At 47.8% G+C, this 143,453-nt stretch overlaps 2 protein-coding genes and 2 pseudogenes across 2 annotated transcripts; 3 read left to right on the top strand and 1 right to left on the bottom strand.

Annotated features, from left to right (window-relative positions):
* Nucleotides 1-29,179: 29,179 nt before the first annotated feature.
* LOC120764565 (class II histocompatibility antigen, B-L beta chain-like) lies at nt 29,180-32,228 on the bottom strand. Its single transcript, XM_058423826.1, has 5 exons — nt 32,169-32,228; nt 31,594-31,843; nt 30,982-31,251; nt 30,147-30,428; nt 29,180-29,566 (listed from the first exon to the last, which is right to left on the bottom strand). Exons 1-5 carry the CDS (start codon nt 32,226-32,228, stop codon nt 29,193-29,195), a joined length of 1,236 nt encoding a protein of 411 aa, XP_058279809.1. The 3' UTR covers nt 29,180-29,192.
* Nucleotides 32,229-52,824: 20,596 nt separating this feature from the next.
* Nucleotides 52,825-109,637, top strand: LOC120764542 (serine/threonine-protein kinase PAK 3-like). Its single transcript, XM_040088525.1, is given in 13 exon segments — nt 52,825-52,857; nt 53,094-53,222; nt 80,779-80,914; nt 80,969-81,502; nt 81,676-81,739; nt 82,560-82,608; nt 83,614-83,723; nt 84,488-84,605; nt 85,766-85,865; nt 86,298-86,494; nt 87,391-87,528; nt 108,357-108,500; nt 109,542-109,637. Coding segments are annotated over 13 exon segments (1,848 nt in total).
* An 8,529-nt stretch (nt 109,638-118,166) lies between these two features.
* On the top strand, nt 118,167-135,824 carry LOC120764583 (zinc finger protein 420-like; annotated as a pseudogene).
* A 7,622-nt stretch (nt 135,825-143,446) lies between these two features.
* LOC120764541 (class II histocompatibility antigen, B-L beta chain-like) overlaps nt 143,447-143,453 on the top strand; it is a 3,228-nt pseudogene continuing 3,221 nt past the window's right edge.

The following is a 143,453-nucleotide window of genomic DNA, read 5'->3' as shown; positions in this document are numbered from 1 at the left end:
ACAGGATCCTTTGCCTCTGAGGGCAAAGCTGAGGAGTCAAGTGATGCTTGGAGCCGATCTACAAATTGTGTAAAACTCTCACTCTCACTTTGCTTTATTGTGGACCATGGTGATGATTTAGCAATGACCATGGAAGCAGAGCGGATGGCTTCTCTGGCAGCACGGGTAGTTGTCATGACCTCATGGGCCCGCAGGCCCTCAGCTTGTGCCTGGGGTGTGATCATGGTTGGGTCTGTGCCCATGAGCCGCTGCAGGCTGGAGCCGTGTGGAGGATGATCTGCACCAGTGACCAGAGCTAGTTGCTTTGCACAATTGTCCTCCCACTTTTGTTTAAAAACTATCATCCCTGCCCCATCAAAAATCAATCTACAGGTTTGCTTTATGTCAAATGGGAGCATGTCATCCCCTCCAAAAACACTATCAATGAGAGTAGAAACCATTGCTGAATTGATCCCCCTGACAGTGATTGCTTTAACAATTGCTTGTACATCCTTAGGATTTACCGGTGAGTACGTTCTCCGGTTTCCACCTGCCCCCCCCACTCGGACTGGAAAAGCCAGTGTGGCTGATGGACCCCAATCAGCGCATGCAATTTTTATTTTCCTTCAGTCTGTGAGAGGAGTTAGTTCTTTTTCTGACTTCCCCTCAACCCAAGTAGAAACATTGTTGTTACTGATTTTATATACTGTTACTTCTTCTTTGTCGGAGCCGGAGCCAGAGCCTGCAGCAGAGGACTGGCTGACCCACTCCTCTGAGCTAGCATTTGATTCAGACCCGGAAGTCGACTGACTGGCTGCTTCCGGGCTCCGGAGCCTTTTGGTCGGGCTCCGACCCCGCCCCTTTCCCTCAGGGCTGGGCTGTCCCTTCCCTCTTGGCCCCTGCCCCTTTCCCTGAGGGCAGGGCTGGGCCGTCCCTTCCCTCTTGGCCTCCGCCCCTTTCCCTCAGGGCTGGGCCACTCCTTCCCCCTGGGCCCCCGCCCCTTTCTCTCAGGGCCGAGCCGCCCCTTTCTTCGCCCTTTTAAACTGTGTTCCTTAAAAGAATGTGCTTTTTGGCAAGCGTTCTGACTAGCTTTAATTCCCTCTTTGTTCTGTTCGCGTGTGCCCGCACTATCTTTGTTTCTGTTAACAACAAGCACACTATGTAAAAGACCTCCTTTGTTTGCTGCTTCGTGGCTATCTGCCAAACATTTCAATCTGGCTACATTCTTGTTCTCTCCCAGCGATTCACTGCAATCCCTTGCCGTATAGGCTGGAGGTCCCCTCTCAGCCCCTTCTACCAGCGACCCCCTGGCAGAAATTTTGGCAATATTCCTGGCTTCCTCAGTTAATCGATCATAAAACAATTTTGCCTGATTTTTTTCTTCAGCAGCTAACTCTGGACTTGAAGCCTTTGGAGGGAGATTTTGCTCCTTCAAGTTTCTGCAGTCGGCAGAACCAACTTTATCAGCAGTCTGAACACAGTCACTGACCGTTAGATCGCATTTTTCTACGCTCTGATAATCCCCTTTAAAAGTTTCCTCTGAAAAAGTTTCTTCTAAAACAGTTTGCGTCGCAGCTCCTACACCGAGCTGCAGCGTAAATTTTAGACAATTTTGTGCGGCTTTTCAGGTCTCTTGCTCCTGCAAAGCCCTTTGTAAAGCTTGCACAACCCTCCCCCATGACTTAAGATACTTTCCCGACACAGAAGACATAGTTTCCTCGGCAAGAACTTTTGTACATTGATCCCAAATATCTGGGTGGAGAATTTCCACCGGATGATCAATGATACTAAGTTGCAAAAGCCTCATCACTGCGAGGGTAAAATCTTTTGCTTTACAATCAATTCCCCACTGTTTAGGAATCTGAGATACGACCTTCACGAGGGCTTCCATCCTCCTCGCGGGTCCTGGGAGCGTCCTCCCTCGCCGAGCTGGACCCACCGCTCGGCCGTCGTTCACCCGTCCAGGCGACTCCCGATCTCCTGGGTGACTCCTGGGGCTTCGGCACCACTCCCCTGCGCCAGTGAAGAAGTGAGAAGGTATCTCTGTACCTTGAGGTGAAGAATCCTTTGCTTTGGAGTTATTCATCTTTAAAAAGTGACACCCCAGTATGCAAAAGTCTAAGACCCATGACCCCTAAGCAGCTTGGGAAACTGCTCCTGGAAGGGTCACAAAAGCAGGTTTCTCCAGGCAGTTGTTTTTGTGACAGTTTAAAACCCACAAGAGAACTGTTCTAAGTTGTCAGTGGGATCCATGACTCTAAAAGATACTCTTCCCCTAATGAATTGATGAAAGACTATTATCAGATAGTGAAACTGACTGAAAATTACAAGTTTTGTCTCTTTATGTTGTTTTGTAAAGAAGTGAACTGTTTGTAAAGAGAGGGAAGAGTGTTTTTGAAGTTTCATTCCAATTTAGTTTTTTCCCAACTTTCTTTTTTTTCTATTCTTTTAGTGTATGTTAATAAAACTATTTGTTAATTTTAAGGTTGAGCCTGCTTTGTTTTTCTCCTAGTCTCTCTCCCACAGAAAGAGTAAGTACCAAGACCAAAATTTAGTGAATGTGAAACCACTACAGGAGTAAAACATGGCACGACACCCAGGATGAGCAACAAAGGAAAGTCAAAAAAGGGGATGATTGTAGAACATGTGTCAACGAAGGATGTTGGGACAACAGGAGGCTCTTCAAAATGCTGTTTATTGCATAGATGATGTTACAGCAGTCCTGGGTCGTGGGTGACAAAGCCAAGCCTAAAGCTACCAGCTATGACTGAAGCCACCTTAGTTCTGGTTACAAACACCTTACATAGTTTTCTTTGCCAAGCATCTTAAATACACAATAACCAATCAGCATCATACACAATACCTTTACATTCACCTATAGCCTTTCACAACTACTATCATTACCATATTATGGTTAGTACTATCCAATCGCATAAATTAGTATGTTACATTTTAAGCTTAAAGTTGTTTTTCTGTTTTCTTGTAGTGGAAATTCATATACCGTTTTTCTACTTTGGTAAAAACGTCTTTTTTGCCTATGGTTCTTCTCTTTACTTGGTAAAAACATGTTTTGTGTTTGTAGATGACTTATCCTTTGTTCTTAGCCATAAAAGTTTCCTTCCAACTCAGCTTTTGTCTAGTAACAAGTAACTCAGCAATCCCTAACTTAAACATTTTTTATTCTTCTATACCAAACTTGCTTTCATTTTTAGTGAACCTTCTGCTAAGCATTCATATCTGTAAGACTTTGCTGTCAAATTTTCATTGTCCCCAACAGATGATGATCCCAAAATACCTCCAAAAGAGTCATTTAGGAGAATGCTGAGATTGTTTGCACATTCTCCCAGAGGTAGTTACAAGGACATGGGTGCCCAGACTGGGCAATATGGTGTATGCTCAGAGAAGGCAATACGGGGAACATGGACGGCCAGAGGGGGCAATAAGAGGCACCGAGAAAGGGTCTCGCAATTCACACCCAGAGGGGTCAATATGATGTTGGTTTGGGAAAGGATTGGTTGAAGAGGAGTGTAGAGAAATATGGTTAAGGTAAATAACAATGGGAGGAGTGAGAGGGAATGGGATGAGGTTAATGCAGTATGTGAAAGGCTGGCTCCTATCAAGAGAATGGGAGGAGGTGGTAAGGGAAGCCACTGTGAAATTGTTCCATTTTTTGGATGGAGGGGAGGCTCAGAGTGTCTGACGGGAAAGCTCAGATGTTATAGAGAAAGAATGAATGTTTCAGGTGCATTTTGACTTAAAGCTTGGGGTGTGTTGGCCCAGAGGGAATCCAGCAAATCTTGGACATGCCATTTCCCAGGACTGGAGGGGAGCTCTAAGAGTTTTTAGGATTAACAGAGTATTACAAGACCTGGATTAAGGACTTTTTGTCCTGTGGCTTTTTAACGCAGGATAGTCCCAATGTTGTTGTACAGACCCCAGTAGGAAAGCAGAACTTAAGAAAATTAGGGGAAAGGCTGATCGATGCACCAACTTTAGCTCTCCTAGGCCCAGAAAAGGAATTGGAATTGTATGTGGGCTGGTTGTCAAGACTGATTTCTCCTGTGTGAATCGTTCATTAATATGGAAATACTCTTTGGAAATACTGTTTGGGTGAGCCCATGCCCAAATTTAGGAATGGTGAAATAATTTGCTGGACAGAGGAAATGCATAGGCTATTTCAACTAACTTTAGGTTATGCTGAAGGAATCCAGAAAGTGTAATAATCAGTATATGTCACAAGAAAGGAGCCGAGTATCAAATGGACACAGATGTGATTAGGTTTGATCTCCCTTTATTGTTCTAAAAAGCCAATATTTAGGTGATTAGAGGCTAAAGTAGGCACTGCTAAACAGTAGCTGATTGGTTAAAAACTTATGTTCTGACACTCTAAATGACTGTCCATTGGTCCACGTCTCTTGGCTGCATGGTCAGTTTTTGTTCTGTCTTGTGATCAGCATTTCTCTTTAGCATCCATGAGAAAGGAGAAGTTGTAACATGACTTCCAGTATCTGTGAGAAAGCATCCCTGAGAAAGACCTATAAGTTGTTATATTTGCTACTTTCTTAATAATTCACACAGCGCAAAAGCAGCATAAGAACAATACAAGACCTTATACTATACCCTGATAGCAAGGATTGTTCAAACCTCCTATCTCAAGACTGTGGCCTCGCTCTTCTAAAAATTCCTCTACAAGTGTAGTCCTCTGGTACAGGGCTGTGCCAAAGGAATACTAGTGCTAAAATGTTTGTGAAGCGAGGGGATGGCCACATTGTTTGCGATAAGAGTAACTGAGGCTCTGTTGTCTGCACAGCCACTGCTTTGATGATAACTGATCACAGGATTGCTAAAGTCTAGAACCAGGTTCTAAGTCGATGACCAGCGCTAGGCTGTTGCAGTGTGAAATTATCTTAGGTTGCAATGCAAGACGGGGCAGTGTTTCTTTATCTCTTCCATTACTCTTTCCTCATAATTCCATGGTGGCCGGGACGGGGGGGGGGGGGCGGGGAGGGGGCGGCGGGAAGATATCTTCTGTAAATGGGCCAGCATTTAAAACCAGGTGGGGTAGTTTTCTTTATCTCTTCCAGGATCCATCCTTCCTCCAGGAGGATATCTTCTGGTAATGGGCCATTGGGGCTCACTGCATGACTGATAAAATCACATCATCCCATTGTGACATGCTCCACCCAAGTGGAGCAGCCAAGTATCCATACCTGGATAAAAATATCAGATTCAGAACACCAGGGCAGCCTGTTTCCACTGGATTGCCAGAGGAAGACTGGACCCATCTCACCACCACTGGACCTTCAGAGGAAAATTACACCCTTCTACAGAATCAGTGCCTCAACCAAACCACATCTGTCATTCCAGGAGGACTGCAGCCATGATTTAATTGGGCTGCTACCAACACCCTGACCAACAAGGTGTCAGGTTGTATTCTCTGTCAGTGGTTTTTTGGATTTTGTTGTATTACAGCATTTATTATTTTAATTTTCCTAGTAAAGAACTGTTATTCCTATTCCCATATCTTTGCCTGAGAGCTCCTTAATTTCAAAATTATAATAATTCGGTGGGAAGGGGTTTACATTTTCCATTTCATTGGAGGCTCCTTAGCAGACCTGTCTTTCTAAACCAAGATAGAAATGGAACAGGAGGATTTAGAACTGTTGTGGAAAATGAGGTTCACTTTCTTGGTAAAATTTTAAAAGTTTAATAGAACCAACAATTAAGAGGCAGAATAAAGCAAATAGTTAATGGCTGCGTGCTTGGCATTCAGCCAAAAGCACAGTTTACCATCTCAGAAACACTTCTTTAAATGCACCAGCATGTTGCATATTCATAGACCTTCATGTGTTTTTCAAACATTCTTTTGCTTTATTTCAACTTGAAACCTGTCCACATTCTATCTTGCAGATAAATCTTCTTGTGGCTCCATCCCACTCCCTGATAACAGAGGATCAATAAATTCTTCCTTTGGAGTTCTGGAGTCTATCACCATTATCTTCATCCAGACAGGATAATCCAGGAATACGGGAGAATTTCCCAGTTATCTTTACCATCCTTCTGAATTAGCTACCAGAACAAAAAAGCATTCTACATACCATGCTATAGTCCAAGAAGTATATCTATATATATCACACTACTATTTCTAAGTCTTGTTAATAGCAGAAATAAAAAGAAACTATATTAATACAGAAAATTTTTCCAACATTATACATATAGCATTCATTTTAATATTTGTGAAAAAACAGCTTTATAATATGTATTTAAAACAATTGAGAACCCAGCCTCCTGTTTAACCAGTGCCGTGAAAGGAGCCTTAAAAGAGGCTCATGACTGCATCCAGGTAACAAATCTCCAGACGTGTGCTAGGGAAGATTTACAGGACCCCACTGCCAAATGGGGAGAAGGTGTTTATTAATGGATCTACAAGGGTAGTAGCAGGAAAACGAGTTGGGATATACTATACTAAGAGGAAAGGAGTTGGAAGAAAGGGGGAAGTTACCATTCACATGGTCACAGAATCACAAGATTGGAAGAGACTTTAAGATCATCTGAAGCTTAGAATAAGGGCTTTACAATTAGAAATTGTAAAGCAGGTATGTTTTATTTCCAGCTGGGATACGTGGGGGGATATCTCCTCCAAACGGTGCATACCTGGTCAAGACGAGGTCCAGGTTTAAATACACATCAATCTCACAAACCCACACCTACCCACCTACCCATTCCATGCCTTCTCTCGCTTATTATTCTAATGAGCTGTCATGCCTCCTGGTGGTCCTGAGTTGGGGTCTTGGGAGGAAGGCCAACTTCTTCCTCAGGTTGATTTTCACTTCTGGGCAGGCACAGTGGAGGTTTGGCTATTTTTCAAGTCACTTTGCTCTTGCCAAAGATGAGGAGCTTGATTTTAAAAGACTCAAGACACAAAGTTCTGCTTTATCGATTTTTGACAAATACCTAGATCCTGCTTTGCTAAGTTTCAACATTATACATCTTACCTGTATGACTTTTACTTAGTAACCACTTAACAACATTAGAAAATAACCTTCTGTGTTCTCAGTACAAGCTGTTTCTTTACTTATACAAAACCACCAAAAGCTGCTTCTAAAATGCTATATTTTTATATTTATAAACATCCTTCATATCACATCAAATCCAACCCATGCCCCAACATCTCAACTAAGCCATGGCACCGACTGTCACATCCAGTCTTTTTTTAAGCACATCCAAGGATGGTGACTCCACCACCTCCCAGGGCATTATCATTCCAGTACTTTATCACTCTTTCCATGACTTATTAAAGAAAAAGGGTATTGATCCAGTATTGATATTCAACTGTGACAGACAAAAACTCTCTAACAGTTTAAAGTTAGAAAGTGTATGTTTATTACAGCCAGGCAGCATATGGGATAGCTCCCTTAGACGAGCTGCAAATTTCACAGGTAAATACAAAGCCTTTTATTTACAAAAGTGTTAAATACCTAAAATACAAATGCATATTTGTATCCCTGTCACCTCCCATTCTTTGCTCTGTATGCTAATTGGCAAAAAGGCTATTAATAGCATGCGTAGTTTGCTTCCTAAAATGAGTCAGGGGTCTGTTCTAGGGAGGGGTCACCAAAAATGAGGAAGCAAGATGAGTCTTCCTCATCCTGACCTTTCTACCTTTTCAATGCATTTGTGATAAATGAATCCTTGGTAGAACTTATAGTTTCCTGTGTAGAATGGGTTCTGAGAGGAATGACAAGATTTGTCTTTACAAACAAGTTCTGGGTCTGCTGGTAGACAAAACTCGCACTGAGAGATAAGAGAAACAATGGGAAGGATTCTACTGATTGATGAATGGAAAAGAAGAAATTTGCCTTTACAAACAAATTGTAGGTTTGTTTGTAAATGAAATTGGATATTGAAAGATGAAAGCAACAATGGGGAAGACCCATAAATCCCATAAGAATTAAAAATTAATGGGGTTATACATTAAAAGGGGAATCTTAAGTCTTAGGCATTTGGGGAAGCCTTTGCCTCTCAAGTACCTCACCCAATGGGGAAAGAGAGAGGGAAATGCGGCTGGGAAATTAGGATAAAAAGGAGGCTACGTCCTCTGAAAATGTGAGAGACCCCAGGGAAAATGCCCCATGGCCTCTCCCTTTATTTGAATAAAGTAACAGGACTCCTCTGTTTCCTTTTTGGACATAAACCTCTGGTGTTTGTGGATTAATTTTCCTAACAGTTCTTTAAGCAGGAAGTCTGCAGTTATCCTATATCTTATTTACCGCATTTTGGTTTTTTTGTTACAAGCACAGCTACATAAACATAAAGCTGACAAGAAATGAGTTACTAAATCCCAGACAGTTTATCTAAGATTCGGCTTCTGTTAACTGCAAGCAAAGCTTATCTACCTACTTCAGCTAATTCAGCAACTATTATCTTAATTTTCCTAAAATCCCTAATTTTTCAAATTTAATGTCTCATCTGTAAAAAAACTTTTTCCTAATATCTAATATGTATTTCCCTAGGCGCAGCTTAAGGCTGTCCTCTCGTTCTGTCACTCACTGTCTGGAGAAAGAAACTGTTAAGAAAATTAATCCATGAACACCAGAGGTTTATGTCCAAAAAGGAGACAGAGGAGACCTTTTACTTTATTCGAATAAAGGGAGAGGCCATGGGGCATTTCCCCTGGGGTCTCTCAGTTTTTCGGAGGACGCAGCCTCCTTTTTATCCTAATTGCCCGGCCGCATTTCCCTCTCTCTTTCCCCTTTGGCTGAGGTACTTGAGAGGTACAGGCTTCCCGAAATGCCTAAGACCTAACATTCCCCTTTTAATGTATAACCCCCCGCTAATTTTTAATTTTTATAGGATTTATGCGTTTTCCCCATTGTTGCTTTCATCTTTCAATATTCAATTTAATTTACAAACAAACTTATGGTTTGTTTGTAAAGGCAAGTATCTTCTTTTCCATTCATCATTCAGTAGAATCCTTCCCATTGATTCACTTATCTCTCAGTGCTACTTTTATCTACTAGCAGACTCAGGGCTTGTTTGTAAAGACAAATCTCATTCCTCTCAAAACCAACCCCCACCTGACTACAACCACATTTCAGAAAGTTGTAGGGAGTGATAAGGAATTGTATGCCCTTAATAAAAGCTCCCAAAGTGTATCAAGGAGAGGTAGTGAATATTTACAGATTCAAAGTATGCAAGTGTCGTGGTACATGCGTTTGGAAAGCTAGGAGGAGAGAGGTTTGTTTAGTTGCAGGGGAAAATGTTTGCTCAATTACTCACTTGTTGGAGGTGATGAATTTACCAAAAGAAATAGAAATAATAGCTGTTAACATCAGGCAGAGTGCTCAGGAAAGACAATAGGTAATCAACTGGTCAATGGAGATGTTCAAAAAGCAGCCCTTTTGTCAGAGGTCTCTGGAATCCTCCCTTTGCTCCCTGTGGCTCAGCTGTTGCCAGGAGGAGGGAGGGGGAGGGTGGTGGTAGTGCTGTCTTTTCCACCAGAGGAGTTGGAGATCATTAAACGTGGTAGGGCAGAGGAAAGAGGGGAGAGTCGATTTTCAAAAGGCATTGAACACTGAATGCCAGGAGTTTTGACCCAGCAAATATTGGGACGGCTCCATGGGGGGAGTCATTGGGACTTTTGAGGATTGACTGAGAAGTTCTTCAAGATATACTGCCTTGGGTCTTTTTGTTTCAGCAAAACAAGCTATTGGGGTTGTTGCCCAACGAAGAGAAACACAAACCACAAAGTAGTTTATGCGGTGCTTTATTCGGGCCCGGGGACCCGGGGACTAGCGTCCCAAATCAGAATCCCCCCGACCCTCATTTTCTTACAGGTTTTATACTATTTCTTACAGATTACATCATCAACGTACGTGCTATACATGACATTTCAGTTTAACATTAATCTTCTAATTTCTATAGACTATATCCCGTTCCCACAACACCTGCTTCCCTATCTCTATTTACACAAAAGGCTCCCACCATAAATTCTATTCTTCTTTGACCACCGTGATCACCTAACCGCGACGTCTTGGTCCGTTCCTCATGCTTCGTTTGTCAGCACATTCTTTCCTTGTACTTCTCCTAGCAACATGGTTAATTTCCAACAGGGTTGCCTGGCTAAAGTTAATAGCCAGACTACAGAGAAGATTGCAAGGCAGGGGTTTGACCTTGGGCTATATATGTCAGGTGTATTTTGCTGAGATGCCCTGGGCAAGAGGGCTCACATATCCTCTGGTAGTGGTATGCCAGCTGGTAGGGTGGCCAGAAGAGTTTCTAGTCACTTCAGCAACTATTCGATCAGTTAACAAATTATTTCTGAATATTGGATTGTGAAAGCAGACTTGGACGAGGGAATTAATTTTACAGGGGGATCTTTCAAGGGATTATGACTGTTTTGAGAAATTCAGTGGGACCAGCATACTCCGAGGCACCCTGAGAATTCAGGTCAAGTAGAAAGGATGAATCAAGTATGATAAACACATATTATAATTTTGGCTTTTGCAAATATTAAAGTGGATGCTATGTGTTGTGTAATATAATATAATATAATATAATATAATATAATATAATATAATATAACAGATATAATATTATATATCATAATGTGAAAAACAAGGTTCACTTTCTTAGAAAATTTTAAAAGTTTAATAAAAAGACAATGAGGAGACAGAAATAAAGCAAAAGTTCTCTGCCCAGGGTGCCTGGCATGCAGCCAAAGAGCATACCTTACCCTTTTAGGACACTTGTTTAAAAGGATCAGTATGTTACATATTCAATAGTCCCTAATGCATTATTCAAGCAGTCCTCTGAGTTCAGATGTTCTCTTGGTTTGTGCCCCTGCCCCCCCTTCCCCCCCCCCAACCTGTCCTATTTCACCAAATTAACATTTTATTACTCCTTGTAGATAAAGTGGCACCTCTGGATTCTCTTGTGTCCCATTCTTCTGATACCAGCAGATCAAGAAATTCTTCCTGGAGTTTTGGTTCACTGTTATCTTCATCTACATAATTCAGGAATGCAGGAGGACCCCCTCTATCCTCTGGTTTGACTGGTTTTAGATGTTACAAAAACAGTCTTTTACTTTACTTTTAACACTATGTTACAAATACTGCCTCCCCCCCCAATATACATATTCATCACATCACCATTTTTAAACCCTAAAGAAACGGGGTGGGGGGGAGAGAATTCCCATATTATACATATAGCATTCATTTCAAAATTTGTGAAAAGCCAACTTTATAAAATTTATTTATAACAATAATATATGATATGATTGATATGATATGATATGATACGATACAATACGATATGATATGATTGATATATATGATATATATTGCAGAATTAGCTATAGTTATAATAACTAATGTTTTTATTTTTGTGGGTAACTGGCAATAATTAAAATAACTCAGACATATTTCTGTAATAACTGATATTGTTTTAGAGTACTTGTGGTTAACTTGCAATAACTGAAATAACAAAACTGTCTGCTTGGTTGGATAACATTTGAGGAATGCGTGTAACAGAGACCCCTGCTACTGACACTATTAACAACTGTCTGAAACCATGGAACAGAGGGCCATTGTGGGGGATGACACATGACCCTCAAAACCACAACCAAGATTAATGCTTATGCTCTAAAAAGGCAGATCAGAGCAGGGGCCGTACTAAAAAGTTCCTGGAACATGCAAAGTAGTTTGGGGAAATGTTTGATTATGTATAATTGTTTATGAATATGTATTTGACCAATATGATTAGAAAGAGTATATAAGAAGGGTTGCTATTAGCAACTGCTTAATAGCAGGTGTGCCAGTGTGCCTCTGGCTACTGCTATGCATCCAGTGCTGTTACTTTTGCTTTACTGATTTTGTCTCCTATTGTTCTTTATTAAATTTTTAGAAATTCAACTGGGGAGTGGGCTTAATTTCTCACAGGAGGAATAAAGAAGCACCCTTTGAAGCTGGTGACAGAAACTTAAGATGCCATGGCTTTTGCCATTAGCTTTGTTAAGAATAAGAACCAAACACCAGGGAATATTCAATTATTCCCCTTCCAATTCTTTGGGATTCTTACCCTGCTAATTTTAATTTTCATCAGGGGGGTGAATATGTGACTTATTAAAGAAATATGGGTATTGATCTAGTATCGATACCCAACTGTGATGGAGAAAAACTCTCTTAACAGTTTAAAGTTAGAAGGTGTATGTTTATTATGGCCGGACAGCACGCAGGATAGTTCCCTAATATGCACTGTGGAATTCACAGGTAATTACAAAGCCTTTTATTTACAAAAGTGTTGAATACCCAAATACAAATACGTATTCATACTCCTGTCAGTTCCCATTCCTCGCTTCATATGCTAATTAGCAAAAAAGGTTATTAAGCATGCATACTTTGTTTTCTAAAATGAGTCGGGGGTCTCTTCTGTGGAGGGGTCACCCAAAATGAGGAAGTAAGATGAGTCTTCCTCGTCCTGACCTTTCTACCTTTTCAATGCATTCGTGACAAATGAATCCTTGGTAGAACTTATGGTTGCCTGTGTTCAATGAGTCCTTTAAGCAGGAAATCTGCAGCTATCTTATGTCCTATTTACCACATTTTGTTTTTCGTTACAAGCACAGCTACATAAACATAAAGCTGACAAGCAATGGGTTACTAAATCCAGGATAGCTTATCTAAGATCCGGCTTCTGTTAACTGCAAACAAAGCTTACCTATCTACTTCAGCTAATTCAGCAACTTATTATCTTAACTTTCCTAAAATCCCTAATTCTTCAAATTTAATGTCTCAGATGTATATTTAAACCAGTATGTGGCCAGGATACTGTGTCTTGTGAAATCTCTTTGACAGGACGTCCAGTTAGCACAGATACTGCTTTTGGACTTTGCTGTTCAGAACATCCACCCAGGAGTGCAGAGATAGCAGCTGGGACAGCTGAACACAGGTGGACAGGAGCGGGGCGGGGCAGGGGGGAGGGGGGAGGGAGGCACGATACAAGAGCTGGGGGATGCCTGGCAGCCTGGGGATGGGGGGCAGCACCAGAGAGGGGGCACCTCGGCGACCCCTAAGCAGAGAGTCCAGGGAGAAGGAGCCTTTGGGAGCCTCAAAACCCCTGGCATCTCTAAGCAGGAGCCCAGAGTGCAGGGATCCCTTGGGCTCCAAAAAGCCTTCAACAGCCTGGAGAGGTAGAAACAGCAGAACCCCAAAGTGGAGAGACCTCAGAGGAGGAACTTGAAGAGAGGATTTTCTTTCTCTGAATCTTATTCTTTTGGAGCTTCCTGGGGGTGAATCTTGGTTTTCTGGGGTTTTTTGGGGGGCTTTTTTTGGCTCAATCTTCATATTTTGAAGAGTTTCTTGAGTGAATCTTGTTTTTTAGGTGGTATCTGGGTGTTTGGGGGGGTTTCTTTTGGACTGAATCTCTGGCCCAGAGGCAAATCTGCTTCCTCTCCTTCCTTCTTCTGTTTCCTTCCTTTCAACCCCAGGCAACATGCTGCACATGGAGTTCACAGAAGACAAATCCCCCCCCTGGCAGAGCCTCGTGGAAAAGGAGCAGCTCCACAGCACAGAGACAAGGGGAAGGAAAACCCACAGAGGAGAAACCACCGAGGAGGGGGTTCCAAACCCACTCCATGGTGCTCCGAGGAGTGTTGCTGTGTGTTATTTGTTTTCATATTGCATTTAATTTTTATATTTGGTTTTATAATGGTTTGTTCTGTACTCCCCTGTTCTGGAAAATGTTATATCCCAAGGATTGTCCCTGCCCTTTTTCCTGTCCATCCTCCCACACTCCTCCCAGTCCCCTCTTACAGGCTTTGTCTGTCATTCAGCTGTTCCTCCCAGCTTCTGGAGAGTTTAGGTAAGGACATGGAATGATAGGGCAAGAGCCAAGAGGTTCCTCCCTTTATGTTCCCATTGGTTTCTTTAAATGTTCCTCCAACCCTGTTCCACTCCCACCTTATCCCTCACTGGGTGTTGGTTTGGCCCCTCCTTTAGCCCCTCCCCTGAATATAAGCCCAGAGCACAAGGTCAGCCAGGTGACTTAATTCGGGCCACAGTCTGGGGCCGAAGCCCAATCTGGATGGGACAAAGACTGAAATAAAGCCTTGGATTCACCCCTGGATCAGTCTGACTCCTTTCCTCTGCTGCCAATGGGTTCTCTTTCTCGTGATAAGGGGGAAAGCCCTCCGCCACCTCCCGGGTTTTTAGGACCCAGGGGAGTTTTTCTGTCTTGTCACTGTCTCAAGCTAGCCTGGGCAGAACAGAACTTGTAGCTCTGATAGAGACGAGTGACAGAGGAGGAAAGACCCACCCTATGCAAGGTGGCTGGATCTTCATTCAGAGCTATGACCTGGTGGTCCTTGAGTGACTTCATTCAGGGAAGAAGTCCTGCAAGTACTTGGAATGTGGGAAGAGCTTCAGTCAGATCTACCACCTGATCCACCACCAGAACACTGACACCAAGGAGATGTCCCACAAGTGGCCTGAGTGTGGGAAGCGCTTCTACAGTTTTGCCTTGACCAAAACACAATGGACCCTCTGGTAAGGAAAGAACCACGAATGCGGAAGATCTTCATACACTGCTCAGCTTCATGACCCATCAGAAGACCCATGTTGGATTATCTACTGTGATACGTTTTGTAGAAATCTGGTGACCGGTATTCTAGGTGATACATGCTGGGTGGAGACCTTGTGATTCATGTTGACTAAAGACCTTTTGAGGAGCATTTTTAATTATCGAAGTTGTGAAGACCCCTGGCTGGTGGTCTCCATATCCTCCATTCCCTACAGGCAACTGGATAAATGCAAGAGGAAGAACATCCATCAGGACACAGACTAACACCATAAATTCATTGGGAAGAGCAGATTTGTTGATTTTAGACCCCAAAATTCTTAGGTGCTCCATCCAGTCTTTCCCTCTGGTGGCATCAAGTAACACCGGATGGTCTTCGAGGTCTTTTCCAACCAAAATAATTCCATGATTTTAATTCTCCATGGCCCACAGGTGCCTTGCGCAGCCAAATGATGATGGACTGGGGCAAAGACATACATTTTCAAGACTATGGGTTGAAAACCTCTCCAAGAAAGGCTCTTCCACACACCATGTCAACCCAATGGATACTCACATGATGTCAACATGTAAATCCTTTTATTTTTATGTTGATTTTCTTTTGATTCCTGTTCATCCCTTAAAAACACCTGGGGTTGGGGTAAAAATACAGACATTGAACAAAGATATTTAGAATTACTAAGATTTGGGAGGAAATATGGAGTTCAGGAGAATATTCAGGAGGATTTAGAGGTTCTGGGGAAAACTGAGGGAGTTTTCTCCATTCCTTTGCAAACCAAAAGCCAAGAGGGGCAATTTCTTGCCTCATAATTACTCAATCTCCCTGAAAATGGCACAATTCTGCCTCAAAATGGCTCAGTCCCATTCTGATCTGATTGAGAGATACCTCTGTTCAAATTAAGGTGCAAACACCACCACGTGGTGAAATCAATAATGCAGATTATATTTAACAATAAAATGTGTAGTAGAGAGAAAGAAAGGAGAAGAGAGAAGAGAGAAGAGAGAAGAGAGAAGGAGAAGGAGAAGGAGAAGGAGAAGGAGAAGGAGAAGGAGAAGGAGAAGGAGAAGGAGAAGGAGAAGGAGAAGGAGGGAAGATCATCACCACCTGTGGATCCAGCGGTGTCCTGTTGGCACTTCTTCAGGCTGGCCTTCTCAGTGGGTGGGTGTTCCAAGCTCACTGAAGACTTTTCACTTTTTTTTTTTTTTTTTTTAAATCCCTAGCAAACATCAGGATTACTGTTCAGTGCCTACACAAATCGCTAATGCTAATTAGTTCCAGCTCAGAGTTTCTTTTCTTTGGAGTGGGTGGTTTCTGGGGTTAGTGGCCATGAGTCAGTGATCACTGTCTGCCCCTGCAAGAATTCCCTTTGACTCACTCAGGGCTGCTTTCACACTATTGCTGGATTGCCTTTCTTTTTGGCCTGTAAATTCTACATTCTTTGTGTCCTTTCTCAGCAACCCATTCTCCTCCCCCAGCTTTGTTAACCTCCCCCAGGCCTGAGATAACAGCTGGACAATTGTCCCACATTGATCTTATGTACAGTCCAAGTGCCAGGTATCCACTGAGGAATATCAGGGGAGGGTGAGGACAGGAAGGGAGAGGGGAAGGAGGATTCAGTGGTCATCGGTGGTGGCAGCTGCCAGTGTATCCACAACTTGGGGTGAGCTTCGTTTGACCAGTGATGTGCATATGAGCAGTTGCTTCTTTACACACTTTGCCACAGTGGGAAGTTTTGTGGGCATGCATTTCCCAGCATGTGCCACCCAGATCTTCCCTCTGCCAGGCCTGGAGTCAGCACCTTTGTGTTACTCCCTTCTGTGCTTATCTCATGGCAAAGTCCTTTGGTGGCCTTGACAGTGTTTGAGATGGGCAACTCTGCTCCTCAAGTTCTTACACAGCCTGATTCATCACCCACCCAAAAGTGACCTCACACCTGCCCTGAGTTTTGAAGGAGCTTCAGTGATAGCTCCAGCCTCAGCTCCCACCTGTGGATTCATCATGGCAAGGGACTGATCTGTGGGAAGAGCTTTGGCCAGAGCATGGACTTGATCTCCCACTGTAGGATCCACATGGGGGAGAAACCCTGTGTCTGCCCAAGCTTTGCCCAGAGGCCTCATTCAAAACAAGACATTTTGAAAGTGGAATAAAGTAATTTGGGTTTTGTATCAAGATATTATGGGGTGGGATTGAACCGTTTTCACTGTGACTATGTTGTTTTAAGATAATTGGTCAGTATCTCTTGACTTTTGCTGTGTACACTGATGGAGAAGACGTCCCCGCATCCCCACAGAATCCCAAAATACTCCAGAATATCCCCCCAAACTCCAAATTCTCCCCCAAATAGCAGAAAAATGGGAGGGTTTTACATGTCTTTTTTCAACTTCTTTATTTTTACCTCACTTTCAGTTGTTTTAAAGGGATCAAGATGAATCAAAAGAAAATTAGGGCAAAACAAAAGGATTTACATGTTGGTGTTGTGTGACTATTCATGGAGTTGGGTTGGGTGGGTGGAAGAGACTTCTTTTAGGAGTTTCCACCCGATTGTCTCTGAAATCTTGGTTTTCACTCCAATCCATCACTGTGAAAGACACTCATGGGCCATGGAGAAGTAGGATTTTATTACTGAGTTGTAATTGTACTAACTGAAATAGGTGGAAAAGGAGATGGGATTAGGCAGGAGGAGGAAGGGGAGGAGGAATAGCCAGAATCTCACAGATCCACCACTCCGTGAGGGCTGCAGCCTCCCTAGCCTGGGAGCATTATCATTACCATTCAGGATGGCTCAAATAACGATATGTAGAACTCCGGTTTCTTCAGAGGGCATTATAGCAAAAGTTTATTGAAAGACAAGCTCTTTTATCCAGTGTTCCGGTACAAGGAATATTATTGGTTGTTTCAGACCAACACCCCTCAGTAAACATCTTTACCAGTAAACAATGTGGAAAACCACCATGTGTCAGGGAGAAGATATGTACAAAGATTGTTTTGGGTTCTTCCTTATGATTTCCCAGGCCCAAGTGAGAGAGCTATGTACTTGGCTTTTCCCACAGGCTTCAAGCTACTGCCTGGAGCCTAGAAATCTATTTTCTGACCACTGTCAGTTCCCGCAATTCACCCTTTTTATTTTTAAGGTGGAAGGCAGTGTAATTTTCTGCAGGGCCCTTGCAGGGAGAAGAACAAACACGGCACAAGAGGTCCCTTTCGTAATTGATGGTTACTAGACAGAACTTTAATTGGACACTGACTTAGAATGGTCAGGGAGATTCTTTGGCACATGCTATGGAATTCTTCACAATCACATCCATGCACCAACACCAAGTCTTATTGTTCATCCTTGCAAGGAGTGAGTTACTAATTCTAATACAGTAAACAAAACAGCATCATTCTGCTCAAAAAATGTCAGTCTAACTTGTCAACACTCACTACTCTAGAAATAAAAATGATAGAATGCTCATTCTCTACTTGTAGAAAAATCGTCTGAGTGACGATCGGCATCCTGATCATCATTCGAATGTTGCCTGACGGCCCCATTCTGCTTTTGGTGTCGCAGATCAGGCCAAACACACCTTGCGGGTATCCACCATGCACCAGTATCTGTGGAAGTGGAGGCTACGCCAAGCGATAAGCTCACATGGGCCTTTCCACTTATAATGGTTAGATCCCTGTCACAGTTTGAAAGACAGGTATCTGCTAGGGAGAGGAGGGGCCTCTCTAGGAATGGGGAATTCCAATCCCTTCCCTCCAAGTTATTATAATTTAGAAGATTAAAGAGGCTTTTCAATCGGACCTATGGGGAAAGGAATAACAGTTCTTTACTAGTAAATATAACAGGACAAACAAACAACAACAACTACAGCAATAACAATAATAATAAACAGAACCAAGAACCCCAAGGGGCTTTGTCTCACAAGCCCCGGGCAGTCTGATCTCTTGGGACCCCGAGAGCACCAAGCCGAAGCAGTGGAAACTCTGGGGCTGATGACTGGAAATGGTGGGTTGTCCCCAGCAGACACGGCAGTGTCCCAGCAGGTGAAGTGAGCAGTGCTGAAGAAGCCGTGATGGCTGGACAGGGGCTGACCCAAAATCCAGCAGGGCAGGCGAGGAGCTCCAAATTCCTGGGCGCTCCAGCAGATGATAGAATTCCCAGGACTAGACCCTCTGTTAACAGTGGACTCCACGCAGCTAGGAGTTGCCTGACTATCCTCTCCAATGCCGAGAGCAGGAGGAGGGCACCCTCAGCTCCCGGAGCCCCTGAGCCTTTCCCTCCCCCAAACTTAAGTGATCCTCCCCCACCCTCTACATTTCTTTTGTGTGGGTCAAGTACCCTTTAAGCATCAGTATTTAGTCTCTTAGCAATTTATGGGGGGAAAAATTCTATAGGGAGAGAAAAAAAACACCAAAACTAAACCTAACCCCCAACAATCCCATCTCGTTTGATGACTGCAAGAAAAAGGAAGTAATTTAGAATGACAAATTTGCATTTCTGTGGCACTGCAAGGTGATCAGTTGCATATAAAACCTTTTCCAACTGACTATGCTGGGTTTCTCCAGGCATTCCCCCTTTTTTAGTTTAAACAGAACACACTTTAGGATGCCATGAGCGTGTTCAACAATGGCTTAACCAGTTGGAGAATGCAGAATGACAAATTCATGTGACATTCCCCAAACATATGGAAACTGCCACGTCTTATACGAGACATAGGTGAGACCATTATCAGTTTCACAGAAGAAGGTATACCTAAGATTGCAAAAACCATCTCCCAACGGGCAATAACGTTACAACCCCTTTTCTCCAATATGATCAGATGCCCATGTGGCAGAGGAGAAAATTTCAATAAAACACATGCACAGACTTAAGTCAGCCAAATTCAGCAATATGAGTGCTGCAGGGCTTTCAGGCCCCCGGGGTTTACCCCCGCTGGTAAAGGTGCAGGAAGGCTGTGACAGTCAGCGCAAGAACTGACAATGTCACGAGCCTCAGCTGGCGTTAACTGAAACTGTTTCTGCAGAGTATGTGCACTTAGATGGGAAATCATGCAACGTTTTGACTTGCACAATTTTGTCAGGCTGAGGTGCTACCCATGTAGGATTAGCTAACTTGTCAGCCCTGGGATTACATTCTATTATGAAACCTGGTAAATTGGAGTGACTTCGAATGTGCAGGATGTAATATAGATAAATTTAGACTTGAATTGCAAACCACAAAATTTTCAGTAATTGAAACAAATTTGCATTATTGACCTCTTTCAGAAGTGAACAATCCCAGCATTTGGTTATGTCTGCTACATAAGTAGATTCAATGACAAAATTCAGGGGTACTTGAAGAAATTGTTGGAATGCCATGGCAACAGCCCTCAATTCAGGCAATTGGGCTGAGCCTGATTTGTGACCCTCTAGCATTTGCTTCATCCTTCTAAGTAACAATGCTTTTTCCTGTTTTTCTGAATTATCAGTAAAAGACAGTGGTTCTTGCAACCGCACCTGCAATGACAAATCGGTTGATTTTATCAATTTCAATAATTTGTGACTGGGTAGGTGATAAGCAATCTGCCCTGAAAATTTGTAGCACATTTTATAAAGGAGCACTGTTCACAGTTTACAAGGCTCCATTAAAGGTTTTCCTGCTATACTGGAACAATTATTGCAGGATCAGGTGCCATTAATAGCAAACACTGTTAATGACATTTAATTATCAAATGAACCAATTATTCAGTCAACATGTTTGCTGGGGTGGGTTTTGTTTGTTTGTTTGTTTTAAAGCAAAAGCATGTGAAAATGTGTGTCAGGACCGAAATGACAGCCCGTGGCCATGCTATGGATGAGAAGACTGTTTAGGCATCAGCCTGCGGAGATGACCTACTTCCCCAAGGAGCAGAAGGTCTACTCTGATAAAGGCTGCAAGATTATACAGGCCAAGTCTTGTATTTCTTCTTCAACTCTCCAAACTTCAACTCTCCAAAGCACTCCAAAGCACTTTTGGAAATCTGTGTATTTGCAGTTATACTTTTTTACTGTTGCAGGAAGTCCTAAAAATACCAGAGTGACCTGTATGGACTTTGTAGCTTATATATATATATATATATATATATAAAAATAGGGCCATTGCAGCATGTGCAGGATTGGGCCATTGTTCATCCAATTGGCCAATGACACCTGTAGGATGCAAATCTGAATTAATTATGAAAACAGTAATATCAATAGAGGGATTTGCTTGATGGACCTGGTTCCCAAAGATCTGCATAATCCCAATCACCACAAAGTAAAACCACAGTATTTGGTAACTGCAAGGCACACCAGAGGCATGTGAGATATTACATGAGGTACAATTACATCCTTTTAGGAAAATTAAGATTTAAAAATTTTGCTTTAGATTCCAAATAATTGAAACTCGGGGAAAAGTCCATCAATGCCAGGGTGTTGATCTTTGGCATTGCTGGATGTCTTCTTGAATCCCAGAACAGGGAATAACTGGGGAAAGTCAGTGGAAACACAGTACCATGATGATGACACAGGGCTTTTGTTGTCAAATTGTCTGTATAATTTTCGGACACATGATTTTTTCTCTTGCAGTCACTCTTCCGTTGTTGTTCTAGCCACAAAAGCTATGCAATGTGTCCCCTTTCACTCCTCAAAGGTGATGGGTGTCTGATGTGAGTGCTTGAACCTACTGATGATAAAACACAGGTATCCCTTCTCCTTAAATTAATAAATTAATTAGACTTTACTGTTGATACTCAATTGGAATTCTGATTTAATAAGTCCTTTTTCAAATTTCCAATACAAATGCTGCTTTGTTCAAATTCATCTGTTGTCTAAAAAGCTTTTAGTAAACAGAAATTATTTAGATGATAAACACAAACAGTAGCAAACATAAAATTAAATAATTATCAAGTACTAAAACTGCACCATCAGCCCAGAAACTGCAAACAGCAGATAAATCTGTTTCCAGTGAAGGCCTGGACACCTTTCCCAGGCAAGAGTGTGAGGTTCATTCCAAAATTCAGTTCAGCTGTTTTATTTATAGGTCAAATTGCCAAGTCAAATAACTTGTATGTAGTTTTTGCTGCAGAAACATCTGGGCCTATTGGCAAATTTTCTCATCCAGGAAGAGCTAAGGCCTGACCACTGCCTGAGCTTTAACTGGAAGGGAATACCCTAAACATGGTATAAAACAGGGTTGTTAAGAATCTCAGGATGAAGACTAAATGAACCCCTACTAACTGGTCTCCTCTGAAATTCTGTCAGGATAAGGATGCCTTGAGCTCAGCAAACTCTTGGAGTAGTCTGTGACCAGAACTGGAACTGTGTCTTAATCCCAGAGTGTAGAGGAGACTTCTTACAAAGCTCAGATAACATTTCTTGGAAATCTGAAAAATACTTAAAAATCATGAGACAGCACTGGGCAAATCACTGTGCCAGTGCAGAACCCAGCATAAACAACTAGAAAACAAGGAAAAAATCCTGGAACAACATGTGTCTTATAGATAACTACACACAAAGAGATGGCAAAGTATATGAGAAGAAGATGGATATAAGTACATTAATAATATAAATAACACTTATTATAAAAGCAATGAAGTCACATCATGCCATCAATATATCAGTAATAACTATCTTAGAGAGCTAACAATATATAGAATTATTACTATTTTTTCAGTGTTATCTGCAAAAGGTGCAAGACTCACATCCTTGCATTTGCCAGCAGGTAGTTGAACTTAGAATAATTTCAAATGAAACAGCACTTAATATAGATAAAACTTAAAACCAGCACCTTTTTACGAAACGTAAACAAAGGCGTCCTGAGAAGGGCGGAGATGAGGCGGTGGGGCCGCAGGTGCAGGGGAAGAGCCGAGATAGCTGCTGACCCCTCGCTCCTCCCACTGACACCCCCTCCGCCTCTCTCAAGCGGCATCATGATGTCCTAAGAAGAAAAGGCGGGGGGTTGTGTGGAGGCTGTGTGTGGGTGTGGAAATCGGGAGAAAGTCGAGCTGTTCCCTCGGCCCCCTCGCATCTTCCCTACCGCAGCCTCTCTCTGAAGCGGAGCCGGCCGGCACCGCCGCCTCTCTCAAGCGGAGAGCTGGGGGCCCCCCTTTGCCGCTCCCGCGGGGGGACCGTGCCGAGCCGAAGCCGCCCTCGGCCCGCCTACAGGTGATACAGAGAGCCAGGAGCGGCTTTGGTCCCTGCTCTCCTTCCCGGCTTGGCCGCCCCGCCCCTCTCCGAACACCGAAGTGGGGGGGACCACCGGCTCGGGCCCGGACATGGGGAAAAGAAATTGCGGCCACTGCCGGAGCCGCCGCGGAGAGCATGGAGGGGGCTGGGCATGGAGAAAGAGTGAGAGAGAAAGAGAGCCTGGCTGCCTCCGTTGCAGCCCCTGCGGCACCGCGGGAGCCGAACACCGAGAGAGACCCCGGCCGCTGCCGCCGCGGAGAAGGCTCGGCACAGCCCTCTTTGGGCTGCATCTCCGTCTTCCCCCGCCCCCAAACACCCGCGGAGGGAACAAAGAAAGAGAAAACAGTAAAACGAGTCCTAAAATCACACAACTAACAGAAGCTGAAACCCCGGTCTCCTCGCGGTCTGCAGCCTGTCTGTGTGCCAGGCTGTCACCAAATCCTCCCCACAAAGGCTGAATGGAATTGCTACCACCCAGGGCCGCACCGCTGCTGTCTGTCGTTCTGTGTTTATGACCAGGACAGACTGTGGGCGTACAAAGCATACGGTATTCTGCCTCCCGATCCTGTGATACCCAGTCCCACAGCCAAAGGCCAGGTGGTGGGCCACGCAGAAAAGGGTATGACTGTGATGTCAGCGCTCAGCTCAAGAAGACCTTCAGACTGGATATGAGACGGGCTGGCTGGAAAGGCAAAGGCAGGGGAGGACAGGAATGGCGAGAATGACGAGCCTGACCGGCTGTACCATGAGCACCGTCCTCGCTGACAGGGAGGGCAGTGTGCAGACGCTTGCTCTTATGCCACAGATGGAAGCAGAGAGAGCCAGGGGAGGAAAAAGGAGCTGTCTGCAGCAGAGAATCTTTTGCAGCCACTCAGTGCAGAGAAATCCCAGTTGCCGGTCAGTTGGTGAGGCAAGACCTTCACAGAAGGCACAATCTGTCCTCTCTAGAGGGCCAGTGCCTCAGTGGAACTTTGGGTTCTCCTTTTAGAAAAAACCTGTGCCCCAACGGCCCACATATGCAGAGTTGCAGTTACGCAGTGGTTCGTCCCAGGATCTGAACTCTAGCTATATCAGGGTGCCATCCCAGACCTGGTCTACTTGGCTGGGTCCTTTACCCCATGGTTGAAGGGACTAGCCTCCTCCAGGAAGCCATGGGCATGTGGAGGGCAACTTCTGTTCTTCAGCTCTTGGCTGGAACAAACATTGGGGTCACCATGTATCGTTACCATTCAGGATGGCTCAAATAATGATATATAGAACTCCGGTTTCTTCAGAGGGCATTATAGCAAAAGTTTATTGAAAGACAAGCTCTTTTATCCAGTGTTCCGGTACAAGGAATATTATTGGTTGTTTCAGACCAACACCCCTCAGTAAACATCTTTACCAGTAAACAATGTGGAAAACCACCATGTGTCAGGGAGAAGATATGTACAAAGATTGTTTTGGGTTCTTCCTTATGATTTCCCAGGCCCAAGTGAGAGAGCTATGTGCTTGGCTTTTCCCACAGGCTTCAAGCTACTGCCTGGAGCCTAGAAATCTATTTTCTGACCACTGTCAGTTCCCACAGGAGCATCATTCCCCCTCACATCCGTCCGGTGACTGGGGAGGGGGACCTTGCCTCAGATATCTGGGGGGAGGGGGTCTCAGTGTCTGTTCTTTATGAGGTGATAGCTGAATTTTGCAGGACTCCAAAGCTGATCTGCAAATGCCCCGTGGAAGATATTGAGGGCATTCCAGAGGTGATATTTCTCTGGGGACTCCTGGTGGCTGCTGCCATCCTAGCCCTGGTGGTTGGCAGGGTATGTGGAATCCCTGGAGCCACCTGTTGATCAGCCAGTACCAGGGTGGGCAGGCCAGGAACACCATTTCTGGGGACCCCTCAGGAAAGCCAGTGTTGGGGGAAGACCAGGACCCCTGGAGAGGGGAAAAACAGAAAGAGGCAATACTGGAACTGAGGGACCCCTGACAGCCCAGAGAGGGGCAAAGCTCAGTGAAGGGTTATCTGGGAGAAGGAGAGACCCTGGAGAGGGTTGAACCCAGGGATTCCTAGGACCCCTAGCAGCCTTGAAAGTGGGGAATCCCCAGTATACCTGAGACCCCTAGAAGGCCAGAGAGGGGGAAACCAAAGTGGAGACACCAGATAGGGGTACCCAGGCAGGTGAGGAGGAAGTCACTGCCCCTTTCCTGCTCTCCTCTGCTCCATCTCCCAGCCCACCATCACCCCTGGCTGCAGGACAACCCTGCTGCCAACACTGTCCTGCTGGGGATGGATTTGGGGGATGTCCTTCCCCTTCTCTCTGGCATGGAGGCAAATCTCATCCTTCCTCTTCCCCCCTCCCCTTCTCTCTTGCCCCATGTTCCTCCCTTCCTATCCTTCCTTCCCCAGGCACTGACAGAGACTAGGGAGGTTCTTCTGCATCAGAACCTCATGAAAGGGGCTATTTTGAGTGACTCCATGGCAGAGGAATCCAATGGGGAGGAAAAGCCTCAGAGATACCCACAAGGAAGGGCTCCAAATGCAGCCCAGGGAGCTCCAAGGAGGAAAAACCAACCCTTTGTCAGGATGGTGGCCAAAGCTTCATCCGGAGCTCTGACCTGGTGGTCTTTGAGTGGTCTCACACTGGGGAGGTGTGCTACAGGTGCCTGGAATGTGGCAAGAGCTTCAGATGGAGCTGCCTGCTTTACATGGCAAATGAATGGTTCTAAAATAAACCCTACAGAGATATATTTATAAATACAGATCAATCACTGTTGCTGCACTATAATCGGTCCCAGGGGATCCATAAACCAGAACCTGAGTTACTCTCACCTTCAGAGGCAGATCAGAACAGGAGCTGGAACATGAAGGAAGCTTCTGGAAGCTGCCCACAGAAGCCACCCCTGGAGCACCCCCATTTCCAAAACCTGACCACACAAACCCAATACACTGCCCCACATGGATCACAGGTCACCAGGTCTCTGCCCTACAGGGCTCACTGTGAATGATCCAATGCTGCTCCTCCAGTGGTTAATGGAGTTGGAGCAGTGGATGAAGCTCTTCCCACTCAGGGCACTCACAGAGGTTCCCTTCCTGTTGAATCTCTTGGTGTAAGGTCAAGGCAGAGCTCTGGGTGAAGCTTTTCCTACAGTCAGGATACTTCCAGGGCCATTTCCCAGTGTGAATATTCTGGTGGTGAATCAGGTGGGAGATCTGGCTGAAGTTTTCATGGCACTCCCAAAACTGGTAGGGCCACTTCCAGGAGTGAAGGAGCTGGTTGCTGAGGAGGTTAGAGTGGTCACTGAAGCTCTTCACACATTCCCTGCACCTGTAGGGCTATTTTTCCATGTGAATTATCTGATGGCAGATCAGACAGGAGATCTGGCTGAAGCTTTTCCCACATTCCAAGCACTTCTAGGGCTGTTTCCCTGTGTGAAGCTTCTGGTGCTGGATCAGGGAGCAGCTCCATCTGAAGCTCTTCCCACATTCCAAGCACCTGTAGCACATCTCCCCAGTGTGAAACCACTCAAGGACCACCACATCAGAGCTCCGGATGAAGCTTTTGGAACTTTTGGAACCCTTTTGGTTACCATCTCTAGCAATATAGCAGCATTAAAATAACACTTATGAAAACTTATAAAGGAAAAGAAAGAAAGTATAAGAGTAGAAAAATTCACAGTCACCAGCCCTGGATCCAGCAGCAAAACTTTTGGGTTTGATTGTTACAATGTCCTTCCCTTCAGACTAAGTGATGGTCCCAGGCTACATCACTTGAGGTTTGGGGAAGCCTCATGTCTTTGTTTTGAAAGACAGCTGTCTGCCAAGGAAAGCTAGAGCCGCACTTGGAATGGAGAATGTAAACCCCCTTCCTTACAAATTACTATAATTTTGCAGTTAGGGGCTTTCAGGCAAAGATATGGGAATAGGAGTAATAGTTCTTTACTAGGACTATTAAAAAAAAAAAAAAGTTACAAATACAGTAGTACAAAAAAACAAAACAACAATAAAAAAGGAAATTACAAATAGAGTAGTACAAAAGACAAACAAACCAAAAAACCAACAAAAACAACAACAAACCAACCAAACAAAAACCACAAAACAAACAAACAAACAAACAAACCTAACAACAACAGAAAAACAAGCAAGGAAGCAAACCAAAATCCTGGAAAAAACCCTGACAGAGTCAGGGATATGACCTTGCACCCTGTTGGTCAGGGTGTTGGAAGCAGTCCAGGTAAGTCCTCCTGGACTAATAGATGTGGTTTTGTGGAGTAGAGATGGTCCTGTAGAAAGTCCAGCAGTAATGAGATGGGTCTGGTCTTCCTCTGGGAATCCAGTGGAAACAAACCAGATACCTTTGTCTTTCAGTCTCAATTTTGATCTTGCTAGGAACAGTTGGCTCCTCCCCTACTGGGTGGAGCATCTCACAATGGGATGATGAAATGTGTCATGTCATTGGTGGGCCCTGATGGCCCCTTATCAGAAGATGTCCCCCTGGAGGATGAAGGAGTGGTGAAAGAGATAAGAAACACTGCCCCAGCTGGTTTTAGTGGCTGGGCCATTATCAGAAGGCATCCATCCTCCTCCCCCCTGGAGTTAAAAGAGGAGGATATAACATCTCCCCAAAAAACAGCTTTCAACAGATGAAATAGAGTACATGTTTTTAGGTTACATAATCCAATACACCCCAGAAACACCAAGTTCCAATGGTTAAAGCAGGTTTAGGTTTGGGTGAACGCCCAGGTACCTCCCCTGGGGGGAGTTTTACAGCTTCTGATGTCACACTGTGGGTCCCGGGGCACTTTGAGGGACTCTGATGGTTTATGGCCTCTTTTAAGAGATGTCCCTGCCTCTCCCAGCAGTGCAGTTGAACCAGGTATGGCCCATGCAAAGAGATGAAAACCCCAGCCCTCTGTGTGAGTGTCCTGGGCCTTCCCCAGGAGAGTTTCCAGAGCTGAGCCAGTTGTGTAAGGGAGGGCATTGCCCTGGCCCAAAGCCCTTTCCCACCTGGTAGCATCTGCTTCTGGATCAGCCTCTTCCCTTCCCTGGCTCCTAGCAGAGCTTATCCCCTCTGGGGCTCTGTGTTCACCTCCTCTGCCCCTGGGCACTTCCTGTGCTCATGGCCAGTAAAGGCCCCACTCATTTTGCCAATGGCCAATGGTTTGAGCCATTTCAGTCCCTCACAGCTCTGGACCCCAAAAGCCAAGAGGGATTGATGGTGCCTCAAAACTACTCCATCCCACTGAACATGGCTCAATTTGACCTCAAAACAACTCAATCCCTCCTCAAAATTTTGGGGTATCCCCTGTGCCCAAATTGCTCCTAGCTGCTAATGTTCTTGTCTATGAACTTCACACAGTTGTTGCCACCTAGGAAGTGACAGTAGGCTTTTCCCCAAAAATGGAACACACCTGTGTGGGAAAGGAAACAGGTGAGAGGGTGCCCCCCCTCACCCCCTAAGAGCCCCCAGCACCCCACAACAGGTTGGGGCGCTCAAGGGACCACCTCAGATGCCCCGTTCCCAGTCCCCTCTGCCCCATGGCCACGACAGCAGTGGCTGTTGGTGGGGAGGCATCCCCAGTGTGAAGCCCCCAAGGAGGGACAGCGGGGGTTGGGGACCCCCCAGCAAGGTTTTGCCTAACCCCCAGGCCCCAGGGAACAGCTCAAGAGATCGACTGATGGGGACACAAAGGGACTCCCAGGGGAACCCCTTCCCCTCTCTCAAACACCTTTCCCATCTTCCCTGCATTGCTCCTGTTCTCACCCAAAAGCTCCTCACCCGTGGCCAAGGGGGCTCCCAGCACCCAGAGCAGGGTGATACGGTGTCAGGATACACTAATACAAGCGGGGGATGTGATGGTTCATTTAGTGATCTCAGAGCAAAAAAAACACAGCAGGGGACAACAACAGTTTACTCAACAACAGCGCACTTTTATGAGTGCAATCACAGTATGTGATAGAGGGAGAGGAAAAAGGAGAGGGGGTGGGGGGTTTATAGCAATGCCAATAGACACATCTTCCCGTGGGGTGATCACACGTTGGTTAACTTAGGGAGTCTTCTTTATAGCCTTTTCCAAAGTGACAGGCTGTTGGCCAAAGGGTGGGGAAATCCTTTGAGAGAACAGGTACAGGACAGACCAGTTCTTCTGCAGCAAGCACAGCCAGTCCACCGTGACCTGCCCGTTGTTCCTGATCAGTTTTTTGGTCCAGCGAACACTCCTGCAGGCAACACTTGGCAGACATCCCACCTCAGCAAGGCCAGAACCCCTGTGCTAGGGTTTCAGGGTTTCAATCTCTGTCCTTGGCAATGGTTGTGAGGCAGATGAAGGATCTTTGGACTGTCTTTTACACACGGGCAGGACGCACGGGAATCCCCATTCCCAATCCACACCAGGGCCGGTTCTGCCCCCTCCCATCACAGTATCCCTGCAGGATCCCCCCAGATCTCTCCCCACTGCCCCCCAATAAACAGGACCGGGGCGAAACTGGGAAGTTTTATTGGGACACTGGGAGCAGCTGAGCAGGGGCAGAGTGACAGCAGGGCTGGGGGGGACACACGAACCCCGCCCAAAACAGTGCAGGGATAGACTGGGGGTCCCAGCTGGACCTGAGGCCATGGGGAGGGGCTGCGGCCGCCAGCGGCTCAGGACCTCTGTAGGCAGAGAAAAAGGGGTGACACCGGGCTGGGGTGTCCCGAAGGAGCATGCATGCTCCAGGGGAGGGGGAACACGACCCCCTAGACCCCACCCTCACCTTCTTGCACAGGTAGAAGCCAAACCCCAGCGCCAGGAAGACAAAGCCCAACAGGAAGCCCCCAATCCCTGTCAGCATCTTGCTGCGGGTGGCATCCAGCAGTATGTCTGGGGGGTCTGCAGGGGTCAGGACCCCCAAAAACTTCTCACAGACACCCCAAACCCCTCCAAGCACCCTTGCACCCCTCCAGCCCACCCAAGACCCCATGAGACCTCTTTCCTACCCCTATCCAACCTCCCTAGTACCATGCAAGTTCCCTCTCCCTCCTTCCAATACACTAAACCCCCTCCCAGTTGACACCCATCTCCCAATGATCCTCCAAGCCTTTTCCCCATCCCTTCCCAGTCTCACCAGGTCTCACCAACAACACTGCCAGTAGATCGAAGCATACTTGCCTTCTCACCCATCCCCGCTTTTACATCCCCAACTTGCTTCCAGCCCCTCCGGCTCCATCAGACTTCCTTCCAGTTACACTCTGCACCCTCAGTTCCCTCCCAGTAACCACCAGGAAATCCGTAACTGCATCCCAGTCTTCCCATCATCCTCCAAACTTTTTCTCTGCCCTCCCAGTCCAACCAAACTTCTCACAGTTACCCCCTGTCTCCCTCAGACTCTCTCCCAATCAATCCTAGCTATTACCAACTCCTCTCCCAGTCCCACCCCCTCCTCCCCCAGCGCTGTGGGGCTGGGCCATACCCCAGTGCCGGCTCAGGCGCTGCTCCAGGCTGATGTGCTCCACCTGGCAGGTGTAGCTGACTCCGTGGTGCAGGGGCGTGTCCAGCAGCACCAGGAGCTGGTAGGTCCAGTCCCCATTGGGAACCACGTCAGTGGCCACCACGTGCTCCGAGAGCTCCTGCTGGCCCTGGAACCACTTCACCTGGATCTCAGCAGGGTAGAAATCCATCACGGAGCAGAGCAGGAGGCCGGGGCTGGGCTGGGAGCTCGAGGGCACCAGTGAGATGGACACACTGGGGGGCACTGGGAGAGAGCAGGGAGACTCTGGGATGAGATGCGGGTAAAATGGGAGACACGGGGGAGAGCTCCAGTAACAATGAAAAGGATTGGGGAGGGACTGGGAGGGCACTGAAAGAGATGGGACTGGACTGGGGACCACTAGAACACTGCGAGAGAGAATGGAGGTCTGGGAGTGGACTGAGAAGGACTGGGAATGGAAAGGGAATGAACGGAGAGGGCCTGGGAATGAAGCGCGCGGCACTGGGAGGCTGCGTCCAGCGCAGGGCACTCGGCGCTGTGGGTCTACCTGGCAACTGATGAGTCATCAGACTGACGCGCTCTGATTGGCTGAGGGGCGTCAGCTCCACGCGCGGCCGAGAGGGGCACACCCGGGGGCACTGGGAGAGAATGGGATGGACTAGGAGAGCCCCGGGAGTCACTGGGAGGCGGAAAAAGGCCACGGGCATGGGCACAGGGAGAGCTGAGAGGTCTGCGGTGATTCCTAGCGAAGTTTTATGGGGCTCCAGAGTCATACCCAGGGCAAGGCCCGAGGGGACACACTCTGCCCCACGCTCACCTCTGCGCTCCACGAGGAACGGGGTGGACAACTCGTAGTTGTGCCGGCAGTGCCTGTCCACCGCATCCCGTCTATACGCCATCCATTCTGGGTCGCTGTTCCAGTACCTGGCAACCTTCTCCCCATATGGGGTGTCCCCCATGTACAGCCCCACATCGCTGTCGAAGTGCACGTACTGCTCCCGGTTGTAGATGAACCTCTTCACGAACTTCACCCGGTCTGTGCCGTTAATAAAGTGACACTCGGACTTAACCATCTCCTGGAACACAGCTGTGTGCGCATAAGACAGGTCAGGGAGTGCCCCACCACCAGCCCACAGCACCCCACAGCAAGCCAAGTGCTCAGCGGGCTACCGCAGATCCCCACTCTGCACCCCTTGTGCCCTACATGCCAACTCTTGTAGGACCCTTCTTCCCGTGGTCCCACTTCCTCTTTTCCACCCTTATCCATACTTTCCTCCCTCTTTCCCACAACTCTTCAGTTGCCAGCACCACCACCCCCCCCACACACACACACACATCAATATGAGGGTCCCACTTCCCCCTTTTCCCTCCACGCTCCACCATTCCCTTTCTCCCACCACTTCCCTTCCCCCCCTCCCCCCCCCCTCACCCGAGAGCTCCGCGCCCGCAGCCGGGGGCGCCCCCAGCGCCACCAGTGCCACCAGTACGGCCCCAGCTGCCGCCACTCGCCCCATGGCCAGCGCCGGCAGGTTCTGACACCTCCCCAAATTCCCCTGGCAGGGGGCGCTGGGAACGAGGGAGGGCTCAGTTGGAATCCAGGTGGGGAGCGTGGGGCGCTGGGGGTCTGCCTGGCAAATGGGTTCTGATTGGCTCAATATTGTTTGTACCTCTCTGATTGGCTGAGAAGAGGCCCAGGGGTTGAAGGAAGGATCGGGAGAGATCCCGCCCCGAGCACCCGCACGGGAAAAGCAGACCCAGCCTGGGCACAGGGAGGGAATTTATTACCAACCGAATCACAGCAGCACAGGGAGAAGGGAAATAATTCTCTCCAACACCTTCCCCACACCCAACACGGATCACCAGGAGCACGGATCAGCAGGGCTCTGCCCAACGGGGCTCACTGGGGATCATCCAAGGCCGATCCTCCCACGGGGGATGGAGCTGGAGCTGGAGCAGCGCACGAAGCTCTTCCCGCTCTCGGGGCACTTGCTGGGCTTCCCTTACCGGTTGCTCTGTTAGGTCAAGTGAGAGATCTGGGTGAATCTCTTCCCACACTTGGGACATTCATAGGGCCTCTCCCCGGTGTGGATCTTGTGGTCCTTGATGCGGTGGAAGTTCTTTCTGAAGCTCTTCCCACATTCCAAGCAGCAGCAGGGATGTTCCTTAGTTTGGATCTGGTGCAGGATCAGGTGGCAGCTCTAACAGGTGTCAGCTGGAGTTCATTCCGTATTCCAAACTCTCAGTTTGAAAGACGATTTTAAAAGTACACTCTGGAGTGAGTGTCATATCCTCTACAGCGTTCCAACAGTCCCTTTCCACCAATAGGAAATAATGTTGATAGACGAAAGTGCAAAAAACTCCAACAGTTTATGAACAAACAGTACGCTAACAAGGCAAAAAAAAAAAATAGTCAAGAAGTGGTAGATATTAAATTGCCAGAGCTTAACCCCCACACAAACCCTGGGACAAAATACCCAAAATGCTAAAGAAATCCCCGCTCACGACACGCGGCACAGGCGGCTCCAGCTTCTCTCCCAGGGGAAAAACCAGTCAGGGGCTATCCCGAAGGAGATAAAAGCCCGGGGCTCTCCTGGCGTTTAACTCCTCCTCACTTGTGCTCCGCGGGCACGGTCCCAGCAGGCGAAGCAGCGGGGCTGAAGCCTCGGGGTGTTTTCTCTCCCGGCTCAGCCCGGCTCGCAGCGGCTTTGGGCTGCAGCGACTCCGCTCCGCTCCTGCTGGCGCGGAGTCCTCGAGCTCCGACAAAGCAGCTGCTCAGCTCGCCTCCAGGCACGCCAAGGCTCGCCACTGCAGCCTCTCAGAACCAAGGAAAGGGAAAAAATACTTTGCTTCCCTGGGCCAAAAAAGCTTTTCAGCCAAACAGAAAACCGCGGTGCATAGAGAGAGCCGCGGAAAATCCGAGCAGCGAGGCTTCAAAACGCCCGCGCAGCGTACAAGGTGCCTCTGCCCGCCCCGGCTCCACACACGTCCAGTCCCGGGCTCCCGGGGTTTAAAGACACAATAACTATTATTTGGGTATAAAGCAAAGGATCATGGAATGTACCATCACAATAACTCAGTCTTGTATATCACATGTAGCTCTCTATCTATAAAAGCACGTACTGAACTCTGGATACAGCAATGTGCACGTAGGACAGCAATGGAGAGGCTGAACGGACCCCAGGGGAGATGTGGAATGTACGGACAGAGCAAACCCTCCAAGGGCTTTAACCTGATTCCCAGCTTTTCCATGTTCCAAGGGCTTTGACTGCTGGATTTGAAAGAACTGAGATCTCACCATGAAAAGCAGAGCAGTCTGGAACCAGGCACTGGTATTGGAGTCAAATTCTGGTCTTGTGACATCTCAGATTTAAAAATATATTGAATAGAAAATGCCCACAATGTTTCTCAGCCATTCCTCCTCCCACATAACAAAAAGCGATTTACCTTTTAAAGGGGGGAATGTTGGGGAGGAAGAAGCCAAAAAACCCTATAAATATGATTGCCTCTATTCTGAGAATGAGAAACCTGTAAGTGAGATAGAATTGAAAGTAAGTATTGATGTTTGAGATGTCCTAGCTGCTGGATGCCTAGGAAAACAACCCCCAATGTCAAGAAAAGACTGGAGTTTTATTGTTTGCATGTTACTTTTGTTCTTTTGTTTTAGTTTTTGTAGTGAAGCTTTACCTAAGTCAACCAAAGATGAATGTCTGAGTTGTTTTAGCTAAGTCTGCAGGCTCTGATACCATCTGTCTATCCGACAGAAGCCCTGAAAAACCTGTTTAGTTAGAGTACCTTTTCCAAAAGATTTTGAAGGTTTGTGCTGCATGAATTTATCCGATCACTCTGTTTCCATTCATAAACAATTGCAAGAATTGAGAGATTTAGCTAGCCAAATTACAATAGATGACCCATCCTGGTTAGACAATTTGTTTGATAGTTTGAGCTTTGCACCTTGGCTAAAGGAACTTTGTAAGATAGGTTTGATCATTCTAATAGTAGTAGTTGTAGTTTTAGTAGCAGTTCCCTGCATACTTCAGTGTGTGAAAAAAGTAATGAGTAAGACAGTGTCTAGTGTTTTAGTTGTTAATAAGAACGGGGGAGATGTTGGGGAGGAAGAAGCCAAAAAACCCTATAAATATGATTGCCCCTATTCTGAGAATGAGAAACCTGTAAGTGAGATAGAATTGAAAGTAAGTATTGATGTTTGAGATGTCCTAGCTGCTGGATGCCTAGGAAAACAACCCCCAATGTATGGTTCATCCCACACCTGTACCCCTCCCCTGAAGTATCAGGTATCTGTAACCCCATTGGCCCTAGTCTGTTCCAGCCCACCTTGACACCCCTTATCAGGGGGCTGCGAAGGTGGCTCGGCCTCTTTGCTCTTTGCTCTCTTTGCTTGCACCCTTCCCTGAGGACTTTCCTCTCTTGGAATTTCCTCTCCCTTCCCCCACCTTCCTAGGCCTTGCCATGAGCTGCAGCCTGGCAGCTCAGAGCAAGGCCCCCACATCCCTTACAATAAACCTCATCTTCTAAAACCTAACTTCAGAGATCTCTCGTCTACATTTATCTACACCGTCCTGGAGTCCTCAGCAGCAGGAGGAAGCTATTTCTACAGGGGAAGAAAAAACAGGTTGAGAAACTCCAGAATAATGGCGTGTGTCTAGAAAAACGTGCTGTCATTTCTCAGGTGTTTGGCTCGGTGTCAGCTCAGAGCCGGGCTCTGTCTGGCAGGTGCCCAAGTGCCCGGGCCAGCTCTGAGCAGCCTCTGGCGGCTTTCCAGCGCGGCTTTCCCCCGGCTGTGCCCCGGGCAGGCCCTCGGTGTTTCCGTGGTGCCCCTGCCCCGCTCAGCTCCCCGTGCCCTGCAAAGGCGCCCAGGCTGCGCTGGGTGCCCCTGGGTGTCACTGAGGCAGGCAGTGCCCAGCCCCGGGGCCCAGGCAGAGCCCTGAGGGACACCCCTCGTCCCCGGCCTCCCGCGGGACACGGAGCCGCTGCCCACAAGGCCCTGGCACGGCCGGCCGGCCAATTCCCCGTGCCCCGAACAGCCCGGGCTGCAGCCCCAGGGCTCTGCAGGCCGGGGCTGGGGCTGTCGGCTGGCACCGTGGCCAAAGGCTCCCAGGGCTCTGGGCACGGCAGGGGCTACAAGGCCACAAGTGCGGGGCTGCTCCGTGCCGCTTCCAGCCTGTCCCTCTCTTGTTGGGTGCCGGCCGTGGCCCTTGGTGACACGGGCGGTGTCAGGGCCCTCGGTGATGCAGGACATGGTGCTGCTGTCATGAGTGACAGTCTTTGAGATTGCTTCAAAATCAGTGGCAGGGGCATGAGCAAAAGTCAGGTTTAATATGAAGTGACAAATCACAGCTTGGTTGGTGGGATTCACTCTACTGCCTACAGGACAGCTAAGGCACAAAAAGAGAAAACAAGCAACAACAAAACCAAACAAAATCCCGGCAACCAAAACAGAAATGAACTAAGAACTCTCTAGGGGGGTGTGGGTGGGTGGGTGTTGTGTTTGGGTGCATGGGATAAAAGACAGTGTGGGCAAGGATTAAAAGAAACATGGCCCAAAAGCTTAACAATGAGCAGCACTTCAACTTCGACCTTAATTTATAACTTAACTTAAAGCTCTGGCCTAGCAAGTCAACAGAGAAACAACACTGAACTTATACCTAACTTCTTGTAACTTAATCTTAACAATTCAGCAGAAGAATAACACTTAACAGCATTTAACCTAACTTATAGCTATAACTTCCAAGTTCTACTTAGCAACTTAACAGAAAAACAACATTTAGCAACACTTAACTCAGCTTATAACTTCTGTTTAACAACTTAGCAAAAGAACAACACTTGGCTGCATTTCAGTACATTCATAACTATAACTGAACCTTACTTACAGGCCTAACTTAGATATCCAAGGTACTTCCACATCTAAGAAAGCAGTCTTTCTCCCAGATTTGCTATAGCATATGCACAGGGGCACACACACAGTCAGAAACAGTCAGTGCAAGCAAGGTACCTGTGAAAAATTTCCCTCAGAGGTCAGTGAAATCCTCACTTCAGATATTTTTGCATCTCCTGCTGGGTGAAGGATCAGACCTTGAGGAGTGAGGGTATCGGCCCAGGACATGTCGTGTTTCGGCAATCCTCCAGGCCTCTGAGAGGCCCCCTCAGAGGGTGATTGCTGGTCACAGCCCACAGTGGCCCAGGAGAGCTCAAAGGGTTTCCTTTTGGACTGCTATTGATAGGGTCACAAGAGAGTCTGCTTCAGTCATAACAATGTTTCATCCTGGCCACAGTTTGGGTCAGCCCTTTCTCTAGAAGTGTGAGAACAGAACTGTTGTGCCATTCAGGCAAGAGGAATATTTTCCAAGGCTGGTCATAAGGAAAACAGGAGCATTTTAGCAATTCCTGGCAGCAGACATTATTTCTGATAAGCTTGGAAGAAACTGAGCCCAGGTGCTGTTTCCAAGGACAAGACCTAACAAGTATTTCTCAGATCACACTGTGGCCTGGAAAGGAGGAGAGGGGAATGCAGCATCACACTGGGATCTCAGGGGTGCCTATGGCATGGGGTTGGTGTCTAGGGGTGATTTTATGATGATACTCTATTCCCTAATTTTCTGCTTAATGCCCAGAAAGGCTGTTGTAGCTTGAAGATGTACTGGTGGGGTGGTGTCAGAGCCTTCACTTATAGCAAACAAATGCACTTATTTTGCTAAGTTTATTCATTTAAAATTTATTCATTCTTCTATAAATACTTTTTCAAGCACTTTATTTGCATCTTATCACACCAAAGAAACAACAGAAGATGTCTGTCATTTTACCAGTGCTTTCACTGTCTTAAGTGTTTCCTTAAAAATTAAAACACACTATAAACATATACTTCCCAAACAGTTGCAAAAGTTTTTTGCCCTCTGGGAGGTAACACATTGTCTTGGTTTGAAAGACAGGTATCTGCTAGGGAGGGGTAGGGCCTCTCTATGAATGGGGAATTCCAATCCCCTCCCTCTAAGTTATTATAATTTAGAAGATTAAAGAGGCTTTTTTCAGGCAGAGTTATGAGGAAAGGAATAACAGTTCTTTACTAGTAAGTATAATAAGGCAAACACACAACAACAACTACAGTATTAATAATAAACAGAACCAGGAACCTCGAGGGGCTTTGTTTCACAAAGCCCGGGGCAGTCTGATCTCTTGGGACCCTGAGAGCACCAAGCTGGAGTGGTGGAAACTCCGGGGCTGGTGGCTGGGACAGCAGGATGTTCCCGGCAGGCCAGGGGGAATGTCCCAGCAGGCAGGGGGTGTCCCGGCAAAGTGAGCAGTGCTGAAGAAGCCGTGACAGCTGGATGGGGCTGGCCCAGCTCCAGCAGGACAGGTGAAGTGGGCTCCGAATTCCTGGGTACGCGAGCAGATGATGGATGATGGTAGAATTCCCAGGAACAGATTTTCGGCTGACAGTGGACTCCTCTTGCAGCAAGCAGCAGCCTGACTGTCCTCTCCAATGCCGAGAGCAGGAAGAGAACCCTCATCTCCCCCAACCCTGTCCTCTTCCCTGCCCCAAAACTTATGTCATCTTCCCCCTCCCTCGGCCATTTCTTTTGTGTGGGTCAAGCACCCTCTAAGCATCAGTACTTAGTCTCTTAGCAACTTATGGGGGAAAAATTCTATGGGAAAAAAACCCAACCAACCAAACAAAAAAAAACCACAAAAAACAAACAAACAAACAAACAAACAAACCCCAAACCCTACCAAACCTAACTCCCAACACACATAAAACTAACTCCTCATTCCTCCATGGGTCAATCCATAATTAAATGAGCTCATAGCTCACTCAAGGGTCTTTTGTTGCAACAAACAAACAAATGAACAAGCAGAAGAATAAAGGATGCCCTACCTGCCAAACGCTTACAGAAAACATTGTGTTTTCTAAAACTGCTCCTTAATAAATTCTAATCCTCCAATTATCAAGCATTACAATAGTGGTCTACAATTACAACCCAAACAAAACCCCCAGGGTTAGTAAAAATCCAAAACCAAGTAAAATTGGTAAACCTTATCCTCTTATTACATAAAGTCAAAATTATGCTTGTGTTTCCACAAAAGCTAGAACAAAGCAGATTCAAGTGAGAAATATTAAAAGTTACCTAAAAATGTTTGTCACCACAATTAAGTCATCCACTTAAAAAAAACCCTGTGAACCACACACCTAAAAGCAGTCAATACAGTACTCAATTTCCTTTTAAAAGCTCTACCCTTACTTTAAATTAAGAACATATTAATCCTAACCAAATAGTCACTACTTTTAAGCTAGAACTTTGTGCAAAACTGCTATTTTCTTTTCCCTGCTTAGTTTATTATACTAGACATCACCAAGCTTAAGTTAAATGTGAACATAAAGTATTATAGTATTGTACAACCCATAAAAAACAAACTGCCTATTATCAGTGTAATCCCCTAAAAAATAACCAAAGTAAAGCACAAATTATAAAGTTACTGTGTAAGTATAAATTTAGTTTTTCTGAACAACAAAAGTTATTTCATGAGCAGTGGCTTGCTGCTACTAAATAGTTTAAAAAACCCCACAAAGTTAAACCAAATGTTATGCTTATTAACATTTCTTATTTTTACTAGTACAACATAGCCTATTAAACAACCCAAAATAAAGGTTTAAGTAACCCTAGCAAATCTAACAAAACAAAATACTACTTAGCTACTACTATCTCCTAAAAATCCATTTTCAACCTGTCTAATCAAATTGCCAATAGATGTTTAGCCAATACCAAAAACTACTGCTTATACTATAAAGTGTGTAAAAAATCCACTAAAGTGTAAGATCATTAAACCTCTTACCTTCCTAAAACACCCTTCGAGCCCCCAAAATTAGAACTTCTTACTTCTATAAAAATAATTTTTTGTGTTAAGTTCAACTGTATGAGAAAAGAATCAATCAAAAGTGTAAGCTGTTTCTCCCTATCCTCCTGTGCATAAAAATCAAAGTTTTTAGAGCAATCGTACTGTGTTCAGTATTTCCAAGTCCAGTAATTCTCTCTTAAGATTGCCACCAAAAGTGTTTTTAATTTAAAAAGGTCAAGCCTAGGCAGCTATCCCCTCATACATCAAAAGAAACCCCTGTAGTTTAAGTAAATTGTGCCATAATTTTTCAACACAAGTATCCCCATAGAGCAAAGCACAGTTTGCATGCATTCAACAAAAACTACGACTAGCTTAATTTTTACTCTAAAAAGCAGCGCTAGACAGTATCAGTTTTTGCCTGCAAAATAGCTATAGAGATAGCTTGTCCTAGGTTACAATGTGTTGTAGTGCACTAAATAGTTCATTTTCGTTATTATATTGCACTGGGTGTTTTGTCATATTTGCACACAAAAATAGTTATATTGTATTTTGCACATGGTATGTTCTGTACCCCCTCTGGGTTCTGATGTTGGTATCCTCTAGTCGATCCCTCCCTACACCCCACCCCCTAGGTTGTTTCTCACCGGTTGTGAGATTCCTCTCCCCGCCCTTTCCCCCAGGTTTAAAAATCCCCACCGTGTGGGTTTTTCCTTCTTTCTGTTCCTCCTGGAGTTTGGGTTCTACAATAAAGCTGTGAGACCGTGGTCCTCAGGAAGAAAAGAGCACCTCTGTCTTTTACCTTCTGTCCTTTATCAGGGTAACGCACCAGGGTGTGGAGTTAGCCAAGATTTGACCCCGGGAGTGGGGTACCCTGATAAGTTGTTATCCAACGTGGTGGCCTGCTGCTTTGGTTTGAGACCCCATGCTATAGCTGGACTTCCACTCGTGGATTTAACTTGTGGATTTTGTAAGCTTTTGGAAAGTTGACTACTCTGGTCGTGACTGTTGATTTTTGCATGGCACAGCAGCGAGGGACAGGACTGGCAACTCATCTGAGACCTAAACAAATCAGTTCCAGGATGAAGGACTCCTTTTACAAGACTGTTCCCAGCGGCCTCTGCCCTGGCACTTTGGAGCCCAGACACACTGAGCAGTTCCACTGAAGGATTTTCTTCCTGTTTTGGAAAGAATCTCAAAGGAGTTCAGGGGGACCTGACACATGGCAGGTGTTGATGTGTAAGAGTTGGTTTGTGACACTGGAGAGGGACTTTTCACAATAGCAGGTGTCTTGGTTTGAAAGACAAATTGTCTGCCAAGAAAGGCGGTGTTTGGGGTTAAGTTTTCCTGTGGAATTTCATTTGATCACTTAGTTTTGGGGGAGGGAAAAGGCTCCCAGGAGCTGAGGGTGGTGGGCTCGCTGCTCTCGGTTTTTCCGGGGAGGACAGTTGGGTTACTGGCAGCTGCGTGGAGTCCACGGTTAACGGAGGAGTCTGGTCCTGGGAATTCTATCATCTGTTGGAGCGCCCAGGAATTCGGAGTTTCTTCACTGCCCTGCTGGATTTTAGGGTCAGCCCAGGTCCAGCTGCTGCGGGTTCTCCGGCACTGCTCGCTTCACCTGCCAGGACACACCCCTGCCTGCCAAGGACAATCCTCCGCTTCCAGCCATCAGCGCCGGAGTTTCCACCGTTTGCCCGTCGGGGTTCTTGGTTCTGTTTTACTATTATTATAATTGCTGTTGTTGTTTGTCTGTCCTGTTATATTTACTAGTAAAGGACTGTTATTCCTTTCCCCATAGCTCTGACTGAAAAGTTTTTTTTTTAATCTTCCAAATTATATTAACACGGAGGGAAGGATTTGAATTCCCCATTCCTAGAAAGGCCTGCCTCTCCCTAGCAGACACCTGTCTTTTCAAACCAGGACAGGCAGGAACCTTTCTGGAATGAAAGAAAACGCCTCCCTCTAAATTATTATAGCTTTGATATTACGGAGCTTTCAGGCAAAAACATAGGAAAAAGAGCAACAGTTCTTTACTACAAAACATATGTATAACTGAACAGTACAAACAATAATACAATAACCAGAGTTTCCCATCTGCTGAGTGTGTTTCCTCTTTGGTGTAGTTACGTGCTGCATGACTGACAGATGGGACTTCAAAAGAGTGGGTGCGAAAGTAAACTAAGTGGGGAGCTTTAAGTCAAAGCTTGAGCAAACATAGATCGGAGTTTGAATTGAAGTTAAAGTGCTGATTCTCCTCCCTGGGCTGACCCTGTTCTGCAGTGGCCTGGCCCTGTGCCAGCACATCCCAGTGTTGGCCGCTGCCTGTCACAACAGGGAACTCGTCTGCAGCACTGTCGGGAGTTCAGGCTTTGTCTCGACTGAGGGGTGTGAGGGGGCAAGGTGGCATCAGGTGAGAGGGGAAAACAGTAAATGAAAGGACTGCTGTGGATCTGTTCCAACCTGCTGAGCACTGCTGTGTCCCTGCCTGGCTGCATCCCGGCTGCCCGGCACTGGGAGTGGCTGTGCTGGGGCCTTTGAACCCCCCGGCCCCGCGGTCAGGACGTTCTCAGCCCCTCGCTGGCTCCCCAAGCTCAAGGTCAGCCCTGCCTCAGCCCGGGACGCCGGGGTCGTGTTGGAGGAGCAGGGACAGGGCAGGGCTGGGCCGGCATCGCCTCCTGAGCCCGAGTGTCCCACAGGGCCGGGCCCAGCTCTGTGTGCTCTCCTCCTGTGCTCTGAGGTCTGCCCTGACTGGGGAGAAACTGCACCCGAGGCAGAACTGAAAGAGGCTTCAGCGGGAGGACTTAATGCCTCAGATGCCAGACACAGCTTAGCACGGGCAAGGACGTGCTCTGTATTTGTGTGTCTTTTTAGATCCATCTGGCATTTTATGGATTGAATCACAACACTCTCTGGACACTTCATTGATTCTCATCTTTTAAAACCGGGATCACTATCTTGATCTTTTATTTTCACTCTTTTTGTGGAGTGAAGAGGTTTTGTCCTAGCTCTTGCTGCAGCACCTTGCCCTTTCCCCCATGGGGAGGAGCTGCCATATCCTGTTTTTCCTTCCTCTGGAGACAAAGCCCCCACCCCTGTGGCCCTTCAGTGCCATTCCCTAGGGCATCAGAGCGAGTCCCCCCAGGGCTGTGGGGCCCTGCTGCTAGCGCACTCCATGCCAGCCTAGCTCCAGCTTGTGTTGCTGCTTCCCCCTCAGGGAGAGAGAGGAGTCCTTCCCCTGCTCCATCCAGCAAATCTGCTTCACCATGGGCTCCTCTCTCCATGGCTCTGCAGAGGTTTCCCACTGTTATAAGTGTATATTATAAAGATGGCTTCTCGCAAGATGTGTGCTATGTGATTAATAACTTTGTTGTAGGGATATAAGTTTTTATTTCTGTTATTAGTAAAAAATCAGGTATAGTGGTAGTAGGTGATATAGTATGATTAAACTGTCTGTTTGGTTGGGATAACATCCAGTGAACATGTAAAGAAGACCCTGCTATTGATATACCAACTGTCAGCATCTACTGTCCGAAGAAAGTATTGACCAAGGACCCAGCTGGAGGTGATAATGAAGACACAGCCAAGAAATACGCGTGCTCTAAAAAGGTGGACCCAAGGGGGGACCATGCAAAACAGTTCCAGGAATATGGAAACTACTTTATGAAAAAATATAATATGCAACAGACTGATGCAATAGAAAGTGTATTTAAAGTATATCTCTGAAACAGCGAGTTGTGAACTTGGCTAAATGCCAAGTCACCCAGCTGGCCGTAATTTTGCTTCGTCTGTCTCCCAATTGTCTTATTTTTATTTTATTAAGCCTATTTATTAAAATTTACCAGGAAAGTGAACCTTGCTTTTCACATCACAGGGTCACGGCCTCCTTTGGACATCCTCTGCTCCACCATGGGCTCCTCCCTGGGCCCCAGGTGGGTCTCTGCTCCATCCCGGACTCATCCACAGGTCATGGTTTCTTCTCCTGGGCAGGAGTTCCAGCTTGCCCAGTGCAGCAGCAATTCCCTGGCCTCCTGTGAGCCCAGGCACACCACCAGGGCTGTTATCCAACATTCCCAGGCATGCAGGGAGGTGATAAGAGATGAGAGGCTCAGCAGCAGGGAAGGGAACCAGCCGCCACTAAGGATCACCAGCGTCTGATACATGGCCAAGAGCCTCAGCCAGCACCAGCAGTTGCACATTCCATCCACACACCCAACCCCATCTCTCAGGATCTCAAACGCACTCCCCCACCAGTGCAATTGAGGGGAGAATGGAAATGGTGGAAGCTTGAAAAGGCATGGGTCAATGAAGACCGTTTAAGAGGAAGAGTAAAAGCCACACAGACAGGCAAAATAAAACCAGGAATTCATTCCCTACTTCCACTGGCCAGTTGGGTGCTCAGCACCTCCAGGAGACCAGGGCCCCATCCTGCACAATGGTGACCTGGGAAGACAAATGGCATCACTGCAAACATCCCCCCTTTCCTCCCTCTTTTTCCCACTTTCTACCTTGAGCATGTTGCCATAAGGTCTGGAATATCCCTGGAGTCAGTCAGGGTCACCTGTCTCAGCTGTGTCCCCTCCCAGCCTCCTCGGCAACCCCAGCCCGTCCCTAGCGTGGCAGCACAGGGGTAGGAAAGGCCTCAGCTGTGGCCGAGCTCAGCAAGAACAAACCCAAGTCTGTGTTCTCAGCCCCGTGTTCAGCACAGCCCCAAACACGGCCACAAACCCGCCCCTGCGCAGACAATGAACTTCAACCCTGCCAGAACCGGAACATCACCACACCAAGATATTGTCACACTGCAATTAAACAGCACCAGCAATTGGGGTTCTTGGCTTCAAACACGGGTAAATGGGAAGAGCCGTGGTGGGGCTGAGGTGGGTGGGAGCAGCAGGATGAGCTCTGCTGGCAGTTCTCACCTTTCCCCAGGAAGAGGAAAGCTGCTGGATCCAGCTCTATGGATCGCCCAGGCAGTGATTCCTGCTGGGATGAGAGTGGGTCACAGTGTTACTCTGTCTCTGTCCCTATCCAGGTTGAACCTGGCTATGGAGCCCATGGAGAGGGGGGAGCTGCTCTGGAATCCCACCTGATTTCACTCCATCCATCTAATTTGACCTTGCTATGGAATCCAGTCACAAATCCACTCCACAATTAGTTCTGACAGCACTCTGGAATACTGCCATGATCTTCAATCCTTCCCTGATCCCAACCAATCCACCCTGCATCAATCCTCCACTAGAATTCCAACCTGATCCTGCTCCATGCCTGCATTCCGGCTCTAGGATAGTGAATCTGTTCCTGTGGAAAGAAGGGATCCATGAGATTCCAACATGGATCACACACTGGTATTAACCCCAGGATCCATTCTGGGATCTGCACAGAGGGGATCCAGAGCCAGATCCACCACTGGTACTCACAGGCTGCTGTGTTGTATCTATTCTTCTCCCTCTTACCTATGAAGAAACAGTGGAATCAGCACCTGTGGCACAGGATTCCCAGAATGCTGCCAGGTGGATCCATGCCCCTTCCTGATCCCCATCCAGTGTGTTACCAGATTGGAGCTTCCAGACACCAAATCCAAATTCAATGAGGATGACAATGGCAGTGAAGACAGACACAGTGACCACCATGGTGAGATTCCTGCCAAATACCTGCCAAATTCCGGCTCTGGGAGGTGCAGGATAGTGAGGTGGGAGGGGGGAATCACCATCCCGCTGCTCCATGTTCCCATATTCCCAATTTCCACATTCTCAGCCTCATCCCAGGAGAGGATCCTGGGTTCCAGGATTCCGGGATTCTCCACCCAGCTCTGGTACTGCTCCCGCACCTCCGGCAGCGCCTTGATCCTAGCCTAGGTGTGGAAGGTGCCGTCACTGTTGGGAACAATCCCACCCCACTGCATCTCAGATTTCATCCCGTTCGTCCAGCTGATCCTGCTGGCCCTGGGGTAAAACCTGTATGTGTGGCAGGACAAGATCAGTGTCCCATGTTCCTCTTTTCTGGACACATGGACACCAGGGAGCTCTAGAATGGGATAGTGCTGAGAGGCATCCATGGAATTCCATGGGAATGGGATGGGGATGAGATCTGTGCATGGATGGCAGTGACATCCATCCACAGGTGTTGCACTGGAATAGGACTACAGTGAGATCCATCCATGGAACTCCCATTGGAATGTGATAACTGAGATCCACAAGCAGAATTCCTGTGAGAATTCCCATACTCCCAAATTTTACCTTCCCAATTCCCACATTCTCAAATCCCATATTCCCATGGGAATTCTGCTGTCCCCATCTTTGTACCCCAGTACCTCCTGACCGTATCTGGCATATTTCCCAAGCCATTCCATGCAAGTGTGTCCCAGGCAATTAATCATTTACTCAGTGTTGATCTCATGGGTTTTCCAGTGAATCTTGGTGATCTGGCCTGAGCCATCAGCCACCACAAACCTCCTGGATCCCAGCTTGAGGGAGAGGAATTCCCACCCATCATAGCTGAGCCAATCGGATCTGTGCACACTCCTGTGGGACAGCTGGTCACAGCCAGAAACCTGCATTGTGTGGAGACCTGGGAGCCCCATTCCAGTAATATGGAGCCGCAGAGACTGATGGAGATAAACAGAGCCTCATCCCAGCCCCCTGGAGCTGCATGGATCACCATTCCAGTCCCACAGGTCCTGTTCCAGCCCCACAGATCCCATCCCAAACCCAGAGATCCAATTCCAGCCTGTTCCCAGTCCTGGCTCTCCCCACTCACCCCCGCTCTGGCTGTGCCGCTCCTGCAGCATCTGCAGCTCCCTGGTGGCCCCGTACTGGTGCCTCTCATTGTGCTGGCTCTGGCTATCCCAATATCCCAGCTCAACTCCGGCTGCCATTGCCAGTGTCTGCAGCTCTGCCCGGCCCTGCTGGCTGTGGTGGCACTGGAAGGGGATCCCATCCAGGGATCCCATGGACATGAACTGGGGGAACCCCAGGCTGGGGTCCAACGCTGCCATGTGCCGGTAACGCAGGGAGAGGGAACTGGGGGACACGGAGATTTGGAGAGCCTGGGGAGATCATGGATTAGTGAAAGAGAAAATAGGGAAAGTTGAGAGAGACGGGTAGAGAGTTTGGGGATCACAGAGCCAAGGAAAGGAGGGTGCAGGGGCTGGAAGAGATAGGGTGGGGAGTCCAGCGGTCCCTGTGCCCAGGAAAGGGGGATCTAAGGGTGCTCAGTGTCTCCAGTCCCAGCACAGGATGGTGCGCCAGAGGTCCCTGGCATTGAGGAGTTAGGAGGGAGTTGGGTGCTGGGAAAAGCAGAAAGGGAAGTCCAAGTGGTCTCTGGGACAAGGGAGGCTTGGGAGAGGCAGGATGGCCAGGAAAGGGGATGCAGGGGCATCCCAATGTACAGCAATGAACTCCCTGGGATCACCCTGTAGAATGCACAGGGAGTGGAGAACTGGGAGGACACAGAGATTGCAGCAACTGGTAGTGTCCAAGGGTCAAAGAAGTGGAACTAGGAGAGTTGGGAAGGGTCTAAGGTTTCCAGAAAAAGGGGTTGCCAAGATTGAGAAAGGAAAGGTGGGGGCTTTGGGAGGTTCCTGTGCCAGGAAAGGGGGGACCTTTGGTGTTGAAGAAAGTGGGGTCTGGGTGCTGGGTAAGAGCAGGAATGGTGGTCCAGGGGTTCCCTGGGTCAAGGAAAAGGGGTTTGTAAGCTGGGAGTAGATGGCCAGAGAAAGGGGTGCAGGGTAAGGGGGTGCAGGGTGGTCCTGAAGCTGGGGATGGATGTGCACGGTGGTCCCTGTTCCATGGGAATAGGGGCTTTAGACCTGGATATGGTATGCAAGGGCATCCCAGAGCTGGAAATGGGGAGTCAGGTGGTTGCATTTGCAGGGAATGGGGCAGAACAGGAAAGTCTCTGGCTCAGATATAGAATTTCAAGGGAATGGTGGATCAAGGTACTTCCAGTGCTGGGGAATGGGTGTTCAGGGGAGTTCCCTTCCCAGAAATAGGGGTTCAAAGGGGTCTTGTTGACAAAAATTAGAGGTCCAGGAGGATCCTGATGCCCAGGAATGGGTATCCTGGTGCCAGATAGAGGGGTGCAGGGGGGTCCCATTCCTGAGGAAGGGGATGCAGAATGGTCCCAGTACCAAGGAATGGGAGTTCTAGGGGATTCCCATGCCCAGGAATGGGCGTGCAGGAAATGGAAGTTCAGGAGGGTCCCAATGCCTAGGAATTGTAGTTCAGAAAGGTCCCGGTGCCGGGGGTCCCACTCATCTCTACTTGCCCTTTCCCCCCAGGGCCCACAAGAACCCCAAGAGTAACCCCAGACCCAGTGCTGGAGCCACCATGCTGCTCCACTGCAGCCCCACACACAGCCCCAGCCCCAGTGCAAATGGCATCCTAGAGGGAGTGACTGGGATCATACTGGAAGTGACTGGTGCCATACCGAGATCCTACTGGGAGTGACTGAGGTTGAAAGGAACCATACTGGGAGTGACTGGGAGCAACTGAGACTATGTTGGCGCACCTGGGATCCTATTGGGAGTAATTCGGACCATACTAGGAGTAACCGGAATCATACATGAGGTGATTGGGAGTTATAGGGACCATGTTGGGAGCCAACTGGGGACACATTGGGAGCATCTGGAAGATGCCATGCTGTGTGGAGTGGGAGCACAACTGGGGCCACTGGAATTATACTTATCATAATTATATTATCATAATTATAATTATATTCTCTTTTAACCAGGGGTCTCAAACGAGGGCAGCAGTTTTCCCCACAATTTTTTACTAATTCCAATTCCTTCTGGGCATATATTTGATTAATGTGGGAAGTTTCTTTTTCCTCTGCCTCCTTTGGGGAGTTAGCATTCTTTGAATTCTTAGAATATTTCTCTCTCAAGGAAGCCTGTAGCAAATGATTTTCATTTCTTTATTTGTTTCTGCAAAATTCCCACTAACTTTTGAAGAGACTCTATAATTGTTTTTTCTTCATTACACCACTTAGAGCAGTTTTCTATACCAGCCGTAAGGCATGCTCCTAAAACAGAACACATTATGGTTTTATCTTGGCCAAATCTCAATTCTGTTTCATGTTGTAAAAAACATACTCTATCAATCACACTCTCCAAATTAAACCAATTATTCTGAGCCCATTCTTCTCCTCCAGGAGAGGGCTTGGCATTATGTTTTGCTAGCAGAGCATAAAATGCAGCTTTGTCTTTTGCACTAGGGTTTACAGTAATTTTGTGAAGGGATCAAAACCACAACAGGGAGGTAAGACTTAGTTACACACACAGCTCTTGCTGTGTCTCCCTTCGCTTCCCTGGGTGGGTGAAGAGACCAAATCTGCTTGAGAGGTATTCTTTCAGTTACTTATGGTTGTCTCTTCACTATACCAAGCAGTCAGATTCACACACAAAACTGTTTAAAATGCAGCTTTGTCTTTTTCACTAAGGTTTTCAGTCATTTTGTGAAGGGATCAAAAACCATGACAGGGAGGTAAAACTTAAGTACACACACACAGCTCTTACTGTGTCTCCCTTCCCTTCCCTAAGTGGGTGAAGAGACCAGATCTGCCTGGGAGGTACTCCTTAAGTTATTTACAATTGTCTCTTCGCTATAACAAGCAGTTCAGATTCACACACACAAAAAACGGTTTCCTCTTTTGCACTATGAGATCTTATGTGAAATTCTGAAGACAGAGCCCTCAATAGAGTATGGGGGTGCTTTTCACCTAGGCATGTATAGTTTGTGGGAAATTCAAGCCACCCCCCCTTGCTTTCTAGACACCACTCACCCTTTTCAAGGTGTCAGGGAAGGTGCAGCTGGAGTGAATCACTTTCCCGTTACAGACTATACACAACCTGCAAACTCCTCTGTCTATCAGATGCCAGTCCGTGATGCCAATAAAATGTCACAATCCGCTAATACAAGTGGGGGTCGTGATGGTTCATTTAGTAATCTCAGAATGCAAGACACAAGGGAATTACAGTTTTAAATCAAAAACAATGCAGCTTTATTGAGTGCCCACAACACGGTAATGTGATAGAGGAAAGAGAGAGAGAGAGAGAAAGGAATAGCTACCAACAGAAGAGACAAAGTCCTCGTGGCCGTCTGCCAATAGATCTGTCCTCATCTGTGGGAAGATCTCCAGTTTTGGTTAACTTAGGGAGTCTTCTTTATAGTCTTTTCCAAAGTGACAGGCAGTTGGCCAAAGGGTGGAGAAATCCTTTGAGAGAACAGGTACAGGACAGACCAGTTCTTGTGCAGCAAGCACAGCCAGTCCACCGTGACCTGCCCATTGTTCCTGATCAGTTTTTTGGTCCAGTGAACACTCCTGCAGGCAACATTTGGCAGACATCCCACCTCAGCCAGGCCAGAACTCCTGTGCTGGGGTTTCAATCTCTGTCCTTGGCGACAGTCATGAGGCAGATGAGGGATTTTTGGACCGTCCCTTATATGTGTCTCAAGTGCCATCACGAGAGCCTTGGAGCCTCTGCCCCCCTCTCCTCGGAGCCTCTTCCCCTCAAGCTGTACCCCTCCAGCTGTGCAGCCCAGAGGGGTACTACCCCAGGGCTGCTCATCACCCCCTACCCACCAAGGGGACAGTCGCAGCTGTTTATTTGGGGAAACTTCCCCCAGCCTTGCCACCCCAGGGAATCTCCCCAAGATCCAGCAGACACTGGAGTTTCCTCCTGCCTGCCTGGGGTGGTTTTGAGGTGCTTGGGGTGCCAGCACTGGGCACAGGGCTCATTTTATCTGGGCTCTTTGTGACCCAGAACTCCACCCTGGGCTCTCAAACTCTGTCCGTGCCACAGCTGAGAGTCTTTCCCCCCTGCACGAGCCTCCTAGGACCCCATCCCACTGACGGGGCTGTCCCTGTGTCCCCATGGCTGCACTCACACAGCGTGCACCACAGCGCCACCACAGTCAGTCAGTGCCACCAGGGTCGCTTTGAACAGGAGGTTGCCAATCCAGCTGGCCCGCAGTGCCACGTGGTGCCACTGAAGATAGCCTGGAACTGTAGGGGTCAGAGGTGACAGGAGATCACCTGGCCCAGCACCCGGCAGATTTGGGCTGTTTTGTCCCCAAAAGCAACTCAGAGCCCAGCATCCCTCCCAGTTCAGATGTTGGTGGATTTTTCCCAACGGAATTACTCCATAGCAGGAATTAAACCTTTTAATTAGCGGCTGGACTTTGTGATCTTTGAAGTCTTTTCCAACCTAAGCAGTTCTGATTCTTCTGCTGGTTTGTTTTTGTTTTTTTGTTTTTTGTTGTTTTTTTTTTTTTTTTTTTTTCCATAAGGACACCAAAACTGGAGTCAGAAGGAAAAAAAGCACGAGGCTCAAGGAGCAGTGGAAAGCAACCAAGCAGGAGTCCCCACAAAGTGCAGGGAAGATGGACCAGGAACAGCAAAGCTTGGATCAGGATATCTAAAGGCAACAGCAGCCCTTCAACATCCCAGGTCTCCTTCAAGCAGTGCAACGGGGCTGATTTGGAGTTTTCACTCCAAGCACAGGCCCATTGGAAGAACCAGCTCCTGGATATCATGTTTGATGTGGAGTTCAGTTTCCCAGTTCAGCACCTGCACACAGGGATGAGGCTCAAACGGCCAGGCTGGGGCATGTCAGGGCTTAAAAGTCATCCTGCAAAGCCAAGGTTGATCCTGGTAGGGCTGAGCCGAAACGGCCGCATGGGAAGGGGGAGGAGGAAGGTGGAAGAGCAGCCAGTGCTTAACTCCATGGCAGTGAGCATGAAGGATCCCAGGGGGAGGAATCCCAGGGAGGCATCCCTGTGGCAGGAATCCCAGGGTATCAATTAACTGAGTAATTAATCCCATTTAATTGAGCGGTGGAACAAAGTAGTGCCCGGTGCATCCAAGAAATTCAAACCCAAATCCTCCACCAGGATCCCAAACCACAGCAGAGATCTTCTCCCACCCCACAGTCACTTCCCCTCCCTGCACCACCCAGAGCTTTGCACCACCACAGCCCCTCCAAGGGCCCCCAAAACCCACCCCAAACTCACAGCCCGGCCCAGAGTGCGACAGCTGCTGCCCACAGCGCTCCCTGGGACCAAGATCCATGTCAGCATAAATGATCTCTGTGGCCATGGTGGGATCACGGGAGGTCCATCTGGCTACAACCCCGCAGGCCAGACCCTCAGACCCTAGGTGGGGGTCGCTATTCCATCCCAGCCCAGCCCCAGGCCAGGAGTTGTGCAGAGCCTCCACCAGTGTCCCATGGGTCCAGACGGGCAAAACCGAAACCTTCCACAGCCTCTGCTGAAGGAAGCCAGGGAAAACTTGTTCCTCTCGAGGAACCCCGTCGAGGAGCCTGTAGTTATGCAAAAAGATGGCCTCAGCCTCACTCCCCTCTGTCCAATGTCTGATTTGTGATGGAAAAAAATCAGGTGGCATTGCAAGAATTGTGGAATTGTTGAGGTTGGACAATGTCTCTAAAGTCGTGGAGTTCAGCACTGCCAAAGCCACCCCTGACTGTGTCCCCAGGTGTCACATCCTCGGTCTGTTGAATCTCCCCAGGAATGGGGACTCCCCACGTGCCCTGGGCATCCTCAAAAGAGCTGGACAACCCTTTCTATGAAGAAATTTTCCCAATATTCTCCCTCTCTTGGGAGAAGAGCCTGACTCCACCTACCTCCGAGCCCCTTTGCAGGTAGAACAAGAAGGACCCTTCTGAGCCCTCTTTTCTCCAGGTTGAGCCCCCTCAGCTGCTACTCCTGAGTTCTCCAGACCCTTCCCCAGCTCCACTCTCACCTCTAGACATGCTCCAGACTCCCAGTGTCTTTCTTGCAGTTTGAAGCCCACCACCTCATCCCAGAAAACCTGGGCAACTCTTTGGATATGGAATAAGAGGTTAGCACTTCAAAAGGAAAGTAAGGAAAATGTTCCAAACAGCTCAAAAAAACCTTTTTTTCCTTTAATTCCTTGTTTTCAGGTAACTTTCACAAGACAATCAGCTGCTTCATTTAGGAACCCAGGGTGGGACTGGACTCATTGGGGCAAGAAAGCTACAAACCAACCCAAAATTATAGGAATTAAAAGTATAAAGGTGTGAGTCACTGTTGTTGATGGTACAGTGCAGAGATCTGCTCCTCTCTGTCTACAGAGAGGCTGAGAACTTCCAAGGACCGATGGAAATATTTAAAACTCAGGAATTTATCCCCATTTAGGAGAACATGGCCTTGTTAAGGTAATTCTTGAATTCTGCAGCAAGGATCAGCTAACCCAGGGCTCCATTTCTGGCACCCCCCCGGCTCCAAACCCCCTATTTCCATCCCCTCATGAGACAAACATCATCCAAAGCTCTTTTTCCATCTGATAAATGGCTTTGAGGCCCCACTGGATAAAAGGTGCTCTGTGTCTTCTGAGAGCAGGGATGGCTGCTGTAGTCAGCAGTGTGAAAGCACAGAGGTGGCCCAGGGGCATCTTGTGAAAGCTGCCTCAGGTGACTCCTGTCTGCTGTAGCCAAAGGATGCTGATCCCAGGAAAAGGCTCCTCAGTTGGAGAACGTGCTTCTTCAACTCTTCCCTCCCTGCAGCCTGATCCCACCCAAGCCCACCTGAGCCAGGTTGCAATGGGCACATTCCAGCTCCTTCCATCTTCCTCTTCTCCTGAAGCTCTTCCCACATTTTCCACACCTGTAGGGCCGTTCCCCAGTGTGGACCTTCTGGTGGCTGTGCAGGTGGGAGCTCTGGCTAAAGCTCTTCCTACATTCCCCACACTCATAAGGACGTTCCCCAGTGTGGATCATGTGGTGCTGTATCAGCTCAGAGCTCTGGCTAAAGCCCTTTCCACATTCCCCACACTCAAAAGGATGTTCCCCAGTGTGGATCATGTGCTGTATCAGGTCAGAGCTCTGGCTAAAGCCCTTTCCACATTCCCCACACTCATAAGGACATTCCCAGTGTGGATCATCTGGTGATGGATCAGGTTGGAGCTCTGGCTGAAGCCCTTCCCACATTCCAAGCACTTGTGGGGCTTCTCCACAGTGTGAGGTTTCTCCACCAGCTCTGAGCTCCAGCTGGATCTCTGGTCGACTTCCCAGCACAGGGGGGTGGGGGGAGGGGTCTTTCTTCCTCACAGCTCCCTGGGTTGGGTGTGCAGCCCCTCCTCATGGGGGATCTCCAGGGCTTTTTCTCTCCCTTCATTTGGCCACAGCTTGAGAATGACAAATCCTGGTTTGGGGAAAAAAAGAAGGGGGGGCACTTTTGAGTGGGGTTCCTCCCAACCAAGTACATCTGAGGAACTCACTGAATGTTTTGTGTCCATAAAAAACTCTGAAGCACCTAGATTCAGCCCCCAAAAAGCCCTCATAGGAGTTCCACCTCTCTTGTCTCTCCACTCTGGTGTTTTGAGGGTTTCCTTTTCCACGGCTGATAGGGGTGTCCTGTGGTTCCTGGAGTGCCCTCATTCTGGGGTTTTGCTTACAGATGATCCAGGGGGTTTTGAGGGCCCAGTGATCCCTCCTCCCCTGACTCCCCTGTCCAGGGGACCCCTGCCTCCAGGCCCTTCTGCTCAACCCTTTAGGCTGCTAGGGGTCCTCCAGCTCTGGGTGAGCTCCCCACTCTTCCCATTCCAGGGGTCTTGGGGTTCCCTTCCCCAGTCACTGCTCTCCTGGGGTGTCCCAAAGACGAATGTTCCTCCCTCCACCAGTACCTGGAGATTGTCACATGAACACCCAAATACCCCCCAAAGGGGGAACTGCAACTCAGCTTTGGGGTCCTGAAAGATCCAAAATCTGCTCCCCAAAACCCAGCCATCCCAGTGACCCACAAAGTTATTTGGGTCTCGAGTCTGGAATCTGCAAACTCCAAACATTCTCCACATTCTTCTCAAAAAAAAAAAAAAAAAAAAAATTATCTCGAGAACTCCCTGATCTATCCGGGGCAATCTCCCCCTCACCTGCAGGATGGAACTTCGTGCTTCTTCTTCTCTTCCTTCTCCTGTCTCCCTTCTCTTCCTCTCCTCTTCTGTGCCCACCAGGGACCCACTTTCCCATCCCCTTCTGTCCCACATCTGCTGCAGCACTGGCTGCTGGGTAGAGGGGAACAACCCCGAAAAATCCCCCAGGGAGGGACAAGAGGGTTGGAGACCCTCCCAGTGCAGATCCATCCCCTCCCAGAGCCCTGAAGAATCACCCCCGGGATGAAGTGATGGGGACACAAAGAGACCCCTACACAATCTGGTTTCCAGCTGTACCCTCTCCCCTAAACTCCCTCTCCTACCCCTTTCCATCACCCCTCCAAATCCCAGCTCCCCCCAGCTCAGTTTGGGGTTGACTGACCTCCCTCTTTCACTCAGTCTAGGTGTTCTAAATGTCCTTTTATGGCTTCTCTCCCCCTTTCCCGTTGTATTGAAAGTAACAAATGAATGTGTTTTTACAGACGGTATGAATCTGCTTGGAGATAAGACCAGGGACTTGTAGATGAGGAACTGACAGGAGAAACCATCCCTTTCAGAAAAAGGGTATTAATTCACTCAGACTGCTGCTCAACTAAAGTCCTGCTAAATTCATGAACTTCAAGAAGAACAAAGATTCAACAGGGCCATGAATATCATATATTACACAAAAGGAGAGAATGTTCAGGTAGTTTGCACATTCTCACAGAGGTAAGTAAGAACATGAACACCCAGGGGGCAATAAGGGAAGTCGAGAAACGGGTGCCAACAACAGGAGACAAGTGCTGGTGTGCTGGGAAAGGACTGATTAAAGAAGAGTGTGTAGGAATATGGTTAAGACAAGTTGCAGCAGGAGGAATCTATTTAGTAAGGAAATGGAAGAAGGAAAAGGGGAAGAGAAAAATAATGAGGATTGGATTTTTTACAGTATCATGCCTAGTCTCAAAATTTGTCAGCTATAGATCCTTTGTATCCTAGTTTCAAGGACAGGGAAAACAAGGAAGTCAGGATTTCAGGGAGTTTCTCTGTGGAGCCGAGTGGCAGGAGTGGGCACAGAGCTGCGGGACCAGGAGCATGGGCTGGTCTGGATTGAGAGCACCCTTTCCTGATAGCCATAGGGGCCCCTTGATCAAGGGGAGAACTTGCCATGAAGTTCTTTGTTTATTTAGGGAATAAATGGGAAAATGAGCATGTGGGTTTTATTCGACCACTATTAGTAGATGAGGGGATGGTTTGAAAAGCATGAATTTTTGTTTGCTCCTAATTGTATTTACTGGGAAAGATCTGATAAATAAATTTGGAATGCAAATTAATATTGTAGGTGATACTGAGGCTAATGATGTTCTAACTTCATGTCAAATGTCTGGGAAGGCCTAGGCTGAAGTGAATTCAGAAGTGAGAGCAGCTCCAGGAAAATATGGAAAATCAGATATGGAGCTTTTCCAAATTAGTTTGAAGCAACCAGGACAAGTGGTGTCTAAAATCAATATCCTATTCCAAGGGAGGGAAGGAAGGGCTTACAGCCAGCCTGTGATTGAGCCCCTGTTAAAGGCGGGGCTTTTGGAGCCATGGATCTCTCCCTACAACACTCCTATCCTGCCAAACAAGAAACTGGATGGATGGAGACCAGAAGGAAAGCAGAATTTTCAAGTCTTAAAAAAATAGATTAACTGAGGCTCCTGCCCTGCCCATCTAGAAAGGGAAAAAGAATTTGAATTGTATGTGGATGTTAAACAGGGCCATGCCAAACAAATTCTTGGGTTAAATGTTTAACCCAGTGGCCAGAGTGGCCTCATTGTTTGCAGAATTGAGCAGACATAGCTTTAAAGGAAACTGAGGCCTGAAAACTGACAATCACAGCATCTCTTGTTGTTCAAGTCTGTCATCAAGTTAAAGCTTTGGTAACCGAAATAGCCTCTAAATGGGTGAGCACTGCTCGGTTACTACAGTATAAAACTTGTCCAATGGAACAGGAGAATTTAGAATTGAGATTAGGGGAAGGGTTTAACCCAGCCTCCTGTTTCAACAGCCTGGAGAGGGGGACTGGGAAGAACTCCATGACTGCCTTCAAGTGACAGAGCTCTAGACTCAGACCAGGAGAGATTTATGACACACCCCCTGCCCTGAGGGAGAAAATGTGTTTATGGATGGGTCTTCAAGGGCAGTAGAAGGGAAATGAGTCACAGGAAATGCTGCTATTAAGGAAAGGGAATCAGAGGAAGGGGAGAGGTTACTGGGTCTGCTCAAACAGAAGAGCTATGTGCCCTTGTGAGAGCCTGGGAATTGTTTCAGGAAAATAGTGAACAATTTTACTGATTCTAAGTACACACATAGGTGTGGTCCATGGGTTTGGAAAACTGTGGGGGGAAAGAGCCTGGTTAAGCTGCAGGAGAAAAACATTCCTTCATGAGAGCTTAATTAGTCACCTATTGGAGGTGATGAATCTACCACAAGGGCTGGCAATAATCCACTTTAGGGGACACCAGGCAGGGTGCTCAGGGGAAGAAATAGGTCATGGAGTGGCAGAGGAACAGGCTCTGAAAGCAGCACTTTTGCCAGAAGGCTCCAAGATCCTCCTTTTGCTCCCAGTGGCTCAACGGCTGACAGTGTTGGAGGTTAGGTTTGGGGTTTTTTTCTTTCCCTACAGGATTCCCTCCCCCATGTCCCTTCCCTCAGGGGAGTTGGAGATAAATAAAAAGAGTGGGGCAGAGGAAAGAGGGGATAATTGGCTTACAAAGGATGGTATACAATGGATACCAAAAGCTTTGGCCCTAGAAATATTAAAATAAGTCTATGAAGGGAGTCATTTGGGGCTCTTGAAGATTGGCAGAAGCCTTCCTCAAGATGTCCTGCCTTGGGTCTTTGTGATCTGGCAAAATGAGCTGTTGAACGTTGCCTAATTTGTGCCAAAGCAAATAACTAGGTCAGAAGTAAATTTGCCAGGGAAGGGAGGCCTTGGGCTGTACATCCTTTCCAACAATGCTTGGTAGATTTTACTGAAATGACCCAGAATGAGAAGGCTTAAATATCTTCTGGTAACAGCTAACAGAAGCATTTCCAACTCCTTCAGTAACTGCTGGATCAATTATTAAGGTATTTTTGGAACAAATAACTCTGAGATATGAGACTGTGGAAGCAACAGACCCGGAGAGCAGAACTAACTTTTCAGGAAAGATCCTTCAAGTGGTCATGGCTGCTTTAGGAGTACAGTGGGACCTCCAAACTCTCTGGCACTCTCAGAATTTGGGCTGAGTAGAAAGAATGAATGGGGAAATAAAGAAATACCTTTGGAAGCTGGTGAGAGAAACCAAAATGCCATGGGTACAGGTTTTGCATTGCCTTTAGCAAGAATCAGAGCCAGACCCAGGGCAGATATTCAATTATCTCCCCTGGAACTGAGCTTTGGAATTCCTTACCTTGCTAATTCTCCACCTAGTGCAGGGGGGAGATAAGGGATGTGTATTTAAAGCAGTCTGTGGCCAGAGTCCTGTCTCTTCTAAAATCCCTTTGACAGGAAGCTCAGCTGGAACAGACCTGCCTTGGGACTTTGCTGTTCACAACATCCAACCAGGACATCGGGTCCTGCCTAAGGACTGGGAAGAAGCAGCACTGGTGGCCAAGTGGTGTGGCCCATTCTAAGTGTCCCTCAGCAGAGAAACAGCCCCAGGACAGCTGAACATGGGGGGACCCCTCACCCTCGGCTCAAGGTCTCTGAAGCCCCGGAGATTTGGATGTCCCGGCTACAGGAGGAGAATGGGAGGCCACGACTGACCCTGCACTGAAGGCAAGGGAGCAGCAGCCAGGGCTCCACAGTGGGGGAAGCCCCTGTGCCTGCCCACACATCCTCTGCTGGAATAGTCTGGCTGGGCACCCTCCTTTGGCATCTCCAGGGACTGGGGGCCAATCCTTGCTGCCACTGCTGGAGCTTCAGTGGTTTCTGTGCCTGCACTCGCCACAGGTGGTGGGGAAGACAATGTGAGAATTCCACTCTGGGTCTCAATTACACTCACTGGGGTGGGTGTGATTAGATTACACTATTAGAATACTTTTTCTTAGTCCTACTTTTATATTGTTAGTTAGGTTTGGTCCAGGGGTGTGAGAATCAATTTTTAGTCTTAGGAGAAGAAGTAGAAAAATACTGCTTGGGATGTTTTTTCTATGTGTGTGGCTGTCTGTGTGTTATAAACAAGTTCTATTCAAATGATCTATGTTTTAGTTACTTAATTGTTAAGCAATTCCATTAAGATTGTTAATGCTAGTTCTGTATAAAGAATTTGCCTTATTCCTGTTTTAATATTGATTAATCATCTTATTTACTTGTTTGTTAATTAAGAATTCAACTTATTACCTGTATCTCTGCTCCCATTCGTCGGATAGCATCTGAATATGCAAATAAAAAGAACACTGGAAATCTGGGAACGACTCAAGAACAAGAGACTCTGAAAAGCAGGGAACCAAAGCAGAATCCAGGACTGAAGTTGCACTTTAGACTAGTGCAAAAGGTACGGGGGTCCGCCGAAGCAACTTTATTTAGTCGCCGTGACCTGAGAAGGAGTCCCCCATCGCTGGATGACCCCGATCAGCGAAGCGAAACAGACTCCCCGGCAAGGGGAAAAAGCCCGTTGAGGGGGTGTGGGAGTCCCCAGCTTTGCTGTGAAGTGAAGTTGTGTGTACCTCCTCCTCCGCGTTGCCAAGGGAGCAAGCAAGCTCCCCCAGAGCCAAGCTTGATAATAAAGAAACATATGAAGAGCAAGTCTCTGACTCTCTCTTTTCTTCCAGAACAATTTTCGGGGACTCGTCCGGGAGATCTGGCCACACCTGAAGAGGGACCGAAGACGGGACGGCCACTCGCTCTTTGGACCTCCGGGACAGCTGGCCAAGCGGGAGCAGCCTGGGACTGGCAACGAGGAGCAGCGCCGGAGGGTGAGCATTCCGGCGGCGGGTAAAGGAGACGTGTGAGTGGGAGCGTGAGAGAGTCGGGGGCCGGCAGCTCGGACCCCCGGAACTGAGTGTGGACCCCTCGGTACTGCGGTTTCGGACCCCCGCGAGGGGGCCGGCCGGGAAAAGGGGGAAGCGAAAGAAACTAGTGAGTGAGGCGTCTCCTTAGGGGCAGAAAGAGCCCCTCCCCTGGGCGTGCAGGGGAAAACAGAGTGTGAGTGGCACACATTAGGGGCAGGTCCCCCCCACTAAGGGCTAGAGTAGCCTAGGAGGTGTTAGAATCCCTGGAGGGGCAGGAAAACTGTACCAGGGTTGACAGGGTGTCCCCAGACACTGCGGGTGCCGAGAGCTCATGAGAGTCCCTGCTTCCCAGGACTGAGCCAGACGCACCGGAGAGGGTGTGCTGCCGCAGTCTCAGGGAGGAGGCCGTGAACCCATAGCCCGAGGACAGCGGGGTGGGGAGTCAGCTTGGAGGCAAGGCGGGCATCCTGCACACACACACTCATCCCTCTTGCCGAGGCTGCTTCGCTGGGGAGAAGTAGTCAAGCCAGTGCTGGTGGAAGGTAAAAGGGTCGGGCCCTGCTCAGGTTGATTCTTGGAAACAAGAAAGGGACACCCCCCCAGGTAACCCGTGCAGAGTCTTGACCTCTTACCTCCATTTCAAAAGGTGAAGAGGGGAACGGTACTAGTGACAGGGCAGTCTAGTCCGGGGTTCGGACTGAAGCTGTCCGGCCCGGCGGGGGCTAAGGCGTGGGAAGGCCCTGAGGCCCGGAAGGGGATGTCAGTACTAGGGACCCTGTCGTGCGCCGCAAAGCGTGTCCAGAGTCTCAGGGGTGAGGCAAGGCGCGGGGGTACATAGGAGGTGAGGTCATTAGGACTCACCTCAAAGGGGTCAGAAGAGAGTCTGAGCCCCTGGTGTGAGTAAAGTGTGAGCGTCCAAGAAAGTGAAGAAGGTTGGGGAAAGTGAGTAGAGAGTTTGTTCCCTAAATGAAAGCAAAAGTATAGTAAAGAGTAGAAAAGCATAAAGTTTCATAGTTTTATGCTGAAGTGTTCAAGAATTAAGTCAAGAGATTTGAAGTAGAGTGAGAAAAGCCAAATAATTTTTTTTGCTTAAAAAAAAATCTGTGTTGCCCGTCAGTAGAGGGCACCTTTGAGATTTTTTCAGTTTAAAGAAAATGGGACAATGTACAAGTAAGCAGAAGAAATCCCAAAAGGAAAATAACAAAGTGAAGAGTATTCCACCTGGTAGTCCTTTAGAACAACTTTTAGCTAAATGGGATTCTTTAGAGGCCACAAAAGGACTAGATCAGGTTAAAATGGTGTTTTATTGCACAGAAGTCTGGCCAAAATTAAAATTACCAGGAGAGTGGCCATGGTTTGGAACACACGATGAGTGGATGTGCTATCAGTTAAATCAGTACCTAAGAACTCAGGAAGATCCAGATGTAAATCAGTTAGCCTATGCTGCTTGTTGGCAAAAGAGAGCTACGAGTAAAGAGAATATAAGAGTCTGCAAATTAAAATAAAAGTGTGAAAGAACGGAAGATAAATATTTGAATTCAAAAGGGAAAGACTTAATACACACAGAATTAATAAAGTCAGTGTTAAAATCTTTACAAAAACCAGTAGAAATTGCAGTAGTCCACATAAAAGGGCATCAAAAGGGAGATATGCCCGAGATAAAAGGAAACCAGTTAGCTGATAAAACAGCCAGAGAGGCAGCTTTAGAACCAGGAGAACCAGTAAAAATCCTCAAATTGGAGGAAATACCAAGAAAAGAAGAAGAAGGGATAGAGCAGGTGTTTAGTGAAAAAGAGCAGAAAGCAATAAAAGAATTAAGATTACACCAGGGGGAACATGGAGTGTGGTTAACAGCTGACGGACGGAAATTTTTGAATAAAGCCCTAGCCCAAAAAATACTTACAGAAATACATAATTTAACCCACTGGGGAACCCAGGGGTTATCTGACCATTTCCTAAGGGAAAACCTATGTATTGGAGTACACGAATTAGCAAAAGCAGTTACTCACGGATGTATAATATGCCAGAAAATAAATCAAAAAGTTATGAGGAAGACTGAGCCTGGAGGGAGGGAGTTAGCCTTAAGGCCCTTCCAGAACGTGCAAATTGATTTTACTGAGATGCCCCCTGTTCAAGGTTATAAACACTTGCTCGTGATCATAGATCACCTTACCCATTGAGTAGAGGCATTCCCTACAAAAAGGGAAACAGCAGAAGTAGTAACAAAAATAATATTGGACGATATCCTCCCTTGGTATGGGCTGATAAATAATATTGATTCAGATAGAGGGCCACATTCCACAGCACAAATTCTACAACAGGTAACACAAGCCTTAGGGATAAAATGGAGGTTACACACCCCATGGCATCCCCAAAGCTCAGGCAGAGCAGAAAGAATGAACAAGACCATTAAATATGTACTAACTAAACTAATAGCAGAAACTCAACTAAATTAGCTTAAATGCTTACCTCTAGCATTATTATGAATCAGAACACAGCCACGAGCAGATATAGGAGTGTCACCATATGAAATGTTATGTGGGCTTCCCTTTTTGTTATCTCCTTATAGTTCTAAAGACTACCTGGAAGGAGAGGAAGTCACTAGAAAATATCTAAAAACCATTGGACAAACCCTAGAAAATCTCAGAAAGAAAGGCTATCTTCCTCAAACTTCCCCTTTGGATGCAAACGTGCACAATATCAATCCTAGAGATTGGGTATTGGTTAAAATGTGGACTAATATCGCGTTGACCCCGAAGTTTGAAGGTCCCTACCAAGTACTGTTAACAACTCACACAGCAGTGCGCACTGAAGAAAAAGGATGGACCCACATCACCAGAGTTAAAGGGCCAGTACCCCCTCCTGGAGAGAACCCGAGTTCAGCACCCTCACCGGATGAAACCGAGTGGACAATAACACCACATCCAAAGGACTTGAAATTAACCTTTAAAAAGAAATAAGAGATAACAGAGACTGTGAAAACCTTTTTTCAGTTGCTTTTCCCATAATCAACGGACTCAAAATAAAGGGGGGGGGGGGGGGCACAATAAGGGTTAATTTATGTAAACCTAAGTCAGTTTTTGTAAGTAGCAATTCAGATAAGTTTAAGCAATAGATATATTAAAAAAGGCATAAAGTTTTTTTGTATTAATTTTAAATATTGTTTAAGTTTTATAATTAGGGATTTAAATAAGTTTAAGTTTTCTTTGACGTAAATTTTAAAAGTTGTTTAAGCTCTATAAGTAGCAGTTTAAACAAATTCAAGTAATAGATAAATTAAAAGAGTATAAGTTTTTTTAAGAAAAAAATGTGAATCTCCTACAGAACATTCTCTAAAGGCAACTAAATTAATAGGGAAGGGAAGTGGAAGCATGTAAGTGGGTTCTTTAGGAGACCTCTCCACTCCAAGAGGCAAGGCCGGGTGGAGCAAGAGATCCGGGAAGGATGGCCCATACCGGACTCTTGGGAGGGATCGTACTGATGATGGTCATAAAGCACACCTATGAAACAAAAGCCTGTACTAACTGCTACCATCCAGTGTACGATGGAGAGGATCTCAGATCCTTATTCAGGGTCCATACTAACGTGAACCCAAACTGCTTTGACCACTCCCAGCTGAATACTTGCCAAGAGGATGGAAAAGTTTATTGGACCACAAAAAACACAGCTAGTTATGCACAGCACCTATTTGGGGAATGTCCTATAGGAGACACTTGGTTATGCTTTGAAGCAGATCACAAAGGATTAAGAGATATAATCAAAGAAAAAGTGTTGACAACAAAAATTGAAAAAAGCCTAGACACCCCATCAGGAAAAAAACCTGTTCATTGACTTAGTAGAAAGGATCAGTCAAGAATTAAATTCAACCGAGTGCTGGATATGTGGAGGTACACAAATGTCTGAAATATGGCCTTGGGAGGGAATTAGTTTTAGCCCTCTAGAAATTCTAAAATGGAAGCAAACTGAACAGAATACACAAAGTCTAAGAACAAGAGGAAGAGAGAAGTGGGATCTCAAACCTAAAATCATTGGGGAAGAATGTATTATGAGGACAGGAACCAGGTATCAAACCTGTGTAGGAAAACTAATGTGTAAAAGGTATATAATAGTGATAAACTTAAGTGCTAAATGGGTTCCCATAGGGCCTAACAAGTATTAGTCAACTGAGAACATGGAAAAATGTATCTTTAATGAAAAGTATGAATTATATGAATGTATTGACAAAGCTATAAATCCTTTTTGGGGAATAAAAGAACTGTCTCGGTTTTGGCAACAGCCTTTTGAAACTAGGGAAGATTACTGGGAAGCTCCAAATCACCTGTTCTGGATCTGTGGGCATACTGCTTATACAAAATTACCTGGGGATTGGTCGGGAAGCTGTACAATAGGGATCATAAAGCCAGCTTTCTTCCTATTACCCAAGAGATTAGGAGCACACCTAGGAGTCCCAGTATATGACAATCTGGGAAAAGTCAAACAAAAGAAAAGAGATACTCTAACAATTGGTGGAGACCAAAAATGGAAAGGAAAAATATGGACCCCAGAAGAAATAATTAAAACCTGTGGACCAGCTACATGGGCACAGGACGGGTCCTGGGGGTATCGCACTCCAATCTACATGTTAAATAGAATCATTAGGCTCCAGGCTGTCCTAGAAATGGTATCTAACTGAACAGCTCTAGCATTAGACCACATCAGTGACCAACTAACACAAACAAGAGCTGTAATATACCAAATACGGCTTGCTGTAGACTACCTTTTAGCAGATGAAGGAGGAATCTGTGGTAAATTTAATTCGTCTGAATGTTGTTTAGAAATTGATGATAAAAGTGCAGTAATTAAAAACATCTCAAAAGAAATCCGAAAGCTAGCCTATGTGAGAAATCAAGAGTGAGTGAACTCCTCTAATGGACACCAATTGGTGGAACAGTTTTTGGTCATTCAAGGGAGATTGGTGGAAGAAAGCTGGGTTTATGATAATTTGCTCAATCACCGGGTTGATGTTTTTACCCTGTCTAATCCCATATCTAATTTGAACGATTACCGCCACAGTCCAAGCCAGTATCCAGATCCATAAAGCAACCAGTCAAAAACAAACCAAAATGATGGTAATAGAGAGTCAAGAACCCGAACATGAGAATGCCAAAGAAATACATGAGAAGTTCCAAAAATGTAGAAAAATTTATTTTCAAGAAGAAGAGGTAACAAATTGATGCGAGGTAAAGCTCGATCAAAGAAATAGAGGGAGGAGTTGTTATAAACAAGTTCTATTCAAATGATCTATGTTTTAGTTACTTAACTGTTAAGTAATTCCATTAAGATTGTTAATGTTAGTTCTGTTTAAAGAATTTGCCTTATTCCTGTTTTAATATTGATTAATCATCTTATTTACTTGTTTGTTAATTAAGAATTCACCTTATTACCTGTATCTCTGCTCCCATTCATCGGATAGCGTCTGAATAAGCAAATAAAAAGAACACTGGAATTCTGGGAACTACTCAAGAATGAGAGACTCTTAAAAGCAGAGAACCAAAGTAGAATCTAGGACTGAAGTCGCACTTTAGATTAGTGCAAAAGGTACGGGGGTCCGCCGAAGCAGTTTTATTTAGTCGCCGTGACCTGAGAAGGAGTCCCCCATCGCTGGATGACCCCTGATCAGTGAAGCGAAACGGACTCCCCGGCAAGGAGAAAAAGCCTGCGAGGGAGTCCCCAGCTTTGCTGTGAAGTGAAGCTGTGTGTACCTCCTCCTCTGTGTTGCCAAGGGAGCAAGCAAGCTCCCCCAGGGCCAAGCTTGATAATAAAGAAACATACAAAGAGCAAGTCTCTGACTCTCTCTTTTTTTCCAGAACATGTGCATGGTAAAATTTTGGTGTGGATTTTATGATGTTCACCTTTTCGTTGCATTTTGCAAAACTAGAAGAGCTTCAAAGGTTACCCTTTAACACCTAAACAGTTAAAAGAAGACTAAAAAAAATTAAAAAGCGGTTTGGGGTGGGGGCACACTTGAGTCTTAAGATGACTGTCCTGCAAGAGAAGCATCAGTTCCAGGCAGCCGAAAAGGAGCTTTAGAAATGCAAATTAACACTGCTGGAGCAAAGTGTGGACAATGTACCAGGTCCTTCTTGCCTGTTGGAGGATAAGGGCTGATTGGCTCTGTCCCTCACCCCAAGCTCTGCCTGCTTGCACAGACTGAATTTGCACAGATGAGGCAGAGTCCATAGTGAGGATATCTGACTGCAACAGAAACTGGTTCAGGTGCAAAGGAAAATATCAAACCGACAATGCTGTGAAAACTTCACTAAAAAGGTGAGGGTGGAATCATCCTTCTACCCACTCTAGCATGTGCTACCATTGTCTATGCGGTAACAGGATGTGTTAGACCTCTGGGTGTTTTTACCCACCACAAGTCCACCGAAATCAGTTGGGAATCAAAATATATGATTATTTAAATAGAGAAAAGCGGTCAGTTGATGCGTCCCACGCTGGAGGGAACGCCTCAAAAAATGGGGAAAAGACGAACGGCCACCAGAAGAAATTCTGTAACACCACGGACACCCTGGGAACCATAACGAATTGGTATCAGGTGTCAGAGAACTCATCTATATTTTGAATTGCATAATTAAATTACAAGCTGTCCTCGAAATAATAAGCCAACCAATCCACTCAAACGAGGAACGCGACATTTCACATTTGGAATGGTATCAGCTTATCTATTAGCCGAGGCATCAGCGGGAAGGAGACCACGGGCCCCAGAGCTGGGGGAACACGAGGAGGACACGGGAGAACGAACCCGCCAGTCCGCCCGCCCGCAGCGAGCCCCGAGCCCCGGCACAACCCAGCGCGGCTCCCACCTGCGCTGGGGCCGCCTCCGAGCTCCGCCGCCGCCTCACCGGGCTCCGGCCGCTGCCGCCGCTCCCGGGCCCGCACAGACGCTCCGCCAAGGGCGGCTCTGCTGCGCCAGGGGCGCCCGGGGAGGGGGCGGCCCCGGGGCCGTGCTTGGCCCCGCTCTGCCCAATCAGCGCGCCAGAACGACGAGTGACGGCAAAATTGGCCAATCATAGCGAGGGGCGGGCTGTGCACACGGCCCAGCCTCGGCCCGCGCTCTCCGGGTCCCCCGGTCTGTGTGAGGGGAAAGGCGGAGATGAGGAGCGGCCCTGGGACGGGCCCGGGCCCGGGCCCGAGGCGGCATTGATCTGAAAACACAAAGTTCTCCTCAGCTCTCGGCCCGCCTTTCCCAGTCCCGGGTGGTGGGTGGCTCCGGCTCAGCTGTAAGCCCTGGAGCCTCACTTCTCCTACTGCCTAATTAGGAGCATCAGTGCATCGTTCTGATTTCGCCAAAAAAAGGGAAAACTGCCCAAAGCCACTGTGGTTGAGTAGAGGAGGGGAGAGATTTCTGGCAGAAAACTCCAAAAACTCAGAGCAGAATAATGAGACGCAAATGAAGACCCTTAAAAACAGCTTCCCCTCACGCCTCCCTCCTTCCTGCTGTACCTCCTACTCGGGCAGAGCAGGGAGACAGGGAATGGGGCCATGGTCAGTTCATCCCGCGTGGCTTCTTCCTCTGTTCAGGGACAGGAGTCGTTCCCCTGCTGTACCCTGGGTCCCTCCAACCAGGGACTTCTCCAGAAACTTCTCCAACCCGAGTCCACCCCATGGGGAACAGCCCCCCCTCCAACTGCTGTAGCGTGGGTCACTGCCACGGGGTCAGTCCTTCAAGGACAGGCTGCTCCAGTGGGGGCCCTTCTGTCCACATATGTCCCCTGGGGTCACAGCCTCCTCTCAGGCATCCCCCTGCTCTGGCATGGGCTTCTCCAGGGACTGTGAGTGGACCACTGCATCCCCATGGATCTCCAGGGGCTGTGGGAGGATCCCTGCATCTGGCACTGCTGCCTTTGGAGGCACCAGGAATAGGCTGAGCTCCACCTGAAGCTCTTCTCACATTCCCCACACTCATAGGGCCAATCCCCAGTGTGGATGTTCTGATGTTTCCTCTGCTTGAAGCTCCACCTGAAGCCCTTCCCACATTCCAAGCACCCATGGGGCTTCCCCCTGGCCTGACTGAGCCTTCTCCACCAGCTCCAAGATCTGGCTGGATCTCTGTCCGCCTTCCAGTCTCATGAGGGATCTTTCCTCCTTTCAGCTCTCTGGGCTGGGTTTGCAGCCCCTCCTTGTGTGGGGGATCTTGGGCTTTTCCTCTCCGTTGGACTCCTGCACCATGGAGCTGCTCAAAACAGCCTCTTCCACAAGGTTCTGTGGCAGGCATTTGTTCTCTCTGGTCTCTGTCCACAGCTCAGTGCCTTGGGGAGGAAGGAGAAGGATAGGTAGAAGCAGCAAGAAGGGAAAAGGAAAAGGCAGAGGGAGAGGAAGGAACAAGAAGGAACAAGGGAGGAAGGAGAAGGGAAAGGAACGTAGATGGACGAAGGACAGAACAAGGTGTGGAAGGAACGTGGAGAAGGAGAGGATGGGAATTGCCTCCGTGCCAGAGGGAAGGAGAGGGAGATCCTATCCATCCCTGTCTGAATGGCATGGGCAGCAGGGTTGCCCTGCAGGCGGAGGCAATGCTGGGCTGGGAGATGGAACAGAGGAGATGGGAAAAAGGGGCAGTGACTTCCTCCTCACCTGCTTCAGTGTCCCGAGGCATCTTCCTTTTCCTTGCAGCCTCTTCCACCCCCACCCAGACAAAGTTTGGGATTGATAAATCCGGGCTTGGGGAGAAAATGAGGGGTGAGCACCTTAGGTTTTGTGAGAAACAAGCCTCACTGTTTAAAATTTTTAAAGTTTAATAAGAGATAAAAGGTACAATAACAGTGCTTGTTGCGTACCTATAGCCAGAGGCACAGTGGTTAACTGTAACAACTCTTCTTATATACTTTCCCCATTGAATTGGTCAAATACATATTCATAAGGATTATACATAGTCAAACATGTAGTGGTTTCATGTTTGCTAAATTCTGGTTGCTAAATTTAGTGTAGTGGTCTTAGCGTTTATTCTTTTCTGTGGGAGAGAGATTAGGAGAAAAGCAAAGCAGGCTCAAGCTTCAAAATGAACAGATTGTTTTATTAACACACACTAAAATAATGGAAAAAGAAAGTTGGGAAAAAAACTAAAACAAAACAGAATGAAACTCCAAAAACACTTTTCCCTCCCCCTACAAACTGTTAACTTTCTTACAAAACAACATAGAAAGACACAACTTGTGATTTTCAGCTAGTTTCACCATTTAAACATAATCTTTCATTCCTTTGGGAGAAGTCTCTCTAGTGTCTTGTGGAGACAAAATAGTCTAGTGGATCTTAATGTCACAAATCTGCAACCGCATGGAGTTTTTGCAGATTGTGCTGTTCCATCCATTAGCAGCCTTTCCCTTGGCTACTTATCGGCCTCTCAGTGTATCTGGGGTACTGTTTAAGAATGCTTCCTCTAGTCTAAAATCATCTTCATCTCAAAGGCTGAGGCCTCCTTTTAACCCAGGAGGGAGGGCTTTAAAGCTCTCAGTTAAATCTCAATTACATCAGTCCTCAATTTTGATTAGAATCAGCATTCCCCCGACAACATTAAGATGCTACAAAGAATAGTCCATTTCTCCATAGTTTACTCCAGAGAAGTCCAGTTAAAAATGTCCACTTCTTCAATCCCATTCCAATAATATTATTATTTCTTTTACTCTTAATCCACTGACTTCATGCGGTGTCTTTTCTACCTACCCTCTGTTTTCTTTCTTCTCTCTGTGAAAAATGAGGTTCACTTTCCTGATAAATTTTAATAAATAGGTTTAATAAAATAAAAATAAGACATTTGGGAGATAGACTAAGCAAAATTACGGCCGGCTGGGTGACTTGGCATTTAGCCAAGTTCACAACACGCTGTTTCAGAGATATACTTTAAATACACTTTCTATTGCATCAGTCTGTTGCATATTATATTTTTTCATAAAGTAGTTTCCATATTCCAGGAACTGTTTTGCATGGTCCCCCCTTGGGTCCGCCTTTTTAGAGCACGCGTATTTCTTGGCTGTGTCTTCATTATCACCTCCAGCTGGGTCCTTGGTCAATACTTTCTTCAGACAGTAGATGCTGACAGTTGGTATATCAATAGCAGGGTCTTCTTTACATGTTCACTGGATGTTATCCCAACCAAACAGACAGTTTAATCATACTATATCACCTACTACCACTATACCTGATTTTTTTACTAATAACAGAAATAAAAACTTATATCCCTACAACAAAGTTATTAATCACATAGCACACATCTTGCGAGAAGCCAGCTTTATAATATACACTTATAACAATATCCCCCCTCTTTCTTTTTAACAATCATTTGGCTTGAGCCATTCCCCTTGTTTTCTAGCCTTCATTATTTGCTCATTTTTTTCACAGATCAATTTCGCTTCTTCAAAGGGGTCTCCTATATTATTTTGTTTCTTTAGTACCACGATCTTTTGTGCTGTTCTGGATGTAGTCAATTTTGGGTCTATAGGCATTGTTACCACTTGCATTCCTTGAACTACACTGGTGATCAGCCAAATGAAACAAGGGGTCAAACAAGGAAGAAATATTAGACCAGCAGTAGCACATAAAAGAAAAAATCGTAGCTTTTTCCACCATTCTATTCCCAATAAGTTATCCCACCAGCTTGTTTTTAGCCCTGATTCCCACCTTTGAACTGGTACATGAGCTACTTTTTTGATATCATTGACTATATCCAGAATGGCATCCCCATTGTCATCTATTTTCAAACAACAATCTGATGTATTAAATTTGCCACAAACACCCCCTCTTCAGCTAGTTAATAATATCAAGCTAATTTATTTTGATATACTGGAGCCCTTGTTTGGTGTTGTTGACTAGATATTGATTCCAATGCTTGACGTGTTTTGTTTGTTATTATTTCTACAACAGCTTGAAGCCATATAATGTGATTCAGCATATAAATTGGGGTCCACTATCCCCAACTCCCATCTTGTGCCCAGGTGGCTGGCCCATATGTTTCCAATATGTGTTCAGGGGGACATTCTTCATCCCCTCATTTTTGGAACGCTCCAATCAAATCCTTTTTATTTCTTTTTAAGTCGTCATAAACTGGTACTCCTAATTGATCTCCATTTGGTCCTGATAAAAGAAAGAAACCTGGCTGTATAATTCCCAAAGTGCAACTCCCTTTCCACCTAGAGGGGAGTCTTTGGTATGCCCTTTTTCCACATATCCAAAATAAGGCATCTGGTTGCTTTCCAATAATCATTTTTCAGTTGAATTATATTCTCCCAAAATTTGGATATTTCTGGGAACCCATAGGAAGGATTCTTGCCTGTATTGTTACATTAAAAAAGTTTAATTTCATTATTATATTTACAATTTCCCACTTTTGTTTTTCCTTAAGTCCAATACTGAGTTGGTTCTTCTGGGATCCACTATGTGAAAGTTCCATTGCTAACTTTATATCTTTTACAGGTAGTATTTCCTACTTCATTAGGAAAATTTTTCCCAGTGTGCCAGAGACATTCCTCCCCTATCACTGTTGAGCTTAAAATCCACCCTCCTGGCCAGTTCTCCCCTTTTATATTTGTCTGATTCCACTTAAGGTGTTCAACTAGGCCTAAGCTACTGCCTTTCCATGGCCATACTTCAAATATTAAAGCACCTCCACAGACCCAACAGTTGGTTGAGTTCCTTACTTATCCTTTGCCCCAATTCCACAAACAGAATTTTTCCCATTTTTGAGATCTCTTTTTCTTTTTCAAGTTGTTGTTCAAGTTTCATATACAAATTTCCAAGTGAAATTGGCCCAAGGAGAATATCAATGTGCCTCCTGTTCAATCAGGCTGGACACTGGGCATTTCAATGGCCTTTAAAGAGACAATTTCCGGACTTTCAGGACCATCGAGTCAGGGGGCCTCAAAGGCCCAAAAGGACCCTTCCAAAAAACTGAAGTGGGACTGCCGACCTGTGCAGCGTGCTGACATAAAAGGGGCAGGTCCGAGGGGGGAGGGGAGAAAAAAACTGAAAAACGCAAGTGTTGACCTAACTAATCCTGCTTTAACCAGTTCTCCTTTTCAGCAGAAATCACTGGATGTGACCTTTACCGATCATGACATGAGTAGACCCAATCTAACCACTGAATGTCTCCAGGAGCCTTTCAGACTGCAGCTGACAGAGCCTGTGTACCTAGGTGACACCGATTGGCATTTAGGTTCAATGGATCTGCAGATACCAGGCTCTTGACAATGGATTGGCAGTAAGTATATTGTCCCTGGGGACACCAAGCACACCCAGCAAGATATCAAGATCTTTCCGGGTCTCATCTCATCAAACCCTAAACAGCTCGTTCTCTGGCTGCGCTGTGTCTGTCCACCCTTGTTTCTGCCTAAGGGGCAGATAATAGCTCAGGCAATTCCAGCACCAGACCCATTCCTTGAGAAAGACATCATGAGGTGCAGACACCCTGAGATTTACTCCACACAAGCCATTGGGAGGGACAAACCCAAAATCTGGTGTGAGGTCCGTCAGGGTGGGGAAGTCATAAACATTATAGGAGTTTTGGACACTAGGGCTGATGTAACGATCATACCAGAAAGGATGTGGTCCTCACATTGGGAGCTGCAAAACATGGCTGGGCACGTACAAGGTGTAGGGGGAATGCAATTGTCAAAACAATCAAAAAGTGTTGTGCGAACTAAGGGGCGAAACGGACAATTGGCTACACTACGTCCATTTGTTTTGGATTATTTGGAGCCCTTGTGGGGGAGAGACCTCATGGCCCAGTGGCAGGGGGGGTCACGATTGGCATCCCAGATGCCCCCCCAGTTTTTCAGACAGCAGTCACTGAGAAGTGCTCTACCCAGAAGCTCAATTGGAAAACTGATTCGCCAGTCTGGGTAGAGCAGTGGCTGCTCAGTAAAGAAAAATGTAAGGTGCTTCAGGAGCTAGTGGATGAACAGCTGGCTAAAGGCCACATTGTGGGAAACACGTCTCTGTGGAATTCCCCAGTCTTTGTTATCAAAAAGGCAAACAAAGACAACTGGCGGCTCCACCACGATCTCTGTCAAATTAATAATGTCATTGAAGACATGGGTTCTTTCCAGCCAAGGATGCCATCCCCAGCAATGCTCCCTCAAAATTGGAATTTGGCAATTATTGATATCAAAGATTGTTTTTTCCAGATTCCTCTGCACCCTGACGATGCCCCACATTTCGCCTTCTTGGCCCCTACCACCAACCGAGAAGCCCCAAGGAAAAGATACCACTGGAAATATCTTCCCCAGAGGACAAAAATCTCACCATTTATTTGCCAGTGGTACCTCTCTTCCTTGCTGTCCCCAGTGCATGCAGCTGCAGGAGAAGCCATCATCCTGCACTACATGGATGATGTGCTCGTGTGTCCCCCCAATGATGACTTACTGTCCTACGCACTTGACCTGACAATTGATTCTTTGGTTACTGCAGAGTTTGAGCTTCAGGAGGAAAAGATTCAAAGGATGCCGCCTTGGAAGTACCTGGGTCTGGAGATTGGTAAGCGGACCATTGTGCTGCAAAAATTAGCTGTTAAAAATAACATCAAGACCTTAGCAGATGTCCAGCAACTATGTGGGTCTTTGAATTGGGTAAGACCTTGGCTAGGTCTGACCACTGAGGACCTAGACCCCCTCTTCAACCTGTTAAAAGGGGAAGAGAAGCTTAGTTCTCCTAGGACCCTTACCCAAGAGGCATGGACAGCCCTAGAAAAGGTACAGGACTGTATGGCCACCAGACAGGCCAACAGGTGCAAATCAGACTTGCCATTTAAATTCATCATTTTAGGCAGACTGCCACACCTCCACGGGACAATCTTTCAATGGGAGAAAGTGTACAAATCAAAAAAGAACAAAGTCTGTAGGGATCTCCTCCTAATCATAGAGTGGGTTTTCCTCAGTCACCACCAGTCCAAAAGAATGACCAGGCCACAGGAACTGGTAGCAGAATTGATACAGAAAGCCAGGACTCAGATCCGGGAGTTAGCAGGATGTGATTTTGAGTGCATTCACATCCCAATTGAGGTAAACTCAGGCCAAATTACTAAGGCAATGTTGGAGCACCTACTTCATGAAAATGAAGCTTTGCAGTTTGCTCTGGAGAGTTACACAGGTCAAATTTCAATTCATTGGCCTGCCCACAAATTATTTGGAGAAAAAATCCAATTCAAATTGTTATTAAAAAGTGTTCAGAGCAGGAGGCCCCTAAAGGCTCTGTTTTTACAGATGCATCCGGAGCATCCCACAAGTCAGTAATAACTTGGAAAGATCCTCAAACTCAGCAGTGGGAGGAAGATATTGCCGAGGTGGAAGGATCACCTCAAGTAGCTGAGTTGGCTGCAGTTGTCAGAGCTTTTGAAAAGTTTCCTGAACCATTCAATTTGGTCACAGATTCGGCCTATGTAGCAGGTGTAGTATCCAGAGCTGAACAAACTGTACTTAGTGAGGTCTCCAATTCCGCACTTTTCAACTTGCTCTCAAAACTAGTAAATCTGATCTCACACCGAGAGCAACAATTTTATGTGATGCACATCAGATCACACACCGATTTACCAGGATTCATAGCCGAGGGCAACAGAAGGGCTGATGCTCTTGCTGCACCTGTGGAGATAGCCCCACTCCCAAACATCTCTGAACAAGTGAAGATCAGCCACCAGCTTTTTCACCAGAATGCACCAGGCCTAGTGCATCAGTTCCACCTAACTTGAGAACAGGCTCGGGCAATTGTGGCAATGTGCTCCTCGTGCCAGCAACACGCACTCCCAGCCCTGAATGCAGGAGTGAACCCCAGGGGATTGAACAGCTGTGAGGTATGGCAGACAGATGTGACATACATCATGTCCTTTGGCAGGCAAACGTATGTCCACATATCTGTGGACACCTTTTCTGGAGCTGTCTATGCCTCTGCCCACACAGGGGAGAAGTCTAGTGATGCCATGAAACACCTAGTACAGGCTTTCTCCTTCCTGGGCATCCCCAAATCAGTAAAAACTAATAATGGACCCACGTACACATCCAAGGAGTTCAGAAGCTTCCTGCAGCAATGGAGAGTAGAGCACAAAACAGGCATCCCCTACTCCCCGACAGGTCAGGCCATCATAGAAATGACCCACCAGAATCTCAAAAGGGTCCTCAGCCAACAACATCAGTCTCTAAAAATAGAAACACCCCAAATCCAGTTATCCAAAGCCTTGTTCACTCTGAATTTTTTTGAATTGCGCATGTAAGAATCTTAACCCACTGATCGTGTGCCACTTCAGAGAGAACTGCCAACTGCAGCTGAAAGCAAAGGCACCAGTAATGGTAAAGGATCCAGCGACCAGCGAAACAGAGGGTCCTCATGATCTGGTTACCTGGGGTCATGGGTACACCTGCATGTCCACTCCCTCAGGTCTCAACTGGGTGCCAGCCAAGTGCGTGAAACCTTTCATCCCTAAAAGTGCAAAGCCACCTGCAGAGGCCCCACAAGTGGTCAGCGCTGCCTGGAGAAGGAGAAAGTGCCGGACCTTCTCCCTCTAATTATCCTCTCTTTCCCCTAACAATGTTTTCTTCTGGACATTTTGTTTGCACTGGATGTCATCTTTTTTTGGTTTTCAGCTTTAGAGGTACTCAAGATCCAAACTCTGAGCACCTCCCACGGACTGAGCCTTCCTCCTCCTATTTTGATAAGAAAGGGGGAGCTGTTGCTGTGTGTTATTTGTTTTCATATTGCATTTAATTTTTATATTTGGTTTTATAATGGTTTGTTCTGTACTCCCCTGTTCTCCTGGAAAATGTTATATCCCGAGGATTGTCCCTGCCCCTCTTTTCCTTGCCCATCCTCCCACACTCCTCCCAGTCCCCTCTTACAGGCTTTGTCTGTCATTCAGCTGTTCCTCCCAGCTTCTGGAGAGTTTAGGTAAGGACATCGAATGATGGGGCAAGAGCCAAGAGGTTCCTCCCTTTATGTTCCCATTGGTTTCTTTAAATGTCCCTCCAACCCTGTTCCACTCCCACCTTATCCCTCACTGGGTGTTGGTTTGGCCCCTCCTTTAGCCCCTCCCCTGAATATAAGCCCAGAGCACAAGGTCAGCCAGGTGACTTAATTCGGGCCACAGTCTGGGGCCGAAGCCCAATCTGGATGGGACAAAGACTGAAATAAAGCCTTGGATTCACCCCTGGATCAAGTCTGACTCCTTTCCTCTGCCGCTAATGGGGTCTCTCTCTTGTGATAAGGGGAAAAGCCCTCCACCACCTCCCGGGTTTTTAGGACCCAGGGGAGTTTTTCTGTCTTGTCGCTGTCTCGAGCTAGCCTGGGCAGAACAGAGCCGGTAGCTCCTATAGAGACAAGCGACATTCAGGATCCAAACATCCCCTCCACCCCAAAATGAAAACCTCCCAGGGACCCATACCAATGTCTGGGGCTCGAACTTGGAAGCCATGAGCTCCAAACATGCTCTAAGAAAAATTGTTGTTTGGGGACCCCCGAGAGATTTGGGGTGAGCTCCTTCTCCCCACACACCTGAGGGATGTGGGGAAGCTGAGCCCCAGAGCCAGGAAGATGAGGCCCAACATGAAGCCCCTTAATCCCTGTCAGCATCTTGCTGCAGGAGGCATCTAGCAGCATCTCTGGGGGGTCTGTACAGGCCAGGACCCCCAAAACCTTTCACAGGCACCCCAAGCCACTCCAAGAACCCTCCCAGTTGCCCCCAGCCCACCCAGGACCCCCTGAAACCTCCTCCCAATCCCTTCTCTGCCTCCCCAGGACCCACCAAAGCTCTTCCCATCCCTCTCCCCCCAGATCCCACAACCCCCTCCCAGTTGCCGCCCACAGCCCAAGGACCCCCAAACCCTTTCCTAGTCCCTTCCCAGCCTCACCAGGACTCACCAAGACTCCTCCCAATCTCTTCCCAGCACAACCAACCTCATTTCAATCCCTACTTTCCCATCCCTGATCTTTTTCAAGCCCCTCCAGGCTCTCTCAGATCCCCCCCAGTTACACCCAGCACCCCCAAAGTCCCTCCCATTGTGCATCCAGAGCCTCGGAAACCCGTACTACTCCCCCCATCATCCTTCAAACCTATTCTCAGTCCTTCCTGAACCCAATGTCCCTCTTCCAGTCTAAATCAGGCTCAAATTCCCCCCCTCAGTTACTCCCAGCACACCCCAATCCCCCTCCCAGCCCCGCAATGCCTCCCCTGCTTCCCCAGCGCTGTGGGCGCCGGGCCCCAGTGCCGGCTCAGGGGCTGCTCCAGGCTGACGTGCTCCACCTGGCAGCTGGAGGTGACCCCACTCCGGAGGTGGGGTTTCCAGCAGCACCAGGAGCTGGTGGGTCTGTTCTCCGTTGGGGACTACGTCAGTGGCCACCTTGTGCCCTGAAGAGCTTCTGCTGGCCCTGTGGAACCACCTCACCTGAATCTCGGCAGGGTAGAAATCCATTATGTTGCAGAGCAGGAGGCTGGGGCCAGGCTGGGAGTTCGAGGGCCCCAGCAAGACAGACATGCTGGAGGGCACTGGAAGAGACGGGGTACACACTGGGATCAGCTGGGGAGGGCAGTGGGAGAGACAGGAGAGGGCAGTGGGAGAGACGGGAGAGGGCTGGTGTGGCACTGAGACAGACTGGGAGTGCACTGGGAGGACTGGGGAGCACTGAGAGTCGGCGGAGTGGAATGAGGAGCACTGAGAGAGAGGGTGGAGGTCTCGGAGTGAACTGAGAAGGACTGGGAATGGACTGGTAATGTACTGGGAATTAAAGGGACTGGGAAGTTGTTCGTGGACCCTGGGAGGGACTGTGGTAGAACTGCTATGGTCTAGGGCGGCGCTGAGAGGAACTGGGAGCCAGTTCCGTGCGAGGCACTCGGCGCTGCGGGTCTGGCTGGCAACCGATGTGTCATCAGAGTTCCGCGCTCTGATTGGCTGAGTCGCGGCAGTCCCACGCACGGCCGAGATGGACACGCGAGGGGCGTTGGGTGTGACTGGGATGGACTTGGAGAGCCACGGGAGCCACTGGAAGGGGCAAGAGGCCCCGAGGATGGGTGTAAGGAGGGCTGAGGGCTCTTGGGTGATTCCAGGGAGGTATTGAGGAGACATGGGCGGGCCCCTCTCGGTGCCCGGGAGGAGCGGGCATGGGCAGGAAAGTCCAGAAGCGTAGCGCCCGATGCCCATCCCCGCTGCCAAAACTGCCCGAGCCCTGCGTCGCTGCCTTCCCCCAAACGATTTCAGGGTTATGCCAGAGCCAGCAGCCAGCCCTTTGTCACGTGAGTCACCCGTGGGTGTTACCCCCTTCTGCTGTCGTCCTTCTGAGTGACAAATGGGACAAAAACTACCGGAGAAGCCCAAACCCCCACCAGTGTCCAGCTATAATGTGAGTTCATTCCACGGGCAGCAGCCCCCTTACACAGTTACAGTCCCCGGGGTCACTCTGCCACGGGGTCAGTCCTGCCAGGAAAGGTGGCTCCAACGGGGGCCTCTCTGGCCACGGGGCTCCCACGGGGTCACAGACTCCTTTCAGCCACCTCCCTGCTCCAGGGAGCTGCTCTAGGGGCTGTGGGAGATTTCTGCACCCCCAGGGGTCTCCAGAGGCTGTAGGGGAATCTCTGCATCCCCGTGGATCTCTGCATCCAGCACCTCCATCTTTGGAGGCACCATGGATTGGCTCTGACAGACACGGAAGATGCTTCCAGCAGCTTCTCTCAGAACCCACCCCACTACCAAAACAAGGCTGTGTGCAAACCCAATACATCCCCAAAATGGGGTCCCAGATATCCAGGAGCTCAGGTGCACCCCAAAATGGCCATCCAAGATGTCCAGGGTCTCAAGTGTGCCCAAAAATATGGCCCCAGGTGAGGGACTTGGCTGAGCGCTGCCTGAGGGCTGGGGCTGCAGCAAGGGGGACACCCTCCTCCAGCAGGGATGTCTCACAAACAGGGGACCCTCACAAGCCCCTGGGAACACCCAGGTTGGTCTGGCCCTGCCTGGATGCCAGAAGCACCAAAACCACTCTGTTCCCGCCCTCTGCAACTGCACAGGGAGAGGAAATACAAGGAAAGGCCCAGGAGGTGATAATATAATCAGGAGAGATCCTGCCCTGAGTACTGCTGTGGGCAAAACAGACACAGGCTGGGCACAGGGAGGGGGAATTTATTACCAACCAAATCACAGCAGGACAAAGACAAGGGAAAGAAATCTCTCCAGCACCTTTCCTCCACTCAACAGGGATAAACCCAGAACAGGGGTCACCAGGGCTCTGCCCAACAGGGGTCACTGGGGATCATCCAACGCCGATCCTTCCATGGGGGATGGAGCTGGAGCAGCGCACGAAGCTCTTCCCACTCTCGGGACACTCGTAGGGCCTCTCCCCTGTGTGGATGTGCTGATGGGTGATGAGTTTGGAATTCCACTTGAAGCTCTTCCCACATTCTCCACACTCATAGGGCCATTCCCCAGTGTGGATGTTCTGGTGTTCCCTCGGGTGGGAGCTGTAGATGAAGCTCTTTCCGCATTCCAAGCATTTGTGGGGCTTTTATTCCTCCTCTATGCAGCCGTGACATGGGAATGACAAATCCTGGTTGGGGGGGAGGGGTGAAACAATGGGAGGGCTCCTTGGGCTAGGGGCTCCTCGGGCTAGGGTCTCCTCCTGCCCAAATCCATCTCTATAACACAGCAGATGTTTTGCATCCATGAAAATCTCTAAAAAAATCAAGATTCAGCCCAAAACCACTCTCCCAGGTGTTCCCCATCTCTGATGTCTCTACTTTGGGGTTTCAGAGGTTTCCCTTCCCTGGGATGATGGCTCCAGGCCTTCCCCTCTCTCTGGGGTCCTGCTTAGGGATGATCCAGGGGCTTTTGGTGGCCCATGGAGTCCCTTCTCCCCTGATGATCTACTTTGAGATCCCAAGGATCCCAGGGATCCCTCCTCTCCAGGCTGCCAGAGGTCCCCTGGCTCCGGGATCACCCCTCTCTGCTCTCCCCACTCTGGGGGTCCCAGGGTTTCACCTCCTCTGCTCTTTGGGGGTCCCCAGGACCAATGTTCTCTCTGTGCTGATACTGGGCAATGGCCACGTGGACCCCCAAAGATCCCCCCCAAGGGGCTCAGCTTTGGGGTCCTGCAAGATCCAAACCTACACACACAGAGAAAAAAACCTCCCTGGGATGTCAGATGATATTTGGGGCTCAATTCCACAATATGTGATCCAAACACACCACAATTAAAAGATCCTCTCAGGCACACCCCTGGTAGATTTGGGATGAGCTCCCCTCCCTGCTCACCTGCAGGATGCTGTGGGGGCAGTGGTCCTCTGGCCAGGGGTGCTGCGGATACAGGGGGCCCTGCTCCTCCTGTTCCTGCTCCTCCTTTTCCTCTCTCCCTCCTCCTTATCCTGCTCCTCCTCCTTCCTAATCCCACCTCTTTCCCAGTGCCTGCCTTCTGTATATTTAGAGTGGAGAACTTTGCTTGTTTTTAGAAGTAGACCAAAGATCCCAGATGGACTGAACCTTGTTGGTTTTAGTCAGGAGCATCAGTGACTAAAGGTCATGTTTCCTTTGGTTTTGTCCCATCCTTGTGCCTCCTCAGTGTTTAGGCTGGGCTATGGGGTGTCCTTATTGCTGCATTTTCAGAGTTCCTCTTGGATCCTTTGGGCAATAGGCTGAGCCCTGGGAGGAGTCTTTGTGCTCCTTAGTGACACAGGAGAACCTTCCAGCCTGCTGTGATGTCACAGGAACATTGCCACATCCCTGTGGTGTTCCTGTTGCTTTGGGACACAGAGACCTCAGTGTCCAGAGGGCTCTGGGTGCCTCCTTGTTGCTGGAGGATCCTCCTGCCCGAGTTACTCTCAGCAGCCAGCCCACCCCTGGTGGGCATCCTTCTGTGCTTGCAGGGGTACAGTCTGCAGACGTGTGCAGTGCAGCCAAAATGATCCAGCACATGGTTGCTGCAGCTTGCACTCTGTACTCTGTGGCTTATTCAGGGTATTTTTTAACCCACTTGGCACGTAAGTTGAGGTTTTCCTTCGGTGCAGCATCTGTGGCTTTGGGCTTGCTGTGTGCTTTCTGTTCTTCCTCTGGAACTGAGTTGAACTAATAACCAAATTGCCATGAGGACACCATTGGTTTGGGAGAGCTCCTGCCAGCAGCTGCAGCTGAAAAAGAGGGCAGTGGGGTGTGCACAGCATTTGCAGTGAGGCCTGGGGGGGTCTCCCCATCTCTCAAGGGGAGAATCTGTGGCAGCAGACCCACTCTGTGAGTGGATTCAGCATCTGAGGTTTTGGCAGTCTGGAACTCCCTCCGTTTGCTGGTCCAACCAAAAACTGACACAGCTCAGTATTTTGTGCTAATCTCTTGCTTGCTGTGTGAAGGGACTGTGGCTCCTGGAGGGATGCTGTGAAAGCAAAATGCTCTCTCAGGGTTGGCTTGCTCTGTGTAATTTCCCACCACAGGCAGCTTTTTTCCTAACAGCATCCGGTTCATATTCCCTCTCCCACTGCAGGGCACCTCATGCGTGGATCCCAAGCAGCTCCTCCTTCGGTGAGTGGGAAAGGAACCTTTGGTATTCACAATTGTGCAGCAAGTTGTGAGCTCAGCGTGTGGCTACCGAGTCCACCATCTGGGAGGCTGAAGGAAAGTTCCTGTCAGAGTCTCTGCAGCAACAGCAGCAGCAGCAGCTAAGGGATCCCCAGCAGTTTTTTCCTTTTCTGTTGAAGAGCTTTAAAAGAGCTGCAGGTCTGGTTTTGCAGGCAGATTGGCTTTTTGCCCCGGTGGAATATCAAATTCCCAACAATAAGTGGCAATGTCAGCTTTAGCCCATTGCTAGTTTGAACAACTCGGAACCTTATTTCTGCTTAGTGCAGCTGGATGTGTAGCTGAGGATAAATAAGGTGATAACTGAAATAGAACTTCCTGTCACTCACGCCACCATCTGTCCACAGGGCACAAAGGCTGCATCAGCACCTCCTCTGACTCCCTCTGCTTCCAAAGGGGAGGCCAAAGAGGAGGAAGACAGCAGTGAACTTCCTGCTGTTCTGGGGGACGATGGTGAACTTCCCTCTGTACCGGGAGATGATGGTGAACTTCCTACTGTTCTGGGGGACAGTGGTGACCTTCCCTCTGTGACAGAAGATGGCAGTGAACTTCCCGCTGTTCTGGGAGGCAAGGGCGAACATCCCGTGGTTTGGGAATATGATGGCAAGGCTCCCGCGGTGTGGGACAAGGACAGTGGACATCTCCTGGCATGGGACGAGGATGGTGGAGGTCGCTTGACATTGGACGAGAATGACCAAGCTCCCATGGTGTGGGACAAGGATGACGGACATCTCCTGGCATGGGATGTCAACAGAGGACATCCTGTGCCTTGGGAAGAGGAGAGTGAACATCTCCCAGCATGGGAAGTGGACAGTGAACGTCGTGTGGCTTGGAAAGATGACGGTGAACCTGCAGCATTCTGGGAAAAGAATGGAGAACCTGCAGCATTTTGGGAAGAGGATGGAGAACATCCCTCTGCTTGGGAAGAGGACACTGAACCTCCCTCTGCTATGGGATCCTGGGCTGAACATTCTGACAGCAGCACAGCTCTGCAACCAGAGGGGAGAGAGGAGTGGTGCCTGATGCAGCTGAGTACGTCTGCTCTGTTTCTGTGTGCCAGAGCAGGGTGCCGTGTGTGTGTCTCAGCATCAGCTGCAGCCAGTGTTGCTCTGCAGCTGAATGGCACAGAGTCATCTATTGTCCTTCCCCAGAGCTGAAACCAAGGGGCCCTAGGGAGTGGGGCTGCATTCTGGCAAGGTGGGGTCTCCATCTGGGAGGAGTGTCTTCCATGTGTTTTCTTTCAGGGAACATCGTGAGCGTGGGGGAGCCTGCCGAGAAATACCTGGAACTGGAGCAGATTGGCCAAGGGTAAGTGCAAGGCAGTTTCTTCTGCACAAGCAGGGCCCAGGTATTCTGCTGGTGCAGGATCAAGTGAGGAGTCAGGAGAGCTCCAACCACAGGGGTACAATCCTGCTGTCTCTCAGTCCTGATCAGAATTGATAACTGTGGTCAGAAAGCACCATCAAAGGCCCCTGATGTGGCAGTGTCTTGCCTGCAGCAAGGAGCAGGACCCAGAAGATCTGTCTCTGGAATGGGATTGCCTAAAACAGCAACTCACCATCTGGTGACTGTCAGAAAACAGTTCTCAAGAAAATTCCTTTCAAATATTATGCTTTAAAAAAATATCCACTGGTCAGGATTATCAACATAATGGTTTACAAATAGAAACCAGAGATGAACTAATAAGTGCTCTTCTCAACACAGGTAGTAGACCACATACATTCAGTAACAGACACAGAGCTGCTGCGCTCGAGGGGAAAATGCATCACCTGCCTGATGGCAGGGCTCTTGTGGATCCTGCAGGTCTTAGGCAGGAAATGCAAAAGGATGAAATACATTCTTTTCCAGTTCTCTTGACACCCACGACCCATCCTAGGTGTTGAACTAAAGGAATTCAGCATGGACTTTTGGGACTTGCTCCAGCCTTTTTCCTTTATGTTGGGTCTCAGTTTTCTCTTGCACACCTTGCATGGCAGAGGGCTGGTGGCTGCTGTGTTGTTGTTTGAAGGGTTGATGCACCCAGGTTATTTTGTGAATGCTGCAGGCAGCAGAGATCTCCTATTTGAGCTGGCTTTCAATCCCAAGGCCTAAAGTGCTGCTTCTTTCTTCTCTGCTGTTTTGTCTCCAGGGCTTTTGGAACCGTTTATAAAGGACTCGACAGGGCCACTGGAGGAGAGGTCAGTGTCAACACACCCAGCACATCTGGCAGCTCTTGAGGGCTTTCCCCTCTGCTGGGAGCTGTGGCTGGAGCTTTGGGGGCCCAGCAGAGCTTTCCTGCACAGGCTGCGCCTCTGAAGGCAGAGCAGTGTCAGCCTGCAGAGCACAGCTGGGACAGACTTGGTCCTTCTGAAGTGCCCAAAGGAATGCAAGGAGGGCAGCGGTGTCTGTCAGAGCAGGACATGCTGGCTTGGTCTTCATATCTAAAACCATGAATGCATCAGCTGGTGGAGACTGCCCAAATTTACCTTCATCCCAGCCTCGGACAGGAACACTGTTTAGCAGATTTTCCATGCTGAGTTTCATCTTCAAAGGGTACCTCAAGGCCTAATTAGGGAGAGATCCTGCTCGGGCTCAGTTTGGGGTTTTAGTCCTACTGCAGCTGTTCACAGAGAGAGAGGGAGAGCAATGAGAAGATGGATGTGCAGAGCAAAGCTCTCTCCTAAACCCTGCAGGTGTGTTTGAGTCTGGTGTCAGTGACAGCCTGTGACAGGGATCACCTGAGCAAGGGATGTGTGTGCTTGCTTTGTTGTGCAATCCCAAACAGAACAGTTGCTTTTGAAATCACCCATACAAGTGCTAAAGGGCTCCCAGCTATTTTGCTCTGTTTTCACAGAACCAGAATTACCTCCTGTTTGCAAAATGTGTTTGAATAATAGTAAGAATGTTGAGGCCATTTGAGAAGACTGCAGGTGCAGAGAATGCTGTTAGAGCTTTGAGGCTGACAGCTGAGGGACCATTTCTGCAGAGCTCACAAGGCCCAGTATCTCTGGCCATGTGTCCTGTCAGCAGCCCCCAGCGAGCAGAGGAATGGGCTGTGGGAATGGCACTTGCTGAGCCCTGGTGTCCCATCCCAAGGCAGTTTGGCACAGCCCGGCTCCGTCACCCCAAAAAGACTCGCTCCGTGTTTGCTGTGGCCTCCTGCCACAGACTCCTCCAGTTAAAGGTCTGCAATGTCCCTTCAGGTGGCCATGAAGAAAATGAGTCTGAGAGAGAAGAACAGGGAACGAGCTGTGAATGAGATTCTGGTCCTGAAGGACAAGAAGAACCCCAACATTATCAACTCTTTGGACAGGTGAGTGCTTCAGGTCTCATCCTGTGCATGGGCCCTGCATTAATCTTTCCTGGCATCTGTAGTCTGTAGCCTGTTTTGAAAAAGCCTGACCTGGCCATATCTTCCCAAAAGAGCAGCCTGGCAGTCCACTCCCTCCATGTGCTTTTGTTGCTTTGGTTTGGTTTTTTCTTGAAGTTGACCCTATTTTCAGTGTCTTACAACAAGTGCTGATAATCCATGGCAGAAATTATTTCCTTGGCTTCTTCTTCCCAGTTCTTTTCCATTGCTGAAGATGCCAGGAAGACCAGGTTCTTGTTTCCAGAAATGCCTCATTTGCCCAATTTTCAACGACCTTGCCTGTTTCTGAAGAGACTTTCTGCAAGGTTTTCCAAACAGTTGACCACTTTTGCCCCAGCCGCTGCACTGCCTCCTTCCCTGGATAACTCTGAAAGTTGTGTTGCATTGTTCTGGAAGGAATGGTGGAACTGATGAGTTCAGATGCTGAAGCACCTGAGGACAAGTGTTGTGGTTCCACATTGATCTGGGCTGTTGCTAAACTGCATTTTTCACATGCTTGCCATCTAAGTCCTCTCCTTTTTCACAGGTGTCTCCTTTTCCTTTAGACTTTGCAGATTCCAAGGCCTGTGCACCCTGGCAGGAATGTCTCTCCATCTGATTCTGTCCTCATTGACAAGTGATCTGGAAACAAAACTCCCCTCGAGCCTTTTCCATGGGGGAAATGAGCAGTGCACATTCATCTCCATGCCATTGTTTTCCTCTTCCAGCTTCCTTGTTGATGGAGATCTATGGCTGGTGATGGAATACATGGATGGAGGAACTTTGCAGGACGTTGTCAGACAGACACGCATGGCTGAAGGAGAGATGGCAGCTGTCAGCCAGGAGGTGAGGGATCCTGCTTGTGCCTCCCATGGCTTGGTGTCTAGGTTTGAAAAGACAGGTATCTGCTAGGGAGAGGCGGGGCCCCTCTAGCCATGGGGAATTCCAATCCCTTCCCTCCAAGTTGTTATAATTTGGAAGATTAAAAAGGCTTTTTCAGTCAGAGCTATGGGTAAAGGAATAACAGTCCTTTACTAGTAAACGTAACAGGACAAACAAAAAACAACAGCAATAATAATAATAATAATAATAATAATAATAATGATAATAATAATAATAATAAACAGAACCGAGGACTTCAAGGGGCTTTGTCTCACAAGTCCCAGGCAGTCTGATCTCTTGGGACCCCGAGAGCACCAAGACAAAACGGTGGAAAAACTCCGGGGCTGATGACTGGAAACGCTCGGTTGTCCCAGCAGGCAGGCGGGTGTCCCGGCAGGCAAAGTAAGCAGTGCTGAAGAAGCCATGACGGCTGGACGGGGCTGACCCAGCTCCAGCAGGGCAGGCGAGGGGCTCCGAATTCCTGGGCACTCTGGCAGATGATAGAATTCCCAGGACCAAACCCTCTATTAACACTGGACTCCTCATGCAGCCAGCAGTCACCCGACCATCCTCTCTGAGACCAAGGGCAGAAGAGCACACCCTCAGCTTCCGGAGCCCCCACGCCTTTTCCTCCCCCTCAAACTAAGTGATCTACTACCTTTTGTGTGGGTCAAGTACCATTTAAGTATTTGTCAGTACCCTTGTCAGTATTTAGTCTCTTAGCAACTTAGGGGGGGAAAAATTCCATAGGAAAACTTAACCCCCAACACTTGGACATGATGGTCCTTCCAAACAGGCCGTGAGAACAGGAGTGGCTCCATGCTCAGGGCTTTGTTTCTGTGTTGTTTTTATGAGCTGGAGAAGAAAGAACCTCTGAAGTGAATGGCCTGCCAGTATCACTGAACTTCTACTCTGTTCTTGTCTTCCCTGCTGCTGTAGTAATCTCTGTCTTTTCTTGATTTGCGGTTCTGAGCTTTGCCTTGAACCATTTGCCTGGAGCTTGTCTGCATTGCACTCCTGGTCTGCCAAAGCAAAGTTGCTGCTGGAAGAATTCTAAACTCTCCTTTCTTGTGTGATATATTCTGGCCGCTGATTTTTACCCTTATGTTTATTCTCTCTCTCAGTGTCTGCAGGGCCTGGATTTCCTCCATTCAAACCAGGTGATCCACAGAGATCTGAAGAGCTCCAACATCCTTCTGGGAATGGATGGCTCTGTCAAGCTGGGTGGGTGTTCCTGGACAGGCACGGCACTCCTGGGGTGCGGGTGTGGGGCTGCTTCCCAGTGATGGGCAGAGCCCCACAAGTGCTGCTGGTGGCACTGCCCAGCCCCTGATGCCAGCTGAGAGTGATTGCCCCTGCAGAGAGCTCAGGAGAGAAGCAGGGTGTCAGGAGTGGCTTTGCTCTGGGTATGGTCCTACCAGAGGGGTGGGAGTTGGAATCTCAGGCTTCAAGGGAATCAGTAAAAGCTACTGCATGAAAGCTAAGGGTTTCTTTAAGGATCCAGTTCAATCTTTACTGGGCTACAGCCCTGAGGACTTTTCCCGCTACTTCCAGCTACAGGACTTCACTACTGCATTCTCAGACTGGGGGTGTGGAATCTTTGTGCTTGGATTCTTCATTCCAGCTGCCTTTGACAGTGTTTGTTTCTGTCCTCAGCTGATTTTGGCCTCTCTGCTCAGCTCAGCCCTGAGCAGGACCAGTGCAGCTCCATGGTGGGCACTGCTCACTGGATGGCCCCAGAAGTTGTGACCAGTTCTCCTTATGGCCCCAAGGCGGACATCTGGTCTTTTGGCATTGTGACCATAGAGATGGTGGAAGGAGAACCGCCTTACTTCAAGCAAACGGGGGCCATGGTAAGAGACAAATTCTCCAATGTTTGCAGAGGCCTGTGAGCACAGGCGACCCTGCACTGGGAGGCGCAGCTGGAGGTTTCTGCACATCTGGAAGGGAATTCCCAGAGGACTCAAGCCTGAACACAAATATTCTGCAGCAACAATTTGCACTGGGATTTAAGTTGTTACAGCTCTTCTCTCTGTGAGGATGATACGAAAACATGAAGCCAGTGTATCAGCTCTAATGTTACCTTGCAAAAAAAACCCCAAACCAACCCCAAAACATACACCCAAACCCAAGAAATTTATGAAGGAGTTTCTAAAAGAGGTTTTGCAAGACTAACTCCCCCCTAGGTCTTCTCACTGGGAAACTTGCATAAAACATGATGATTATTTAACATCCCCAAAGTCTAACATATTACTTTCCTATCCCAAGCTCCTTTCTTTATGTCACCAAGCCTGAGCTTTCAGCAACATAAACCTCCTGTTTCTTTGGCAGTTTCTGTGATGTGGCGTCATAAATTAAATTATTTGAGTGTCAGTGGCACTGCAGAGATGCAATGTAATGTAAGAATCTTTTGAAATAACACAGTCAGACCACACTGACTCTTGAAAATGGCCTGGTAAAGATGATATCCGTATTTGGAGAAGGAAGATGGGCTATTTCTGATGCAGGTTCCTGCTAACAAAGTCAGCCAATGAAAATGGCTCTCAAGGCGAGATCATTACTTTGTTGCAGTGGTAGTGGCTGCATCAGGGTTTGGGATTTTTGGCTGTCATAGAAAAATGAGCTGTGAGCAGCATCTCTGCCAGGGAGGAAACTGCCCCTGGAGCTGGGGCTGAGAACCCGGGGTCAATGTGAGCATCCTGTGGGTGTGAAGGAAGCTGGCAGAGCACTGTGTTTACTTTTCCTGCAGGCTCGGGCTCTGATCCGGCAGAATGGGACCCCGCAGCTGCAGGAGCCCAGGCGCCTGTCGGCTCTGCTGCGGGACTTTCTCGAGTGCAGCCTGGAGCTGGATGAGGAGCAGCGCTGGTCTGCCCAGGAGCTGCTGCAGGTGAATGTGAAGTGGCTGCAGGGGAAACATCAGCATGAGGGAGGGGTTTTCTTGTGGGGCCCCCCTCCCATAATCTCCAGTCTCGCTGCTTTTCACACACAAAGCAAGCAGAATCCTCTCCTTGTTTGGGCTGGGGGGGTCCTTTCGAGGTCATCTGGACCTGGTGCCCCACAAGGAGCAGGGACATCTTCAAGCAGATCAGGTGGCTCAGAGCCCTGCCTGACCTGAGCTTGGATGTTTCCAGGGAGGAGGCACCTCCCACATCTCTGAACACCTTCTGTCAATGTTTTCCCACTCTCCTGGTAAAAAAATTCTTCCTTAGATCTAATCTGACCCACCTCCCTCTCTTGGGTTTCAAACCATTCCCCTTTGTGCTGTTGCAACAGAGCCTGTGAGGAAATTGTCTCTAGAAAGTAACAGTTAATTTCTTTCTTTTTTATCCTTTGGGAAGCACCCTTTTTTATCATCAGCCAAGCCTCTCTCTAGCCTGACCCCTCTGATCGCTGCAGCAAAGCAACTGAAGGAGCCGCGGAGGAAATGAAGCATTTGAGGACAGCTTTTTGTTACAGTAGTTAGGAAAATTATTTAGATATGGTAGTTAGCACTGCTAGTTATGGTAGTTAGGACACCCTGTTTGTTATGGTTGTCATGACAGCCTGTTTGTTATGGTATTTTTTTGAATAAAACCTCTCTTAAACCACAACACCATTGACATATCCCGTCCTTCTACCCCTGTGACTCAGTGGCCCAGAGCAATGTGAGGGGAGAGCAGGCCCAGCCTTGCTCAGAGCTAAGCCCCAGCAGAGGGACAACACCGCGAAATATCATGAACATGCAAAGAAGTTAAATGAAACTGCATAAAAAGCGAGCGTTTTGGTGGAAATAGTTATGAGATAGTTTGGCCTGAGCAAAAGTGTTTGGTACAATACCTGGCGTAACAGTGATAGCTGCATAATTATTACCTTCCACAATAGGGCTGGGCAGACCTGTGTGAGAGCGAATATGTAGCACATAAAAATCATGCTGTCGACTGTTACTCAAAATCCACAATGCCCATAACTCTGTAAATAAAAGGGGGCTATCGACATGTCATAAATAGGAGTATTCTAAACAAAAAATCACATTAGTGGCATATGAAGAATCAGTTACAATATTAAGCAGTTCCTGTGAAAATAATTGAAAGTCATATCAAATAGCAGCTAGCTCTAAAATCTGCACTGAGGCATCCTTTAATGAAATCCATCTTTTTATGCCACTGGGCAGAGTCACTTACACGCCAAACTACTGCAGCCTTGCTGGTTCTGCTGCACGCATCCGTAAAAACAGTCAGTCTGCTGATGGGTGTTATACTGCAGTGATGTTTCACATCTAAGGGGAGGCTATCCTCCCCTGTCCAGAGGCAACATGAAGGATAATATTCCCAGACAGACAATTCCCCAGAAAAGTCTGCAAATGAAATTTGAAAGTTAGTATTTTCTGACAACAGCCATGACAAATTGTCCTTACTCACAGGTATGTAGATAACATATGGGTCCTGGCTGTTGAGGGTTTGCAGCTGCTCCCTGCTTTTTACAATCAAGTGTGAAAACATGTCACTGACAGTACACACAGTTCTCATCACAGTGTGAGATAAAAACAATCATTCTAACACATGCAAAGGATCCTTACTATTTACAACCCCCTGAAATAAAACAGCAAAAGGTTGAAATTTACTAGCAACTATGGCAAGACAAATGGGCTTATCAGGATCCCATCTCCAGCCCTGGTGGTTCTCCAGTACCTGAACACAATACGCACGAGCATTTTTGGCTTCTGCGATTAACTGTTGGCATGAATTCTGATGGGGGTTTCCTTTGAGCAAATCATACAAGGTGTGTAAAATTCTGTGGATAAACCTAAAATAAGACATAACCAGTTCAAGGAACCTAGCAATTTCTGCAATTCATTTAAAGTCAAGGTATCCTTAACACAAAGCTATAGAGACAGAGGGCAAATCATCTGCTGATTTCCCACCCTAAATAATGCCATGGAGACTCACGCTGTGCCTTTTCAGGTGTGTTATAAATAAAACCGACCAGATTCGATTTATCAGAAATTTAGAATTTTATTGTGAGACAAAATATCAGTCTCAGAAAGTCACAATTAAAAGGACAGCGTCGAGCCCGGGATTGCCGCTGGGTGAACACGGATAACAGACTCTGCCAGTCTGTTACCCCCCAAGTTCACAACGGTCTCCAGCCGCCCCTTTTTATACACTGGATCGTGGAGTGAAGTCCGGGATTCTGACGGTCTTCCCTCCAAGGCGTCTTCATTAATCATGCAAGTCCCGGTATCGGGAGTTTGAATGGACCGGTAGGGTGGAACAATGCAGCTGATGGTTGGGCCCGGGTGTGTCGTGGATATGTTAATTTTCAACGGAGACGAGTAAAGATATCCATCTGAAGTGATTATCTTGGTCTCCGGACTTGTATCTCCGTTTTCTGTTGTCCTTTGTATCCTTTCAGGGATTCCCGGCAGCGATAGTTTCTAGGCCCCCTTTCTGGTAATTCCAATCATACTTTCCTCGTGTCCCTCCCGTGCTTCCCGAGTTGAGGAAATTCTTTTATTTTGGTTTTTCCATTTTACTTTTACCCATATTAGTTTGAACAAATCTTTAACACTCATATTTATACAGTGAACATTTACCCTTTATAATTTGATAACACGAATTAACTTTAGCACATATATCACAATCCCCCCTCTTCCAAATTCACCAATTTAATTCGTGTTCCGGTTATAGTCTTTTTTCTCTGTCAAGATAAAAAAGCCTCTTAACCATTATTCTGTTAACATTTCCCCTGTCGTTCTACTCCAATATGTTCTTTCCATGTTTCCCTCCTGTATTTGGGCTTCAAATCTTTCTAACACCTGGGCAGCAGTACTCTTTTCCTCAGTTAGGTTCATAATTTTCGAGGTAGCTTTGTTCTTGGCTAACCCACCTGAGGCTAATTCAGGGTCCATAGGAAGGGCTGCTACTTGCATTCCCTGGACTACTGTGTGAATTAGTCTTATTAGGCAGGGTATTAGGCAGGGCAAGAATACTAATCCAGCTACAGAGCACAGGATAAAAAATCCCACCTTTTTCCACCAATCTCCTGCTCCAAATATTTGATCCCACCATGATGCTTTGAGTATCGAATTCCATTTTTGCAATGGGACATGTGCCACCTTTTTGATTTCTGTAGCCAAATCTCTGATAGTTTCTCCATAGTCATTTATTTCGATACAACACTCTGAGTCATTAAATTTTCCACAAACGCCCCCTTCTTCTGCTAATAAATAGTCTAAAGCTATTCTATTTTGGTATACGAAAGCTCTCATCTGTGAGTGCTGTCTGGCCAACAATTCCAAGGCGTCTGAGGTATGGTTAGACACTATTTCTACTACAGCTTGTAACCTAATTAGTTGGTTCAACAAGTATACTGGGGTTCTGTATCCCCAGCTCCCATCCTGTGCCCATGTGGCTGGACCATAGTATTCTATAATGCGCTCTGCAGGCCATTCTTCCTCTCCCCATTTCTGATTCCCTCCCACTTGTGGAAGTTCCTTCTTTACCTCTCGCTTTCTCCTGCTGAGGGTCTCATACAAAGGAGCCCCTAGTAAATTGCTGCCAGTTCTGGGGAGTGTAAAGAAAGAGGGTCTAATCATACCTAGGGTACAAGACCCCTTCCATCTCCAGGGTAGCTCACTATATGCTTTTTTCCCACAAATCCAATAAATTCCGCTGGGTGCTTTCCATTTAATATTTATATTTTCAGGCTTTTCCCAAAATTCTACCAACTCAGTTAGGGAGTAGTAAGGGTTAGCGTTAGCTAGTTCATGCCAACAGAGTTCAATTTCCTCTACCCAACTACATTTCTCTTCCTTTTTCTTTCCCCAGTACCCATTAGGGGGTTCTGGTTGCCATATCTTGGATTTATTGTTGGAATTTACGGCTAGAGTGGATAGACAAGGAGTGTATCCCACTACATCATTGTAAACATTTCCTTCTCTGCTTATACAGATTGTCCCTATTACTCGTTCGTCTAATGTCCATCCTCCTGGTAGGGTCAAAGTGTTTAAGATTTTGTTATCCCATTTTAGCAATTGTTCAGGGGTTAAACTCTCACCTTTCCAGGGCCATCTTTCTGCGGATCTCAATCCTCCACAGATCCAACAATTAGTTAGCCCTAATTCGGTAGCAATTTCTTGCACCAAATCCAGGAAAAGGTTTTTGCTGGAGGTAGCCAGGCTCCAATCATTAGATTGTTTTTCTAATTGTTCATATTGCTCACTTAGTGTCCTCATTCTTTCCTGCTCCATTCTCTTTTTCTTAGCCGCTAATTCCTGTCGTTTAAATTCTAAGGCTACCTTCTTTCTGTATCTTGTTCTCTGGGTCTAACCCTTCCTCATCTTTAGAAAAACAGAAAACCTTGTCCATCCTTAAACAAACCCTTTCATCATTTTCCCCCAACATATCGAGTAATATAGGTCCACTGGCTAAAGCAGCTGTTTGTAATTTCTCATTTTCTCCCACCCAATATGTTTTCCCATTCAGGGCACACATTTTCAGTTTCTTCTTATCATAACATAAGGGGTTAACTTGTAAATATCCTACAAAAGTACTTTCTCTTTTTCCTCCAATCCAGACAGTCTTGTTACATTCTTTGCAGGTTGGGATCAGAGGAAGACTGCTTACTTCCCTTCTCCTCCTAGATATTGCCATCAGGTGATTGGATCTGTTCAATTTGACCCCTTCATTCCATTTGTGATTCTCCCCCCTTTTTAGTGTAAACCAGTCTACTCATACCCTGGATTCCAAAACTCCGTTCCTGGTAAAGTTTGAAGGAACCTTGGAGGGATTAGTTCCCTCCCCCATTCTCTCTTGGGGGTTGTGGAGGCCATTCGTGGGGTACATGGCTCGACTCAGGATCACCAGGGTTACCCATGGGCCTATCCCTCTGCTCAACCCTTCGCCCGTTGGGTTGCCACCAGCGGCGGGGTAAACCATCTTCCTGGCAGCAGGGATATTCTTCCGGGTCCCTGCCGGTGCTCCTCTGAGCGTATCGCCTCTTGTACTGTTCCCACCTAGTTATTTTTATTTGATCCGCTCCACAGGGTACTTTCAACGTTCTCCTGCACTCAATTACGAGTGGATCCGCCCTTTTATTTAATCCTCCCCTTATCCCGTTAGTGAAATAGTGGAACCACTCAGGAGAATCCAATTCGAACAATCCCGATTCTGTGGCAATGTATAGGAATAGATTGGTAAGCCTGGCTTCCTCCTCATAACAAGGTACACATAAACTCCAAGGTCTAGCTCCCCAGACACAATGAGTCACCCAAACTTGCTCACAATACCCGCACTTAAAATGAACAAAAGGATAGCAGGGGCATCCTGCCTGGTTACAACTTATCCGATAAGCGCTGGTCATTGGGTGTCTCGATGGATTCTCAGCTTTAAATCTCCAGGCGCTGAGGTGATTTTCCACTGCGGAGAGCTGCTGTGTTGTTCCACCTTTTTCACTCGGGAGGAATGGGTCCAGCCTTTTTCTGCTGTTCTCACTGCAGTATCTGTAGTGAGGAGGACGAGGAAAGGTCCCTCCCAATGCGATGACAGCGGGGCTTCTTTCCACGCTCTGATTAGCACCCGATCACCCGGCTGGATTTTGTGGATAGCAAATCCCAGGGGGGTGCTTTGTGCTATTAATCCGCGTCTCCGTAGTTCCTGTAGATTTTTGTTAATTAAGACAATATAAGACTGGATCTGACAATCCTCTACCCGGGGGTGTCCAATTGGCATTCCATGCTCATAGGGCATTCCATATAGCATCTCGAATGGAGATAATCCCGAACCTGAACGGGGTTGCGTCCTAATATTTAGGAGGGCTAGAGGGAGGCATTTAATCCATGACATTTTAGTCTCCAGCATAAGTTTTGATAACTGTGCTTTCAGAGTTTGATTCATTCTTTCTACCTGACCTGAACTCTGAGGATGCCAAGGTGTATGATATTCCCATCTGATTCCCAGGGCTTCTGCCAAGTTTCTTATGACCTTAGATGTAAAATGGGTTCCCTGATCTGAATCTATGGAGTCAGGGATCCCATATCTGGGTATTATTTCCTCTAGTAACCTGCGTGTTACTGTTTGAGCTGTTGCCCTGGGGCTAGGGAATGCCTCTACCCAATGTGTTAATTGATCTACTATTACTAACAGGTATCTATATCTCCCTATTTTGGGTAACTCTGTGAAATCCACTTGTATTCTCCCAAAAGGACGATATGCTAAGGGGCGTCCCCCCAATGCATTTTGCCTAACCCTTGACTTATTAATTTTCTGGCACACTAAGCAACTCTGAACTTCCTGCTTTGCTAACTCAAAAATACCTTTGCATCCAAAGAACTTTAGAAATTGTTCTGCTAAGGCTTGAGTTCCCCAATGGGTTTGTGCATGTAATCTCTTCAATATGGTCCTGGCATAGGCCTTTGGAATCAATTCTCGACCGTCAGCCAATTCCCATTTCCCATTTACTAAAATACCCCCTATTTTCTTGAATTCCTCAATTTCCTTTTCTGTAGGATGTGGAGAAAATTCTCTGGGGTTTTCTGTTCTGCTCTCCGGGATGTCTAGGGTGAGGAGAGCTGCCTTTTTGGCTTCCTGATTAGCCAGATTATTGCCACGTATTCTGAATTGTAATCCAGCTTGATGACTTTTTACATATACTACTGCAATAGCCTCGTGTTCCCTTACTGCCTTGAGGATTTGTCTTATCAAATCCTCATGTATTAAACCTTTCCCTCTGGTGTTTACTAGTCCTCTCTCTTCCCAAATTTTTCCAAAAGTATGTACTACCCCAAAAGCATATTTTGAGTCAGTAAAAATAGTCCCTATTTTTCCCTTAAGTTCTTTGAGAGCTTGTAATACAGCATACAATTCACATGCCTGGGCTGACCAAGAAGTACCCAAGGGGCCTGATTTGACTACTTTCCCAGTTTTCCCATCTATAATAGCATATCCTGATTTTCTTTTCCCTTCTATAACTCTGGCTGATCCATCTACGAACCATTTTTCCCCTTCTTCAAGTTCTTCGTCCTCCAGATCCTCTCTAATCTTTGTCTGTAATTCTATTAGGTCTGTACAATTATGTATAGGCTCAGATGATGCTTCCCCAAACAGGAACCCAGCAGGGTTACTTGCTTGTGTTGTTTTTAATTCTAATTCTGGAGCATGGAGAAGGATGGCCTCATATTTCAAAAGCCTTGCATCCGTGAGCCATTTCTCAGCTTTTTGTTGCAAAACAGTTCTTACATTATGTGGGGTATAAACTGTAATGGGAGCCCCAAAAGTAATCTTTTTGGCTTCTTCTACTAATAAGGCTACAGCTACTATTGCCTGTAAACATGTAGGCCACCCCCTGCTTACAGGGTCCAATAGCTTGGAAAGGTAACCTACAGGCTTTCTATCTCCAGCCCATTCTTGTGTCAAAACCCCATGTGCTGTGTGGTTCCCTACATTTACAAATAATTGGAATTTCTTATTTATATCAGGGAGGCTTAATACTGGGGCAGTTACCAAAGCACCCTTTAGTTGTTCCAATTCTTTGTCATCCTGTTCAGTCCATTTTATCTTTTCTGCAGTTAGTTTTTCATACAAAAATTTAGCCTTTTCACTATAGCCTTCTATCCATTGTCTACAATATCCTAACAGCCCCAATAGCTGACGTACTTGTCTTTTGGTTCTAGGGGGAGGCAATTCTATAATCCCAGCTACTCTTGCAGGATCTAATTTCTTTTTCCCTTTTACCAGCCAATGCCCTAGGTATTTCACCCCTGATTTGGTGAACTGTAACTTTTGTTTTGCTACCTTTAATCCCTTTTCCCCTAGAAAGTTCAATAAATCAATGGTACATTCCCTTACATCTTCCTCCATTTCACCAGCCACCAATAGGTCATCTACATACTGTAAGATCTTTGTCCCTTTCCTAGGGGAGAACTGACTTAATAATTGTTCTAATGCTTGTCCAAATAAATTTGGGGAGTCCACAAATCCTTGGGGAAGTGAGGCCCATCTTAACTGTTGTTTCCTATTAGTGTCTGGATCCTCCCATTGAAATGCAAAAAAGTCCCTGCTGCCTTCAGCTAAAGGGCAGGTCCAGAATGCATCCTTTAGATCTATAACACTATACCAAGTATCCTCCGGGGATATCCTATTCAGAAGGGTGTAGGGGTTAGCCACTACAGGGAACCGGGTTCTTGTTCTTTCATTTATGGCTCTTAAATCCTGCACTAACCTATAATTCCCATCTGCCTTTTTAATAGCCAAAATTGGGGTATTATGCCTAGACATACATGGTTCCAGAATGCCCTTCCTTATTAAATCTTCTATTATAGGTTTCAGTCCCCGTCTCCCTTCTAAAGGGATTGGGTACTGCCTGATCCTTATGGGATCTTCAGGCCTCTCAATTTCAATTGAAATGGGTTCCATAACCAATTTCCCGGCTTCTTTCCCTGTATGCCATACCTTGGGGTTAATTTTGTTCTCATCTTCACAGGTTAGTTTATATATGCTAACCATTATCTGTGAATTCCTTACAATGAGGTTAATACCCAGTGCAACAATCAGGTCCCTACCCAGCAGGTTGTAATCAGCTTCTTCTACTAACAACATGTCCCCCAAGCAAATTTTATTCTCTGATTCTATTTCCACATTCTTTACAATGGGGACCTTAAACGGTTCCCCTTTAGCTCCTATAACCACCATAGATTCTTTGCTTATTTGGCACCCTGGGGGCAACTGTTTAAATGTACTTTTCTCAGCCCCAGTATCTACTAGAAAATCCATTTTTGTTCCTTTGGGTCCTATCTTCAATGTTATCAAGGGCTCCCCCGATGTTATGGACCCCAAAAGATAAAGCCCCTGACGTCCCTAGTCCTCCTGAAACATCTTTTCATCCCTTATCCTCTTTGGACAATCCCTTTTCATGTGTCCTTTTTTCTTACAGTAAAAACATTCCAACCCCTCCATTCGATTCCCTGAGGTTCCTTTCTGCGGACGTATTGGCCCCTTCAGTGGTGCTTTCCTTAAGGGTTTCTCCGAAGCTTGCGGGCGTTCCTGTTTCTGGGCTTCCCTTACAGCAGCTACTAATACCCTAGCCTGTATTTTCTGTTTTTCCTCATCCCTTCTCATATAGATTTTCTGGGCTTCCCGCAGCAATTCCTATAGTCCCTTCTCCTGCCATCCCTCGATCTTCTCCAGCTTTTTCCTGATGTCCTCCCACAATTTTGCTACAAACTGGGTTTTCAACAGTACCTTTCCCACGGGAGAATCGGGGTCTGTCCCTGAATATATCTGGAGGCTTTTTCTCAATCTTTCTAACCATTCAGTGGGAGTCTCATCTTTCCCCTGACATTCCCCGAAAACCTTACTCAGATTTTGTCCCCGGGGCACGGCCTCTCTGATTCCCTGTATGATAATGTTCCTCTTATCAATCATACTTCTCCTACCCTCCTCGGTCTGAGCATTCCATCGGGGATCTTGGCTTGGCCATTTCTGATCTCCGGGAGTGCTCTGAGGGTTTCTCCGTTCCCATTCCCTTATCCCTGCCTGCCTGATCATTTCTCTTTCTTCCGTATTGAACAAAGACCTGAGAATGGCTGTGAGATCCTCATATGAATAGATGCTAGTTCCCAAAAACTCGTCTAGCCTTTCGGAGACCCCTAAAGGGTCATCCATAAGTTTCCCCATCTCCTTTTTGAAGGCTCTTACACCACTGGTATTAATCGGGACGTTTACGTACCCAGTAATTCCCGGAGCGGTGGGTATTTCCCTTAGGGGGAGAAGATTAGCCTTTTCACCCTCCCCTTCACTCTCCACCTCATTCATTCTCTTTAGCTGTCTCCTTGTCCTCCTAGCGGGAGGGGTGTGTTTTGCTTCTGCCCAACCCTGCTGTGTATTTGCAGGGGAACTAAAGAAAGCCGCCAAATCTAAATCAGGCAGCAGGTCATCCCGTGTTGGTGCAGGGGTGTGTGTACTTTGTGTCCTCCCTCCCAGTGGCTGAGGGGCTTGTACAGGTTCTAGCGGGGGAGGGAGCCCGACCGGTGGGACCGGGGCCACTGTCTGTGACTCCAACGGAGGAGCATGGAAGAGACGGGGGCATAGGGATTCCTCGTCCTAAAGGAGGTCCTAATCTCCCAGGGTTTTGCGGATTATTCTGCTCTGGGAGGGGAGGGGGCGAGGGCACAATGTAAGGTGGGGGTAGATTGTCTAAGGGTTCCCATTTATCCCCTAAGACAGTGGTAGGGTTTTCTGTCTTTACGGGTAACAGCCTCGCATCAATTTTTCCCCAGACCCCAGCATATTCCTGTTCCTCCGCATTTCCCTTTTCTCTGACATAAAGCACCAGTGCCTTACATATCCATTCCTCAAACGTTCCAAACACGGGCCAAGTTACGTGATCCCGTATTTCCACCCCTCCCCACACTTCTATGCAATAGTGTATCATCTGTTTCTTGGATTTTCTTTCCCTTATGGGACATTCTTCCCAATGTTCTAACATCCATCCCAGCGGGCTCTCAACTGGGATTTCGGGGATTCCTTTACCAGTTCCCCGTTTTGTTTTTCTTAAATTCCTTCTATTAGTTTTGCTTTTTGTCTGTCCCATGGTGTGGGTTTACCAGATACTTGCCCTTTGTGGGTGATCGCTCCCCCCCCGGGTTTTCTCTGGTGTGTGCGAGCTCTCTCTTCTCCTTACTTCCTCCCCGGACCATCCCTGGTCCAAGGCTGAAAGGTTTACCAGTCCCCGGAACTCTTGTAAGGACGTAACCTTCCCTTTCAGCCTTCCTGTGACCGACCCCCCTTTCCGAAAACTCCCCGAGTTTTCAGGGCTTAACGTGTGAGGTGCGTTTTACCCCCGAAACTTTCGCTTCCCCCGCAACCGACCACGCCCCTCGCGGGACAATGGAACTGCGATTTTGGGGTCCCACTCGCTTCGTGATAAAATCACGTCTCACTCACACGCTCGGTCACCCCCACTCAACCACGCAATACTTACGATCCTTTTCCTGCGTGGGCTCTTCGTGCACGTAGATTTTTATGAGTAGATCTCTTCGCCGCGGCTCCGGAGGTTCTGCTTCCAAAGAAAAACCTCCCCGAGTTCCCTGAGAGCTCTGACCTCGCCTATCTCCCTTTTAAGTGTGGCTTTTGCGGTTTCTGTTCGTCTTGTGGTTGATCGGTTCCACCCGGCTACCCCAGCTCTGCCAGGCCGCTGAATTCAGCAGGGAGCCTCCTGGTCAGAGACGGGGGTCCCACGGGGGTCCCGGTATCACTCCAATCACATCGGGGTCACCAGAATTGTTATAAATAAAATCGACCAGATTTGATTTATCAGAAATTTAGAATTTTATTGTGAGACAAAATATCAGTCTCAGAAAGCCACAATTAAAAGGACAGCGTCGAGCCCGGGATCGCTGCTGGGTGAACACGGATAACAGACTCTGCCAGTCTGTTACCCCCCCCAAGTTCACAACTTCGGTCTCCAGCCGCCCCTTTTTATTCACTGGATCGTGGAGTGAAGTCCGGGATTCTGACGGTCTTCCCTCCGAGGCGTCTTCATTAATCATGCAAGTCCCGGTATCGGGAGTTTGAATGGACCGGTAGGGTGGAACAATGCAGCTGATGGTTGGGCCCGGGTGTGTCGTGGATATGTTAATTTTCAACGGAGACAAGTAGAGATATCCATCTGAAGTGATTATCTCGGTCTCCGGACTTGTATCTCCGTTTTCCGTTGTCCTTTGTATCCTTTCAGGGATTCCCGGCAGCGATAGTTTCTAGGCCCCCTTTCTGGTAATTCCAATCATACTTTCCTCGTGTCCCTCCCGTGCTTCCCAAGTTGAGGAAATTCTTTTATTTTGGTTTTTCCATTTTACTTTTACCCATATTAGTTTGAACAAATCTTTAACACTCATATTTATACAGTGAACATTTACCCTTTATAATTTGATAACACGAATTAACTTTAGCACATATATCACAGGTGCAACCTGAAAATCAGTCCTGCAACTTGAACTGCCTGAATAACATCCACCTGCATGGAACACAAAACAGATTGGTTGTGAGCTTCAAGCAAAATATCAACCATGTAGTGATATATGGTTGCAGTAGGAAATCTACGGCAGAGAGATCAACCTCTCTTTGTCAGTGTGGTCAGGCCTTCTGGCAACACTGTCCAATTAAATATTTTCATTGGTTCTGCATGTTTCAAGGTAGGTACTGAAAAGATAAAACAAGGTGCACGATCACAGTGCAAAGATGTAGTAAAGAAACAATCCTTCAGGTCTATAATTACTAGAGGCCAATCAAGGGGAACCATTGCAGGTAATGGAAGTTTAGGCTGTAAAGCACTCTCTTGGTTTGAAAGACAGGTGTCTGCTAGGGAGGGGCAGGGCCTCTCTAGGAATGGGGAATTCCAATCCCCTCCCTCCAAGTTACTATAATTTAGAAGATTAAAGAGGCTTTTCAGGCAGAGGTATGGGGAAAGGAATAACAGTTCCTTACTAGCGAGTATAACAAGGCAAATAAACAACAACAACTACAGTATTAATAATAAACAGAACCAGGAACCCTGAGGGGCTTTGTTTCACAAAGCCTGGGGCAGTCTGATCCCTTGGGACTCCGAGAGCACCAAGCTGGAATGGTGGAAACTCCTGGGCTGGTGGCTGGAACAGCAGGATGTTCCCGGCAGACAGGGGGGAATGTCCTGGCAAAGTGAGCAGTGCTGAAGAAGCCCTGATTCCCAGGCAGGGCTGGCCCAGATCCAGCAGGGTAGGCAAAGGGGCTCTGAATTCCTGGGCACACGAGCAGATGATGGTAGATTTCCCAGGACCGGACTTTCTGTTGACTGTGGACCCCTCCCACAGCAAGCAGCACCCTGGCTGTCCTCTCCAATGCCGAGAGCAAGAAGAAGCCCCCAGTTCCCCCAGCCCTGTCCTTTTCCCTCCCCTAAAACTCGTGTGATCTTCCCCCTCCTGACTTTCAGCCACGTCTTTTGTGTTGGTCAAGCATCATCTAAGCACCAGCACTCAGTCTCTTAGCAACTTATGGGGAAAAATTCTCTAAGACAAAAAAAAAAAAAAAAAAAAAAAAAATATATATATATATATATATATATAAATTAACCCCCAACAACACCCATTGCTTCAACGACCATGTTTACTGCTTGCAGGTCATGCAACAACCTCCACTTGCTAATTTTCTTGGATATACAGGATACAGGTATGTTCCAAGGGCTAGAAGATGGGCAAATATGTCCCAAGGACAATTGTTCCTGTATGAGCTGTTGTAGATTTTGCAGCTGTTCCTTTCATAGGGGCCATTGGTTGACCCACACAGGGTCCTCTGTCTGCCCCCTGAGCTTACATATGTCCAATATTTGATTTCAGAATGGCTGATCGATGGCCCCTATGAAAAAGATCTTTCCGTGTGACGCCATTTGGTCTTTGCCTTTTTTCCTTTAATATGTTCCCTGTATTTGTTGTGTATGTATTTGTGCTGTGTAGCCTGTTGTATTTGTAGCTAGTTTTCCCAGTACTTCTACATGGCCTTTCCCTAGGCAGAAAGACAAAACCAATTCCAGAGCTCCAAGCCCCAGGAGGTGCAGAGCCCCTGTGCTGTCTTGGTTCTTCCTGCGAAGCAAGGCCAAGAACAATTCTTTGCGATGCATTTTCCTGGATAAAGTACAGCTAGTGCCAAGGGGGTGACTCCAGGGAAGGGACTTGACCTGGGGGGAAATTGAATCACCACTTGCCCTCCTAATTAGTGCTTTTCATCAATTATGCTAATTTCCTAAAACCTATAAATATATACTCATGCCTATGGGGGAGGGCTTTTGTGAACGTTTTTCCATAACTGCTTCTGAAGGCCTACAAATAAAGATCTGTGATCGCAGCACACGAAGCAATCACACGGAGACCAGAGATTTGCAGGGCAGAGTTGCTCTTCTGAGAGCACCCAAGGCCGAGCCAAGGCTGAGAGCCCTTGCTTGTTTATTTCTTACTTTTTATACATTTGTGGGTCTCGTTGTGGATTGGCTTCTGGGGTTATCACCTCTCAGCTGAATGGCCAGACCAACTGTCAGTTACAATTTTTTTCAGGTTAGAAATATGTAAACAAAGGACAGGGAATGAAAAACAAAAGGTTTATGTTACCATGTGTGAGAAAAGGGAAAACTGCTCCTAATATTGTGCAGAAGCTAAAGAAACTGACTCCATCTTAAAACAATCAGAAGGCTTTAAAAAAACTCAGAAAAACCAGGGTGACAAAGATCCTCTTTTATATTACCTCCTTACTAAAATTATATCAATTTTCATTTCCAGGTTAGGAAAAAGACAACTGTTAAAGCTGAATCTCTTTGCATGGTGGCTGCAAATTGTTCTAAAACATCCCTTCCCCATAATGTACGTGGTATAGAAGCAATAAATGGTGCAATTTGGGCAGTTTGCCCATCAGGGCCAAGAACAAACCAGAGGCCAGCACTCTACCTAGGGCGCTGCAATCCTCCCACTCCAATTAGGATTGAGGTGGGGTTATTTGTGGGCCACTCCCTGGGCCATTTACTGTTTTTGATGATGGAGACATCAGCTCCAATATCAACACACCCTTTAAATTTTTTGCCAGCTGTGCTGCATACCAGGCTTGGCTAAGCCATTGTGATAGATCTTGTCCAAAAAGCTTGTGGCTGCCTTGTGCTGCCAAGGCCATCTGTGCCATGTTTTACCTTTACCATCAGAAGCTTTGTTGGAAAATGGAAAAAGTTGTGCTGAACACTGACCTGCAAGAATAAAGCAAGGTGGCATGGAGTCCACAGCACAATTTGTATTTCATCCTCATAGTCTGAATCAATAACACCCAGTAAAACAAAAAGCCCCAAATTAGTGGTGGAAGAACATCCAATTAACAATGCATACCATTTCCAAGTGGTCCCCACACTCTTGTAGGAACTAAATGCATTGAGGAGGTCATGAGGATTACTGACTCTAACAGCAACCAGCAGCCCAAAGTTTTCCTTTTCCACAATGGGCACAATCCTTGGTAGGCATTTTTGACTATTCCCCTTGTCAAGGACAATCCCTCTTGAAGTGGTCAGACAAACCACATTTAAAACAAACTCCTGCTCCCACCTCCAAGACCCGGAGGTGTGTGGCTAAAGCCATGGCCAGAGAATTAGTGTGATGGGCAGTAGAACTCACATTTTGACATGTCCTAACCATGTCTGCTATATCACAAGTATTCAGATTGCAAACAGTGAGTAATACTTTTCTACAATCCTCACTTGCATTTACAAAATCAAATCACTGCAATAGAATAGCTCGGGCATCATCATTGTCAACTTGCTGGGAAAGTGCAGCTTGCAGTCTATTGAGAAACAGCACAAACAATTCCACCGGACCCTGTAAAGTCTTAGCAAAAGACATATTGGCATTGATGGCTGCCACGGGAGCCACCGCAGACACAAAAGGGTTAGGTGGGTGATAATGTCATGCACGTTGTGAGGGTAGCCTATCTGCACTGTAGGGGCTTCATACAGGCCCTCTCCTGCTAACTGAGTGACAACAGTATGCAGGTCTCTGTCTCACAGCGCTCCCGCCTGAGTAGTACATAGCTCACGGTAATTGGTATGCCAAACCGTGAATTGTGTCAGGGATAAGGTCATCTTCACTATGCTTCTCCAATCATTAGGTGTAAGAACGTATGCCATACTTATGGACTCCAAGTAACAAAACATGATAGGAAGATACATCACTAGTGGTTTCACGCTGAGTAAATTTTGGTCTTGGCACTTACTCTTTTTGTGAGAGAGAAACCAGGAGAAAAACAAAGCAGGCTCAACTTTAAAACTAACAAACAGTTTTATTAACATACACTAAAAGAATAGAAAAACAGAAAGTTGGAAAAAACTAAAATGGAATGAAACTTCAAAAAACAATTTTCCCTCTCCTTACAAACTGTTTACTTTCTTACAAAACAACATAAAGAGACAAAACTTGTAATTTTCAGTCAGTTTCACTATCTGATAATAGTCTTTCATTAATTCATTACGGCAAGAGTATCCTTTTGAGTCATGGATCTCACTGACAACTTAGAACAGTTCTCTTGTGGATTTTAAACTGTCACAAAAACAACCGCCTGGAGAAACTTGCCTTTGTGACCCTCCCAGGAGCAGTTTACCAAGCTGCTTAGGGGTCATGGGTCTTAGACTTTTGCATACTGGGGTGTCACTTTTTAAAGATGAATAACTCTAAAGCAAAGGATTCTTTACTTCAAGGTACAGAGATATCTTCTCACTTCTTCACTGGCGCAGGGGGCTTCTCATCTTTATCTCTGTTTAAGCATCTTATGGGATATTACTTAGTCCACTACAAACACTTTTGCTTAAATCTACACATAAATTAAAACAATTATCTCCTTAAATGCATATCTTTCCTATGATTTAAAGGAATGACTTAAATATAGTGTGGAGAATCTTTCTGTGGAGAATTTTTCTGATGCATGGCTGTACAGCAAGGGCCATGATACTGTTAAGTTGGTTGGAATGTAATTATGTCTGTGTGGTGTACGTGATGATTAACAAGGATATAATGTCCTTGAGCACTAGAATGATACAACAACAAGGGTGTTGTTAGTACAAAAATGCTAGGCTAAGGAACTGAAAATACTAGATTAAGAAAATTGTAACCGCAAGGCTGATTACAGGAAGAACATGCGTCAAAATATCATAAGCCAATCATGAGCTATAGTTTTGTAATATGTATGAACTAATTATTGACACTATATATTTGCTATTAATCTAAATAAAGCTGAGACTTGTTGATCATCATCGGATGTGGCTTGTCTCCCGTTGCTTTCCGACAATATAGAGTTTATTTCTATGGCTCAAGTAAGACTAGCACAACTAACTCTTCAACCCTGTGTCCCAACAGTCTTTTCACTCTTGCTTTACTGATTTCATCTTGCTGTTTTTTATGTTCACTTTGTCTTTTCTTACTCTCTCAGAGAAGGGCTGAGCTCTGGAAGGTTCATGCTGCTAAGAAAGACTTAAATCTGCTCAGAGTCTTTGTTTCTCTTTCTGTGGCTCGTGCTGTTAGATGTTCAAGGCTGAGCTGATGAAGGAGGAAGAACTCACAGAAACATCAGAGATCGGAGCACCCAGGCAGTCTAGAATCACAAAAAACAGGCAGGATTATAAATGCCTTCTCAGCCCACCCCTCAGTGTAAATAGGGGTGGCTTCAGCCCGAATGGTGCCCATAGCTCTTATCAGGGCCCAGCACAGATCTCTCTCTGTTCTAAAGAAGTCTGAAGAAAGTAGCTGTTAAAAAACAGCAACTTCTCCTTCCCCGCCCTTCACCCGGGAGCCGATAGAATCCGGCCAGGCCTCAGGCCAGCTCCCTCCCGCCAAAAGGGGGGAGCAGCAGGCTCAGCTCGATGTTACCTGTCTCTCTCTGGCCAAAGGAAGAAGAAAAAGGACCCACCTACAGGAAATCAAGGGGTTTTATATGGTACTTCCCAAAGTCGCAGCTAACAATTTCAGTAGTCAGAGTAGATGTTAATATTCTAACTAACTTAGGTCTCTGTCTCTTCCAAAGCAATTCCCAAGTCCTGACCTGGAGAATTATTTTACATTCTTTTATAACTAAAAAACTAAACTGTACTAACCCATGACAACCACTTTCCTTTACCAGTGTCCTCTGTTCTCTGATAACTATAATCTAAATCTCTGTAAGCAGGGCCTTGATTTGGTGTATAAGTAACAGGACAAGCAATAACAACTGTGAAGTTGCTCTCTTTCATCGTGGCCTCTCTACATTTCCACCAGCGCTGTGCCACAGCCTAATCATTCTGTGGAGGGTACAAATCCGCCTCTTGTTCATGGTCTGAGAGACCAGGGTCAAAAGAACCAATCATGTAAGGATTTTCATCAAGGGCAGGCAGCAATGTAGGGGAGGGGCTGGCCTCCGAATAGCCCAGTATGTTGGAAGTGTGTTCAGGCAGAGCTGAGGGCTCCGAGGAATCAGTCTCTGAAGTCAAGAAATGGTGGACATCTGTGTGACTTTTTTTAAGAACCACCATGATAGCCCCCATGTGGCAAGGTGCCCACAAGCCTTGGCATTGCTGTTCCTGGCAATATTGAAAGGTTTGTACCCTACTGCCTGCCAGGCTTCCAGTTGAAAAGTCCCACTATAAGGGAAATCTTTTACATGCATGGATGCCCAGTTCAGCAAGGCATGCAACATCTGTACTTTGCCGATATAGGAGCTGCCATAAAAGGTCTAGGTTCCATCTTTGTTCCAGGGATATTTTTCTTTCCATGATTCTTCCACTGCTCACCTGACAGGTGATGGACACATGTTTGGGTTCCTTTGCTGAACTTTTCCTGGTCGATCCCAATTCCTGGTTCCTGGTTGACCTCAATTCCTGGTGCAGTCCATGCCTTTCACTGCCTGTGAAATGCCCAGTACAGGTGTCACTTGTAGCAATGGGGAACAAAGACACATGGAGCTCCTTGCTTGCTCCAAAGAAGATCATTTATTGTAACCAACTGAGCCTTTTTATACTCCAAACTTAAAACTTAATGCAAACAAGCATGCATTGGCTGCCTGCCACTGAGGTGTCACTGCTGACACGCTCCTTAACCCAGTCAGCACTCTGATCATGTGGGGTCCACATGTCTCCCCAGATGATCACGGCCTCGTGCATGAGGTGACCACCAACCACCCTCCGGCCAGCTGACCTGCAGGTGAACCCTTCCCAGAGTACTTTTTGGTGAACCGAAGTGAACAGGATTTAGTAAAGGTGGAAAAGGGCCTTTATTCTGTAAGGCTTTTCTTATTTTCCACAGTTATGGTCATCATTGTCATCTTATGGTCATGGTCATCTCATAGTCACCTCATGATCACAATCATCTGTAACAGTTTTAATTTAATAAAACCATGTGGAAACACTAATTAATGTAGGGGTTTTAGTATTTATTCTCTTTTTGTGGGAGGGAGAGATTAGGAGAAAAAAACAAAGCAGGCTTAAACTTAAAAATGAACAAAAATAGTTTTATTAACATACACTAAGAGAATAAAAGAAAAAAAGAAAGTTGAGAAAAAACCTTAAACAGAATGACACTTTAAAACACACTTCTCTCCTCTTACAGACTATTAACTTTCTTATTAAACAACATAGAAAGACACAACTTGGGATCTTCAGTCAGTTTCACTATTTAGACATAATTACTCCTTACTGTTTAGGAGAAGAGTCTCTCTAAGATGTTTTTATGAAGACATTTGCCACAAGACAAAATAGTCCAGTTCTCCCAATGTCACACATCTGCTGCCGGCCAGAGTTTTTGCAGACTGTGATGTTCTATCAGCAAAGCTTCTCAGTGTATCTGGGGTACTATTTACGAATACTTCTTCTAGTCTAAAATCATCTTTGTCTCAAATGCTGAGTCCAGCTCCATGGATTGCTCAGGCAACTCCTGCCAGGATGAGACAGGGTCATGTTGTCATCCTGTCCTCATCACCATCCTGCAGGATAGATCTGGGTGGAGCCCATGGAGAGAGGGAGCTGCTCCAGGATCCTACCTGATCCCCTTCCATCCATCCTGCACCAATCCCCCTCTGGAATCCCACCCAATCCCACCCCAGTCCTGCCACAATCCTGTTCCATCCATCCCACCTGATTCCGCCCCATTCATCCCACACAAATCCTGGTCCATCCGTCCCAACTCATCCTGCCACATCCATCTCACACCAATACTGATCCATCCATCCATCCCAACTCATCCTCCTCTGGAATCCAGCCCAAATCCCACTCCATCCATTCCATTTGATCCCGCCCCATCCATCCCACACAAATCCTGTGTTTTGCTGTTTGGGTTTTGTTTGGGCTGGATGTTAATATCTTGGAGGTTTTTATGAACACAGAATGCCCAGTGACTTCTAGAGATGGACTTGGGCAAGAGGAAACACCAAGCCATGGCAGTCACCCCTTGTTTTTCCCCTCTAACCAGGATTTATCATTCCCAAGCCTTGGCTGGATGGAGAAGGAGGGTGCAATGAAGAGGAAAATGCCCTGGGGCCCCCAGGAAATTGAGGAGGAAGTCACTGCTCCTTCCCCCCCTCTCTTCTGCTCCACTTCCCAGTCCATCATCGCCCCTGGCTACAGGACAACCCCGCTGCTGAGCCATCCTGTTGGGGATGGATTAGGGGGGATTCCATCCCCTTCCCTCTGACATGGAGTTAAATTTCTTCCCCTCCTTCCCTTCCTTTCCTCATTCCTTTCTTCCTCCTTCTCCTTCTTCATCTTCTTCCTTCTGCTTTTCCCTTCTCCTTCCTTCCTTCCTTCCTGCCTTCCTTCCTGCCTGCCTTCCTTCCTTCCTTCCTGCCTTCCTTCCTTCCTGCCTTCCTCTTCTTGTTCCCTCTCCATATTAATTTTCTTCTTGTGGCTTTCTATCATTCGCCTTCTTCCTTCCTTTCTGTCTTCTGCTTTTCCTTTTTCCTTCCTCCTTCTACTTGTTCCTTTCTCCACTTTATTTTTCTTCTTGTTCCTTTCTCTCCTTCTTCCTTCTCCACCCTCCTTCTTCTCCTTGTTCTGTCCTTCTTTCATTGTTCCTTTCTCTGTTTCTCCCTCCATCGTTGTTCCTTCTTGTTCTTTCCTCTCCTTCTGTCTTTTCATTTTCCCTTCTTGCTGCCTTTGCCTCTCCTTGACCTTCCTCCCCCAGGCACTGAGCTATGGACAGAGACCAGGGAGAGCAAATGCCTGCCACAGAACCTCATGGAAGAGGCCGTTTTGAGCAGCTCCACTGCACAGGAATGCAATGGAGAGGAAAAGCCCCTGAGATCCCCCAAGAGGAGAGGCTGCAAACCTAGCCCAGGGAGCTGCAAGGAGAAAAACCCTTTCTGTGCCGGGAAGGCAGCTGGAGATCCAGCCAGAGCTTACAGGTGGTGGAGAAGCCTCAGGCCAGGGAGAAGCCACGCAGGTACTTGGAATGCAGGAAGAGGTTCAGCTAGAGCTCCAACCTCAACAATCACCATAAGATCCACACTAAGGAAAGGCCCTACGAGTGCGGGGGATGTGGAAAGAGCTTCAGGAAGAACTCCTACCTGATCTAGCACCAGGTGATCCATATAGGGGAATGGCCCTAATTGTGTGAGGAATGTCGGAAGAGTGGAGCTCTGACCTCATCAATCACTACAAGATCCACACTGGGGAGAAGTCCTACAAGTGCTTGGAATGTTGAAAGAGCTTCAGCAAGAGCTCCAGGCTTATCTGGCACCAGAGCACCCACAGAGTGGAAAAGACCTGTGAGCTTGGAGAATGTGGGAAGAGCTTCAGGGGGAGTTCCAGCCTGATCCAGCACCACAGGATCCACACCGGGGAAAAGCCCTACAAATGTGGGGAATGTGGTAAGGGCTTCAGCCCGAACTCCCAACTGAAGACACATGAGCACATCCAAAATCACTACACCAGGCTGGGTCTATTGGGCCTGTGCTGGTGCTTGGGGCAAGATCTCTCCTGATCCTTCTCTCAGTTCCTGGGCCTTTCCCTGTATTTCCTCTCCCTGTGCAGTTGCAGAGGGAAGGGACAGAACAGTTTTCGTGGCTCCCAGCATCCAGGCAGGACCAGCCCATCCCATGGGGTTCTGAGGGGCTTGTGGTGCTCCCCTGTTTGTGGGATATCCCTGCTGGAGGAGGGTGTCCCCCCTTTGCTGCAACCCCAGCCCTCAGGCAGTTCTCAGGCAAACAGAGAATGGCCTCAGCTTGGGCCTCATTTTTGGGTACACCTGAGTCCCTGGACATCTGGATCCCCATTTTGGACTGCACCAGAGCTTTTGGTTATCTGGGACCCCATTTTTTGGGATGTATTGTGTTGGCACAGCCTGATTTCAGTAGTGGCAGTGCTAGAGGGGTGGATTCTGAGAGAAGCTGCTGGAAGCTGTTCCATGTCTGGCAGATCAAATTGCTGGTAGCTCCAAAGATGGGTGTGCTGGATGCAGAGATCCATGGGGATACAGAGATCCACCTGCAGGCCCTGGAGGAGACACACTGAAGCATGGGGATGCCTGAGAAGAAGCTGTGCTCCCGGGCAGGAGCAGCCTGTCCTTGAAGGACCAACCCCGTGGCAGAGTGACACACATTGTAGCAGTTTGAGGGGGGGTGGTGCTTATGGGATGGACTCAGGGTGAAGCAAGTCCTGGAGAACTCTCCCTTGGGAGGGACCCCAGAGTGCAAGAGGGGAACAACTCCTGTCTGAGTAGCAGGAGAAGCCATGGGAGATGAACTGACCATGGCCCCAATTCCCAGTCTCCCTGAAATGCAAGGATAGGAGGTAGAGCTGGAAGGATTAGGAGAAAGGTGTTTTTAAGGGTCCTCTTTTATTCTTCATTACCCTGATCTGAGTTTGTTAGCAATAAATTCATTAATTACCTCCAATTTCGAGCCTATTTTGCCTGTAATCACGCGTGATGAGGGATCTCTCCTGGTCCTTATCTCACTGTATGAACCCTTGGTTAAATTTTCTTTCCCCCGTGCAGTTGTGGAGGGCAGTGAGAGCAGCTTTGGTGGGTGCCTGGAATTGGGCCAGCATCATCCCATTACAATGGGTCATGTCTTTGTGAGGCCCTGTGCTATGGAGCCACAGTTGCTGTTGCTTTTGTCTTCTGTTATGAATGGGCTAGGAGACCAAGTCCAAAATGATTTCAGCTTTTATTAGAAAAATAAAACAGACTTTATTAAAAGAACAGCCTGGGAAGGGGGGGACCTGGCACACACCGCTGCTGCTCCCTTGATGACTCAGAGGAGGAGGCAATCAGTTCCATCTCTGCAGGGCAGATCTGGGTCTTCTCACCTCACAGTCCTCAGGAGGAGGTTGCTGGCTCTTTGTCTAGGGGTGCCATGCTGTTTGAGTGCAGTCTGGTCATGGCAATAAGGCGAAAAGCTTTGGTTGGTGGTCTGATGTTATTTGGTTTTCCCCATCTAAAGATGTTTAGAGATCTTTATTGGTACTAGTGAGGTGAATAAAATTCAAAAACTCCTGGTTATCTATTGAATGTTGCAGGGACTCATGGTTGTGCCCTATTAGTTGTGTTAAAAATGTTGAAGGTGTTAATGTCCTAAATGGTTTGTACCCCATTTGTACCCCAAACCCCAGTTCCTCACCTCCTGAGTTGTAGGTTACATGTTTCTTCCCCAAAACCCCTAAAATCCCTTACCTTCCCTTGGGTTAAGCTTGTGCTGCCCCCCCGCCTACTCTCCGCCTGCTCCTCTTTCCACTTTCTACTGACGTCACAGCTGTCCGTCAAACTGCTGCCTCCACCCTTATGGAAAATGCCGAAACTCCCATGAGGCCTTGTTATAGCCGGAAGTATGATTAACACCAAAAATCCCTAATTAAAACAAGCCGATACAGGACACAGATATATGGAAGACAGTGTTGAATCGGCAAAGCACTCAGGAGCCCTCAGGTGTCGGTGGACCGCTTCCTGGATTCTCACCATGACTTAGAAAGCATCCAGAGAAGGAGACTACCTTGGACCAAAAACAAGCCAAGATAATTCCTAAGAACTCCTATGTGGTAGGAATCCCTACTCTGCAGTGTGAGCAGCAGATTTAAGTTGCACCTCCCCCTCAGTGGTGTCCTGAAGGAGCAGTGGTGTCGTAGGTGACCCCTCAAGCCTTCCCTCTTTTTCAATAAAGGCATTTAAGGAGTTAATCTATTTCTTGCCCTGTTTATTTATACTGCCAGGCACTAGGCCTTATGGGAGTCTCACGTTTGCATAGGAGGCGATGCAATCTTCTGTCATCATGGGTACAAAGGGAGCAGCAGGGCAGTACTCGACGGTAAGGGGGGATATGAACTAGGAACTGATTAACTTACATAACTTATGAGACATTTACAGAACATTTTAACAAACAACTGTATAACTTAACATTGAAACAGGTAATTAACCTTTAGAAACTATTTCCTACATCTTCCACATGATTTTATCTTTTGCAATAAATGCTTGTGAAGTGCCGCCGGTGTCCCCCGTGTGCCCTTGACGCAGGCAGCCCCAACCCTCGCCCCACTCCCCCTCCCACATTCCATCCCGGCTGCCACAGCCTTGGAGCTGCCCTGATGTTATAAACAAGTTCTATTCAAATGATCTATGTTTTAGTTACTTGATTGTTAAGCAATTCCATTAAGATTGTTAATGCTAGTTCTGTTTAAAGAATTTGCCTTATTCCTGTTTTAATATTGATTAATCACCTTATTTACTTGTTTGTTAATTAAGAATTCACCTTATTACCTGTATCTCTGCTCCCATTAGTCAGATAGCATCTGAATATGCAAATAAAAAGAACACTGGAATTCTGGGAACGACTCAAGAACGAGAGACTCTAAAAAGCAGAGAACCAAAGTAGAATCCAGGACTAAGGTCACACTTTAGACTAGTGCAAGGGGTACGGGGGTCTGCCGAAGCAGCTTTATTTAGTCGCCGTGACCTGAGAAGGAGTCCCCCATCGCTGGATGCCCCCTGATGAGCAAAGCGTAATGGATTCCTTGGCAACGGGAAAAAGCCCGCGAGGGGTGTGGGAGTCCCCAGCTTTGCTGTGAAGTGAGGGTGTGTGTACCTGCTCCTCCGCGTTGCCAAGGGAGCAAACAAGTTTCCCCCAGAGTCGAACTAGATAATAAAAGCATAAAAAAGAGCAAGTCTCCTGGCTGTAGCTCTCTCTCTCTTTCTTTCCAGAACACTGGGGGCCCTGGGGCTGCCGGGCCCCTTCCCAGCGCTCCCAGTCTGCCCATCCAGCCTGGAGCAGCCAGCGAGGGCTTCAGCTGGGACGGCAGAGAGGCGCTTCTGGGGGTCCCCACCTCACTTCCTCACTTGGGTTCGGTTCGTTCTTCCCGACTCTGGGGGGGGGGGGGGGGCGGGGGAAATATATATATGTATATATATATATCTGCCAGAAATCTCTCCTCTCCTGCACTCAGCCGAAAGGTTTCCCTTTTTGGGGGAAATCAAAGCCATGCTCATAATTAGGGGTAGGAGAAGTGTAGCTCCAGGGTTTTCCTCTGAGCCGGTGGCAGCGAACATGCAGGGCTAGGAAAGGCGGGCCAGGAGTTCCAGAGAATTTTGTGTTTTCAGATCAATGCCGCCTCGGGCCGGGCCTGTCCCAGGGCTGTTCCTCATCTCCGCCTTTCCCCTCTGTCCTAGAGTGACTTTATGATGCTTGTATCTCCAATCGTCTGTTCTGTTTATGCTGTATATTAAGTTCTATGCCTTTAAGACTAGTTCTAAGAGCAAGGAGAAGCACAGAGTTTGTTTCAAGAAAACTGCCTGACTCCTACACATTCTTCTCAGGACGGGGTGTTCAGCAGAGGCTTAGGGAAACTGCAAGGCAAAGATTTTTTTTTTTTTTTTTTTTTTTTTTTTTTAGTTTCAGCTAGCTAAGGCAAAGAAGTTCCCTAAACTGTTTTTTCTCCCTTTTTATCAAACCTGATTAAACCTATTTAAACCTTCTCTAAACTGAAAACCCAGGGGAGCACTAGGGGCTTCCACCTGCAGCCCACCGGGGCCTGGACCTCAGCATTTTCCAGCAGTGCCAGAGGGACTAGAACTAATAAAAAACTAAGAGACAGCCGAGCTACACCTGTAACGAGTTAATGCTTTGTTCATTGAACTTGCAAACACAGGATGACTCATGATTTTTAAGAGAGCCTTTAAACTTGCAAACACAGGATGACTTGTCATTTTAAGAGAACCTTTAAACTTGCAAACACAGCATGACTCATGATTTTTTAGACACATATGCTATTGCTTAACAAGGCTTTTTGAGCTCCAGGAAGGGGAACTGTGGCTGTTTTCGGAAGATAGAAGACGGTCTCCTAGCAACAAGATAACATCGATATGATAACAGAAGAAAAGAACTGCATAAAACGGAACTGGAAGACCGTAACTGGGCGGCAGTCGGCGGAGTGCAGACTCTCCCTGTCGCCCAGCGCTGCATTTGCTTATGCCCCGCTTGCTGTAATTAATAAAATTTTAATTCGGACTAAATCTTGAGTCGTGCAATTTATAACAATTTGGTGCTGTGACTCGGATGAGAATGTTCTGGTAGAATAGGAATACTGGGGAGGCGCCCCACCTCAGGTGGCCCCAGGATTTCTGTAACCTACCCCGCTCTCACCGACGAACCTAAAACTCGGGACATAAGCAAAGGAGACCGGTCGACCCTATAAACTTTGTGCACAAAGGTCCAGACGAAGACGCAGGACGCGTAAGTATTGCGTGGAATTACACGTGGGGAGCCGTTCGGTCGGGGTTGGGTATCCTGGAGTGTGCTGAGTGTGCTGTGTGAGAGGGGAGCCGGCAGCCGGACACCCCAAGTGAGTGTGGACCCTCAGTAGTGCGGTTCCCATTGCCCGCGAGGGCGTGGGCCACGAACAACGGGAAGCGATTGGTTGCACACGTGTGATAGAAGGCACTCCAGAAGATGGGACAGGGGAAGAGCAAGCCCCCTCCACCCATGAAACTCCCACCTGTGCCTAAAGACAGTCCGTTAGGATTCATGCTAGCTGAATGGAAGCAGTATCGGGACTAGAGATAAGGATAAGGCCAAAATGATACACTATTGTGTAGAAGTATGGGGTGGGAAAGAAATATCTGGAAATGTTTTTTGGCCTGTATTTGGATCATCAGAAGATTGGGTTAGGCAGAAACTCAGCTTATGGGTAAACACTAAGACCCCCTTTAGTCAGGAGGAGAGTGACTATGCAGGTATATGGGTTGAGACCCCGGGTGTGTTCCTATTCAACCTAAAAGAAAAACCTGACTCTCGTGAAGATAAGAAAAGAGGGAAACGAGAGGAAGAAGTTCCCTTAGTTCCACCACCGTATGTACCACCACAAGCCCCTCCATTCCCGGATAATGAAAATGCACAGGAACAGGCTGAGGCTCCACCTAGAGGTCTGATGACTAGACAAAGGGCGAGGCAACAGAATTTATACCCTTTAAGGGAAATGCCCATGGGGGGACCTCAGGCTGGGATAGGGTTTATCTCTGTCCCACTAAGCTCAGGGGACGTACGGGACTTCAAAAAGGAAATGGATTCCCCCCCGGAGGAGGAAAAGATCAATTCATATCCGTAAAATGGTATCCCTATGAATGTAAAGAACCCCAAATATGGCGAGATGGAGGGCTAGGGGAACTTGTTAGAAGATCCACTAGGAGTATCAGAAAGAGTGGACCAATTCCTAGGTCCCAACATTTATACTTTGGACGAATTACAATCCATATTGGGCATCCTTTTCACATCTGAAGAGAAAAACTAAATCTTGAGTCGTGCAATTTATAACACACCTATGGCAAGAACTTTCTCAACTTGCCACCTCACTCCAGAACAAGAAGTTTTATTGTTTCATATTATTCATTCTTTATACTTGTAAGCACTTTGTTTATTAAGTAAAATAGTTTTTTCCTCTTTTCTCCAAAGAAGTTTTTTACCAGACCAGTTAGAAGGAAGGGCCATTTAAGTTTACTTCCCAGAAAGATCCTATTCAAACGTTTTCTCCCAAATTTGTCCCTAAACCAAGACAATACATTTTTATTGGCGCCCAATACTCAAAATACTATCAAGTCCTTTTCCCTGGAGGACCTTCATAGCCTAAGAAAGGATTACACTCAACAACCTAATAAATCTGTAATTAGTTAGTTAGTCCATCTTTAAATGCTACAGACAAAGCTACAATGCTAAATAGTACTAAAGCAAAGCATTTAAGGTCCCTATCACATAATCCAGATATTGACCAAAAAATAATAAAGGAAGCTCACCCTCACTCTCTAAAAACGGGTCCTTCAGCGCTTAAGAAAAATAGCACTAGCAGACTCCAAGCCACCTCAAAAGTAGTAAGCACTGAAACATAACTCCTGCTAACACCTCAACTACGAGTACTAAAATAAATGTTCAAAGCAAAAGTTCCCTCTACCCACCACGCCACCAATGCCACACAGAGCAAATGGATTACCCTCATTACACAGTGTACCTGTATTAAAACCCCAAATCACCCTAAAATTTTAAAAATAATTACAAACTAGCCTAAAAAAACCCTTTAGTTTCACCGATAAACTGAGCAAGTGACACATACTAAAGCAGTTCCACCATACAACCAATTACCAGCAAAAAAACCATGCTCTGCTCTTTTCACTAACAGTTCCTGTCATATTAATAAGATAAAACAAAAGCAAAAAGCAACTGTATAAAATCCCACATGACAAGTTACACAAACTACTGAAGGAAAAAGTAGATCAAGCCAACTCACTGAGCTGAAAGCTGTTCAATTAGCCCTAAACATTTCTAAAAAAGAAAAGTGGCCAAAGCTCTACCTCTACACTAATTCGTAAATAATAGCCAATACTCTATGGGGATGGCTAAAAGAAATTTTAAAATCCAGCTAACAGTGTAAAAGAAAGCCAATTTAGGCTACTAGTAAGTAGAAAAACATTACCAATCAAGTAGAAAAACTACCTATGAAAATCCGTCATATAAATACCCATGTCCCCAAGAGTCAAACTAATGAAGAGCACCAAAACAACAAACAAGTAGATCAGGCTGCAAAAAATAAAAGTGTCAAAGATAAACTTAAATTAGCAACACAAGGGAAACTTGTTCCTTGCTCAATAGGACCATGATGCCTCAGGTCATCAGGGCAAAGATACCACCTATAAGTAAGCACAAGACCAAACAGTAAATCTAACCATAGACCGTATTTCTCAAGTTATCCATAACTATGAGACATATGCTGCAATCAAACAAACCAAGCAAGTAAAACCCCTATAGTATAGCAAGCAGTAATCCAAGTATAAATATAAAGAAGCCTAACAGATTAATTATATTACACTGCCCCAGACACACCAAAGTAAACACTATGTACTCACAATGGTAGAAGCCACCACAGGATGGCTAGAAACCTACTCTGTGCCTCACGCTACAGCCTGTAACACTGTTCTAGACCTTAAAAAACAAGTTTTTAAAAGCATAGTACCCCTAAGAAAATTAAATCAAACAATAGAACTCATTTCAAGAACAACCTCATCAACAACTAGGCTAAGAAACATAGCATTGAGTAAGTGTACCATATTCCCTATCATGCACCAGCTTCAGAAAAAGTAAAAAAATACAATGTACTACTAAAAACCACCCTAAAAGCACTGGGTGGGGGATCATTCAAAAATTAAGAACAGCATCTAACAAAAGCCACCTAGTTAATTAACACCCAAAGTTCCACCAACAAAGCAGACCCTGTGCAATCTAAGCCCGTACATACAGTAAATTAAAAAAAAAGTCCCAGTAGTACATGTAAAAAGTTTATTATAGAAAACAATTTAGATCAATTCTACTTCAAGCATCAACAAACCCATCCATAAGATTGTCTTTACTCAAAGACCAAGTTACACATAGTAAGTAATGCAAAAAGATAAAACCACACAATGTGTACCTCAAAAAGATCTAATTGTTAGGTAAGAACCATAACTATTACTGAGTACTAAATGATACTACCACTATATGTATATGTATATATATATATATGTATATGTATTTGTATATGTATACTACATATTGTTTTATATAAATATATAAGTGTGTAAAATTAATATATATATATTAGTTTTAGTAAATTAATGATATGAGGATAAGGGATAGAATGTCCGAGAGCGAATTTATGATGCTTCTATCCCCAATTCTCTATTCTATTTAAGCTGTATATTAAGTTCTGTACCTTTAAAACTAGTTCTAAAAACAAAGAAAAGCACAGAGTTTGTTTTAAGAAAACTGTCTGACTCCTACACATTCTTCTCTGGACTGGGTGTTCAGCAGAGGCTTAAAGAAACTGCAAGACAAAGTTTGTTGTTTTGTTTTGTTTTGTTTTTTTTCCTTTTAGTTAGTTTCAGCTAGCTAAGTCAAAGAAGTTCCCTAAACTGGTTTCTTTTTTTTTTTTCCCTTATTCTTAAAGCAGTTTAAATCTGCTCTAAACTGAAAATCCAAAAGAGCAATAAGGGCTTGCACCTGCAGCCCACCAAAGCCTGGACCTCAGCATTTTCCAACAGCGCCGGAGGGACTGGGACTGATAAAAGACTGAGAGAGAGCCGAGCTACACCTACGACAAGAACTTTCTCAATTTACCATCTCTGTCCAGAACAAGAAGTTTTATTGTTTCATATTATTCATTCTTTATACTGGTAAGCACTTTGTTTATTAAGTAAAATAGTTTTTTCCACTTTTCTCCAAAGAAGTTTTTTACCAGACCAGTTAGAAGGAAAGGCCATTTAAGTTTACTTCCCAGAAAGATCCTATTCAAAAGTTTTCTCCCAAATTTGTCCCTAAACCAAAACACCCTCACACAGCCCTGAAAGCGCGGGCCGAGGCTGGGCCGTGTGCACAGCCCGCCCCTGGCTGCGATTGGGCGATTGTGCCGTCACTCTTCATTCTGGCGCGCTGATTGGGCAGAGCGGGGCCAAGCACGGCCCCGGGGCCGCCCCCTCCCCGGGCGCCCCTGGCGCAGCAGAGCCGCCCTTGGCGGAGCGTCTGTGCGGGCCCGGGAGCGGCGGCAGCGGCCGGAGCCCGGTGAGGCGGCGGCGGAGCTCAGAGGCGGCCCCAGCGCAGGTGGGAGCCGCGCTGGGTTGTGCCGGGGCTCGGGGCTGGCTGCGGGCCGAGGGGGCGTCCGGGGGCTCTGGCGGGTTCCTTGTGCCGTGTCCGCCCCGTGTTGCCCGTGGCCTGAGGACGCTGCGGGAGCGGCTGCCCGCGGTCTCCTTGCCGCTGGGGCCTCGGCAGGAGCCGGTGCCGGAGCAGCGCTGCCTCGTCCCGCTTCCTGTGGGTAGCACGGAGGTGGCTGCCCTGTCCCCGGGAGTGTGCGGGAAAATTCGCGTTTCCAGAGGTTTCTGTCCCCAAAGGAGACAGAGGAGTCCTGTAAAAGTGCCTTTATTCCTGAACAAAGGGAGAGGCCATGCGGCATTTGCCATATGGTCTCTCCAACTGTTGTAGTACGCAGCCTCCTTTTTATCTAGATTTTGCCTTCTGCATCTCCCTCTCCCTTTGCCCAGTGGCGAAGGTACTTGGAAAGTTCAGACTTTCCGATCCACCTGCTTCAGTTTCCCTTTAATATGCATCCCCCTTTTGTATTACATCCGATATTCGTGGCTCTGTTCAGTGTTTGTTCTTCTTCTCGAAGTTCAGGAATTTAGCAGGATCTTGGCTGAGCAGCAGTCCGTGTCAATGAGTAACATTTTCTGAAACTGATTTTTTTTTTTCCCGTTACTTCCTTATCTCCAAGTCCCTGACCCTCTCTCCAGGCAGATTCACTGTTTGACTCTGGTTTTTTCTTACTGGGTCCTGTTTGGATTTGGTATTATTCTCAGTGACCTCCTTCCCTGTCCTTTTGGAGCCGTTTGTGGCTCAGGAGGCCTGGCTGCCACCTGCATCCCCTTGCTCCCGTGCTGAATGAGCTGCACTCAGCAAGGTGTCTGTGCATGGTCAAAAGATGAGAGTTGCTGTAGCACAGAAGAGGAGAAAGAGCATTCGTTTAACCCATGGTGTGCCAGGGAACCACAAAACCGTGTCCCATTCCCATCCCTTCCACCTTTGGACTGGAACATGAGCTGCTTTCTTATTTCCTTTGTTATCTGTTTCACCACTTTTCGGTTGTCATCGTTTTGCAAACAGCATCTTGGGTAATTTAATTATCCACACTGTCCTCCTCCTTCTGTTATGCTAATAGATAATCTGATCCCATCCCATGGTGAAATGTCACGTTCTTCGTTTGAGTGGATTGATTGGCCAGACTCAGGAGCTGGATCTGTCTGGTTGGTTATTATTTCGAGGACATCTTGTAGTCTAATTATGCCTTTGAAATGATAAATGGATTCTCTGGCTCCTGATATGAATTTGTTTGGGTTCCCAGGGGCTGCTCCATGTTGTTGTAGGGTTTGTTGCGGTGGCCGTTCATCTTTTCTCCATTTTTGGGCACTCCCTCCAGCCAGGGCTGCATCAATTAATCTCTTTTCTCTAATTAAATCATCACATACTTGGATTCCCAACTGATTTTGCTGAACTTGTGGTAGCAAGAACACTGCAGTGCTCTAATGCTCCCTGTGTGACCTAGACAGTGACAGCACATGTTGGAGTGGGGAGAGGGATGATTCCCCCCCAGTTCTTTTAGTGAAGTTTTCACAGCATTCTCCATTTGCTCTTTTCCTTTGCAGCTGCACCAGTTTCTGTTGCAGAGTCAGATATCCTGAGTGTGGGCTCTGCCTTTAGCTGTGTAAATTCCATCTGTGCAATCAGGTAGAGCTTGGGGTAAGGGACAGAGGGAACCAGCCCAGTTCTTTCCCCAGGCAAGAAGACCCTGGTGCATTGTCCACACTTTTCCCCAGCAGTGTTGATTTGCATTTCTAAAGCTCCTCTCCTGGCTGCCTGGAATGAAGCTTCTCTTCCAGAGCAACCCTTGAATGACTCTCATGTGGCCTTCCCACAATCTGTTTGTTTTTTGGTTTTTTGGTTTTTTGTTGTTGTTTGTGGGGTTTTTTTTTGTTTTGGTGGTTTTTTTTTTTTTTTTTTTTTTATTGATGTGGAGGACATTTATGAATATGGTAGTACAGGAGTTTAGAAGCAGCTGTTGCTGATTTTTTAGAAGTAGAGAAACAGCTTATACTGAGAACACATAAAAGATGAGCTATTAAGCTTGGTTGTAAGGTAGTTGCTAGGCAGAAGTCATATACGTAAGATGTATAATGTTGAAACTCAGCAAAGCGGCACCTAGGCATTTGTCAAAAATCGATAAAGCAGTACTTTGTGGCTTGAATCCGGTAAAATCAAGCTCCTCATCTTTGGCACTACTTAGGCAGGACCCGATGTCCTGGTTGGATGTTGTGAACAGCAGAGTCCCAAGGCAGGGTCTGTGCCAGCTGAGCTTCCTGTCAAAGGGATTTTAGAAGAGACAGGGTTCTGGCCACAGACTGCTTTGAATACCCATCCCTTACCTTCACCCTGCACTGGGTAGAGAATTACCAGGCTAAGGAATTCCAAGGGCCCAATTCCAAGGGAGATAATTCAGTATCTGCCCTATGTCTAGCTCTAATTCTTGCCAAAGCCAATCTTTGTTTCTATCACCAGCTGACAAAGGTGTTCCTTTATTTCCTCATTCATTCTTTCTACTGGACCTGGGCTCTGGGGGTGCCAGGGGTTGTGGAGGTCCCATTGTATTCCTAAAGCTGCCCTAACCCCCTGAAGGATCTTTCCTGTAAAATGAGTTCTCCATCTGAGTCTGTTGCTTCCACAATCCCTTATCTCTGAATTATTTATTATAGAATTACCTTACTAAGTGATGCAGTGATTACTGAAGAAGTCAGAATGCTTTTGGCACCCTGTTAGGTGACATGGTGTTAGCAGAAGATATTTGAGCCTTCCTGCTCAGGGCATTTTAGTCCCAGGCTCTTAAAAGCACACACAGCTCTGCCAGTTGAGCTGACCATGTGGGCAGTAACATGCGCATTGTCTAATTCCCTTTCCTTAATAATCACCTGTCTTGTAACTCTTTTCCCTTCTGTCGTGTTTTAGGACAAATTTGGGAGAAAACCCCTGAATGGGGTCTTTCTGGGTAGCAAACTCAAATGGTCCCTCCCACTAACTGGTCTGGGAAAATAATTTCTTCAGAGAGAAAAAGTGGAAAAAACCATTTTACTTAACAAGCAAAGTACTTACAAGTACTAAGAATGAATAATATGAAACAATAAAACTTCTTGTTTTTGGCATTTTTTCCCCATAGGTTTAAGATTGAGAGTGGACATAGAGGCCCCTGTGTCTATGAGGAAAGGCCTCCTCTGGATCCAGACCCACCCTGAATGTTCTCAAAGGCTCCAGTGTGGGAGGTCCCTGGTGTAATGGGAGCTCTGCCACCCCTAACAATCCATGTCCATGCAGGGGTGGACTTGCACCGCCTGAGAGTGAGCCTGTCTCTGCTTTCACTGCCCTACAGATGGAACCCTGATTCCTTCCCAGGGGCTGTTTGGGTTGGCTCTCCCCTGCCGAGGAGGGCAATGCCTCTGCCAGGTCCTTGTGGCTGAGCCCGTCCCCTGGGTCCTGGTTCTGGGGCCCCCTTGGACCCTGGGGTTCATTCCTCAGGGGTTGCAGAAACTCTGCCATGGCCTTTGGCTTCACCTTGGCCTTTTCCTCACCCCTTCTTGCATTCACCTGCTGTGCCTTTGTGACCAACTGCTCCAGGGGCTTCTTGTGCCACTGCTGCAGCCCCCCTGACTGCCTGTGGGTGCTCATCCTCTGACAGCTGCTGAGCTCTCTGCAAGGGCATTCCTTTCTCCAGTGACCCAAACAAAATCCTTCAAAGATGATCTTGATCCTTGCATGAATAACCCACATTTCCCAGCTGTTCCTTCCTGCTCCTGGTCCTTGTGCTCGCCCTGCCCTCCCCAGCCCGTATCCCAGAGGCGGTGCCTGTCCTGCCGTAGTGTCCCAAGGCGGCTCCCCCGGTGGGCAGGGCCGGCAGCTCCACGGGGCCGGGCAGCGGCCGGGGCGTCCCGCAGCCTCCTGGGGGCCGGGGGCCCCTGCCGGCCCTGCCCGGGGGGTGGTGGGGTCAGGCAGCGCCCGGCGCTGAGCCCCGGCTGCCCCACAGCCCCGGCCCGGCCCCGCAGCTCCCCACAGGCCCCCAGCCCGTGCTCCCGGTGCCGCACCTCTGCGCTCACTCCTGCTGCTCCCCAGCACAGAGAAACCCCCTGAAATCCTGACCTCCTTGTTTCCCTGTCCTGGAAACCGGGGATACAAAGGATCTGGGTCAGCTGACAAATTTTAAGGATAAGACCCTGCTGTAAAAAGTCGCATTCCTCAGTATTCTCTTCCTCCTCTTTTCCATCATCCTTTTTCTTACCACATAGATTCCTCCTGCTGCTTCTTGCCTTAACCATATTCCTGCACACTCGCCTTCATCCTTACCATTCCCAGCACACCAAGACCATCCATCCCCGGTTGTCTAAATCCCTTCTCGATTTCCCTTATTGCCCCTCTGGGTGTCCATGTCCTTAATTACCTGTGGGAGAATGTGCAAACTGCCTCAACATTCTCCCAAGGGACCCTTCAGAGATATTTTGGGATCATCATCCCTTTGGCCATGAACCATTCCTGGCTTTCCCTTTTCCACCTTGCATGGGTGCCCTGCCATGTTTGTTCCCTGAAGATGCCAGTGTCCTCACTGATGAGATTTTCAGTGCTCTCTCCCTGGTGACTCATCACAGCCCCTCCTGATCTGTCACTCGTCTGTCTCCTGGACACTCTCGGGTACCCAATCAATCCCCGATGCTGCCACCACCCAAGGGAGCCGATCACCCAAACTGGGTGAGGCACCTTCAGCTCCACTCACTGCCCGCTGTCCCAGACAGTGGAAGGCATTCCGGAGGAGCCCCAAGGTGTGTGGAAAACTTGACATCACCAGAGGTTTGTGTCCACAAAGAAGACAGAGGAGTCCTGTAAAAGTCATTTCATTCATAAAAAATAGGGAGAGACCATGGGACATTTCCCATGGAGTCTCTCCAATTGTTGGAGTATGACCACAGCATCCTTTTCATCCTAGTTTTCCTGGCCCCATCTCTCTCTCCCTTTCCCCTTTGCCTGAGGTACTTGAGAGGTACAGACTTCCCAATCCACCTACTACATATCCCCCTTAATATGCACCCCACTTCTGTATAGGTAACGATATTCACAGCTCTGTTAAGGCTTGGTTCTTCTCTCTCCAGGTTGATGAATTTATCAGGCCCTTGGCTGAGCAGCAGTCTGTGTGGTCAGTTAATAACATTTTCTGGAGCTGATGGCTTCTTCTGTCCCTTCCTTATGTACAAATGCTTAGCCCTATCCCCGAGCGGATTCACAGCATCTGTTTCTAAAGACACTTTGCTCTTCTTCCTTTCATGGTGGTTCCCTGTTTTCAGGACATCCCCCCTGGAGCAGGGTGTTCGCCCTTGCTGCAGCCCCACCACTCCGGCAGAGCTCAGCCAATCAGAGCGTGTGGCGCTGATGACTCACCAGTTGCCAGGCAGACCCGCAGCTCCCAGCGTTCCCCACCTGGACCCTACCTGTGCCCCCCCCTCGGCCCCAGAGCCCCCCGCGAGGGGAATTTGGCGAGGTGGGAGGGGGGAGCGCCAAGGCCGGGCCCCCCCGCGCTGTCCTGGCGGGAGCGGCTGCAGCGGGGACCGAGTGCGGGCGGGAGCGGCCGAGAGCCCAGCGCTGCCCCAGCCCGACCTGCCCCAGCTCCATCCCTGCCCCTCCGGTGGGATGCTGTGGGTTTGGGGGGAAGAGGGAGCCGGCAGTGGGTGCTGGGCCTGGGGGCAGGAGGAGAAGGGAAGGAGAAGCAGGGTTGAAGAACAAAATGTTCAAAGGATGCATGTGGTAGGAGAAGGTGGGATTGTGCAAGAGAAGGACGAATAGTAGGAGGAAGAGTAGGGACACAGGATGAGGAGCAGGAAGAGGATGCACTACAAGGTTCCACCCCTGCAACCTCTGCAACCTCCCCCCAGCCAATTCCCCCCAGACAGTTCCCCCCTTCCCCTCACATGCAGCAGGTGACTGGGGAGGAGCATACGCAATTTTTGTGGGAGTGAATCTTGGTGTTTCTGAGCTTTATTGGGCTAAAGGTTGGTGCTTTGTGTTTTTGCAAGTGGCTAGAACTTTATGTTTTATAAGAGGTTTTGGCTGATGTTAGGGGATTATTTGATCTGTGTCTTATTGTTAGATTTCTGGGCTGAATCTTGGTGTTTTGGAGGTTCTTCCAGACACAAGGTGCCCATTGACTTCTTGAGATGAACTTGGGCGAGGAAGAACCCCCAGCCTAAGGCGCTCTCCTCTTGTTTTCTCCCTGAACCAGGATTTGTCGTTCCCAAGGCGTGGCCGGATGGAGGAGGAGGAAAAGCCCCAGAGGTCCCGCAGGAGGAGGGGCTGCAAACGAAGCTCAGGGAGCTTCGAGGCGGAAAGAACCTCCTTGTGCCAGGAAGGCCGGAGATCCAGCCAGAGCTCAGAGCTGGTGGAGAAGCCTCATGGAGGGGAGAAGCCCCACAAGTGCTTGGAATGTGGGAAGGGTTTCAGCTACAGCTCCGACCTGACGCGGCACCAGGTGATCCACAGTGGGGAACAGCCCTACGACTGTGGGGAATGTGGGAAGAGCTTCAGCCACAGCTCCAGTCTGATGCAACACCAGAGGATCCACAGTGGGGAAAAGCCCTACGAGTGTGCCGAGTGTGGGAACAGCTTCAACCACAGCTCCAGTCTGATCCGACACCAGAGGATCCACACCGGGGAGAGGCCGTACGAGTGTCCCAGGTGTGGGAAGAGCTTCAGCCAGAGCTCCAGCCTAATGAAACACCAGAGGATCCACACTGGGGAAAAGCCCTACGAGTGTGGGGAGTGTAGGAGGAGCTTCAGCCAGAGCTCTAGCCTGGTGCTACACCAGAGGATCCACACTGGGGAAAAGCCCTACGAGTGTCGGGAATGTGGGAAGAGGTTTGGAGGAAGCCATGACCTGATCCGGCACCAGGTGATCCACACTGGGGAAGGGCACTACACCTGCTTGGAATGTGGGAAGAGCTTTGGATGGAGCTCCTGCCTGAAAAACCACCGGCGCATCCACACTGGGGAGAGGCCCTATGAGTGTCCTGAGTGTGGGAAGAGGTTTAAGACCAGCGCGAGTCTCCTTGTACATCAGCGGAGTCACACAGAGGAGAGGCCCTTCCTCTGCCCCGACTGCGGGAAGGGCTTCAAGCACAGCTCACAGCTCACAGTCCACCGGCGCATCCACACTGGGGAGAGGCCCTACGAATGTCCTGAGTGTGGGAAGAGCTTCTCCAGTAGCTCAACCTTGACCAGACACCAACAGAGGCACCTCTAAGGGAAGCCCTGCAAGTGCCCTGAGAGTGGGAAGAGCTTTGTGTGATGCTCCAACTCCATCCGCCTTGGGAGGATCTGACCCCCAATGACCCAATGACCCCCGTTGGGCAGAGCCCTGGTGATCTGTGATCCTGGTGGTCTGTGTTGGGAAGACATCTGACTATTGGGGCTCTACATCCTCCTGGCTCTCTGTGGGCACCTGGATGAACACAGGGGCAGGAACATCCATCAGGACACAGACTGACACTGGGAATTCCTTGGGAGAGCAGATTTGTTGACTTTCAACCCTGGAAAATCTTTTGCATTCAGTCCTGTCTTCTGGGGGCATCGAGGAATACTGGATGGTCTTGGAGGTCTTTCCAAACCTCAGGCAATCCATGATTTTGATTTCTTATTGTCCAAGGATGTCTTCTGCAGCCAAATGGCGATGAGGTGGCACAAAGACCAAGATTTTGGAGACAGTGGGGTGGAAACCCCTCCAGAAAAGGTTTTTCCCTCCCACCCAAGCATATGGACCCTGAGACTGGGAAAACTTTTTCTTTTCGCTTTGATTTGCATTTCATTTCTCTTTATCTCTTTAAAATATCCAGCATTGGGGTAAAAATAAAGACATTAAACTGAGACGTCAGTAGGGACGTGGTGGGACATAGACATGAAGAGTGACATGAGGATACATGGACAGGGACTTGGCCATTTGTGGGGACATAGGGGACACGGGCACAGATGAAGACGTGGGGGACAATGACAGGGATGGAAACATGGTGGGGAGACAGCCATGGGTGAGGAATGGTGGGACATAGCCATGGCTGGTGCTATGGAGAAAACTTGCAGGGGCTGTGTGGAGGATGCTGGGTTTGAGGGAGTTGAGGGTTCCTGGGAGGGACTTGGAGCATGCTGAGGGCTTGGGCTAGCTGCCCCAGGGTGTTGGGGGCTCCTGAGAGGCCACAACCAGGAGGGAAAGCCAGATGGAGCTGTTCCCTTACAAAACTACACCCCAAAAATCCCCAAACTCAGGGATTCCTCCCAGGAAAAAGCTGCCAGGAGTGGCCTGAATTAAGAGAAAGGGGGAATGGGACCTCCAGACTGAGCAAGAGGGGCCTGTAACCCCCAATACCAAGCATCTGGGACAGGAGTAGTGTATTAGGGGCACAGTAGGGAAGGGGTGGTAGAGTGGGAGAAAAGAGGGGGCTGGAACACCCAAGGTGTGGAGGAGGGGACAGGGACCTCCAAATTGCATTGGGGAGAGGTCCTACTCCTCCATTCTAATCCCCAGATGGAGCTGGGGAAGCTTGGGCTGGGGCCACACTGGGCTCTTGGCCTCGCCTGGGCGCCCTCCATGTGCTCTCTCCCCTAATTCCCCTGGCAGCTTAGGGGGGTCCTGGCACCTTTTGGGGTTCAGGTGCCTCTTAAGGAGTCCCCAGAGCAGGTTGACAGGAGGGGCACACACGAGGATCCCCATTGTCAATCCATCCAGGGCCCGTTCTACTCAATCATGGAGCCCCCATGGGCTCCTCCTAACTCTCCCCACCACCCCCCATAAACGGGACCGGGGCAGATTGGGAAGTTTTATTGGCAGCAATGGGAGAAGCTGGGCAGGGACAGAGTGATAGTGGGGCTGGGGGGACACACGACCCCCCCAAAATCAGTGTAGGGATGGAGCAAGGGGATCTGGGCCTGAGACTGAGAATCTGCGGCTGCTGCCGGTTCAGGAGCTCTGTGGGCAGTGAAAAGGGGGTGACACCGGGCTGGGGGTCCCCGGGGGGAGCACACAGATTCACCCGATTCCCACTGGCCCCCAGGCAGGTGAGCTCCCAGCACCACCAGTACCATCACTATGTCCCCAGCTCCCCCAACACGCCACATCCCCAGTGCCAGGCAGGTGCTGCCAGCCTCAAAAGAGCCGCGCTGTGCCGTGGGGTGTTCCAGTCTGGACAAGTTCAAAGTGTGGGCGGGTGGCATCCTGTTGGGGGTTATGTTTGTTCCTTTTTGTCTTAAAGATTTTTTCCCCATAAGTTGCTAAGAAACAAAGTGCTGATACTTAGATGGTGCTTGACTAACACAAAGAAGGGGAAAGGTCACCGGAGTTTGGGGCAGGAAAAGGACAGGGCTGGGGGAGCTGGGCGAGGGGGGGCGCGGTTTTGCTCTGGGCATCGGAGAGGACGGCCAGACTGCTTTTTGCTGCAGGAAATGCCCACTGTCAACAGGAAGTCCGGTCCTGGGAGATCTACCATCATCTATCTGCTCATGGAATTCTGAGCTCCTTCACCTGCCCTGCTGGAGCTGGGCCAGCTCTGCCCGGGAATCAGGGCTTCTTCAGCACTGTTTTTTTTCTTTTTGCTACGCTGTAGCCCCGCACCCCCACCCCCGCCTGCCAGGACATGCCGCCCTTGCCTTGCCGGGGATAATCCTGCCTTTCCAGTCACCAGCCCCAGAGTTTCCACCTTCCAGCTTGGTGTTCTCGGAGTCCCAAGAGATCAGACTGCCCCGGGCTTTGTGAAACCAAGTCCCTTGAGGTTCCTGTTTCTGTTTATTATTATTGCTGTAGTAGTTGTTGTTTGATTGCCTTGTTATACTTACTAGTAAAGAACTGTTATTCCTTTCCCCATAGTCCTGCCTGGAAAAGCTGCTTTAATTTTCTAAATTATAATAACTCGGAGGGAGGGGATTGGAATTCCCCATTCCTAGAGAGGCCCTGCCCCTCCGTAGCAGATACCTGTTTTTCAAACCAAGACACATCTGAACCCACGAAAGTGGATCCTCTACAAGCCATTTAGAACCCCTGAAATTGGTGGAAAGCATCAGGATTCTCCAAAAAAAGGGTCACCTCCACCCATAAAATGACCAGGAAATCCCCCAAAGCCATTTATAACCTCCCAAACTGGCAGAAGGCAGCAGAATCTTCCCTAATATATGGGCTCCCTGCATCCCTCCCTGTGGGGCCCCAGTCCAATGTCAGAGCCAGGTGTCTCCTCCCCTCCCACTAACTCATCCCTCAGGACTGGAAGGTGCCCCAAATCCTCCTCAGTAACTGGATCGCCCCAAGCTTTTCATCCCAACATGTGGCTGTCTCATTACAGAACCCATCCCAACCATCCTGCTTTTCCCAAACAGCCCCATTCTTGGGGGAGCAGAGCTGCTGCCAGGGGCATCAGTGTGTGCAGGGCATCCATTATTCCCCTCGTGCAGCTCCAAGCTCCTGAGGGTAAAGTCCTGGGTTCTAGGGCTGTCCCCCTCCTCAAATTTGTTGTGTTTAATACCCAAGTGTGGCAAGCCCGTGCCCTGTGGCAGCAGCCGGTCCCGGCACAGCCGCGGGAGCTGTGCTAATGCCCCGCAGTGCCTGGGAGGGAGTGAGGGGATGGGGATTTATAAGGACCCTCTGCGGCCCTCGCCATGCACGAGAAGCTTTTTAGTGCCTGCGATCAATTTTCCTGGGTTTCTGAGCTCTGGGGCCCGAGGTGGAGGCAGCAGGACCCACGAGGCCCGGTCCTTGTGGGTGGCCGGGGTTGAAAAATGCACGGCGGCCCCAGCACGGGTGCCCAAGGGCTGTGCAGAGCTGGTTGGGAACAACCCCAGAACCCCCCTGGTGCCCGAGGGCTGAGGAGAGGTGGTTGGGAGCACCCCACTTGTTCCCTGCGCTTGAAGCTGCTTCCCCAGCTCCGGCTGCCACCTCTGCCCAGCGCGGGCTCGTGGGGTCACCGCTCGTCGTGCAGCTGGAGGGGTTTGATCCGGGCTGCCCTCCACCTGTCCCTTGCTGCGGCCAAGACCCCTCAGTGCTGCCCCGACAAGCTCTCGCTTCTGCTCTTGGTGTTGGGGAGCAGCAAATGCCAGTGTGGTTTTTTTGTTATTTTTTATTCTATTCTCTACTGCCAGCGCTTCTTGCTGCTCTCAGAGCAGTTCTTCCTGACACGGGTGGCGCAGAACTCATCAGTGCTGTTCTTTTATTGTATTTTAGTCTGTTCTCGATGATTAATTCTATTCACACCTCGCACCCACCTCGGTGTTGCCCTTCTGGCCACACCCAGCAGCGCCCGTCCCACAGTGTGGCTCTTCAGTGACACCGGAGGCCGGGGACCACCTAATGTAGTTTTTAAATTCTGTTTTACTCTATTCTCTCTATTTTATTCTATTCACCCCCCATCCATTCTTCGATGCAGCTGCTTCAGACGCAGGCGTCTGAAGTGCCTTTGTGCGGCTCTTTGATTGCATTTTATTCTCTTCTCTGCATTTCAGTCTCTTCTTTCATTCCCACCTCCCCCGTCTCACCGAGCGGCGTCTTCAAGAACCCGGGGCAGCACAAACCCCCCGGGGCGGCTCCCCGGGGATCGGACAGCATGGACGGCCCCAGCTCCTTCCTCTTCCTCTTCCTCTTCCTCTTCCTCTTCCTCTTCCTCTTCCTCTTCCTCTTCCCCTTCCCCTTCCCCTTCCCCTTCCCCTTCCCCTTCCTTCTTCAGGACAGGATTGAGCCCCTGTGGCCACCCAGCTCCTTTTGCTGATCCTGCCCAGGACGAACCGGCAGTGCTGCTGACGGGGCCGCAGCGCAGCTGCCCCATGCCTCAGGGCCGGCCCGAGGAGTGACCGCACGGCTGGGGAGGGACCCCCAATGGACAGGGCAGGGACTGACCCCACGGACAGATCCCACGTTGGAGCAGGGCAAAGGTTCCTGTCCCTAAAGGAGGAAGCAGCAAAAACTGACCGTAATTCCCAATCTCTTCTCCCTGCACCACTGGGCAGAGGAGGGATGGAACCGGGAATTGTGTTGAATTTTCACATTCATCATTACAAGGCAGTGTTGCAAGTGGAGCTCTTCTTTCAGCTTCAAACGGGGGAATCCATCATGGGCTCTGAGACTTCTGTAACCTCAAGGTGTTACTTGATACTGGACACTTTAGTTTTGGCAATATGAAGCCCTTCAGCAGCAATATCTCTCCCACCCACCGGTTTCTGGCTCAGATCCAGCTTGGAACTGGGACAAGAAACCCAAAGTCCCAGCAGAAGTAACTCTGCCATGACTTTATTTTTTTTCATTATTATTTTTAATTTTATTTCAGATATCATATATATATATTACTTTTATTTTCCTTTTTCTGTAATCCCGTGTTTATTCTCTATTTCCCCACCAGTCCTTGTCCTCCTCCCAGAGGTTTGTGGGGTTGTTCCATCCCACAGTCCTTCCTGCCCAGGCACCCATGGCCGCTCTGGTGCAATCAGGCCCCAGCTGGAAGGGAAACCACAAAACTCTCTGGAAATAAACCTGGTCTGGGGGAAAACCCTGCAGGGGGGAATTAAATCCCACTGACAGCCATGGCTGGGAGTTGGAGATTTCAAATGCTCCAAGGGGCCAAAGAGAAGCGTGCTGGGGTCTTGGGGCCTCCCTGGCAGCACCTCCGAGACCCCCGAGCAGAGCGACCCCTCCTGCTCTCCAAAATTCCCAGGTTTGGGTCAGCTGAGGAAAAGAGCTGAAAAAAGGGACTGGAAAGGGGGGAAGCCCAAGGGGCCCCCTCAGCCATTGTCCCTAAAGGAAGAGCTTTTTGCAGGAAAGCCACAGGAAAATCCTCCAGAAACCAAGAAAATAATGATGAATTTTTGAACTCTTTCTCACTCCTGTTTCCAGAAGGTTCTGGCCAAGTTCTGCTGGGAGGAGCCAGGGATGGTGCAGGGGCTCAGAGCCTAATTGGGGAGAAAAGTTTAATTGAGGCAAGGAAACCCTAATTGTGGGGAGAAAATGTGAATGGAGGGGATTTGAATGGGAGGGGATGATTTGAATTGGGGAGAGAAAATTAAGTGGGGAAGGAGCCCCCCAGCCCTCGGCTGTGCCCTGAAGGTGCTGCCAGGTTTCCCTGCTCCGATCCCCCAGGTTGGGTGCACAGAGTTGCCACTGCTCCCTGGGAATGTCACAGCATAGAAAGTCCATTCAAACTTTTACGTTCCCAGTCACTCCCACTAAGGTCCCAGTTGTCCCCAACATGGTGCCAGTTTCTCTGAGTCATGCCCTGTATGGTTCCTTTCAATCTCAGTCCCTCTCAGTAGGAGTCCAGTATGGCCCCAGTCACTCCCTCTAGGATGCCATTTACCCCCATCATGGTCCCAGTTGCTTCGAGCATGATTGCAGTATGAGTCCAGTCACCCCCAGTATGATCCCAGTAACTCTTCCAGACACTCCCAGTATGAATCTGGTTTGATCCCCGTCACTCCCAGTATGATCCCAGCATGGACCAGTTGCTCCCAGTATGATCCCAGCTGCCCCATGCATTTTTCCAATTACACTCTTTCACCACTACTACGGTTCCAGTTACTCCCAGTATGATTGCAGTTAGTCCCAGTATGAGCCAAATCATGCCCAGTATATGCCAACAGCACCCAGTTGCCCTCAGCATGTTCCCAGTAGTCCTCAGTGTGGTCCCAATAAATCCCAGTATGATCCCTTGTGCCCAAATTATGATTCCGCTGGGTCCTGGTCCTGGTATATCTTGACGTCCCAGTCCACCCCAGTCCATCCCAGCCTGTCACATCCCATCCCAGTCCCTTCCCAGCAGGTGCTGCTGTTTCCCAGATCCTGTGCCCCCCTGCCCTTGAAAGCTGCCCCCGCAGCCCCCAGGATGCCGACGGCAATTGGGGGCTTCATGTTGGGCTTCATCTTCCTGGCGCTGGGGCTCAGCTTCTACCTGCGCAAGAAACTGAGGGGGGTTCCTGGGGGTCCTGTCCCCCATCCTGGAGCGTGCTCCACCCTCGGCCCCCCAGCCTGGTGTCACCCCCTTTTCTCTGCCCACAGAGCTCCTGAGCCGCTGGTGGTCGCAGCCCCTCCTAATGGCCTCGGGCCTGGCCGGGACCCCCTGCTCTGTCCCTGCCCTGATTTTGGGGGGGTCGTGTCCCCCCAGACCCGCTGTCACTCTGTCTCCGCCCGGCTGCTCCCAGTGTTGCCGATAAAGCTTCTCAATTCGCCTCGGTCCCGTTTGTGGGGGCGGTGGGGAGGGACTTGGGGGGGACCCCGCGGGACAGCAGAGATTGGAGGGGACAGAAGCGGCCCCAGGATGGACCGGGAATGGGGACCCCCGTGTGTCCCTCCCGTGTCACCCCGCTCTGGGGGGGCCTTGAGAGGCACTTGTACCCCAGCACGGCACCCAGTGAACTCCAAAAGGCGCCGGGACCCCCCTAAGCCGCCAGGGGAATTTGGGGAGGGGGCGCGTGGGCGGCACCCAGGCCAGGTGCAGAGCCCAGCGCCGCCCCAGCCCGACCTGCCCAGGCTCCATCCCGGCTCCTCTTGCCGGATGCCACGGAGTTGGGAAAAGGGGGACAAAGGGTGGCCGCTGGGCTCGGGGGGCGGGGATGGGAGAAGGGATGGAGGAGGAGGGATGAAGAAGGAGCGGGAGAAGAGCCGGAGACAAGAGAAGGAGGTGGGATTAGGAAGGAGGACGAGTGGGAGGAGCGATGGAGGAGGAGTCGGGGCAGGAGCAGGATGAAGAAGAGGGAGAGAGGAAGAGGAGGAAACTGGGTTGCAGGGTCTGCTGTGTCCGCAGCACCTTCAGCCCTGAGAGCATCTCCCCACCTCCACCCGCGTGCCGCAGGTGAGCGGGGAGGTGAAGCCCTCCCTAGATATACTGGGGGGTTCCTGGCAGTTTTTCTGGGGGTTGTGGATATTTCAACCTTGGAGGACGGCAGAGCTGGACCACAAATGCCTTTTGGTGGATAGTGGGGGTCCACGACGGCTCGGGGTTTTCTCTTGGGCGGTGGGGAGGGGTGCAGGTGGTTGCTGCCGGCAGAGCACGGGCGGATGTGGGATGGCCGGATCATCCCTAAGCGAGATCCTAGAGAAGGGGGACAGCAGGAACCACAGGACCCCCATCGGCCCAGGGAAGGGAGACCCGTGAAACACCAAGGTGTGGAGATCAGAGAGGGGGAACTCCTGGGAGGGTTTTTTTGGGCTGAATCTTGGTAGTTTGAAGAGTTTTAGGGACACAACACTCCTGGTGACTTTCTGAGATTGGCTTGGGCAGTAGAAAGCCCCATCCCAAGCCACTCACTTCTTGTTTTTTCCCCAAACCAGGATTTGTCATTCGCAGCCCGTAGCCAGATGGAGAAGGAGGAAAAGCCCCAGAGAGCCTGCACGAGAAGGGGCTGCAAACCCAGCGCAGGGAGCAGCAGGGAGGAAAGACCCCCCTGTGCCAGGAAGGCAGCCAGAGCTCAGAGCTGGTGAAGCCTCAATTTGAGGAGAAGCCCTACAAGTGCTTGGAATGTGGGAAGAGCTTCAGCCAGAGCTTCAACCTGATCTGGCACCAGGTGATCCACACTGGGGAACGGCCCTATGACTGTGGGGAATGTGGGAAGAGCTTCAGCCAGAGCTCCCACCTCTCTCAGCACCAGAGGATCCACACTGGGGAAAAGCCCTATGAGTGCCTGGAATGTGGGAAGAGCTTTAGATGGAAATCTAACCTCAAAAGCCACTGCAAGATCCACACTGGGGAACAGCCCTACAAGTGTGGGGAATGTGGGAGCAGCTTCAGACAGAGGTCCCACCTCATCAGCCACCAGAAGATCCACAACAGCAAACGGGAACAGCCCTACAGATGTGGGGAATGTGGGAAGAGATTCAGACAGAGGTCCCACCTCATCAACCACCAGATGATCCACAAAGGCAAACAGGAATGGTCCTATGAGTGCTTGGAATGTGGGAAAAGATTCAGACAAAGGTCTGACCTCATTAAGCACCAGAGGATCCACACTGGGGAGTGACCCTATGAATGTGGGGAATGTGGGAAGAGCTTTGGGTGGAGCTCCAACCTCATCCGCCACCAAACAACCCACACCAGGGAACGGCCCTACAGGTGCTTGGAATGTGGAAAGGGCTTTAACCGCAACTCCCACCTCATCAGGCACCAGCACATCCACACCAGGGAGAGGCCCTATGAGTGTCCTGAGTGTGGGAAGAGCTTCTCTGGGAACTCTCACTTGACTCAGCACCAACGGAGGCACCATTAAGGGATCCCCTGCAAATGACCAGAGTGCGGGAAGAACTTCATGCTTTGCTCCAGCTCCAACCCCCATGGGAGGATCTGCTTTGGATGATTTCCAGTGACCCCCATTGGGCAGAGCCCTGGTGATCCATGGTCCTAGTCATCCTGTTGTATGGGAGGAAGATGTTGGAGAGATTTCTTTCCCTTCTCCTTGTCCTGCTGTGATTAGGTTTGTAATAAATTCCCTCCTTATGCCCAGGCTGGGTCTGTTGTGCCCATGCCAGTGTTTGGTGAGGGATCTCTCCCAGTCTTATCCCAACTTGGCTAAATTGTCTCTCCTCTGTGCCGCTGGGGAGGGTCAGGGACAGAGTGGCTTTGGTGGGTGCTTGGCGTCAGGCCAGCATTCATGCCATGAGCACCCCTGAGATCCCAGTGTGATGCTGCATTCCCCTCTCCTCCTTTCCAGGTGCAGTGTGATCTGAGAAATACTTGTTAGGTCTTGTCCTTGGAAACAGCACCTGGGCTCAGCTTCTTCCAAGCTTATCAGAAATACTGTGTGCTCCCAGGAATTGCTAAAATGCTCCTGTTTTCCTTATGACCAGCCTTGGAAAATATTCCTCTTGCCTGAATGGCACAACAGTTCTGTTCTCACACTTCTAGAGAAGGGGCTGACCCAAACTGTGGCCGGGATGAAACATTGTTATGACTGAAGCAGACTCTCTTGTGACCCTATCAATAGCAGTCCAAAAGGAAACCCTTTGAGCTCTCCTGGGCCACTGTGGGCTGTGACCAGCAATCTCCCTCTGAGGGGGCCTCTTAGAGGCCTGGAGGATTGCCAAAACACGACGTGTCCTGGGCCGATACCCTCACTCCTCGAGGTCTGATCCTTCACCCAGCAGGAGATGCAAAAATATCTGAAGTGAGGATTTCACTGACCTCTGAGGGAAATTTTTCACAGGTACCTTGCTTGCACTGACTGTTTCTGACTGTGTGTGTGCCCCTGTGCATATGCTATAGCAAATCTGGGAGAAAGACTGCTTTCTTAGATGTGGAAGTACCTTGGATATCTAAGTTAGGCCTGTAAGTAAGGTTCAGTTATAGTTATGAATGTACTGAAATGCAGCCAAGTGTTGTTCTTTTGCTAAGTTGTTAAACAGAAGTTATAAGCTGAGTTAAGTGTTGCTAAATGTTGTTTTTCTGTTAAGTTGCTAAGTAGAACTTGGAAGTTATAGCTATAAGTTAGGTTAAATGCTGTTAAGTGTTATTCTTCTGCTGAATTGTTAAGATTAAGTTACAAGAAGTTAGGTATAAGTTCAGTGTTGTTTCTCTGTTGACTTGCTAGGCCAGAGCTTTAAGTTAAGTTATAAATTAAGGTCGAAGTTGAAGTGCTGCTCATTGTTAAGCTTTTGGGCCATGTTTCTTTTAATCCTTGCCCACACTGTCTTTTATCCCATGCACCCAAACACAACACCCACCCACCCACACCCCCCTAGAGAGTTCTTAGTTCATTTCTGTTTTGGTTGCCGGGATTTTGTTTGGTTTTGTTGTTGCTTGTTTTCTCTTTTTGTGCCTTAGCTGTCCTGTAGGCAGTAGAGTGAATCCCACCAACCAAGTTGTAATTTGTCACTTCATATTAAACCTGACTTTTGCTCATGCCCCTGCCACTGATTTTGAAGCAATCTCAAAGACTGTCACTCATGACAGCAGCACCATGTCCTGCATCACCGAGGGCCCTGACACCGCCCGTGTCACCAAGGGCCACAGCCGGCACCCAACAAGAGAGGGACAGGCTGGAAGCGGCACGGAGCAGCCCCGCACTTGTGGCCTTGTAGCCCCTGCCGTGCCCAGAGCCCTGGGAGGCTTTGGCCACGGTGCCAGCCGACAGCCCCAGCCCCGGCCTGCAGAGCCCTGGGGCTGCAGCCTGGGCTGTTCGGGGCACGGGGAATTGGCCGGCCGGCCGTGCCAGGGCCTTGTGGGCAGCGGCTCCGTGTCCCGCGGGAGGCCAGGGACGAGGGGTGTCCCTCAGGGCTCTGCCTGGGCCCCGGGGCTGGGCACTGCCTGCCTCAGTGACACCCAGGGGCACCCAGCGCAGCCTGGGCGCCTTTGCAGGGCACGGGGAGCTGAGCGGGGCAGGGGCACCACGGAAACACCGAGGGCCTGCCCGGGGCACAGCCGGGGGAAAGCCGCGCTGGAAAGCCGCCAGAGGCTGCTCAGAGCTGGCCCGGGCACTTGGGCACCTGCCAGACAGAGCCCGGCTCTGAGCTGACACCGAGCCAAACACCTGAGAAATGACAGCACGTTTTTCTAGACACACACCATTATTCTGGAGTTTCTCAACGTGGCTTTTTATGGGGGAAGATTTTCAACGTTCATTTTACTTAATTTTTTACCCTTTAGAAAGAATTCCATTGTATTTTGTTATGTGTGAGGAGGGATGGGCTGGGAAAGGTTACGGGTAATGGAGTTTTTAATTCAATGTATTTTCAAAACTGAGACATAGCAAAGTCCGAACAGACTCCCAAGAGCAGTGTCTGGTTCCAGACTGCTCTGCTTTCCACAGTGAGATCTCAGTTCTTTCAAATCCAGCAGTCAAAGCCCTTGGAACACAGGAAAGCTGGGAATCAGGTTAAAGCCCTTGGAGGGTTTGCTCTGTCTGTACATTCCACATCTCCCCTGGTGTCCGTTCAACCTCTCCACTGCTCTCCTACGTGCACATTGCTGTATCCAGAGTTCAGTACGTGCTTTTATAGATAGAGAGATACATGTGATTATTATTATCATTCCAGAGTGTCCTCTTTTAAATCATCTCTCAAACGGAGCAGCCTAGAAGCGATTGGAATGTGGAATGAGCTCCAGCCTGAGCTCCCACCTGATCCAGCACCAGGAGATCCAGACTAAGGGACATCGCTGCTGGTGCTTGGAATGTGGGAAGAGCTTCAGCGAGAACTCGCAGCGCATCAAGGACCACAGGATCCACAGCGGGGAGAGGCCCTGCGAGTGTGGGCAGTGTGGGAAGGGCCTCTCCCAGAGCTCTCACTCGACCCGACACCAGCGGAGGCACCGCTAAGGGAAGCGCTGCGAGTGCCCCGAGAGCGGGAAGAGCTTCGTGCGCTGCTCCAGCTCCATCCCCCGTGGGAGGATCGGCCTTGGATGATCCCCAGTGACCCCCGTTGGGCAGAACCCTGCTGATCCGTGGTCCTGCTGATCCCCGCTGGCTGTGGGGAAGGTGTTGGAGAGATTTCTTGCCCTTCTCCTGGTGCTGCTGTGATTTGGTTGGTAATAAATTCCCTCCCTGTGCCCAGGCTGGCTCTGTTGTGGCCGCGCCGCTGCTCGGGGCGGGATCTCTCCCGATCCTTCTCTCCACTCCCGGGCCTCTCCTCAGCCCATCAGAGAAGGCACTAAAATAATTGACCCCATCAGAGACCAGGGCACTGATGACTCCCCAGGTGCCAGCCAGCCCCGCAGCGCCCCGAGCTCCTCAGCCGGACTCCACCCGCGCCCGGCTTCAGCGCCCCCCGCCAGGGGAATTGGGGGAGGGGGAGGTGTCGGATTGAGATGAACTCCGACAATATATCCCATAACAGAGGTTTCTTCCCGTAATCCCGCTCCACCCCCCGTTCAGTGCCGCCGTGGATTTCGGGGCGAAAGGTTCGCCTTGTGCGTGCCTTATGCCTTTTAACTTTTCCTATATTTGTTTTGATACTGGCTGCGTGTGATTCGTAGGTCGGGTTTTATGTGTTCTCTCTTTGTTTTTTCTCTCCGCGGGAGTTTGGGGCGGGGGGAGACGGAGATGCAGCCCGAGAGAAGCTGTGCCGAGCTGAGCTGGCCGCGGTGAGTCGGCGAGGCTCCCGATCGCCACCATCGGCCGGGCAATCCACAGCTGGAGGTCTGGTCTCTTCAGCCGCGGGTGCCGCGCAGTAGTTTTGTTTTCCTGCGGGGTGGCGGCGGCTGGAGCCTTCTCTCCGTGCTTGCCCCTCGCGGCGCCGCGGGCGGAGGCGCGGGTGCCGCTGTAGAAGCATCAGAAACAGTAGTGGCCAGGGACGGCTGCAGGTAGCCAGGGGGACGGCAGCTTGACACCCCGGGTTGTTTGGACCCCCTTCCCCCGTTTCTGCTGCCGCTCCTCGCCAAAGGACGGCGGGGCGACCAGACCGGGCAGGCAGGCCTGGCGCGGCCCCCGCTGCCCCCCATCCCTTGGCAGCGGCAGGGGGGACCAAGGGAACAGCCCTTAGAGTTTGGTTCGGCCGTGGGCCTGTGCCTGCCCCTCACTCCTTCCCCTCAAGACAGGTTTGTTTACATTTGTTAAAAGATACTTGTTTTAAGTTTAAGCACTATATTAAGTGCTGTTTCATTTGAAATTATTCTAAGTTTTAAATACCTGTTTGTAAATGCAAGAATGTGTAGCTTCTTGCACCTTTGCAGATAACATGGAAGAACTAGTAATAATTCTGTTATTGGTTATAAGTTATTTTAGTATTTTCCTGAGTTTCATTTTAAGGTCGTAAGCAAATGGCTGTTAGACAGGTATTATCTCAGCTCTCCAAGATAATTATTACTGATATATATTGATTACATAACACAAATTTGCTGATGTGATAACAGGTATTGTTCATAAGTTATTGTTTTAAAGCCAGCTTCTTCTCATATACTTTGCCATCTCTTTGTGTGTAATTATCTATAAGACACATGTTGTTCCAGGATTTTTTTTTTTCCTTGTTTTCTAGTTGTTTATGCTAGTTTCTCCACTGGCTCAGCGGTTTGCCCAGTGCTGTCTCATGATTTTTAAGTATTTTTCAGATTTTCAAGAAATGTTATCTGAGGTTTTTAGAAGGCCTCCTCTGATCTGAGGGATTGTGATGCAGCTCCAGTTCTGGTCATAGAACCACTCCAACAGTTTGCTGAGTTCAAAGCATCCTTATCCTGACAGAATTTCAGAGGAGTCCAGTTATTAAGGAATTCAGTTGGTCTTTCACCCCAAGACTCTTAAGAACCTTGTTTTAAAGTATGTGTAGGGGTTCTCTCCCAGTTAGAGCTTCAGCACTGGCCATGCCTTAGCTCTTCCTGCAAGGGAAAAATTGCCAACAGACCCAGATGTTTTTGCATCAAAAATTACATATGAGTTATTTAACTCAGCAATTTGACCTTATGGACATGACAGCTGAACCGATCTTTGGAGTAAACCTGAGACCATTGCCCAGGAAAGGTGTCCAGGTCTTCACTGGAAAGAGGCTTATCAGCTGTTTTCAGTTTATGGGCTGATGGTACAGTCAATTATTTCACATGTGCTATTGAGTGTTTATTATCTGCCTGTCTTGGTTTATGTAACCAAAAAAAAGGTGTATTCGATTTCATCTGTTAAAAGCTGTTGGGGAGATGTTTTTTCCTTATCTCTGGTAACCCCAGGGGGGAGGGGGGCAGATGCCTTCTGATAGTGGCCCAGCCATTAAAACCACTGGGGCAGTGTTTCTTATCTCTTTCACCACCCCTCCATCCTCCAGGGGGACATCTTCTAATAATGGGCCTTTAGGGCCCACTAATGGCATGACACATTCCGTCATCCCATTGGGAGATGCTCTACACAGTGGGGGAGGAGCCAACTGTTCCTAGCAAGATCAAAACTGGGACTGAAAAACACAAGGTATCTGGTTTTTCCACTGGATGCCTGGAGGAAGACCGGACCCATCTCTCCACCACTGGACTTTCTACAGGACTATCTCTACTCCACAAAACCACATCTGTTACTCCAGGAGGACTTATTTGGACTGCTTCCAACACCCTGACCAACAAGGTGCCAGGTCATATCCCTGACTCTGTCAGGGTTTTTCCAGGATTTTGGTTTGCTTGCTTGCTTGTTTTTTGTACTACTACATTTCTATTTTTCTTTTTCAAAAATATTCCTAGTAAAGAACTGTTACTCCTATTCCCATATCTTTGCCTGAAAGCCCCTAACTGCAAAACTATACTAATTTGGAGGGAAGGGGGTTTACATTCTCCATTCCAAGGGAAGCTCTAGCTTTTCCTGGCAGACAAACTGTCTTTCAAAACCAAGACACTGCCTAATTTCTGAGTACTGTAAGGCTTTGTTTCCTACATGTGTTATTTTGCCTTGATGTTTCATCCTGCATATAACTACATACATCTTATTTTTTAAGGGGAAAAAAAGGGGGAATTTAGTGCCCTAAGAATGTTTGAATAATGCAAGGTGTACATTAGAACCTTAGACAATAGATAATGCTGAATAATGCACCATTTATGTTAGAAATTTGGAAAAAGAATTATCAAATCTAAATTTCAGTTGAGTAACAACAGTAAAACCTAATTGAATTATTAACTTAAGGAGAAGAGATGTCTGTGTTTTATCATCAACAAGTTCAAAGAATCTCCTGTTCAAAATTCGTTCAGACACTGATCACCTCCAAGGAATGAGGCCCAGTGAAAAGGAAAATCATTGTATAGCCTTGTGGCCAGAACAACAGAAGAGTGACTGCCAAGATATAACCATGTGTCTGGAAATTATAGAGACCATTTGACAACAAAACCCCTATGTTAACATCATACTGTTAACTATTGTGTTTCTGTTAATTTTCTTCAGTTGTTCCTTGTTTCAGGATTCAAGAAGACATCCAGTGATATCAAGGATCAACATCTTCAGCTGATGGACCTTTTCCTGAATTTCAATTGGGTGGAATTTAAAGCAAGTCATTGATCTTAATCTTCCTAAAATCGTGTAATGGTACCTCATGTAATATCTCACGTGCCTTTGGTGTGCCTTTGCAGTTACCAAAGGGCCATGGTTTTAATTTATGGTGATTGCGATCATGCAGATCTTTGGGAATCTAATTCTATTATTTCTGCATTCCTTTTAGCACCTGAGGTGATTGTAGCACAATCTTTAATTGTACTAAATGAATTTAGTTATTAAATGTAACTTGGTAATCCAGATTTACATCCTGTAGGTATCATTGGCCAATTGACCGAACAATAGTCTGATCCTTTGCATATCTTGGACAAAACAAAACACAACAACAACAACAAACCCCAAGATACCAACACCCATGTTGTTTGAATTGATCGCTCATTGGATAATCAAATGCCATCAACAGTGTTTGCAGTTCATGGCAGCTGATCCTGCAGGAATTATTCTTCCAGTACAGCAGGAACACTTTGAATGGGGCTTCGTTGACAGCGAACAGTTCTCCTTTTGCAAAGTGTGCTGAACACTTTAAGGGCAGACTGCTTATCACCTGCCCAGTCATAAATTATTGAACTTGGCAAAATCAACCATCTTGTCTTTGCAGCCAAAATAGTTGGGTGCCGGTGCAAGGACCTGCCGTCTTCACTGACGGTTCAGGAAAAACATCAAAAGCCATTGGTACTTGGAAGGATGAATCTGAGTAGCAAGTGCTAGAAGGCCACGAGTTAGCCTCAGTCCAATTGGTTGAATTGAGGGCTGTTGCCATTGCATTCCCATGACTTCTTCAGATACCCTTGTCCTAGGTTACAATGTAAGATGGGCCCAAAATATGTATTCTATCACCATCTACCTGAGCTGTTGAAACTAGGTTGGGCAGTGTTTCCCTTGCCCTCTCCCTCCAGACTATCTTATGTTTAATGGGCAATCAAGGACGCATTGCAAGACTCATAGAATGACTATCAGCCCATTGTGAGATGCTCTGCCCAGGGGGAGGAGCCAAGCATTCCCACCTGGATATGATCTGGGATTTGGGACAGGACAGAGCAGGTAGCCTTACCCACTGGATTCCCAGACTGCAAGAGCTACCAGAACTTTCTACGGGATCACTTCAAGACCACTTCAACAAGACCACTTCATCAGGACTGCTACCACCACCCTAACTAACAAGGTGTCAAGTTGTATTCTGAGTCTGTCAGTGGTCTTTAATACTATTTTATTTTATTTATTTTATTTATTTTAATTGATTTTATTTATTTTATTTTACTTTACTTTACTTTTTTTTTTCTCCTATTAATTTCTGACTTGGAGTCTCTCGTTGGTTTTGCTTTCAAGCCAGCACTCCACCAAAAATTGGGTCACTGATTCTGCTTATATAGCAGACATGGTCAAACATTTGAATTATTTGCTTCAAAAAGAGGTCCAAAATGCAGTTTTATTTCAGTTATTGAAAACTTTGTGATGTGCAATTCAGGCCCAAGTTAATCTATATTGCATCCCGTGCATTTGGAGTCATACCAGTTTACCAGGTTTCATGACAGAAGGTAATGCCAGGGCTGACAGGTTTGCTAACCCTGCATGGGTAGCATCTCAGCCTGACAAAATTATGCAGGCCAAAGCATCATGTGATTTTCCACCAAAGTGCACATACTCTGCAGAAGCAGTTTCAGTTAACACCAGCTGAGGCTCATGACAATGTCAGTTCTTGCACTGTCATGGACTTGCTGCACCTTTAGCAGTGGGGATAAATCCCAGAGCAGCTTTGGCAAACTCCTGCTGCTGAATTTGGCCAATTTAAATATGTGCACATGTTTAGTAACACCTTCTCCTCTGCTATGTGGTCATCTGCTCATACTGGAGGAAAGGGTCATGATGTTATTGCCCAATGGAATCTGGCTTTTGCAATCTTAGGCATACCTTCTTCTGTGAAACTGATAATGGCTCCGCCCACATCTCGCAGAAGACTTGGCAGTTTTACAGTTTATGGAAAGTACCACACAAATTTGGTATTCTGCATTCTCCAACTGGTCAAGCCAGTGTTGAATGCGCTCATGGAACTTTAAAGCGTGTTCTAAAAATAAAAGGGAGAATGCCTGGAGAAATCCCGCACAGTCAGTTGGGCAAAGCTATAAACAATTAATCACGTCATAGTGCCACAAAATTTAAATAATCCTGTCATTCCAAATTACTCTCCTTCATTGCAATCTTCAGGGGAGATGCACCTGCCTCGAATGAATGTCCCGGTATGGGATCTAACCACTATAAGTGGGAGGGCCCATGTGAGCTTATCGCTTGAGGTTGTGGGTATGCATGCGTT

This window comes from Hirundo rustica, chromosome 31 (assembly GCF_015227805.2).
Source record: "Hirundo rustica isolate bHirRus1 chromosome 31, bHirRus1.pri.v3, whole genome shotgun sequence".
In the NCBI taxonomy this organism is placed as follows: domain Eukaryota; kingdom Metazoa; phylum Chordata; class Aves; order Passeriformes; family Hirundinidae; genus Hirundo; species Hirundo rustica.
This window is presented reverse-complemented; position numbering and strand designations above follow the sequence as displayed.

Coding starts and splice junctions, on each gene's coding strand:
- LOC120764565 (XM_058423826.1), bottom strand. CDS start 32,228: ATGTCCCAAGTGTGGGAAGAGATTCACCCAGATCTCTCACTTGACCTA. Junction 31,844..32,168: donor TTGACCTAACAGAGCAACCG/GTAAGGGAAGCC, acceptor GCCTCTTCTCAG/CCAATCAGAGAGGTACAAAC. Junction 31,252..31,593: donor TGCGGGCGCGGAGCTCTCGG/GTGAGGGGGGGG, acceptor ATGCGCACACAG/CTGTGTTCCAGGAGATGGTT.